At 35.2% G+C, this 144,179-nt stretch overlaps 2 protein-coding genes across 2 annotated transcripts; both read right to left on the bottom strand.

Moving 5' to 3' along the window:
- Positions 1-67: 67 nt before the first annotated feature.
- Positions 68-1,549, bottom strand: LOC149780782 (cytochrome P450 1A1-like). Its single transcript, XM_089936230.1, has one exon. It carries the CDS (start codon positions 1,547-1,549, stop codon positions 68-70), a length of 1,482 nt encoding a protein of 493 aa, XP_089792356.1.
- A 26,214-nt stretch (positions 1,550-27,763) lies between these two features.
- LOC149780781 (protein APCDD1-like) lies at positions 27,764-98,666 on the bottom strand. The gene is made up of 4 exons (XM_089937858.1): positions 97,874-98,666; positions 79,510-79,663; positions 45,791-46,397; positions 27,764-30,628 (listed from the first exon to the last, which is right to left on the bottom strand). Exons 1-4 carry the CDS (start codon positions 97,914-97,916, stop codon positions 29,855-29,857), a joined length of 1,578 nt encoding a protein of 525 aa, XP_089793984.1. The 5' UTR covers positions 97,917-98,666; the 3' UTR covers positions 27,764-29,854.
- Between the last annotated feature and the right edge of the window lie 45,513 nt (positions 98,667-144,179).

Below are 144,179 nucleotides of genomic sequence, written 5' to 3'. Positions count from 1 at the left end.
CTAACTTGAAAATCAGCATTCAAAGTTAAGTGTGCATTAGAGTAGCATTTTCGGCGATTAAATAAGATTAGGTTCTTTTGCTCACCGTTACATTAAAATCTAAAGGTTTCAAGGTCAGTCCATATCTGCAGTCTACCACCGGGTTTTCTCCTGGAGCTTTCTTAAACTTGCACTTCTGCATCATTATTGTAAAAAAATAGAATATTTCCATCCAGGCAAGCAGTTTTCCGGGGCATTTTCTTCTACCCGTTCCAAATGGCAAAAATTGTTCTGCTTTAGTCCGGTTAACCGTCATACTGTCTTTTTCAAGAAATCTGTAGGGGTCATATATGTTAGGTTTTGGAAAGTTATCGGGGTCGTGGCTGACAGACCACAAATTCACAAAGACTAGTGTTTTGTCCTTCACAAAGTTTCCATTAATTTCTGTGTCTTTTGTAGCGCTGTGAGGCAAGGCCATTGGGAAAATACAGGAATGTCTCATCGTCTCTAGCAACACTGCCTCTGTGAATGGTAAATCCTGCAAATCAGCGAATTCTGGATCCTTATCGAAACCGTATTTGTTTTTCAATTCCTGGTGGACCTTTTCTTGGACCTCAGGGTTTGTAATCATGTAAAGAATGGACCATTGTAGTGTACTGGATATCGTGTCAAACCCCGCGCCAATCATTTCCTGTACAGTCGTAAGTATATGACTATCAGTAAGTCCTACGGCTTTTTTCTTCTCCTCCGGTGTCTCTCTGGCTGCCTTAATAAGGGCGTCTGTGATGTCACGAACAATTGAAGGGTCGTAAGTCTTGAGATGTTCCTTCTGCTTCTTCAGACAAAATGCGTCCATGGTTTCCAAAATGGCGATGAATCTCTTAAATGATCTATGTGTAAAATGTCTCATCCAAGGCATAATATCTACAGGGTTTCCTGCTCCGGCAAACGCCATGAACTCGTCGTTGTTCTTTACGAGCTGCAGGAAGTCTGAGTCGTCCCGTTTGTACAGCTTACCAAAGCAGAGAGCACATATGATATTCCCGACAGACAAATATATTTCGTTGTGTGGATTGAATGGCTCGTTGTCCATCCCTAATAAATGTTGAGTTAACACATGCCCTTCAGATGTAATGAAATGTTCTATTGGATTGGTGCGCTTGTTGGCACAAAGAGCCAGCGCGTTTTCCGCAATTTTTCTGTGCAGCTTCCAACGTGCTCCGTAGTCTCCGAATCCCATGCTTTTTCCGTTGGCGATGTATTTAAACGAATAGAAATTTGGTCGGCCGGCAAAGTCCTCCGCTTGTTTAACAAGAGCTTGCTTGATGGTTTGCAGACCATTCAATACAACTGTTGGACAGCTTCCTAACATAATTTGAAACACATCTCCATATGTCTCACGCATCTTGGTCAATGTAAGGTGAGGTTTCCTTCCCAACGACAGAAGATTTCCAAGAACTGGCCAGCTGTAAGGGCCAGGTGCCGAGGACGATGGTTTTCGGCTTCTTTTCAATCGAATTAAATATAAACTTATAAAGGCTGTAAACAGAAGAAGAATAGTCGCTGACATCTGCGGTGGGTTTATGACTCTAAATCAGAAAAAAAAGTTAAATAATATTTATGCACAAAGTCGTAAAATATCAGAAAAATGTGCTGGCGTCTACTGCAGATGTTGACTCACAAAGAACGTTCGACAAATGTGCGCCGGTTTTGTTCTTATATATTGCCCTGTCCGACTGGTGACATCCAAATGTTGTATAACACTGCATTCATGCGTGTTTTATATATCAACTTTCACCTTGGTCATATCAAATTATGGAATGTGACCAAGAAAGATATATACAACGGCCGTCTCGGTCAAACAAGAGAAAAGGTTAACATCCAATGAGTCAAAGTGTCAACCATTGTCCCTTATAACAAACGACAGGTTCACTTGGACTATTTCTGAAACGTACTTTTGCTGAGCTAAGAAACAGAGTTCGCTTTAACTTTTGATTATTGACACAGAATTGCAGAGTCAAATTTAGGTCAGAATAAATATGTATATAATTTAAAATGTAAACCGTGACCATCAGGCGTCCATCAATTTCATATCTTTTCATGAAAACACTCCAGTTTAGATTATTGTGCATTAAGTTACAAAAATACAGCTTTTGCCTAGAAGAGCCTTAAAAATATAGTATATGGTATCTGTAATACAAATACAGACTGTTATTATACATGTACCTTGTTCACTTTGTCACTTCCCACTGATTGTTTTAAAAAAAATACTTTTCTGGGTCAAATTATGTCTTGCAGCAGTGATATCATCATCACCACCACCACTGCTTCTACTACCGTTACATCTACTGGTACTACTAGTGCTGACCTGTTCTATCAGTACTATTAACACAACTAGCACAACCGGCAGATATGGCTGCCGCTGCTTCTGCTGTTTTCCATAATTTCAACATCCACTTCAACAACAATGGTGACGATAACAAAAACTACTACCACAGCAATAAGTAATACTGCTGCTGCTGCTGCTACTACTACTACTAGTACTATCACTGTTATTGTGTCGGCTGGGGCCTCGGTGGCCGAGTGGTCTAAAGCACTCACCTTGTACTGATCCCTGACATCTCACCTCTGTCGGCGTGGGTTCTAGTTTCGGGCTCGGACAAAGTGGGTATGTGATAAAGTTTTCCCGGGTTCTTCCACCACCAGTTAAACTGGCAGCCATTTATATAGCCTATCATGCGCAGGAAAATATCCTTAAACCAGGGTCTCAAACACGCGGCCCGCCAAGCCGTATCTTATGACCCGCAAAATGATTGGCGTCACAAAGTCTCAGGAGAGATAATAAAGGTGGAGCAGCCCTTGTGCCATCGAAAATGCCACCATATGGCCCTCAGGGTGCTTTGAGTTTGAGACCCCTGACTTAAACCCAAAACACAGACACCAACTATATGTTCTATAGCTTCGGCTACTTGCTTGTACTGCAGCTGCCACTGTCAAGCATGTAATAATATATTATCTATGTCTGTATAAAATATTTAGAACCTACGTGTAATTCCTTTTTAACGACAGGTTATAATGATGCTATTCAAGCCAATCAAACTGATTAAAAACAGTTCTCCACTGTTCTACGCGAAGGCAGGGGCTGCGGAGAGCGATCACGAGCCCCGGGGTAAAAAAATACCATGGCCTCTCCTAGTTCTTGTTAAAAAAAATAAAAAAGTGTTGTTCGCCCGGGACCCCTCGGGGATACATCCACAGTTCCCCCCCCCCCCCGTCTGCTCTGCGTGAAGGACAGTTGTGATCTGATTTTGATCAGATTGGTTTTAGAGTAGCATTACAACGTGAAATTAATGAATGAATAAGAGTATGAATTCACCGATAAGCTATATAGGATAGTAACAAAAAAATGTGTCGTTCCTGTGATACTTAAATCGTAAATCAAAATATCAAGGAAACGAGTAAATGTGTTAAAAAAAATAAGCAGTTATGTTAGCATGAGAGAGAGAGAGAGAGAGAGAGAGAGAGAGAGAGAGAAGTTGGATTATATACTGAATCCTTGACGAGTATTACTGTTGACCGTAAATTGAATTAGGTTCACCAGGTTGCCCCGGAGATAATGTTACTTGGTACAAAATAAAAAACGCACTATAAATCACCTGGTAATCGTGGACACAGGCTATGCTAGTCTGGGATTACGAAACTGGGCGGTGGTCTCCGTCTAGAATGAATGGGACAGTAGAGAAGAGAAAATGGAAACGACAAATTGAGACGTCCACTGACCTACTTAACTCGGTATAAATAACATTGGAAGTCAGTTTTCACGTAATATGGCTTTATTTGTGGACTTCTCTTGGACGTTTAAGCTCTATTAGTTATATGCCTTTGAGGTGTCCTCCTTTGGTCCGAAAGTTTTAAAGGATTTTTATATCTCTATGTTGTCCCCTACAGTCTGTTGTTGTGGGGTTTTTCATAGAAAAACCAAAACGAATTTGAGACAAAAATTTAGATATTTGTTTTTGAAAGGGGTTTCTCTATTTAAAAAAATCAGTTATGAACGAGGTCTTATTATTTAGGTTCTTGTTTCCAGGTCCCTTTACTTTCCTGCGCTTGGCATAACAGGTGATTTATATATGGGTTGTACTCTCTTTCTTAGACAATATGCATTTTGGCTGGTTTCCTGGCCACTTTTACTTAATGATTCCTGTGATCCTTGTCAGGGGTCTGTCCCATGGTCCTGCTATATTGTAGTGTTATATGCTGTGTCCTTTTTTGTATGGATTGACATTTGAAAGTCAACTTTTTCTTTAGTTGTTATTTACTTTAATTAATAGATATGAAAAAGAGAAAGAAATGGATAGATACGTAGATGTAGTCATAATTTTCAAAGAGACGGGGTGGGGGTTTGGAATGGAGGAACTTGGTAGATACACCTTTAAAGAATGGCGAAGACAAAAAATAAAAATAAGAGAAAAATGTCTTTAGAAGGTAGTACTGCACTATTGCTTTTATGTCCTGCATCTGTGTGTTTATCGGGGGGGGGGGCCGTCTCTTTCACGAACGAGGCATCTCCGAAAGTTGCTTAATGTTTCTTTTAAAGATATCATAAAGTTTGGCGTCTTTATTGATTGTTGTTTTATTTTATGAGTTATGAGAGAAAGGACCAGACTCAACGATCATGCTTTCATGCGCACACACACACACACACACACACACACACACACACACACACACATATATATATATATATATATATATATATATATATATATATATATATATATATATATATATATATATATATATATATATATATATATATATATATATATATATATATATATATATATATATATATATATATATATATATATATATTTAGTTACGTGTTTATGCTCTTTCAAACAGTTAAAAGTTTAGAGTGGAGACAACAAGCTTTGTAAAATTTATCAAATTATTTGTTATCTAGAAAACAAGAAAACAAGTTAAAAGTAAAAATAAAAACCTTACGGTTTTAAGAATCAAATCCAAAAAATAATCCAAGAATTAAAAAATAGAAGTCCTAGTAATAAAATGTCTTAATAAAACTGAGTTCGAATCCCGATGAAATCCAAAATGGAAGGCGGTTCTTTGTTGAATCACCGAAAATAGTAATATGCCAGTTTGAATTCTGTATAAATTTCGATAACTGTCTTTGTCCAAGAATTAATATAGAGCACAAGCATTTCCAAGGGACAATAATCTCTTGGAAGCCAAATAATTTGAAGAAGAAAAAATAAATAGCCCCAAAACTGGTCACAACATAAAACACTTTAACTTCTCAAGTGTTAAGGCACTAATGGCTATTCTTTCTTTAAAACATTTAGTTACAACGAAAAACAGATGCTCTGACATGTAATGGAATTTTTAAAAATGTAAACAAAAAAACAATTAAATTAAATTAAATAATATATATATATATATATATATATATATATATATATATATATATATATATATATATATATATATATATATATATATATATATATATATATATATATTCAAATAAAAGGTATAAGATAAGGGTACATATATCCATTAAACAAGAGGATACTCTGCAGATGTGGGTTTTTTTGTAGAGTAGGGTAGGTTGTTTTTTGGTGGTTTGGGAATTTTTGTCTGCTCTGTGTATATATGTTGTACCCATTTTTTCGGTACTGTTTGTTCATGTACCACCGATTTCTTTGGCAACTCCGCAGGCCTGTCTAACTCGCGTTAGTCGTAGCTTAGTTATGCAGTTCTTACACCAACTACTTCTCGGGTAACACGTGTCCCTATCCCCCGTTTGCTTTTCTTTTTGTACCTATGTGTATGTTATGCTTATGTTAGATTCCTAGTGTTATTTCCCCATGTTTTGCTTGGTGTTGTGTTAATTTATTAGTCCTATTTTCCTTGAAAACATTTGGTCAAGCAGTTGCTTTGTATATATTCTACTGGGCGGGATGTCGGGGAGCCCCTTCATCGTTCTAATTATTTATTTCTGAGAAATGGAAAGTAACCCCTTTTCTTTTAACAATCGTATGTTATGTTCCTTAGTTACCTAGGAAAGTTGTTAATTCACATGTCTTGTAATTTTGTGCAGGGAAGGACATTTTCAAACATGAAGTTGGTGGGGTTTTAGCATGCAATTGCAACTCCTACCCCATACATTACAATTAACTCTTGTAGTTTATCCTTATCGTCAGCCATCAGTCCCATTGATGCGATGTTCAACTGCCATGTTGCCTCTACAGAATAATATTATATGTCTCTTTGTGCGGAGGATTCTTTTACAGAGTGGGCATTATATGTATTGCTTTTCTTATGTATCTACCTATAGTTATCTCCCCTGTCAGCCATAGTTAAAAGATTTATTTTAGGACTCCCGGTACTAATTCAGCTCCCATAGTAAAACTAGGCAAACACCATGATATTAAAAATTCAATAACTTGAAATTTCTGAGTGCTCATGATCAAACCTATATTTATCAGTATAGAAGAAACCTTTATGTCAGCTTCTTTGTAGAGGAAACGATTCACGCCACGACATTTTCTGGACCTGCATGAGTTTGAAATTGTGCTTTCAATGCCGCACCAAAGAGTCAGGTGCTGATTTTAGTAATGAGTGTTCCGAACTCAAGACTGTTAAATGACTGAAATTCCACCGATAAAACAATGTCTCTATTTTATTTTATTTTCATTTACGACTAGGATAAGCTCTCAAAAGATTCTTTTTCCTAAAACATAACTTTCATTATTAACCAATCCTGGTCAGCCCAACCCATATGTACCCTATTTTCACCCATTTCCAGGTTGGTTCCCATTTTTCCATATCATTAGTACCGTGTGTCATTTAGCATCATATATGGCTGCTTAGTCGATTTATTCCCTGCCCAATTTGTACATACGTGTTTTTTAACGTGTTTAAGCTAGAATAAACAGTAGCACAGAAAGAGTGAAAACAACAAGCTTTTTTAAATTTAACAAATAATTTTATTTTCCTGGAAAATTTTGTAAAAATGAAGAAGAAAAAAAGAGAAGAACTTACGGTTTCAAGAATCAAATCCAAAAAAGATCTAAGAATAATCCACGAATTAAAATGCAAAAGTCCTAGTAATAAATGTTCTAATAATTTCAAGTTCGAATCTTGATGGAAAATCCAAGATGGATGACGATGATGTATGCTGTAGTCAGTACTATGCTTATCTACGGTTCCTTGTAGAAATGCAAATAATGGCACTCTGATGTTGGAAATCCAAATTAAATTTGTAAGCAAAATTTATGTGTGAGCACTCTTCAAAATATTTCCAGAGAATAAAGAATTAATCCTTTTGAAATCCAAATGATCTGATGATAAATATAGCTCAAGATCTGGCTACAACAAATTAACTTGACATTAGTGTGATAAGCCCAAAAACTGAGAAATGTCTCTCAAAACAAAGGTTATATTGTATCATATAACGCAGTTACGAAATTCCCCCAAGTTGCGAAATCAGAAGGGGGGGTCACGTGATCACGTTTATATCACGTACACAGAATATGGTCTTGATTAGACCAATACTTTTTTCTAAAAAAATAAAACAAATAAATAAATTGTTTACATCTTAAATGTAGTCCCATCATGACCTTGGAAACAACCAATCATTTTAAAATAAAAAATAACTTTGTTTACTAATTTTGAAACAAGGTCAGAATTTAGATCAACACCTGGTGTTTATAAACTAACAGTCAATGCTAAACAATTTTCTGAAAAAGTATCATCTCTAGAAAAAATTTATATTATAATAGAATACAAAATTTAAAACTGACAAACAATTAAATTAAAAATAAACATGAATTAAATCAGATATACGTTACAATGTTGCCAATCAAAATCAGGTTATTAAGTTTTACCTTTATTCTTATACTTTTCGCATATTCTTGCTTGATATTGCTGTATGTTTTGTAACACTCTATTCCTTCCAAATACTCTCCCCCTCCCCCATCTTCCTCTTAAGATTATATCCCTTCTATGGTTAATTTTCCTAAGAAACTTATTTAAGTTTGTTAATTTGGTTTTTTTTTTCGGCATACGGTGGCTAAGTGCTTAATAAGGAAGTCAAACATGTATGTGGATAAGGCTTCCGATACATATTTTGGGCTTTAGTTTACATTTCTTATTGTATTTAGCATGCGATTTTTTAAAAATCTTAAATACGGAATGTTTAACCACACACCCATCTCTTTATATCTCTATAGAGATATTCACGTGGTAGGTAATGTAATTATCCTTGCCATGTATGATGTATTGTTTTCTTATAGATATGGTCTAATATATCGTCCAGGGTAATCTATTTTACTTTATAGTACACACACACACACACACACACACACACACACACACGTACGCACGCACGCACGCACGAACGCACGCACGCATACACACACACACACACACACACACACACACACATATATATATATATATATATATATATATATATATATATATATATATATATATATATATATATATATATATATATATATATATATATAGACAGACAGACAGACAGATAGATAGATAGATAGATAGACAGACAGACAGATAGATAGATAGGTTTCAGTTTTGTGTTGTATGTAGTTTTTGTAATAGTACTGTAATTGTTCTAGAATTATTTATATATCTGTGTATATGATATTATCAGCTCGTGTTGTTGTTATCTTCTCTCTTTGCCTTTTTTTATTTCCTCCATTTTATAGAGGCATATGGCCCTATTGTATAATTTTCCTACTTTTGTTTTTATTCCATTGTTTTCTATATCCTGTACTTTCTTGTGTTCCAGTTTTGTTCGTTCTCTAGCATGGTCACTGGCTGAATTGTTAATTATTAGCTATGTCCATTATCTTTTGTCATGTTAGTCTGCACTTTCTGTGCCCAACAATGTGTATTGGTATTCCCCATATAGTTTCTTTTAATTTTTCACGCTCTTTAATGATACTGAATTTTTTTTTTCGTTAAAGTTTTCTATAATTTTCCCGATCATATGCTGAAATTCTGGTTCGTTTAATACTATATTTTATTTATTTTCCAAAATCTCGTTCCCCATGTTACGCTTGTTTTTGTTTATATAGTTAAATAACTGCGTGGTGGTCAGATATTTTTAGATCCTTTATTTTACATCCTAACGCTTGATTTGCCTATTTGTGATAGGTGGAATATATATAATCTACGCCCCTTGTTAGCCCCGTATTTAAATTTATATTTTTTTTTCTTCTTATAAAATTAATTTCCTTTATATATCTACTATTTTTTTTTACTAATACAATTTAAAACATGTTCCCTTCATTAGTTAATCTTTCCCTGATAGCCCCTGTGCTTCTGTCTACATCACCTTCTACCCAATTAAAACTTCCAATAATTAAACATTTTTACGAAGAACAGTTTTATATGCAATCTAGAAGTTTCCTCATAAATTCTTTTTTTATGTTATATTAGGACGACACATACACATTTATGCCGTCCATTAATTTTTATATGTATTACTCTGCCTTTTAAAATACCCCTCCCCCCATTGTAAAAGTGTCACACTACGAAGTTTTTCGATGTTTTAAAACTATTACAACCCTTGCATATTCCTCATTCAGGTTGTTATTTACCATTATTAAAGCGTTCAATACTAGTATTTCTTCTAGCCTTAGTTTTTTTTTTCATTGTATATGATATATATTTCTTAGATCCTTATAACGTTATATTCCTTGGTTTCCTGATAAATTTTGTTTATTATTTTGTTTTTGTCTTCACTGTTTAAACCGTTCATATTTAGTGTCATCATTCGGACTTTGATATGCTTTAGCTTTGTTGCCTTTTTATATGATCTTTGTATTATGCTTTTGTCTCTGCCATTGTTCTCTTCGCTTGATGAGTTATTTCCTGTCCCCTCTAAGGCTATATCTTATAATTCTTCAGTTACATGTTCATTTGTTCCAAGTCCTGGTTGTTTTTCTGTCTCGTTGCCTGTTTTCCTTGCCTATTCCGTGTTTCCTTTGTTCTCTGTATTAATTTTGTTTGGGTTTATTTGTGCCCTCTACTGCTCTATAGTAATTTTTTGTTTCGGTATGGATGTTACTGGTGTTTTGTTTTCGTTTGCTGACGTTTAATCCCCATGTAGGTTGTGCCACTCTTTCGAGGGGTTGCTGTCCCTTTTTCTTTTTTGGATGCAGGGGAGTGGAAGTGATGGGTGTTAAGCTTCCATCCTTGCTTCCTGACAGATCACTTTCAGATGAGCTATCCTGTCCTGCCCTGTCTGCCGATTTGGAAGTATTCTCCTCTATTTATGATACTTCTTGCAGAATATAATATTTGTTTTGGACTAAAGTAGTATGGATAGAGATACAAGAACATCAGTATGGTACAAACGGCTCGGGAGGGACGCACTTGAACACATAAAACAGACGATTTATCGAAGTTGCATTTTATTTAGTTATGTTGAGTTACATTTTTAAAAAAAAAAACAAACATTAGGTGACTGGAAATATTTTACTGAAAATAAAAAATAGAATAATAATTAACCGTAACATAAATATATACATGCCTACTCATCATTCATAGTAAATTAACTGATTATATCATTACCTCGTATAAGTAATAGTATTTATGATTAGCGCGCATAATATTGTCTAAGTGAACAAAACAGAGTTGTCTCCCTCACGCGGTCGTGTTCGTGTTTCCCTGTCATGTTTGATTCAATATAGGAGGCAGGGGCCAGTTTTTATGTACAAATTTAATGTCGCATGCACCTGCCTAATATAAAACTTCATTAAAAATATAATACATGAGTGAGGTCAAAAAGGTACATATTTTTGGATAATTATGAAGCACGACATAATCATATCACACGCTTAACCTGACAAGTCTAATGAAGTTCTTAGAAAAAATGTTTATGCATCCAACCCCTATTGTTGCATGCATTTTTCACATCCGAAGGACATTTTTGACAGCATGTGATGCTTACAGTGCAAACGCAAGCCCTTTCCATGTGAGATACGTTTGAAAAACATTGTCTACTAAATAGCTTGATGCAATTCAGAATAGTTGTTATCCAAGCCGTTTTTGAGATTTTCTATTTGGCTTGAACCCATATGTCTACTGTTGTGGGTGGCTAGCTCTACTTCCTAGCCGACTATTGGTATTTCAATGGCTACATACTGTACAGTGACTATGGGAGGTGGATATGCCTCACATCAATTTCAAGAACAACACAAGCCCGAAACACCTAGTTTACAAATATATCCATCTCTTTAATTATTACACAATAATAGCTACAACACTCACAATACCCATAACTTAAGAAATGTGCGAAACTGGCCCCTGCCACCTGCAATAAACAACATATTGTCCTTGTTTGATTTCATGTTGAAGATGAGTTCACCAACGACAAGTTATGTTCCACTCGGACTTTCGTGAACATGTCTTGGGTGAACAAATCTTCATATATGTCCCTAATACGGACAATAAATGTAGTATGCTACTACTTAGGTGACATCTATAAAATACGTACGCTAAAAATTGGCAAGTTTCGACCCCTCCCCGCTCCCGTTACACAGTGTAAACTTTTATATCCCCACCCCTGTGTATATACGCTTGCGAGTCACCATAACACAGGTCCGAGGACAGTATTTGCGGGTTCTGTGAAAAATTCCCTAATAGACCCCATATAATTACAGGCTGTGACGACGGTGGGATCCCTGACCGCTGTGGGCCACCTGAATTTTGTTTTCGTTGTCCGACCCTATCCACGGCCCTGGCACCACCTCATCCCTTTCCGACAATAGCTAGGACAATCGAACTTTGAAAAATGTAGTTTAACACATTCATTACAAATTAGCAAGTTTTTAAGTTTTAATGTTAGGTAACGAAACTCCAACATAATGCTTTTAATGCTTGAAAGCGAAAGTGAGGGAGTATTAACATGAACTATTATTAAACGTAGCCTGAGTATTAAAGAAGCTTATGTAGGCTAGTTAGTGTACATTGACCCCCTAATGGTGCAGAACATCCATACTTATTAACAGTCATCTCTCCCCCCTCCCCTTACGCAGACGTGGGTTTTCGCCAAAAAAAAAACTCCTACCCCCTCCATGCATACGTAATATATGGACGTCCTCTGTTTAAAATCTTGTTTAAGATAAAGAGATCTGACAATTCAATTTCTTATCTAAATATTCTGTACAGAGAAGACAGTTGAAACGCATGGATTCTTTTTAACTGGACGATTAAAAAATATACACATGGAAGGGTTAGCTAATATTCATTAAGGATGAAGTTACGCAGGATTTTGTTTTAAAACGTCAAAGTGTTGCACATCACTGTGCACATAACAGCCAAAAAGATTAGTGTTACATATAGTAGCAAAGGGGGGGGGGGTAAATCTTATACGCATGACGTAAGTAAACGCACAAGGTGATGAATGAAGAACTGAAGTTCTGCTGTCTACTATTAATCATTACAAAACACTTTTGCTGCTTCAAAAGTACATCAGTAAATCGCTTTTTAAGAAGAGAGGATACAGGTGAACAAGAAAGGATATAGATGACCAACAAGGAACGCAGTTTTCACCAAAAACTAGCACCTGCATTACATTATCTAGTTTTTGGTGAAAACTTGTTAAAAAAATCTAATACTATACTTATATACCATCATGTCAAAATATGCATACAAAACTTTATTTTGCGCCTCTCTGCAATAATAGGTCGATTTGTCCACAAAAGAGATTTATTTTCACAACAGTTTACACTGAATGCCAGTAGTCAGGTTCATTACAGAAAATGTCACTGTCGGTGAATGTTATTACCTGGTATGTAGGGTGTTAACGCTCGGATACGTAATTAGCCAGGTTTCATTCTCTAGGACACAATAATTAAATTGCTGTGATCTGATAATTATACGAGTGATTTCGCAATTCTACATGCTTCCTGTCACGCGGAACATGTTGATGCAAGCGATAATACCTTTACACAAACTGTAATATGATCGGATGTTGAATTATTAACGGTAGAGTAGACAGTGATAAAAAGCTGGAAAATTCCTTTTCGTTAACCATATGGATAAACGTATCGTATGCTGTGTAATACGTATTCAGTTATTACTTACCAAGATTGGGTCGTTTACTGACTTGCAAAGCATAATTTCAGATCCCAGTTTTGAGCTACTGACTATATTTGTTAAAACTGTACTCATGCATTTGATTGTAATGAAATGAAAAAAGTGATAAATAGGTGTAGTATGGGATAATGATAAGCATAGCGTGTTGTTGACAAATAAATGATTAGAACTTAAAGACGCATTATGGTACTCTTTTATATATGTTTTATGTATATAAATTTGAAGGAAAAGGTGACGATTTTTGTTCTTTATTATGAGGCATACAAAATTATTATCGATCTTATTATTGGCATAAGATCAGTAAGAATTTTTATGGGAAGGTTTAATTTTTTAATTCAGACTTTGCATTGTCCGTATTACAGTCAAAAGAATTAAATCCACGACCAAACTATTTATTTCAGAACGCAGTTTAAATGGTATTTGGACAAAACCACCCACACCCCAAAAATTAATGTCATGAAAATGAGTAAAACAAATTAGGTGAAGTTATATTTCTTGCATTGCCGTAGCATCACATGGTGCCATTAAAAAATATATGTAGCAAAAAAAAATGTATTTTTGTACAAGGCAGAGTGAGTCTCTATATTCAATAGTATTTCCCCTACAAGTCAGAGTGGTGGTCTATAATCAATCTTATTTCTCTTAAAAGGCAGATTGGGTTCCTATATTAAATATTATTTCCCTTACAAGGTAGAGTGGGTGTGTGTCTATAGTCAATATTACTTCCTTGCAAGGCAGAGTGGGGGTCAATATTCAATATTATTTCTCTTGCAAATCGGAATTGGGAGTGTTTTCAGAATGCACGAAAACATCATTCATGTTGATTTGTTCCTAAGGGTTATTTACGCTGTGTTTTGTGTTTGTGTTACTTTATTTATTTAGTCAGTCAGACCCAGTGGACTACACTATAGACTCTTCAGATCCGTCCCTTCATTAAGTACCTCGTAACCGTGTTAATAAACAATGATCCGTCCCTTCATTAAGTACCTCGTAACCGTGTTAATAAACAATGATCCGTCCCTTCATTAAGTACCTCGTAACCGTGTTAATAAACAATGATCCGTCCCTTCATTAAGTACCTCGTAACCATGTTAATAAAGAATGTTTGCAAGATATAAAGGCATCTATGAGTTACTTGACTATCACGCATCATCATCATATAATATTACTTTTTTATATAAAAATTGTACAATGTTTTTCTTCTTTTTTTTTCTTCTTTTTTTATTAGCCCCGTCATAGGTTGACTGCTGGGTTTGGGAACAACACCCCAGGGTCACCTTACAATTAAACATTTCTGGTTAACAATTAATCTAGGGACAATAAATACAATGCACAGAAATAGAAAAGACACGCACACACACACCCAAGCACACATGCATATTGCACGCAATTTATTTTGACATGAATTAGATAGGCTGACAGTGTATAGGTGACGTAGGCTCCGCCCTATTTCAGTATTAGTTCATGTTTAACGCATTGCACACGTGACATGCTCATGACTGAGACGCATTTTTGAAGAAATTGGTCCTCTTTTTTGTTTAACATAGCAATATATTTTTCAATGCTCTTATGCGCTTCAAGTATTTGCATAAACCCATAAATGAAAGGATTTGACATGTTGACTCTGCAAGTGTAAATAAAATATTTAGCCCAAATCATCCTGCTTAACAATCATGTTGTCAGACAAATGGTATTAGATTGCTTCTTTCCAAGATTTTCGAATTTTGGATATTAATCAAAAGTATTTTAAGAAATCGTCGCATCGGGATTTTAGGTTTATCATTTCAAAAGGTAGTACATTATCGCGATCATCAACTAAATCATTAAGAATTTCAATGCCGGTATCTTTCCAGGAGTTGTATGGAACTTTCTGGGTGGAACAAAATTTAAAATAAAAAATTCAGGAATAAAGACTCATTTGGATTTTGTGGATCCTCTTTCCAATTCGATACTGCCATGATTACATCTCTCCAAAAACTGTTTTTAATGAGCTTACCGATTTCTTCTAATTTCCCTTACACAAATTCCAAATATCCTTCATATTTCTGAATACAGATGTAAGTTCTGCTACGCTCCATCCTCGTTTTCCAGCAATCTGTTTTAATATACCTAATGAATGAATAAATGTGTATCATATTTAATCCTCCCTCATTCTCCAGGGCCACTAGTATATCATGTTGAATTCTCTCTACTTTTTCACCCAATCCAAACTTAAAAAAGGTACTATTTAGTTCTGCTTCAATTTTTGGCTAATGGATTTGGAAGTACTTAAAAAAGATGTATGAATATGGGCAGAACAAGAGTTTTTACAACAATTACTTTACCTGATAGGGAAATTTGTCATTGACTCCACCTTGCCAGAATATTATTTTGTGCCTTTATTAGTTTCTTCCAATAATTCATTTCCACCATTTGTTGTAAGTCATGAGAAAATCGATGCCAAGGTGTGTGAAGTTAGAAGAAGACCAGTTTAGTTCCCCATCATCACATAAGTTTACTACATGGTACGTAATGAGGATCTATGGCATGGTCCATTGGTTCTATTTACATGGTACTTAATGAGGATCTATGGCATGGTCCATTGGTTCTATTTACATGGTACGTAATGAGGATCTATGGCGTGGTCCATTGGTTCTATTTACATGGTACATAATGAGAGGAATGAGATGAAGGATTCTGTAGTGTGGTTCATTGGGTCTGATTACATTGTACATAATGAAAGGACCGAGACGAATTATCTCTAGTGTGGCCCATTGGGTCTGTTTACATGGTACATAACTCTAATATCCCTGAATACTTATTTAAATTGCAAATGGTTAAAAATACGTTAGCAGACATGCTTCCAAAAACCTTATATATTTGAGGTTGGCCTAAATGACATGAAATTTTCTGAAAATATGGTACTAAGTTGAATGGTGAGCTTAACATGTGACTTAATCTAAAATGCCACAAGTTATGTTGATAATAAAAGAATGGACATCAAGCTTACAAAACTGTATAGATCATTAAAAGTTGCCTGTTTTCAAAAGAACACATTGACATGCAAAACTTTACCTGACTGCATGTCATTGGGGCGCTTTTTACTACTTCCCTTGAATCAAGTCTCTTAAGTGTATTAATACACAAAACAAAGATGGCGAATCCTGTATCAGGCTTTTATGATTTCATATACTACGGTGAAATGTTGTGTGTTCAAAGGTTTACAAAGTTTTATCAGTTATAGCTCACAAACAATCTGAACAATAATGAATGATTATACATAGTAGAAAAATGTTTCTAATAATAGGTCATCCGGCTTATCAACTGTGTGTTTGAATGCATAGGCAGTTGTTTGAATGATATGAAAGCACCAGAGGATGCTCGAATGGATTTTGTTCATTAAAGTGTCACGCGCGCGCGCGCACACACACACACACACACACACACACACACACACACACACACACACACACACATACACACAGGCACTATATATATATATATATATATAAGACATTTGCCACTTCCTCCAGGGAGCGGGCGATTTTTAAAGCCACACCCGTAGGTTGCACATACATGCACACGGCACATCAGCTAAGAACATAAATTTGCATGGACGTATACACACATATGTATAACTGATGAAATTTGTAACGATTTCCGACCCTAGTGAAAGCAAAAGGACGATCTTTAGAATTAATAACTTAAAAACAGATAAATCCTGTTTTATCAGGTCCAAAAAAATTAAAAACATCGGTTCCTGTTTCGACTTCAGTGTTATTAATGTCTGAAGAGTAAATAGTTTTTATGTCCTAAATGGATGTACCATAATCATAGATCGACTTTGAAACGTCACTGGCAGTCTCTAATAGCGGCCGGCATTGATGGTGATAATACAACACTTTGAACCAAATTTTTTTAACGTAGTTTCCGTTCTGGTATGGACAATACAAAACCGTATCCTCAACGTCCTATAATAAAATGCAACATGGACTTTGGATTTTACCTTTAATATATTTTCATTTTAAATTAATTAGCAATAAAATACTAGATATCAGGAAAACAAGAACGATGACAGAATCTAAAGTTTTAGGTCCAAACCGGTCATTAGTAAAAGGCGCCATCTTTACATGAATATAGGTCGAGTCCAACTGCAAACAACATACACCCTGATATGGCTCCGCATAATGCTTCCTCAGATCAGGTTCTATAATGTTTGTTTCACATATTACTCCTTCAAACTGTACAGTTCCAGATCTTCAAACGCATTATGCGATGGCAGACCTAGGGCTGTGCAGCTTACGGCGTCACTAGATTTTTAAGCCAATGTATACGGTAGTTAGCAAAACGCCACGTGTGAATTATGTCCAGTCTGGTGCATGAACTTAATTACCTAACTATACCATTAAAGATGTAACAGGAAAAAACATATTATCCATCTTGTGATTTATAGTTCAGCCTTCCTCTCTAGCCAACTCAAAGTGACATGTGGCCAGTTAGATGTGACAGTTATGTTCCCTTACTGGTCATTACACTCGGTATTTTGATCGTTGGACTTGAAACGAGTACAGCGGAAACTATACATTGCAATTAATTATAACTGATAAAAGTACCTAAATTACATCATTATAATTACAAATAGGTATAAAAAAAATGCTTAATCAACTGCCACAACAATTTAATTTCATTAGTTTCTTAAACTTTTCTAAAAACATCAAAAAAAATTTGAAACAACCCCCTTAAATGCACATGACAAAGATGTAAAACTTAATAAGTTCTGGTGGGTTTTCTTGTTGTTTTTTTAAAGACGATCGCTGACATTTAGGCATTATGTATTACGGACTACATGATTTGCTTACGTCTGAAACTGAAGAGCTTAACAACGTGAAAAAAATCCGCACCTCCAAAGTTGAAGATTTAGCAAATTTTTTGCAACTTTTGTTAATTTATTCTCAGCATTGTGTAATGCACCAGTATATAGAAAAACGAACTGAACAAAATACTTTTTAAGAATTTCTTTAGAATGGTAAAATCAAATGGGCAAAATGAGAGTCACTTATATCCCCATCCACAGATGGCGGCATAAACATGGTTCGTGGTCATTCTTTTATTCAATACATGTATATCACATGAATTAAACCCCTTATTGCAAATGAAGAAGGGCTCTGGTAAGTTTGGATAAAAAATATCTTAATCAAGAAACTAAAGGAAAGAACGAAAGTACTCCCTAATATATCACCAGTAAATGATAACATTTTCGACGTGAAAAAAAGATGATAAGGCAACTACAACAAAGTCCTGCCAGGGTAATGAATGAAATTGCAGAAGAAATGAAAGGGGTAACATTACAAAATCGTGAAGATCGCTGCAAGCTGAAAGCAGATCTAATATAAATGACTAAAACTGAACTAGGCTGCTAGAAGAAACGGACAATCTCAATACCAAGGAGAATAGAATGGTTCCACTTTGGAGGAAATTAATATATTAGAGTGAGAAATGAGCCAGGAATTAATTAACCTGTGAATGCGGAGACACGGTAAATATATATTTGTAGAGGAAAAATAATTTCACATTTTTTTAAATTAAAAAATCTAAATCACTACATTTGATAGAAATATAGATACAAACCTACTTTTGAACCATCAATATCATCTAGTTATGAAGAAACAGACTATACTTCTAATGCGACCGTGCCTGCTGCTTACGTTTTCTCTGACACAATAAAGTCTGATTTGCAAACTAATGAAATCGGCACTTTTTCTTCTCCTAAAGCTGTATTTCCTGCTAAGACTCATATTGCAAATATTTTTAAATAAATAAAAATTATATAACACTGAAATATAAGTTTTCACACAAAAACCTTCTAGTGGTTTTGTTAATTACAATTTAAATTTTTGATAGCGAAGGTTAAATGAATAGATACGAAGCATCATGTAATGCAAAATTCTGGCTGAATCATTTAAATTTGGCATCACAGATGGCACCTGCTGCCTGTGTTACATCACACTGAATGTAGCAGATAAAATTATTCCTTAGCTTGTTAAGGCTGTTTATTGATTTCATATTTACTTCCAAATAATAATATATATAAAATGTGTTATTCCATTATCTGGTGAAGATAAATTTAATCCAACAAACAATGATATTGACTTGAGACAAGTAACATAGTGTTTTATGTTATAATTCATTATCGTCGTTGCAGGGTATATAACAAGCAACATAGTGTTTTGTGTTATGATTCATTATCGTCGTTGCAGGGTATATAACAAGGATAAAAGGTGGTTTCTTACACACAATGATCTCATTTATTATAAAAAGTAACTTGATTTATCAGGTGACGAAGAAAGTAGTTCAACTGCAGACCAGTTTGTTGGTGACTGGAGTTTGATTTTTTGTAATGCTAAGATGGCATGCAAACTAATTAGCATTAAAAACAAATCAGACGATGAAATATGCTGGAGATAATAACAGTTTGATAAGGTGAAGATATTACAGGGTAGACTCAAAGTCAAAATGCTGTTCAATCAACATATTTGGTTCACAAGTACAAAACAGAACATCAATAACACAGTCTGTTTCGATAGCAGCAGATACCGTTAAAATATAACAAATAAAAGGTCAATTAGGAAAATAAGATTATAACTAAGATAACTCAGATAAGGACATTATCATCAAATTTCAGCAAGGTACAACAGACGCAAAGGTACGCTGGACTATGCTGTTGATGGTAACAGTGTATTTTGTTACCATGAGAAATGGTCATCAAAATATGTAATATCACTGAATGCAATCCAGGTTAAACCCTACCACAATTCAGAGGTAACAAACAACGGCGTTTCAGTGGATACTATACAATTTGACAGCACGACAAGAAACTGAGGAGGAAAAACAGATAAAATGGATGACATGTTTAGAATTGAATGACTATGGTGAAGACCTTCCTACTTATTGTACAACCAAAAATTCTAGACAATGCCGCGGCTGACTTTTTGGCTGTCTCAAGCAACCAATTGGCAATATTTATAATTACATTAAATTAATTTAATTACATTAATTGCATTACATTACATTAATTTTGTCAATACGCGAACTAATGGAGAATATCACATAGTCCATATATATATGGGTCAAGATTTCTTTAAATTTTTAAAGTTATAGAGATCTATAAAAATTAGATATCACTGATGATGGAAGCTTTTTCAACAATTACGGAGTTTACGCCATGCTTCTTTACATGGTGTCATTTAAGAATATCCGATTACTCTGATTAGGTTTGTTTCTCTACCTTTTCATGGTTAGCATGTCATACTCTCGACTGAAATGTTATGGGTTCAAATACTATCATCGGATCCATGGCGTGTCATAGAGCAAGGCACTTTGCTGCAATTGCCTCTGCACTAAATAACCTACTTTTATTATGTTGTCGTACAAAAATCCATTCCAAAACCATATCGATTTGGAACAGGTGATTCATTATCGTAACGTTTTATTGGAAACTATTGGATTAGTCTCCCTTCACTTACGAGGACCGGAAAATTTTGGATTAAAATAGGAGGAAGTTCATTCTTTGGAGGTCGCGGGTTCGAACCCCAGCCGACTTATACCAAAGACTTAAAAATGGTACTTACAGATGCCTCACTAGGCGCTCAGCATTAAGAGGTTAGTGTTAGGACTGGTTGGCCTGGCGTCAGGATAATGTGACTGAGTGGGACATGAAGTTACATATGTACGGTATGAATGAAACATTGTTAAAACTACGTTAAAAATCCAAATCGCACACACACTCTCATTCTTTAAATGTAAAGCACATGCAACTGTTTATTATTCTGATGCAAAATAATAATAATAATAATAATAATAATAATAATAATAATAATAAACAACTTTATTCAGTAATTTTGGAGACCGGCCGATATTACAAAATACAATACAAATAAGTATAATGTGCGTAATAGTATAAAGAAGTTAAATATGGCGTTCATTATGTGTATGCATCCATAATTTCCTATAATCGGTGCATACTATTATAAAGATGTTACTGCCTCTAAGTATATTATTCACTGTTCGCTGAGTTATGAAAGATTAAGACGAAAAACCGAATTGATATAGTAAGATAGATTTCTTATAATTAATATATTACCATGACTCATAGGGGATACAAAAATTTACAAAAACGGATAGAGATAATAAACACCATTAAACTACTTCTTTCTTAAATGGTCGTAAGCTGGACAAACAAGCAAAATAGAATTCATCTACTACCAAATAAACTTTATTTTTCCGGCATAATTCACAATACCTATATTTCTATCAATCCTGCTATGCCTACCTGTCTCTATGTTCAGCGCATTCGCTAATTACCTAAATTTAGCAAGTAACTTACTAAGAAAATAGAATAATCCAAATGAGAGGTACTTTTCCAGTTCTAATTTGGTTTTATACATGCAATAATACATATATATATTTATGTAAATCATTAATATCACTTTGCCACTTTTGGAAAGTCGAATCCTTAATTCTTTCCAACAAACAAAAATAGTGAGAAAAATTACTTTCATCTCCAACATCTTGATCTAGCCAGACATACCAAAAACCGAAGCGAAATAACGTCTTGAACTTTGGTAGTCCGTGTCACACGTTTAGTTTCATATAACGAAGCGGTGTGTAGATTGTTTTGCAAATGTGGCTCTTGTGGTAATCATTAATGTTCTGAAAATTAGCTGTGTTGCCAACATATTACGTGACACAGATGATAAACTACATTTTCATTTTAAAATTTTTTTCCAAAGTTACCATGGCACAAACCAGAGAGTGTAGGTCATTGACATATGCAGCCATATGAGACGTTTTCAAATATGAACTTCAAACGTTCGGAAGATTTGATCTGGTGTCACATTACTGCTGTTATATATATATATATATATATATATATATATATATATATATATATATATATATATATATATATATATATATATATATATATATATATATATATATATATATATATATGCGCGTGTGTGTGCAAACTTAAGAACAACAACGTCACTCTAAAACAGTTTGTTTCTCTCTGAAATGATAAAAATGAACATAACTTTGTTCCTCTTGTATTAATGTAGCATGATTTTCGACCTATCCAATTATATCTTTATAACTAAAGAAAGTTGTGGAAACAAGTTTTTAAACCTTATTTGCATCAGGCATCTGGTCAACAAAATTAATTTCTTTATATTCAGTATTATTTGCCTAATTTCTGTCATGAAATCCAGTACATTTGTTATAATTATAGGTGTGGCAAGACTATCTATCTATGTCAGGTCTAAACACCATATATTAATCAATAATCCCTCGAAGGGGCTGAAGTTTTACTGGACGAAAAGAATTTCAAAGAATTCAAAATAAGACCAGATCTTCTTTTTCACTACTGAGTGTTGGATGAAACTAGTTCTGACATTCAGCAATAACAAGATTTTTAAATTAGCTGCTGTGGTCGACATATTGAACGCCACATTGGCACCATTTTCGTTTATGCCAAATGAAACTGATATATTATTTCATTCATGGTGAGTAGCGACAACAGGACCAAATATGCACAACAGTCTATTGACGATAATCCCATGTTGAAATAGCCATCCATTTGGAAGGAGAAGTGATAACAAGATTTTCAAGATGGTCACAATGGTGGCACTATTGGACGTTGGATCATAACAGTTTTAATTTAAGACCAATACGACATTATAAGAAATATTCTGGTGAAAGTCCCATATTGATATAACTTTCCTTACTGAAGGAGAAACAATAAAAACATTTTCAAGATGGCTTCTGACGTGGCCATATTAGCACAGATTCGATTTTGGACCAACTAGACACCAGAAGAATTCTTCTGGTGAATTTTTGGTATCGAAATGGCCGGACAGATAGAAGCAGTTGCTATGACAAAATTTTCCGAATGGTTATTGTGGTGTCCATATTCGATGTCTAAAAGTACCATTGTATTTACGATTAACTGGATATAACAAGAAGTCTTTAAGTCAAACCTTAAAGATGGTGACACGACCAGCTATTTAGGGCGAGTAACTATCGCAAAGTTTCAAGATCGATGTTGTGGCTGCCATAGTGGATAGCACATAAAAAACTAGGTAATCTAGAACCATATAGACGTTATAAGAAGTCGTTTACTGAAAACCTCATGTTGATGTGACCACCCATTACGGAGGAGCAGTGATGACAATATTTTTAATATGGCATTTGTGGCGATCATATTAGATATATGATCGGCACTATTTTAATTTAGAACCAGTTAGACATCATAAAAAGTATTTTGGTGAAACCCGCGTGTCAACATGGCGCTTGGTTCAGGATACATCGCAATGGCAAGACTTTCAAGATGGCTGCGGTGACGGCCAAATTGGACATCAGATCGGAACCAGTTTCATTTGGGCTCATATAGACTATAACATGAATGTGTATTTAAAGTTTCATTGTAATCCTCCGAGTAATAATTAGGGAGAAAAGCGATAACAAACTTGTGCAAACGGACAGACGGACAATGGATGATGGACGAAAGATCGTCACATAAATGATTATGGTCTATGACCAGTAACGCAGAACAAGTCGCCGTCGGTCGTTTGCATTTTCTGGAAATAGTTGCGCGCGAATGAAATAACTAGAGTATTGAATTGGCAGTAAGATGCCCTAGACACGGCTTTGAACTGAACATTTTATGTGTAAATAATTGTTTCGGAAGAAAGTATGCAACTTAAGATGAAATATGGGAAGTTTTGAGATCCATGGACCATTTCTGGAAATACAAAATCGCCAAAAGATTAGTTCCTTTAACATTGGATACACACTTCGGAAACAGATGGAATGTCATGAACTCATTTTATATTGATTTTGAACTGTCTAAATAAAATTTAACCTTTGAGATTAGTGAATTTCAGAATTATATGCTTTAACAGTAAAATAAAAAAATTAGTTGTCGTCGTCTCACATAACCAGACCTGGTGTTCCAATGTCTGTGTATACTATCTCTCTGTGTCACCTTTAATGATAAAGGAAAGCTGTTTTACAGAATATGGTAACACAATGACGGAGGTTATGATTCTGGTCAAGAGAGACTAAACCATCACGTGACAAATCCAGAACAATTTCTATGGTCCCATCAAAGTTGAACAACCAAACAACCTCCATGTGTCATGTTCAAACTTATTTGCACCACAAAGATGAAAAGAACGCATTAAATAACAATGCGCAAAGGTTTTGGTTCATCCAAATTAACTAATTAATTAATTCAAAGTTATGCGTTCTCTATGTCTCTCTTTATATATATATATATATATATATATATATATATATATATATATATATATATATATATATATATATATATATATATATATATATATATATATATATATATATATATATATGCTGTGGTGGCCATAATATACGTCCGATCGACACAATTTTCATGTAGGACCAATTAGTCCTCATGACATGTCTTTTAGTGAAACAGTCATGTTGATACCACCATCCCATTCAGGAGGAGTATCGATAAGACGATTTTCAAGATGATCGCTATGAGACGGCCATATTGGATATCAGATCTGCACCATATTCATTTAAGAACAACTGGATATGGAACGCCAGAGCTGTCTTAAGATGAGAATTTGTATTATATGATGTGCATCTGTACTTATATGATGTGCAAACTCCTTTATATAATGTGCTTTTGTACTTATATGATGTGCAAACTTCTTTATATGCTGTGCTTTTGTACTTACATGACGTGCAAACTTCATTATATACTGTACATTTGTACTTATATGAGAAGTTTGCACATCATATAAGTACAGAAGCACAGCATATAAAGATTCTCGTCTTAAGACAGTTCTGGCGTTCCATAACTGGACATCATAAAAAAGATTTGGTGAAAACTCCACTTCAGTATAACTTTTTGTTCAGGAGGTACAGTAAGAAGATTTTTAAGATGGCTGCGATATTGGACTACTGATCGGCGCCAATTGTATTTTGGACATCTTGTTACACCAATGCTATCTTAATTATGTTAGGTACTACTCAGGGAAAAAAGAAATTAAAGAATTACCTTAGGTTATATTTAATTTTTTAAAAACGGCTGCATTTCAATGAAATGGTTGTCCTTTTTAGTGTAAGTGTTACATTAGGAATTGTCCGTAGTACACATGCTTGCTTTTTTATCCTACACAAAAGTGAAGAGGCTGATCTCAATAGGTATTTTTTGCCTACGTTTTAATGCTGCTTTCTAATGAACCCACATTCCACTGCTTATCAACTCGAAAGCAAACATCAGTGAAAAGAATATTTAAATTTCTCTTAGGGACTAAAATAGGATGCAATAACAGCTGATATATCCTTTTATGACAATATAATACATGTATATTGTAACATAAGTAACTAGACTACCAGCTGATTGGTAAATTAGAAGTTAGAAAACGATGTAACATAATTTGCTTTTGATATATACCATCTTCCAGTGAGGTTATACAATCTTTTCGTGCATTGTAAACATATTTGATGTTTATTCACTTTTATATTCATCGACATAACCTGCTCATATCTTACTTACCGTATACACTCATTTATTAGTAGAGTCGAAAGCAAAAACAACAACCTCGATCTTCTGTCGCATTATACGCTGGAAAATCGGGGTCTGTGCAGTGATACGTAGAACAAACGATATAGACCTGAACTTCCGGCAAGTATATTCGGTAACCTTGATCTTATATGTTGTTTCTATTTTCCTCCAGTTTTATTTCTTTTGGGAGGATTACACATTATATACAGATATTTTGCAAGATTTGGAATATCTCGTGTCAGTTTTAATCCTTGAAATTGCTATGGTTTTGACTCTTTAGTATTTCAGTCTCCTGATATTGTTTTATCTTACAATAGCACGCCTATAAGTCGGGTCAAACTGCGAACAACATAGATCTTGATCTGCCGTTGCATAATGCACCTGCAAATCCGGGTCCATGTTGTTTGCTCCACTGATTACTTCTAACAAACTGTACAGAGACAGATTTGCCGAAGTATTATGCGAAGGATGTGCAGTTTACAGTTTGATGTTGTTGTCGGGATTAACGCCATTTTTCAGCACACTATAGGCTATATATGGCGGCCAGTAAACCAGGTGGAGGAAGAACCCTGGAAAACCCCGGACCCACGAGAATCTACTGGCAAGCTTTCTCACGTGCCCACGTTAGCCGAGCATGAGACTCGAACTCACGCAGAGGTGAGATGGCAGTGACCTGGAACGGTGAGCGCTTTAGACGATTGGGCAGTCGGGGCCCCGTTTACATTTTGACTCGTCTTATAAGTGAGTACATACAGTAACATGCGATGACGTGCTATAAAAGGTCAACGAATCGTTAAGTGAATTTGGGTGTCGTCGAGAAAACTTATTCCTTGTCATTATCTCATTGGCTGTTTAGACACGGGAAACTGCTCGAAACAGGAATTGACAAGTGAGACTGAATACTAAACTGACCACCTGTCAAGGTTAATTGGCTAAACAGAGAAGCTAATTATCCTACTTTTCAGTATATCCTAAAATTGACCAATATATATTCTGTTTGATACGGTTAAATAAATAAGTTCCACTTACTTGACCAATCTTTATTCATATGGATATATTCTGCCTATCTCTTGATAGTGAGCGACCGGTTTTGAACTTCTGCCGTTAAACAAATTACAGTAAAAATTACTCAGGGTCAAGCAAGCCCATGAAAATACTGAGAGACGGGGGGGGGGGGGCACGACTTCATATAAACCCAATTTTCATATGGGGCTTAGGTTGCAAGTCAAACTCTGATAGCAATCGTCTTTCACTTGCAGTGTTGGAAGTTGGTTGGCTTACAATTTCAAAATAGCCCTGGCTTTACTTAAAAAGGTACCAAAGCAAAAACACATATGCATCTATTTACTCAAAATGTTCATAATGCCCAACAAACGTGCGCAAGAATAAAACGATGGTCACATTTTAAGTGACAAGTGACTGTACGTGTGTGTGTGTGTGTGTGTGTGTGTGTGTGACTTAATAGCGGAAGGGGTCTGGTCACCCTGGAACCCATACACCAATTCCTACTTCAAATACGCTACCCGTTCATAATTCATTAAGAGTCCATCCACTAATTTGCAAATACAGCCCTCCCATGCTTGTTTTGGAAACTTGTCTGCATCCCAAGGTGGACGACAGACGAGAGTGCTCTCCCTTTGGAATGGGCGATTGGCACCAACTCCAATTCGTAGTCTTTATATAAAACAACATGCCAGGTCCAGGTCCAGTAAGTATTTTTATGTGCCTCTGCATCAGTAGTACCTTCCTCCTTCCTCACAAAGTTAGGAACGTAGTCAAGAAAGCAGAATAACAAGACTTCAAGTGTTTAATGAATTCCATACAATATGGCGGCTGGGTCTTAACAGCCTCGTTCAGACCTGAAAGTGCAAAATATGGATAGTCTAAGCAGTACGTTAGTACATCCAGTTGTACTTGGAAGTGCACTCTTTTATGAGACCTTGCAAATACTGAATCCACTTGTGGCTTTTCATAATTTGACTATTTCTATGGACTTTTCTCAACGCAGGAAAGTATAATCCAATCTTCAATTTTTTCACTATTTATTTACAAATTGCTACTGAAAGTTTCACATTAAGACATGGGGTGTGTAACAACTGCTTTTCATACTCGGTTCGTAAAACCAGCTTCATGAAATCTGCTTATGACGAAATGAGATACTGAGAAGTAAAACAAGACAGTTGACATAAAGCTTTAATGGGAAAAAAAATAATATCATTAATAGATACCATCAACTCTGGTGAGAGGTAGATTGTTTTGCCATTACTAAAGCGTTTTTGAAACGTGATATCATACAATGGATAAGACACTTTCTTGAAGAAACATGAACTACATGGAAAGGACGTGATATTGTGCGATATTTATACTAACGATGTGCTTAAAGACTGTCAATTCAAACATATGGTTACTTACAAGCATTTTGTTGAAATCGTACGATTCACGAAACATGTACAAAACTTACTTCTGAGCAATTTTAAGAATGTACTGTGTCACAGATGTTGTGACGACATATACACAAAACCGTACACGTGTTCTATTCTGAGTCGGCGAAAGAAAGAGTTTGATATGGCGCAGTGAAACGTTGAGGTCGTCAGGCAGAGACAAACTCATAACCATATCAAACGAATTATTTCCTCCGCAGTTTTGTATTTATTGCATACCCCTCTTTTATGCTTTCTAAATATTTTTGAGATTTAGTGTATGAATGCAATTCAAAACAAATTGAATTTATTAAAGTTCGATTCACTTCGTCCAAAAATAACTACGCGCGGACGTCAAAGAAGAAAAAAAGTAGTTCGAATCGTGGTGTGTGATACAGAAATACGGATCGAACAGAAGCATCTAACGCCAGATCAAGCATGTAAGATTAAATGAGTATGTAATAACATCAAAAATATCCCATGAACTCGTGTGCTTCACATTTATGAAATAATGATGTTGTAGCATATAAGTGTATTCTTTGCAGAAAAGGAAAGTGAAAATGATTCCTTGGTTCATTATATGGGAATAGTACGGCATGTATCAATATTATAGTGAGACTCTTATCACTGTCTCTGCAGCAATGCGCGAACAATAAGTGTCTTCCGAATGTCAAGGTTTCACTAGTCATGCACTTCGTGTCTTATAATGTTGACGGTCGTAAGTGTTCCTCACATATTCCATTTAATTTGACTGCAGTTGATTTTATGTTTGCTCTTTTCCAATGCGTTATATCCTGGCCGATATTTGCTCTTTTCCAGTGCGTTATATCCTGGCCGATATTTGCTCTTTTCCGATGCGTTATATCCTGGCTGATATTTGCTCTTTTCCAATGCTTTATAACCTGGATGATGTTTGCTCTTTTCCAACGCTTTATATCCTGGCCGATGTTGGCTCTTTTGCAATGCATTGTATCCTGGCCGATGTTGGCTCTTTTGCAATGCTTGATATCCTGGCTGATGTTTACTCTTTTCCAGTGCTTTATAACCTGGCCGATGTTGGCTCTTTTCCAATGCTTTATATCCTGGCTGATGTTTGTTCATTTCCAATGCTTTATATCCTGGCCAATGTTGGCTCTTTTCCGATACTTGTCATCCTGGCCGTTTTGTGGATTGATTATATTTGATCTTCCTTGCAGGAAGTTGATTTTCTGACATTGACACTAATATGCCCATCCTAACACGATGCTCCCTGGAAATGCAGTCACCAAAATCTGATTCTAAATCTATTAAGACACAAGTTATACTATATACATTATTCGAAACTTGTTTGATATACATGCTGGATGTATCAATGCTGTAATCCAAACGGTCCTTTTCTTAATTTTTGTGATGAAACCTTTATAAACACAGGAGAACATTATATACGTCTTTTGACTCTGAGGAAATAAAAGGCTTCCATTTTAACACTGCAGCTGAAGTATAAATCTGACGTCAGTACATTTGAACTTTCTTGCTTCAAAAAAAGTTCTTATGACATAATATGTATAAATAGATAAAACCTTTCGAAACATTATTGAGAACTGGGTTTAAATGTGGTGTACTCACGAACAAACTGATCATATATCAAGAAGAAATTCCACAGTAGCGTTCGTTAACTGCTGATCGAATTTACCGATGTAAAAAAGGTAATTTCCTTTTACATGAACCTTGACAACAAACATGCAAATAAAAGAAACGCATCCCAATATATTTGCAGTCCACTACTGATGCTGTTTTCCGTACGGCTTATTTCATGATATTCCTGCTCCAACTTCGAAGTTCCGAGTGAAGGTGAGTTCATTTGAGATACCTTTCCACATTTTACTAAAGGTGATTGGAAAGAAGTGGGTCTATTTTTGCGATCCTGCATTAATTCTCCATCGCTTGGCTTTTCACCTACAAGGAGAATCTCTTTTCCATTTAGAAATTCTTCCTTGATCAATTCATACTCAATGTTTGGCAACTGAATGCCGAGTGTAATACACCCACCTGTGAACGTTACATCTTGTTCAACGCCTAATTTCCACGACTTAGGCTTTCCACATTGCTTTCCTTCATAGCTATTGAGGTACTCTAGAATCCAAAAGTCCTTGGGTTCTATCTTCAAATTCGTTGTTCTAAAGGTGAATTCCGTGGCAGATGGAATGTGCGGAGATTTTCTCTCTTTTAGATAATGGCCTTTCCCATATACTGTAAAACTACTGTCTCTGCATAATGGGTCATTATAAAAGTCGTATTGACATTGCCAAGATTTTCCGTCACGTAAGAAAGTCAACATCCGTGTGAGAAACTGGCCATTTTGTCTCGTCTCGCACCTTTCGCTGACCCATTGGCCAGGCATAATACCAAATTGCTCAACGTGTTGGTGAAGTACTGGAGGTAGGAAGTCATTGGAATTTGCAATAGTTCCGCACACCTGGCAACCTTCCGTCTGAAAATAGAAATGATGTTAGTTTTAAAACTATTGTCCCTTTTTTCAAAAACGTTCTTTGCGTTTATTTCAGAAACGCAAGAAATTGTCTTTGGATCGTTTTTTAAGTAACAGCGATTCTGGTGTGGCACATTCTGTAGTAAACAACATTCAATGTTAGTCACTGTATGTAATATAGATCCAGAGGCGTAGCGGGGGGGGGGGGGGCAGGGGGGTACATATGTCCCCGGGCGCCAAGGTACAGGGGCGCCAAAATGAGGCTTACAACGTTACATTATAATAAGTAAACAAGGGTAATATTCAAAAATGTGATTAAACGGGGAGGGGGCTGGGGCGCCAATTTTATAGTTCGTCCCCGGGCTCAAAATATCATAGCTACGCCTCTGTATAGATCATGGTACTAAGGCAATCCTTAAAGATGATTTTACTTGGTCTATTTTTTATTCTAAAAAATTGTACTCCATGACTAAAAGACATTTAATGCAAACTAAGTTACTACAGTGCGTTAACATCTAGTCTATGTGGTGGTTAGGGAGAATTGAAATAGCCTCCCTTTGCAATGAGTGACGTCTAACGGGCATTTTGCAATATAATTCGATCAGAACGAAAATTCAAGGTTTTCTTTATTTAACATGTTAAGTTCCGAATAAGAAGAATTACTTAATATGATTACTAAAGGTGAGGTCTAGATGTATGAGCCCAAATGCACAGTTGAAAACTATAATTTAAGTATTCTGAAGAATACCACATCGCCAGTGGGTGGTCAAGTACCTCGACAATACATTCTACTTGAACTGAAAGTTCTCAGTACGTAAATTTCGCGATTTTTCTTTTCTTCAAAGAAGCTGTTTACTGGCTCGGTAATCATGAACAGACATTTCACTCTTCACAAGCAATAAAGAAATCAAGATTGATATGTAGCATAAAATCTGCAGAATATATTGTTGTGAGAGAAAAAAAATGTCTTTGTGATGTACAAGTACAAAGATAGCAACAACACTGGAACTGAAATCAGTGGACTAAAGCGTAGAGTCATGACCGAATTGTAACCTCATTGGTGATAGTGGTATATCTAAACTCGCCAAATATACTCTGCTGTCATTAATAATTTGTATGCAAAATTTTCTATCAAAAACATAATACTCATTACCTCCTCATGTTACCTTAATTTGAAATAGCTTGTGTGAAGGATTCATATGTGACTGTACCTGAGTGATCAAGACTCGTTTTAGATCGTCATTGTCTAGAGATATGTCGCGTTTACACCTCTCCATCTCATTCTAAATTGATTTACAATGAGGTTCGGGTAATAATTTAATTAATGGTCGGTGAATCACACATGGGGACCGGTCATATTTTACCATTCCGCAGTCATGGTAATAGACTGGCACCTTCAGTGTCGTGGTGAATTAAAGGATAACCGTCATGTGTTAATGGACTTTTGGTGAAATGATAGCGCGCCAATTCTTGCGTCTACATCCACACATCCTGACCAATTATGTGAGAAGCACTAGACATTTCTGCACCCTTGAAAGCAATGAACGTAAACTCCATTGCGAATTAATGTTAACGAAACAGTACCGTGTTTGCTGTCCTTGCCTTACGTCGGTTTTCAATCCGAATTCATTTTCTGTAGTCAGATTGCTGTGCATTCTGAGTGCCCATAAGGGTTCTAATTTCTTTGTTATCATATAGTTTTCCTCCTTTGGAATTACTGCGATATGGTTAACTGGCTTGAGAAGAGAATCTTTATTAGGACTTTATTTCTTTTTTTATTTTAAAAAACACAGTTAAACAGTCAATTTATGTGTGAAACGAATAAATGTTCCTGTTTTTTCGGTAATATTCCTTTGGATACAAAAATGGTTTTATTTTCAAATTTACAAATTTCAACAGTTGCCATAAAGAAATTTGCTATATTATCATTGTTATTATTATTATTATTATTATTATTACCGAACCTGACAAACAGGTGCTAAAAAAGTGGACACAAGGATAATATATTTTTCATATTCATATTGGCTCCATTGCTATACCAAGCAACTTAAAAAATCCAACATTTTCAAAGTTATATATTGCAATGAATATTACATCTCTGAAGAAAGATTATATACACTGCAGTATGATAAAATATCAAATTGCAAAAGTTCATTGAGTGCATATGTCTGTCTCCTTTGTATAGGTGTTATCATTTACCATCACATCAAGTTAATATTTTTGTGATTAGTGACAAACGGTATGTCTATAGTTGTACACATACCTAACGACACAGGGTTGTAACATAATATAACAGCAGTACTTTCTTATAACGAACGATTTTGGGCACATAGTTGTTCATTATATTGATGTATTCTCTGTAACGACGTATTCTTTTTATGTACAGTTACTCCTTGACATATATTCTTCAAATCACGGAAATCGTTATAAACAAGTAAGTTATAGCAGTGTTTCCATGTATTTATGTAAAGAAACGAACACATCATCAGTATTTAGCTTTTTTCCAAGTATGACTCAATTTTAATTTTTCTCTGACCAATTCTACGTGACGTACCCAAAATACAATCGGGACAATATCACAAGTTTTAGACACACTGAGGCTTTCTTTTTCATTTAGTCTGCACTTAGTTCACTGAAAATCATTCATGTTGTTGTTGTTGCCGTAGTTGTGGGTTTAACGCCATTTTTTTTACACTCAATCAAACTATACATGGCGGCCAGTATAACTGTTGGAGGAAGAAACCCTAAAACCCAGGTAAGAAACACCGACCCATAGAGCAATCAGTATGAAAACTAACGCATGCATGCCCCTCCTAAAATGCAAAAACTAAGTGTATCCCATAATCATATCTTGATATATTTATCTCCGTCTTGTGATTAACATTTTCTTAAAAACTTGGCGTGGAAAAAAAAACAAAAAAACAACTGCAGTCCGATACCTCTAAGGACAGCATTGATCAGGGTAAAGTATATTTGCAATCAGACGAAACAAAAGATGGCATCGAACAAGGTCAAGTATAATTAGAAAATTAATACAATTTTGACATTGTTGCGAGACAGCTAAAGTGCATCGGGACTTAACTTAATACAGATAACCATAATTGTTGCAAAAAATAAAGGACAGACATATTTTAAGATGAAACGTTAAAGTTGAACAATGTATCACATAACAGATGTACACACACACAAAAACTGTCGAACTAACATTCTGTATTTCTTATCTACCTATTCTAACATGGTGGCACTCAGAAAGTTTAAGTTTCCCCTGCAATTTGTTGAACTCAGTTGAATATCACAAACTTGATATAGGATACCAAATCTTAAGCCTCCATGCAAACCCACAAAACAAATTTGCACACCAACTGATTTCGAATGCGCTGCGGATTGCACAAAGCAATTGATATGGCAGTGAGTAAAAAAAAAAAAAAAAAAACATGCAGCGAAAGACAATATTCGTACAAAATATTTTGACATCATTACGACCACAACTCCACAATGTTAAATAATCAACCTTACGTTTCCACAAAGAGTTCGACTGGGTGTGTTACAAGTTCCGTTGTTTATGACAAATGGTTGTAGAATAAGTTGTTACAAGGACACAGTCATACCTGATAACATTACAGTCTATCAAGATCAAGATTTAGATATATGTTTTGCGCAATCAACAATGACGTGTGTGGTCCGAAATAAGTAATCGTTTCATTTAACAAACGAAAGGTTCTATTGAAAGAATACAACCCACGGAGAGGCAAGTATTTTCCAGTCAGTAGATAACAAGTAATTAATATGTTTCTTTATTTTATTTCGTTTCCGCGTAAAATTCGTACTATATTTACTATTCTAATTGCATTTTCGTTCAAAATATACTGGACGTTATATAAGGCACCAGGACCGGCCTTAGCGAAGGTCAGCAAGGCGGTTGCCTTGGGCCCTCGTGCCCACACACTCCGATTGACAAACTAATTAGGCAGATTACAGTAACTCAAACATCTGGGCCCCGCTGCCAGCGCGGGGCCTTGGGCATCGCAAAGTGTAAGGCTGGGCTTATAACACACTTTCGACATAACGTTTGCTTTGATTGTTTTCTATTTTCCAAACGTATTAACAATACTCCTGACCTGTCGTCTTCTCTAATTGAATCTTCTTTTCCGCTATGTGTATTTTGTCATTAATTATCAGACAATTATCTATTTATTAGTGTGATGCTTATATTAAGTGGTTAATTGATAATTCGCACATATTCAAATACAGCAAGGAAATACTTTTGGTTTGTTTGTTGCTTTTGACACTATTAAGTGTGCATTTTAAATTTACAAAATCAATACTACATGCACGAGACCTGTGTATGTGCGTGTATGGTTAATTTCAGAAAGTATTTCGTCCAAATGCCTGTCAGCTGACATAATTTGAATACAAAGGTTTGATCTATGCATGAGTGGAAAAGGTTCAAGAATATTCATCACGCCAAAAGTATATATGGTCTTAGTTTATTTCATTCTGAGGTTATCTCCTTCTGTGAAAAGCACGTAACACAGATATTATTTTTGGTGCCTTATTACTAGTATGTCATCAGGGGTTTCAACAGAAGCCGGTAGCCGGCAATTTCTCACGTTTTATTTCTTACAGCAATTGCCGGCTAAGAATTCCGAATTACGAAAAGGTTCACTTCAAAGTGCTCTCACCGTTTTACGTCATAGACATATCATCCAATTACGATTAATATCATCTTCAATTCGATACAGATTGGTCTTTGTCTAGAAGTCGCTTGCTTTTGTTCGATTTTGCGTTATTGAAAGCAACCGCCCACGATTCGATCTGCGACAAGAGAACCATAAATGTTCAATGTTTCCTTCTACACACCAATCGATCAAGAGTAGTGATCATGATGCAAAATTAAAATAAAAAGTGTTGTAGCAAATTGTCATATATGCATATAGTATGCAGTCTCGGGGTAGGGGTGGGTCGACGGGCGGGATTGCACAGTGATATAATAAAATATAGGCTTCCGGAAGCTTACAAATACAGTATACGAACAATTCCAATGACGATCATCATGTCAAACGTCTTTATTACAATCTGACCTGATTATAACACGTAATTTAAAATATAAACACATTATGAATATAAAACATAACTTAAAATATAAACACAACATGAATATAACACCTATGCTGGGACATAATTTGTACTTATATTGAAAGTAAATCTACTTATTCCGATGTAGAAACGAGTCTGTAATTATTTTAAACGCAACAGCTTCTGCATATACAAAGTATTATAAAGTATAATGTGTTGTGCCCATGACTTTTGTCCCCACCCCACCCCACCACACACACACACACACACACACACACACACAATCATGCAGCATAAAGTATTACAAAACCTCATATGTGATTATTTTTCGTATTATTCTAACACATGGCAACTATCAGTTTCCAATAATTATTTTTGTTACGTATAAGAGATATTAATTTCATCGAAACCATTATATGAATATATTGCGATGGCCGATTATCAATACCCTTAAATCTGATGATCCCAATAATACATTTTAACATTAGTAAGAATACGGAGATAAAATATCAACCGGAATGAATGAGATATAAAATATTCAAATTCTATAACACACTTCTTATTTCTCCAGTAAGTGGAACCTTATCCTCCATATCACATACAAGGGGCATTGGCCTTTGGATCCAATGATACTTTCTCTGGTTCTTTCTTTATTATTAAAATCTTATATTAAAATCCCTCAATTACATGGTATTATTTTAGCTAGTATTTAAAACGAAAAACGCGACTTCGTGGACCTTATCAAAGCTGTAAGGACTGGAAGGACTCTCTCATCCAAAACTGAAACGAAGTATATGGTCAACGTCTTGATCCTTAATCTCAAGACCTCGCTCTATCTGCCATCATTACTTTTTTATCGTATATAATCCTTGTCAAAAATGTTGTCACATTCAATATATTATTCGGAGTCATTTTGAATATTTTATTTCCAAACAAATGGCAAAATTCATGTCGAAGACAGTTGGTTGTGACATGATCATGCTTCATTGTTGTTTGCTGTTAAAGCCAGCGCCATTTAGAAGGTTGTGAATAGCTCCGTCTTTTTTCAGCATCTGCAGTATTCAGTGAAAGAAATAGGTTTTGATTTTAACAAGTCGCATCTCAACACTACAATTATGAAGATTGTGTTCGGTTATCTACCTGTACCACAGTACTTTAATATATGAAACTTTAAAATTTAATGGCTGCGTCATGGTAATAGTCAGTTTTCACCTGAGAATCGAATTAATGACCATATCAAAATACCCGGATGGAAAACTATCACAATACTAACGCTTGAGGTCTTTAAATTGATTTAAATGAATATTGAACAGTCAATTTAAATTTGAAAAGGCAGTACTGTTTTAAACAGAAATAAAGTTTTGTCTGTTGCTTTCTCACCTATGATGTCTAAAGAGTGAAGAACGTGTGCTGCATGTACTTTTGATTATAAAACAGAAGGATCTCCCAGACCTTCCTTCTCATAGAACTTGCTATCTTTTACACAATTATACAAGTTCAGTAACGATATAGTGTTCAATGTATGCTTTAAACATATTTGAAATATGCTACGGTTTTAGTAAACATATAGGTTGCCTTATTTAACATTTTATAAAGATTTTCCGTGCAAAAATGTATCAAGCAAAATTTCATGAATCAAGGGAAACATCTCAAGGCTACAGGTTATGGCAACGAGAAATTCCATTCGTAACCAGAAGGAGGTCTCATTATATTTTTGTTTATGCTTATTTATGCTAAACATAAAGTTTCTAGCTCTGTTTATATTTTGCATACGTTCGGGAATAAATGAAATGTCTCTACAGGTTATGGAAAGGTAAAGTTTTAATCCCGACCAAAAAAAGGTCTAATAAGGAATGCTGTCATGGCCATTTTTATGTATAAGAGAAAATATCAGTCTGATATAGTGTATACTTACATTGATTGATATATTAACGTGCAAGAAAATTTTATATCATGTATTATTTGTTTGCATCCACAAACGTAAAATATAGTCACTTCTTGAATGAGAATGACTATAATTTGTATAATGGTAACTTGCGCAGGTTGTCGCGTATATCATTGTCAAACAAAACATTCTGTGTGAAATAGATTTCAAACTGTTATTCGGGTTAGACAGCTTAAGCTTTGAAAATAATAATTTAAAAAAAATACGAACTTCATGAAAAACTCATTCTAGTGATGTTCTGTATTTGTTTCAGACATCTGAGTGTAATGTTCATAAATAAACGTTGCAAATCAGGTAGAAATGGTCCCCTTTCGACCCCATCAAATAAATGACGGTACTTTACGAGTGCAAAGAGAACTCGATATTTTTGTGCTAGCTGACATCTAGAAAAACAGGTCAACATTATTATTCACACCTACTTTAGGAACAAAAGAAAGTAATGGTCTGTTAAGATTATCACTGTTAAAGCATTAGATCTACAATCCCGTCATGTTCGTGTCTTATGTAATTATGGGGAAATGATATAAAAGGTAATTCAACGGGTGGGTGCATTTTTACGATACAACTCAGGCATTATTAATCCAGGTGAGATACCGATAGTTACTTCTCTCAGGTGTAAGACTTGGAATAGGTATGAAAGAGAAAAAGAGTCGTTAATGTTTCACAAAGTAGCAGGTGATACTTTTACACTAAATTTGACAACCATCAAATTTTGGCATGCATAAATCTAATCACGAATTCTGATTAAAGTGACAAAATTAAGTGGAACAAAGAAGGAAGTTCTCAAATATATGACGTATACATAGACACGCAAAAGCACACGCATCTTCACCAAGTTTCGTGACAATTGAAAGTGGTGAGTAACTGGAACTCTTTTCGGTTGTTTAAAGAAAACATTTCGTATCTAGTCATGTTTAGTTTTCCCATATAGTGAAATGTTTTAATGGTTTTATGTTTCAGTCCTTCATTATTTTTCTGCTGTTTGCTGATGGATGCAGAGTTTGTTTTTATATGTAACCTTACATATTTTTCCATTTATTCCGTAATTTACATAATTGTGTTAGTTAGGTTTATAAACAGACCGCTTCGGTGGTCTACGTGGTTAGAGCGTCCACCTCGGATGCGGAAGGTCGCGGGTTCGAACCCCGACCGAGTCATACCAAAGAATTATAAAAATTGTACTAACAGCTGCCTCGCTTGGAGCTCAGCAATAAGAGGTTAGTGTTAGAACTTGTTGCCCTGGTGGTTGGATAATGTGACTGGATGAGACATCCTACATGTCTGCGGCATGATGCCCAAGTGCTAGACATCACTATCAAATGCAGACACACACACACACACACACACACACACACACACACACACACACACACACACACACACACACACACACAGAGGTTCATAAACCAATATCACACTTTTACATATGTCACAAGTAAATGATGAGTCTGATGACGTCATGTAAAGGAAAGGCATAAAGTTAGAGGGCATCAAAATATAGTTAAGTACTAATTTCATAACAACCAGTATTGTCGCGATACTTGCAAATTATATAAATTAGTCGATTCATTGAATTTTGAAATGAGCACTCGTTAAAGGTCCTCTGTTTAGTGTTTTCCTGATATGATATGTATTCTCCCTAATCGTGAGATGTCAGTGTTCTGCCATATTGAAAGGTACATGCCGTTGAATGATGCCATTTAGTATCCGGAATCGGATAAATTTTCATAATCGATTGTCAGTTTCTGATACTCCATCGGTAATCGATAAAAATCAGTTAATTCTTTTCTTCACATAATAGCCTTCCAAATCTGTTGCCTTTATTTTTTCAAATAGTTCAAATAGCATGAACAACGAAATAGTGCAGAAGGAATTCAACGAAAATCTATCACAGAAATAACAAAATCGATTATTTGCTCACTTCATAGAAAGTGTCCGATTGTGGACCAAATGATTAATCGTTCCAGCATTAATGTTATTCATGCCTGGTGATGTCTCCTTTAGTTTGATAGTGTCAGTTTTTATCCTGTCATTCCCATTCTTGTATCACACGGAGCCAAAGAAGAGCGAGCCTCTAATATCTAAAATCTTTTGAATGATCAGGACCCAGTTTCAATAATTGTTTCATTTTTTTTCTTAGATCAAGATTTACATTATCTTTCTTAAAAAAATAAATATTTTAGAGGCAACGCTAGCAGAATAATGACAAATATCATTTTAGTTTTAGATTTGTACACATTGGAATATTATTTTTTTTTAAAAAGAGTGGAGAAATCTTCAATTACGATCATAAAACATCCTCAAAGCTTCGTTAGAGGTAAAACAAAACAAAAAACATCCTATTTTTAGGAGAACACAAACTTTAATCTCTGACTTATAATCTTAATAACTTGATAAATAAGATGTCCAGTAAAAGCAAATGCTGCCAACAAACTCATAAGAAAGACAAGAAAAACTCTAAATTTTAGGAAATAAAACAAACATATATTAATTAATCTACAGACAGGCTATTTTTGCAATAAATATTTAAATTGGGTTATGTACTCTTGTCAGTGTTAGCTTCCTTTGTAAAATTATCAGGCAATCAAATTTAACGTAATTTTTTCATTGTTAAGCTAGTTCAAAGCATAAGCATAAAGAATCGTATCGCCCAAGAAATGTATTTGGACAGTTTAATTTCGAATCACAATTCACCTTTAATAGCAAGAGAAGAAGACAAAAAAAAAAAAAACCCAGTCCATAATGATACAGATTCTAGGAGTAGCTGCAGAACAAAATCCATAGCAACCGAACAACGGTTATCAAGCACTAGTGAGGAAAGAAGAAAGGGCGTGCCGATTTTCATCATATTAAGCTTTCTATTTTTGTGACAGTTACTCTGATAATATGTGATAGAACACTTGTATTATTATCTGCCCTTTAGAGCCAAGTAACGAGCAACAACACATAATTCTTCGCTTCTAGCGGTCATAAAATAGTCTTTAACCTCTCCATTATAGTTATCAGAGATATATGGTTAAAGTGGATTCTGTTAATGCGGTATTGTTTCAACCCTTTTGGTGCTAATAATTTAACTGGACTATTCATGTAAAAGGTCGATCAAACCCAAAGGAACAAGACCCGTTACCTGATCGGCTGGAAGTGTGAATTGTCTTGTGCCTTACCCATTCTGAAAAAAAATCTTATGTCGTCACTCGTCATCAAGTCCTAACAGCTTTTGACATGTGACTGGGTAAGGTTCAGGAACTCGTCAATCTGACGTCAGAAGTTTAAGTTGAGCTTGAGTTTGAACATGAAAATAATTGTTTGAAATTGGTGCCGAAAATCATAACACATTCAGAAATCTTCGTGGCTTTCCTAACCGAGCCTACCTTGGAAATAGATCGATGGATTGATACAGCGCAATTTGGGGCAATCGCAGAAGAAATTTGAGAGTAATCAGTCACACACTAATGCAAGCAGGGCAAAATAGAACCACGCCAATAGCATTACGATACGTTTGATATTTTGTGCACAAGTTTAGTAGAAGAAAGTTTTGTAAAAAGTTCATTCTTTGAATTTCGGCCAAGAATAAATAATTTAAATCAGTAAACGCAGTAATGGCGTATGACGTATATACACGTCATTTCGTCGTACACGTTATATATAATTGGAACTTCCCTGGCCTTTTCCGTCGAATTGATATAGAAACGGATACTGTTCGCCGCCGTTCAGAACTCTTTTCGGAATTACTTCAATGGAAGCGAAAGGAGACAAAGTCACAACTGAGACATTGTCGTCTATTCCTGTTGCAACTTAGGTGATGCACTCCGTCAGAAGTGAATCTACAAAACCTATCAAATTTATATGGATTCCTAAAACTACAACCAAGGTTATTTCTCGACTTGAAGGAAATAGAAGAGCAATGGTCCGACTGGTATATGTATTGGTCATTCGCAACTTCACAGTCAATCCTGAAGATTGTACCTCGAATATATACCAATAGTTGCACTCTGATCACCTTGTCCATTTACGAAACAACGACCGACTGAAAAGTTCAGAATACATCGAACTATTTTTTTATTCGTAACTTCTCTGTCAATTTTACAAATAATTAAATTGTGGCAGTAGCTGAGGTAGTCCGAATACACCCCGCTTAGACATTTCTGCGGAACAAAATGTAAGATGTTTTTTTAATTACTGTGCCAAAATACACGGGATGCATAATTTTGTCTCATGTAAATATCCGGGCATGTTCCTATTGTGGCGGTAACTGTACTGTTTCCTATGTTGCTGATCAAATTTGGTTGAGCGTATTCCGACTGGACCACAATATAGTGTCTCACTTTGTTATTGTTTAAGCTACGCGGACGAGGTCGAAATTATCATCGGGCAACCAAAAGGCTTCATTGTAACATACGGCAACAATTGTATTTTGTGATAAGAGCTTAACATGAGCTATACATCTTAGGATAAGAACACACTATAGTCTCTTGAAATAGAAGTAATCATTAATACCGTGTAAATCTGTCTAGACCAATTATCGGCCATTTATGGCCTGATATCGAAGAAGGCAGATGTAAACTAAGGCGCGCCATTCTATATACCATTCTTTGGCGTAAACATTGATTGTTCCTTGTTCTTTTAACCAAATGGAGTTTATTTAGCTTTTGCGGATGGGGGTCGAAGGATGAGCCGGCTCTATTCGTTGCGCTGTTTGCAGCTTGATATGTTAAAAATGATTTTAAAAAAATAAAAATCGATAGTTTTTATAAATAAATCTAAACGGGATCATTTCATACGCTGAAATATAATAAGATATATTCAAAATAAATTGCGAGTACATTTTCTGAATTTGCTCGTGTTTTCAATGCAGTACAACCTGAAAATGGCCGCACAATCATACCAGGGATGTATATTACAGCATACGGTTGCAATACTCATCATCGACATGTCCTTGACAAATCGGTGTTATTTAAATGGCATTTATGTACGTGTATAGGCGTTCGTCTGGTTCGTCTCTGTTTTATAATTGTCTTTGATAAAAACCCAATAAGACTCAAACAACATAGTCTAACTAAAATCTAGATCTAGCACTGTTTGTTGTCAGATTTTTAAAATTTTTTTTTATCTTAATCCGTCCCTCACATACGCTATCACTTTGCTGAATCCAGTGCACTTAAAAGAATGCTTACAAGCCAAACAATTTGTATTCTTCACCAAAATTATGGGTCCTACATTTGAAGATCAATCTCACAAAAGCCACTTGAAACGTCCAGGGCCCAATACTAAACAGCTTATGTGCAGTCCAAAATATTCTGGAACAATGATACGAAACTCTTGGGTTCTAAAATATTATGGAACAATGATACGGAACTCTTGGGGTCTAAAATATTCTGGAACAATGATACGGAACAGTTGGGGTCTAACATATTATGGAACAATGATACGGAACTCTTGGGGTCTAAAATATTCTGGAACAATGATACGGAACTCTTGGGGTCTAACATATTATGGAACAATGATACGGAACTCTTGGGGTCTAACATATTATGGAACAATGATACGGAACTCTTGGGGTCTAAAATATTCTGGAACAATGATACGGAACTCTTGGGGTCTAACATATTATGGAACAATGATACGGAACTCTTGGGGTCTAAACTATTCTGGAACAATGATACGGAACTCTTGTGGTCTAACATATTATGGAACAATGATACGGAACTCCTGATTAGCACATATTAAAGCAGTGACATCTTTTGAAAGTTGTCAAGAAGAATAACTTTGAACCAATTTTTGTAAATGATTTGTTATACTGCCATTGTTGTTTGTAGTTTGTTATACCTTTTTGTATATCACTATTAATTCTTTGATTGGTTTAATTATTGATATTTGGTGGGTGAGAGGTTTAATGAAGGAGATCTGAGTTCAATGTTAAGATCTTCAAGCAGCTTTCTGTTTCCTAAACCAGACCTTTTCTGATGGACGAACAGATTAGTTGTTGGCCTCAGGGACACTAGACACATTTTATTTCAAATAATAGAGCCTTTATCGTTAAATAACGAATTATTATTATCAGTGGCGTCGCTAGGGGGGTGCGGGGGGGGGGGTGTGCGGACCGCACCGGGTGACACCATCTCAGAGGGGTGACACCAAAATGAAAAATTGCAAATTTTACAGAGCACACACTGCTTGGTCTAGTCGGATTTCATAAGCGGATAACCGATCATAGTTAAATACATGACTAGCAGGCACAGCAGTGGCGTCGCTAGGGGGATGCGGAGAGTGCGGACTGCACCGGGTGACACCATCAGAGGGGGTGACACCAAAATGACATTACTAAGGATTCTGTATGGTCTGTTACGGAAGGAGGACCACGGGGGTGACACCATGAGCTACCGCACTGGGTGACACCAACCCGAGTGACGCCACTGATTATTATTATTATTATTATTATTATTATTGGTGGTGGCGGAGGTGTTCTTGTTGCTGCTGCTTCTGTTTTTATCATAATATCAGTATGCCAGAATAATGTTTAACGTTGCTTTCAAATAAACTAAAGTGACATTGTCATAACCATTGACTTCGCTATGATTATAGAACATGAAGAATGAAAGCACTTTTCTGCGTTGTAACGCGAACAGAAACGTGGGGGGGGGGGACTCCGCCGTTTTGACGACTGTTATGAGAAAATTGTTATGTATATTTAATTTGCACTGTTTTTATATTTTTATCATCATATATTGTGGGTTATGTAAAATTATACGTTATAGCTGACCTTGTCTAAAATCAAATTCATTGTTTACCTGACCAAAATCATTGCGTGTTTTAAAATTCTGTCAACCACCAATACATAGCTAATATTTTCTCCATGAGTGTGAGTTTAATATTATGATCATTATCAATAAAACTAAACATATTTATCTTGGTATGAGTTAAAGTCATTGGGTTTACCGTGTTCTTTATTTTAATTTTAGTAACAGACCATCTTATTATAACTAAGATTTTTCTGGAAAATAACTTTTGGCCCTCATCCGGGTTATTATTTAGTGTGTGTGTGTGTGTGTGTGTGATTTTCACGGTAAGATCCTGAAATAGTCATCTGGATAACTGTGTATTCCGCATCTTCAACTGTGTGATGGCAATATTTATGCATGAATCTATGATATATTAGAATTGAAAAAAATAAAATACTACCTCCAGGGCACATTGAAACCTCTAAATATTGTTCTTTTACTTATCTTTTCTTATAAGTTATATCTAAACACAGCTAAATGTCTGAACACTACATATCTCACGGTAATTAAAAAAGAAAGATAAAAACAGAAAGTCACAAAATAATAAAGTCATGCGTGACACTGTTACTATTTGCCTAGTCCGATAAATCAACCCCACAAATCTGTGTTTATACTGATGGACGATGTTGTGGGTATGATGTCACCTGTTCATTAAAATATGCAATTTTGTTACATCCACATCATTCCGGAACAAACCCGCGTACAGTTTAGACACATACCGGTAATTGGTAACAGTCATATCAAGCGCGAAATTCAAAATGGCCACATGACAGATGGTTGTGCTATTCCATGTGGATTTACAAGTCACCAAACCTATGATTTGCTCAGGAAATATAATCTACATGTCACCAAATTAACCCTTCAGCCGACGGTAGCTGCACAGCCACGAAAAATACCGGTAATATACATTGATATGTGCAGCAAAATTTGGATGCAGATAATTGCAGCTTTTAGTGAAATGGCGATATCAGCCCCTCACCCGAAAATCACTATCATCACGGGTGAAGCTCTGGTTTATCGGCCTAATATTTGCCAAATGTTTTAATGGCAAGATATGTTTGATGTAAGGTGTGAGACAAACTTAGTTGTTGCATTCATATTATACCATGTACCGTATTATATACTCGCTTATAAGATGAATCCAAATGCAGACTAAGAAAAAACACTGATCTGCCGTCGCATAATGCGCCTGCAGATCTGGGTATGTGCAGTTTATTAGGAATAATCAGTAGAACAAACAAAGTAGATGATGGCGCATTATGCTACATTAGAACAGGATATTTGTTGTTTGCAGTTTGACAGGAATTGTAAGCAAGAATAGATGGAATCGTTTTTTTATCATTTTTTCCGTAAAGTATAGCTTACCTTAGCATCCAGCAAACTTATCTGGTAACTGGTTGGTCGATGCGACTGTCGACTCTTGGTTTTTGTGTGGAGATCGCCAAGGAAAAGTTCTCTGTGGGAATGTTGGCCACGTTTGAAGTCCATACTGTTATTCTTCTCAAGATCATTCCATTCGTTGTCATTAATCTCAAGACGTACCAACTGAAGCTCATTCATTGTAAAATTAAACAAACCACTACAATCGTAATCTTGCATGAGATGTTTCCTTCGAGACTTTAAAAATTTATTGTATCTTGGAAATTGCAAAATTTTCACCTTCTTATGGGGCTCGATAGTGGTCAGCTTTGGCTTCATTGCAGGACAAAATCTTTTAAGCAATCTATAAAATTGATCTGCCACATGTTGATGATAAGGAATCACGTATACTTCGGATACTCTGTGGCGGGCCTCCAGTCCACCCGGTACCCGCCATGATTCTTGCTGCAGATGATAAGAACCCTTCGCTACAATGGAGTACACAGGCTTCGTGCAGTCCTCGTCTGCGTAGTAATACTGATGAGCGATGAATGAAGTTCTCTTGAAAAAATATTTTCGCAGCAGAAACTCTGGCCCCGGACGAATCTCGCACCTGCAAAATATAAATAATTCCGTAACATGATAAAACACTAATATTTTTTATTTAAAGTTCTTAAATAGTTAACCCTTGTGGAAGCCAGCAGATTTTAAACTGCTGATCTATTGCACACATCAGGAAAGCATGTCATCGGGATAATCAACATTTCATCAGATTCTTCAGGAATTTTTAAATTTGAAATTCCAGTATATCAGTTGATATATTTTATCATCTATTTTTTTAAATACCACCATGAACATGGTGTCATTATAAGCTACATACTTTAATATAACTCGAATTCATCATCCATGACATTAATAAAAATAATAATATGCGAGTCAGAATTAACAAACAGAAACGAGGCCTTGCCGAGTTCCGACCAATAAATTCAGGTCTTAGAATGCTATGTCCATATCCATCAGAAACGCTTAGGAATGATTAATTTTATCTAATGTTTGTATTAAGTAACACGGTTAACTTAGAATTGTGGATCACAAAAATGCAATTGCAATAGACATCCTTTTAGTTGACGGCTAGATGAGTATTAGTGTCATGTCATCGGGTGCACTCCACTGAGATCGCAAGTGGGCAAGTTACATCACAAATGTATGGAAACGTAAGAACAATTATCCTAGTGGGTATTTTTTCTTCTATATTGCGATTGAGAATCTGTCAGGTGATGGGTATAGGACAAAGAAGCGTATCATTAGGTCACTGACTGCAATATCATCTTCCACCCTCAGGGCAGAATACTGAGCCTAATTAAAGTACAGACAATTTAAAAGTGGAATGCAATTTTCATTTTTTTTATCTATAAGTTTAGCCCTGTGAATCATATGCTACAAAAACCATATATCCATATCAGCGTGAAGATAAAATGAATAAAAATGAAGAAAAAATTAAATTAATTAGTAAATATATTTATTTTGAATACCTCTGTCTGCACTAAAAACCCTAATACAGCATTATGGAACAGATAAGAAATCTGGCATAGTAGTCAGTAAGATACTGATTCAAGAAGTGAGTTTGTTAGTGAAAAATCCTAATTGGAACATATGTATCCAAAAGATAATATCTGTGAGCTCCGGAAAATTCTACATAAGGCCAGAAAGATCAGTTTACCAAAATATTCAAGCTGACAAAGCTAGCTGTGCATATGGTCCATCAGGAGAAAGCACAGAAAAATATTCATACACAGATATCAAACAGGGTAAGCTCAGAAATAATTAATACATTGATATTTATAGAAGTATAGGTGACATCTTTTAAAGATCTTGATTTCATTAGTGCTCTAAAAAATTGGAGTATTGAAGTGTTAGGTAAATATTGAACCATGACCGTTTCCTCCTCCCCTTCCTTTTTTTCTACTCTCCCCTTCTTTCGGTGACAAAGGGTGGAGTTCCCCTTAAGATATAATCCTTGCAGCATGGGGAACAAATCTGGAATTTCTCTTTCTATGCAGAGATATTTAACCACTGAATGAAGGTGCGGATGAAATAAATAAAATTACCACAGAATCAGGAAGTGGACAGATTTAAAACAGCTGAAGTTTACACCTTGCGAAAATTTAAAAAATAAAATAAAATAGGATTGGGTATTGTCAATAGTTTTACTTCTTCACTAATAAATACAAGTAACTGTGGCCACATCAGTCTTTTGCATATGCAGGAAGTACAGTGTGATAGATTTTGTTGGTATTCATCCCCAGGTCCCATTCTTGGATTTGTTCTAGATGAGATTTTCTTTGCACGAGGAGACTGCTTTATTGCTTCTGCTTTGAAGATAACATCGTAATGTCTTCCAAGTTTAAGTGAGACGTGAAACTGGTAATAAGTTTATTTCAAAGCATTCATGCAGTATAAAACAAAGGGTCTGGTGGCTAAAGTCAGTTAAATGGAGCCACCATTAAATAGCTTAAAATGGTGAATAAAACTCAATGACAACCAGTAAGCAGTCTGTTTGAAAATATTTGTTTTCTTGTCTTTGATGAGAATAGCATATAAATATATGATAACTATATATCTGTATGTAATCTGCAGACTGGAAATACAACCAGTATATCAACATACATAAAGGGGCACCAACTACCTTTCAACGAAAGACCATCAAGTGTATCGATATGTATCATATCGCAGGCTGTGTATCGTGAACCGTGTCGATACGCGGCCCATGTGTATCGTTTCACTCCTAATATAATCTGATTAGTATTTCGCCTATTTTTCTTTATTCTCGTTTCTGAAATTGAATGTCTTCCAACTGAACCGCCTTGTATCACTGATTATTATTCTTTCTGAAGAAGCAGGTTTTCATATTTTGTGCCGGATCTGGTGTCTGGAGCTGATGACCAAATATCTGTCAAACACTCTGCGCAACATACTTTACAAAGCCCTTGTCATGTCCATGAATATGGTTTTAAGACCTTTTGCATGGACAGGAAGCAACTGAATTACTGTCATGGCATCAACTATAATGCAGCCTGCAGACGATATGGAAGTAGTTGTTTCATCCAGCTGATCTTCTATTCTGTGAATGAAGTCGGAAGTTACATAGGACAGCATGGAGCTGTGCTCTGCAACAAATATGAGCGGGACAATTGCGTTTTAAAAGTAAATGATTATTTCTAGAGGAAACCTTGTCAAAGAAATGACTGAAACCAAGTACAGCAAGTCACCCCCGACTTTTTTTTATACCTTACTCGTAGTCTTCTGCATCTCAAAGTTTTCACATTGCATTCAGGTAATATATCCCAAAAGATTTTTTCTTGAGTTCTATTATGTCCTTCTTAGAGTCTAAGACGAGCAGGCGTTCAGAAGCAAACTTTACCTGGCATCGCAACTCCCCTATTAAAAACACTTCGCAAACTTTCTTCTATGGATCACTTAGTGACAATCGAGTTAGAAATGATAAATCAATGTATGAGATGAGTAAATTATATGCATTATTTATATCATCGGTGCTTTTCATGATTAAAATCGAAGCGGTGGGGGTGTACAAGCTACCAAGGGTGCAGGCTGAAACTATATTTATTTTTCTTTACAAAATGCGTCTCAAACATATATTATACTTCATTATATGTTGTCAGAAAGGCCAAGTTTTTATATAAACGACACTTCTGAACGAATATGATCAAAAAAAAAAATGCGGTACAATTGTACATGGTGTAGCATTTTGGGTTGTCCACTCCTTCGCTGAGGGCTAGTTCGCAAAATCTCTTTTTCGACGTACGGAGCTGATATACTTTTTCTTTTCGTCGACAACATGTTTTTCAAATTTCTCTTTCGAAAAGAACTGCATCTAACATTTACGTATCACTTACATGGCCTGTTTTACTGTCGCTGGATGTTGCGTTTGAAAACGCAAACACTTTTGTTTTATACCGTACCTTTATAGGACTCACGTTACTAATTCAGTTCCCATAGTAAACCTATACAAACAACATGATATTAAGAATGCAGTAACTTTAAATGTCTGAGTGCTCATGATTAAACCTATATTTAATTGTATAGATGAAACCTGGATAATAGTTTCTCTGTAGAGAAAAGAATATGAGCCGCAGCATTTTCTAGACCTACATGTGTTTGAAACGTGTGCTTTCAATTATGCACCTAAGAGTCGGGTGCTAATTTCAGTGATGAGTGTTCCCAAACTCATGCATGTTAAAGGACTGAAATTCCATCAAGAAAACAATGTCTCTATAAAAAATATAAGTTACAACAAGGATAAGCTTCAAAAGATTCTTTTTCCTACAAAATATCTTTTATTATCAACCAATCCTGGCCACCCAAACCCATATATACTCTATTTTATGTTCACCTATTTCCAGGCTATTTCCCATTTATCCATACAATTAGTACCGTGTACCAGGAAATTCATTAGGTCGAGTTCTTCTATATCGTGTCGCCTTGCTTCCGCTAGCATGATAATTGTGACGAAATTTGTACAGTTAATATCAACGGCCGTTTTGACTATGGGCCAGGTTGATTGTGTGCTTTGGATTAAAATTCTCTCCATAAATGAATCAATTTTTTTTCTCCAATGAAATGCACTTGACCTGGATTTTATGAATACTGCATCTGGCACACGAGCTTTCCCTTGGCTTCTGCTGTACGTTTCTACCGTCCGACTTTCCTTACTTTTGGCGTTCTTCGAATCGCTGTATGTGATGCAAACTGATACATGTTGAACAACAGTTTATGGCACCTAATGGTTAATGAACCATCAACAATAGGCGATTTATGTTTCAGTATTCTAACTCCAATATCATCTTTCCTGATCCTACCTGTTTCAGAGTCCCCATGCTATTAGGATCTGCCGAAACACGCGGGTTTTACAATGAAAAGACTCGGAACAAAAATACATATATCTATATCAAAAGAACCCACCATTCTTTGCAGATTCGATTTCTAATATTTTTTTTAAAGGTTTGCAGGTTTGATTTTGAGTGTCGGGGATATGAAAGACTAATATCAGCACTAAATCTAATAAAAAATATTGACGTCAAGCAGACAAAAACAGACGACACCATTGACACTATTAGTTATTCCTATCAATATTAGGTCCCGGATAAGGATAAGTCGTTCAAGTACATTATGAGTACGGCGGAAGTGGGAGAGGGGAATATATGAGAGAAAAAAGACGTTTACCTTTCACAGTAATGACTTGTTGTGTTATCAAATTAAACAAATTGAATCTGACATAAGTTTAAGCACAGAGTAACGAATTATTTGTATCAATTTAAAAACAGCTGGTATATTTTATCAAAGGATTTTTTAAGAAATTTCTTTGAAAATGTCAATGAATTACCATTTTCTGTTTTATGTGCAATGTTAATGCACAAATAATCAGATAAGCAATATATATTTACAGTCACATCAGTAAAACTCACCCCTTAGGTATGCGTGTTTCTCTAAATATTGCAGTGATAGCTGAAAACATCTGGATGATTTTTGCTTTATCACTTACCACGCATGAGCGTGAAATGTACAGGCATAAACTAACTTCTTACTTGAAAACACAAAATGTTACATTTAAACTAAAAGGCAAGTACACGCGACAAATTGAATTCAACTATTTTTAATTATATGTTTATTAGATATAAATTAAAAATATTCTAGTAAAAATACACAATATTATTTTATAACTGAGATTTTTAGTGATTGTTACTATTAATTTTTGAACTATTTATTTATATAACAATTGCAGTATTATGAACATGCAATACGACCGCTACAGCATCGTCATTCGAGAGAACTCTTGTTATGGCGTAAAAATATTTTTGGGTATGAGTTATGTGGCTCGACTCGGCTTTTTACTCTTCTGATCATAAACTGCTCTATTTCAAAAAAGGGGGAAAACCCAAACAACAACAAAAATTAATTAATCTTTCAATATCTGATTGTTTTATAGCTCGTTCTATAACCAGAAAAGAGTTCAGCGTTTCCGCCACAAATCATCAGCAATAATATAGCTTTACATTTGCTTAAGATGGGTATGTCAATGTTCTATTTACTCCTGTGCCTGTGGTCTGTTATTCGAGACACAGTGTCGTTTTACCAGAACCTACAGTGTAAGTTTAGATTTGAATCGGTTTGACCTCCGACTTTAAAAGATGAAGAGATCATGGACTGAGAAGAATGAGGGTCATTCAGGTACACCATTATCACGTTTACCAACACGCAAACATTTGCGTTGCCTCTCTGATAAATGACATTATAACTGCTAACGGCGTAGTTAGAAAACAGTTTACCAACGCTTTCAGCTAACCCAGCTTTCGTCAGGGAAAGAAACAGCCTGCATGCCTTGCAGAAACTAAAACAACCACGTAGTACAAAGTAAAGAAAAAACTATTTACTTATTTGAATGAAAAGGGAATTCTAAACAAAATAGTTGACTTAAAAATAGTGTATTTATTTTGTTTAAATCAGACGAAAACAGTAGCAAATTGTGTAAACTACGTGCGTGGTTCCTGTCGGGGTCAGAATAGCAAAATTATAACGAAATTAACCGAGAAGCCAGTCACTACGCAAGCTAAATTTATTTATATTCAACAATTGAATGGATTTATTTAACAATGCAAGGTATATCTACAGAATTATAATTATAAATTGACCTACACTATACACACACATGAACAAATACCGACAAGCACGCGCGTACACACACACACACACACACACACACACGTGTGTGTGTGTGTGTGTGTGTGTGTGTGTGTGTACGCGCGGTAAACAACAGCCAGCCGTACAAGTCTTGAGATGTTCTGAAGGTCAGATTGGTTGAACATATTAATGCCTGTACGAACGTGTATATTAAATGATGCGTCGTTCCACTGTTGATTGTGACGGAAAATGAGTCCCTTCTCGAAAGGGCCATAAGTGTATAAACGCCAGCTAACTGAGCTACAAAAGACATCGTATCAGCGCTATCAATCAGAATAATAAAAGTAGTAAATTATTTAATCGTAATCGGAAAATTCGTGTCTGTTAAAATTTCTGGATTAACCGTTGGTAGTGTGTGTAGGAGGATGTAATGTAAAATATATGTAAAACCATAACCGAAAAGTTGATTCCATCCCTATCTTACACACCTATCCTACCCCATAAAATTATGTTATTAATCCTGTTTTAAATACACGTCTTCTGACCCGTCTTAACGATTTTGTTTTTCCATTTGAAATTCCGGATACGGGAGTCTTAGGTAAAATTCGATAGGTTTGAAATCCTGTAGATTTCAAGATTATTTAGCTAGAACATAACCTTATATCTGATGTTTTCTGACACATGCAAACTGCGTGTTTCCGTGCTACGCCTCGGCTGTTTGAAGTGTCAGATCCTTTTAATAAAATCCTTTATGCTCTCTACCCATCCATCACTACAGCTGATACTTGATATGATTTGCGCGTGCTTTTTATCTTTTGTGTACTGACTCGATACTTAAGACAAATCAACTCTTTGTAGGTCTTTGACAGGAAACACCTCTTAGATTTAAAAAAGAAACAAAAACAAATTATTTTCTCAAGTTCAGACTCAACTGAAAATTCTGATTTTCGTTGGGTCAATGATTTTCCTTAACCAGTCAAATATCGTAATGTTAACTTCGGTCTGATCTTTATGAAATAAATGTATATAAACTGCCAGGGCCAGGCTCAAGATTGTACAAGACCCAAGACTGCATTCTAAACTGTTGATGAAAGATAATTTGTCTGAATTTACACTCAAGTAGGATTTTAACACGAGAATGTTTCTAGAATCCTCGGGCATGTCATTACTGAACGTGAAACTCGAACTCGAATAAAAACTAAAGATTTCGAGTTATTGATCTAAATAAAATTAAGAATTATCAGAACTTTATTAATTTTCATGACTATTGTCAGCTTGACTTTCAAGGCATAGACTTAATCCAAATGTCGCATCTAGTTGTCAGTTTTAGATGCATGCTTAAAAACAAAAACGGTGAATACGGGTCCTGGTCTCAAATTTATACAGTTTTTCATGCCTCGGGACTACGAACAGATAGCTCACGGTTTCCTTTGGTTTTTTTTTTTTTTTTGGTCATTCATAAAGCAAAATGCGATGATCTTTATGTACATGCATAACAGAAACAGCTTCCATCGTTGGAATTTCTCTAATGAAAACATTTTCTTATTTACACAAAATTTGCAGTATACTATTTTGATATTACGTTGATGTAAAAATTCGATTCTTTCTGTCACTAAAGTGGAATCATTCCTTTAGCTTTCCGTATCATAATGTTGCAATAGTTATTGAAAACATGGCGGACAGCGCATACAAAGGATGAAAACTCCGGAGTCAGTGGGTGCTATCTATATACACATTTCTGGACTTTAATATCTCCAACATTGATTAAGGAGACTGCATAAATGCCAAGCACTAATTCCTGGGATAATATTCGAGACACAAGCTAACTAAGAAGAAAGGGCTCCTAAAGATTTGGTTCCGAGTCTGTAGTTGATCCGTATTCGTGAGCAGTGTTAGGAATCCGAAACTAGGAAATACCTTTTCCTGCGACGATAAAATGTTTGACTAAGACATGCAACGATTCTTTGATTATCGGTGATCTTTCTTTGTATATTTGTTTATATTTAACACTGGTGAGCAATTTGATAATGCAAATATACCCCCGCTTCCATTCAGGGGGGCGTAACAAGAATGTTTGGAACGTCAGATCGGTACCATTTTTTTAAAGGCCCCACTAGACATTCTAAGAAATCTTTAATGGAAGCCCCACGTTGATATGGTCATCCAATCAGGACTTTAATGATGCAAACTTTTGTACAATAATATGCCTTTAGTATAATGTCAAAGTGCTTTCTTTCGTGGTCAGTGTGAGACATAAACATTAAGATTTATGTATTGGCTAGTCCCGCAATAAATTGTTGACCGCGAGGGATAGAATATGTTCTGCTTGGGGCATGAATTAAATTTTAATTAGGATTCACTCATTATCAGTTAGGAACAGACAAGGGTACAATGTTAATGTAAGGTCATGGAGCGGTAGGTGGCGGGATCGATATAAACAGGAGTAGATTGTTAGGACGTTGTGGTTCATTTGAAACAGGTGTCATAAAACGATAGTTTTGCGAATTATTATTAATAAAGGCGGACTAGAAATAATTTTCTGACTTCTATAGGACTGATAAGAATTCTGGCAGGTAACAAAGTAGTCCTGATAAGGTAAGCTAAAACGACCCCTCGTAGAATTAAGCAGTCATAGTTTTCTACGCAAGAGAAATTGTACTCCGGGGAATAGCAAGTATTTCTCGTTATTAAATGGTCGAAAGGACAAGGGAGTCTGGAACTTTCAGAGATTCGTATTCAGAGAAGGACAGAGGAAATTATGTGATGTTACGAGAGTTAGGGTTAGGGCTCGGATAAAGCACAAGGTTAGTCTCATTCGCACGCAATTCATAGATTTAAGTTTGTAATTATTGTTGAATATTTATTCATTTTAAATTCATACTTCAACTTTTCTTAGTTCACAAAAAATAAGTGCATGACTTATGATTTATTTATGTTATATGAATGAGTCTGGATTTAGTTGTTTGTATGTTAAAAAAAGCATGTAGTATGATTTCATACCTTTCTTCTTAAGACGAATTGTGAGACGTTGATTTATTTGTCCTAAATGATTTGTGTCATTTATGCTGAGGATTGATTTTCTGAAAATCTGTGTCAATGAATCGCTACTCAGCAAGGTAACCTGTCTAGGGCAAGGAGTGAAATCCATTAATTTGTGTGTAATTAAGTTGTGAGTTCTTTTCAACTGAAACGAAGGTGTAACTTTTAGAACGCGTGTCTCCCGATAGACCACCTGGTAAATGTATAGCCCAGCAGGACAATGATAGAACCAGAGAGGGTTAATTAGGTCATGGTATTCAGTTAAGAATGTGGTAGCTACTAACAAGGCATTAAGGCGAACGATTTCAGCTAGTTCTGTTGAATTTCGATAGAAGATATCTGACGATAAAGAGTGGGAATATTTTTATTTATCTCAAGAGAAGGAAGTCCTGACATGCATTTAGGTTCCACGTGGCTGCACGGTGGGAAAGAGAGCGCAGTCCGCAATTTAGATGTGTGTGTGTGTGTGATTTGGATTTTTAAAGTAGCTTTAACACTTTTTCAGTCATATTACTACGACGTCTGCACTGCGACAGTTTATAGTGATGTCTAGCACTGGGGCATCATGCCGCAGACATGTAGCATGATGTCCCACCCAGTCACATTATCCTGACACCAGGCCGACCAGTCCTAACACTAACCTCATAATGTTGATCGCCAAGCGAGGCAGCTGTTAGTACCATTTTTGCATCCGATGCGGACGCTCTAACCATTAGGCCACCGGAGCGGTGCATTTAGATTTAATGACCTAAACAGGCTAAAAGGAGAGAGGTGGGGAAAACGCTGACCTATCACCAGCAGTGATTTAGAAACGACAGTAAGCACCAGGTGGTACTGTCATGCCGGCAATCTGAGTTCGATCTGTCACTCAATCACATGATGAAATTTGTTATATCAGTAAAAGAACGGCTAAATTGATTTCGCATAATTTTGAAACTCTATTCTGAGATAAAGCGAATCATTCACATGTCATTTTTTTTTGTTTTGTTTATGTAATTTATTAAATTGCATTTAACATACGGGGGTTCGTGTTATTCTATTTTATATCTCTTCTCAGTTGTCTTGTATTCCGTCCCTTCATTTCATATTTTATGTTATTAATTTCTCGATCCGGGCAATAACACAGTGGTAGATCATATATAACGATAAATAAGTGCGTTAAGGAGTGGGGTTGATCTCACACACCAACCCACAGCCCAATCACAAGGATGAGTTGCCATAACAAGATGGCGAATATAGCTGCATGGTGACCATATTCAATGTCAGATCGGTATCAGGTTTATTTTGACCAACTAAACCACATAAGAAGTCTTTCAGTGAAAACCCCATGTTGTTATGACCATCCATTAACGAGGAATAGCGAGCGATAATACGATTTTCACGATGACTATCATGGTAGACATACTGGAAGTCATTTAAAGAAAATTCCACACTGGTATTCCGAGCATTCAGGAGAAATAGCGATAGCAAAATTTTCATGATGGCCACTTTGGCGCCCTTATTGTATGTCCGAGCAGCAGCATTCTCATCAAGACCAACTAGACCATGGAATGAATATGTGTGTGTGAAGTTTCATAGTAATCCTCCGTAGAGTTTCAGAGGAGTAGGGGTAACATTATTGTGCAAACAAATGGACGTCGTACAATGGACTACGGACGGCAGACAACTGACCACCCCATAAACTCGTCTGGTCTATACGAGTAGTACTAAAGATTTTATAGTTTTAAAAAAAGAAATGCAAAACAATAGTTTGTATTTCACTGTATTCAGCCACATGTCAAAAAAGCATTAACGTTTATGGAAAAATTGGGGGAACAGAGTCATTTGACGATATGAACATCTTCTGGACATAGCCGTACTATTTACTAAATTTCACAGCAATTCTTCAATGTAGCAAAACAGCTGTGTGAAGGAGATTATGTCATACATTGCATTAAACTTCAGTATAACATTTGCGAGTGCAAAGTCATTTGTGTAAATGAGCATCTTCAAATGATGATCACAATATATATAAAGTTCCATGGCGATCATCTCTGAACACTGCGAAGCTAGTTGTGTTCACAAGATTCTGTCAGCCATTGCAAAAGGGCAATAGCTCGATCAACAACTGATAGACGTGCGCACTCTCAGATGATGACCATAACGTTTCCTGAGTTGATCCATTGAAATATGTGAAACTAGTTGCGTTCTGAAGATTATGTCACACACTGCCTTGAGCTGCATGACAAAAAGGGCAATAACTCTTATGCCAATATCGTGGGAATAACTAACTGGATGATACGCACAAATTCTGGTGATGAAGATAATATTTACCAAGTGTCATGGAAATTAGTCAAACTTTGCGAGACTAGTTTTGCTAGCAATGTCCGTCATAAATTGCATTAAGCCTCACTACATACAAGGGAAATTGCTCTATAAAAAAACCGATGAAGCAACGTGATTGGACGATATGCGCATCTTCAGGTGGTAGCCATAAGTTCATTGTCAATCCATGAACAATTGCAAGACTAGATGCTTTAATGAGATTGTGTCATTCACTGCATTAAGCTGCAAGACAAAAGGGCAATAACTCTAACAAATCTGTGGGAGCAAAGTGCTTTGTCGATATGCGCATCTTTGTGTGATAATCATAATATTTTCCAAGCTTCATGGCAATTTATGAAGAACGTTGGGACCAGTGCTGCTAACGAGTGTGTGTCGGACGGACGAACGACTGAACAGAGGCAAGCGATGATTAGTTTACAATCCCGCCATGAGTTCGATGTATAAATAGCAGAAATAAGCATAATAGTCCCATGGTAACTTGATCAAAGAGCAGCGGTTTGAAGTAATATCAATCCAAATGTTACGCGTTTTCAGGATACTGACCATATGGATGTGGATGCTAATGGCTGTGACAATGAAATTTTGCAAAGAAAAGGATTTACAATCTGTACAAATTTGTATTACTAAGAACACGTTTTTATGCCAGTTTAGTACGAACTCTTTTGTAGTGCCCCCACATTCAAATTATTGCCAAAAATATGTAATACTGACAACATTATTGGTTTGTACGTGACCCTTTATATTAGACACCTTACTTTACCACAATATCATCAATGCAAAAAAACTGCGGCACCTTTTCTCATTGTAAAAACATTAATATCATCAAGAAACAATACCACAAAAAAAAAATCGAAAGTCGCACCTACTTTAATTAACACCTCAAAGATAGTAGCGTAGCGAATAAAACCACACAAGATAATTATTTCTACAAAATTAAACCAACAGGGTATTGAATGGGGTCATCTGTCAATTATTACCAGATGGACAGCAACAATGATGAGATTATCTTGTAAGTGGAGACTGACCGCGGTTAATTAACCGCATGCCATTATCAGACCAGGTACTTGTTACGGCTCTTATCTATGCTGGAACACGATTCTCAAACAAGCGAACTCGTCTGTGCCTTGTCCCTTTGGAACACCGCTCAGGTCACAATATTATTTCTCTTAAAACCAGGAGAGTCGGTTTGAGTATTCTCAAGGTGCCCCCATGATGCCCCTCCCATGTCACCAGGGCGCGCAGTCTTGGATTTCCCCCTTATTTCCGTCGGTGATTAACAAGTATTAACCAACGGATCAACATCATTACCTCAGCATTTCTCTTGGAAAGCATATTAAAAATTTTAAATAATATATAATTTAGCAAGAATTAAGGGAAAATGTTAATTATTTTGAAATTGCTTCGAAACTTAAAACAAATATCAATTCGATTTATGCAATAATATACACGAGGAAAACGTTTTTAACACTATAAAAATTAGTATACACAGAAAGTGTAAATTCCTGTTCTATAAACAGACTAATAGACTTTGACATTATTCAAAGGATAGAAACTATGTTTTCATGTGCAAATTAAATAATAATTATTGAAATTGATACATCTTTATGTTGTGTACTGTGCTACTAATGCCGCCCTCACCAAACTTTATATTGATATTCCACCCACCAACCACCAGCAATAACCATCGCCTATGAGCTGACAGTTAGACACTCTCAGGGGTAAGGTTTCGAGTACCAGTTTACAATTAATGAGCCAGTAAATTCAATTAGGGTCTGTCAAGACGTAATTATTTTGTGCTCTCATGGACACATGGGGCGACGTCTGCATACGTCAAGACAATTAGACGCATCCTTCAAATACATTGAATCGCCTCTGTTATGCACCTGGACATTTCATTTTGATAACGTTAAATATTTACTGCCACACCTGCCTCAATCATCCTTTATTGTTTTCTTACATTCTTTAAAATTTCATAAAAATGTGCGATGTTGTGAAGAGAGATGTGCTGAAGGCAGACATTACAAGGAATATTAAACAAATGTTGATTTAATTTCCATCTTTACAGATCCTAAAATATCAACGACTTATAAAAATTGTATTAACAGTTGTCTCGCTAGGCACTCAGCATTAAGAGGATAGTGTTAGGACTGGTCGGCCTGATGTCAGGATAATGTGACTAGGTGGGACACCATGTTACATGCCTGCGGCATGATGTCCCAGTGCTAGACATCACTATAAACTGCCACACTGCAGACAATATAGACAGTGTGTGTGTGTGTGTGTGTGTGTGTGTGTGTGTGTGTGTTTTGGATTCTTAACGTAACTTTAAACAAAATTTCAGTCATATCGCTATATTGTCTGCTGTATGGCAGTTTATAGTGATGTTTAGCACTGGGGCATCATGCCGCAGACATCTTGACCCACCCAGTTACATTATCCTAACACGAAGCCAACCATTCCTAACACTATCCTCTTAATGCTGAGCGCCAAGCGAGACAGTTGTTTGTACCATTTTTAAAAGGTTTTGGTATGACTCGGCAGGGGTTCGAACCGGCGATCTCTCGCATCCGAGGCGGACACTCTAACCACTTAACGGAGCGGTCTCTATAGAGAAAGATAATTCCAACTAATCAATACATCCCATGTGACACACACACACACACACACACGCACGCACACAGACACACGCACGCACATACACACACGCACACACAGACAGACACACACACGCACACATACACACACACACACACACACACACACACACAAACACTATTTTAAATATTTCGGAGAGTTCGTATTTTAGGGGAAGAGCTGTACCTCACTTCAAAAGTGAAGCTGTTCTGTAGCAAGCTTTACAAAAGATTCCATTATAACAGTAAATCTTGTATGTAGTTCGTGTTTCGCAAATAATTAGACAATATATCTCTTGAAAGGACAAATAAAGTTCTCAGTAAATAAACAATACAAAGCAATAGCGACAATTAGAATCTAGCATAGTATTCACTTAGCTCTCTCTCTCTCTCTCTCTCTCTCTCTCCCATCCATCCATCCATCAATTAGTGTATCTCTCCATCCATCATTCATCTATTCATCATCGGCCGTTCACTTATCACTGATAACAAACAAGGTCGACTTACTTGAAGATTAATGTCTTTAAAAATAAAGGTCATCACGTGACTGATTACGTCATTATGAAGTGTATATTTCCAGCTGTATTTGCACGAATTCGGAACCAACTGTCATTTGGCAAAAAGATAAAGCTTCGATTATGCTACGTTTAAGAAATTAAAAGAGAGGAAGGCAAAAACACCCAAAAATTAGGTCTGTTGATCTCTATACCTCGAACACATCTTACGAGAACTTAAACTATCGAGGTTTCGATGGCATTTTACGTGGTAGGTTCGGTACACGACCATGAAAACAATCAAAGTTTGAAAACCCATTTTAGATTTTATTGAAATATTATCTTTAGCGAAGAGCATAGATTATATAAGAAAATATATCCCTAAAACGAAAAGGTATTTGACAAAATTGTTTGGAGAACAAAACTGAAATGATACGGTGGTGTATTTTAAGATAAATATTGCTCGAAAAAAAATCGAAATTTCAAAATATTACACAAAATTTGTTGTTTAATGCCTGACATCAGTTTAAACTTTCATTTTATGATCCAGTTCGAGAATTCGAAAATAATTAATGTAAAAGAATCTGACATAACTATATACATGTACCCGCAAACGTGCGCCCAAAACGTTGTAATCGAATTATTTTAGACACGAAATAGCCAAATCACATCTTCTATAGGATCGTATATACTACAAAGGCAAAACACGCCTGCAGGAGATAAGACGCAACAGGTATATTTTTGTGAAATATTATATTTTTATTGTCTTAAGTTGATTATTTCTCTATGAATTTCTTTACGTGTTTCTCAATAGCGGAAAACAGACCGATCCGGTGGCCTAAGCGGTTAGAGCGTCCGCCTTGGATGCGAGAGGTCGCGGGTTCGAACCCTGGGTGAGTCATACCAAAGTCTTATAAAAATGGTACTAGCATCTGCCTCGCTTGGTGTCAGGATAATGTGGCTGGGGGAAGGGAGGCACATGTCTGCGGCATGATGCATTAAAAAATCAAATCTCTCACACACACACACACACACACATACATACACACATACATATATACATACACACATACATATATACATACACACATACATATATACACATATAGCGGAAAATAGATGTAGCTGCAGCAGTTGCAAAAGTAATAACAGAGTAGCAACATCAATAATAGTAACAGCTGCTTCGTTGTCACAAGTTTATGATCACTAGGACGAGGTTCGATCCCAGTATCAATTAACGACCCAAGTATAATCTTAAAAGCAAATCTCCCTCTGGAAACATTTTCTCCTGTTAGTCATTACAACTGTTATAACTAATTATGTATTTTAGGCATATATCTGAAGGAAATCAGTAATTTCGTATTTTTTCTTTTTTAATTAAAAGCTCACTCTTCATATCCGTCTTTACCTTAATGAGATTCAGCCAGGTGAGTGCGACACCCGTGAGACTATAGAATTACAGTGATTAAATAGTTGTGATATTCTGAATACCCTTCTCAGTTTCTGGCAGAATAGCTTTTACAAAATTAGTCGTCATGGACGATTTTGCCAAGCGTCTGAACTATTCTTAGTTTATCGTCGCTTCGGGTTGCAGGTAAATCAACGGAACCACAAGAACCCTGTAACGCACTCAAGTAAGAGTAAAACAAACATACTTCTACAATGTTTCATACAAGATAATGCACTAGCAGATCAAGTCTGGAGAACATCAAGCTTTGATGAGCGTGAATCTGAGATCGAGTTTACACTCGAACCCAGTCAAACGTAGCGTTACAAAAGTAAAGTCCTTTGTGATTGGCTGATATAAAGCAAAAAAATTGTCAGCTGGTTAAACCTAACACACGGGGAAATACCGCTAATGGCCTTTTCAGCCGTGACGAATTTCTTCTGTGTTAACAAGGATACTGATTTCGCGTAGGTGAGAAATATTTGCTATAATTGTGTAATACAATATGGTTACTGATTAGTTTGAATATAAGTGAGGAATGTACTGGGTATAATAAAATTGTCCAAATGCCACGTAGGATTGGCAAACCAGAAGTTAGTAGTTTATGATTTTTTAAAAAAAATAATAAAAATCCCATAGCATGGTGGTGCCATTTTGGGGGAGTAGTGAATGGTGATATAAAAAATAGTGTTAATTGGTCTTTCACAAGAGTCAGCCATATCAGTTTCAATGTACTTTCAATCGAATTATAGTTTATGACAAGCTATAGTAATTATATAAATAAAGTCACAAACACCACCACCACCAACAACAACAATAACGAAACCCTTATTAATATCGACAGATCCATCAAAGTTACGTGAATAGGAAATCGACCGAGATATTATACTATGAAAAAATATTGTCAAACATATAGTTCGAAAATATATTTGTATTATTTCATTTTGTTTTGGACAACAAATTAATTTAAATACTTTTATAATTGGGTAATCTCATTATAATATACGTTCTGTTGTTAATGACCTTTGTAAAGTGGATGTTTACAAAGTTGGTTACTTCATGGTGGTCGCCTTCAGTGCAAGATTTTTAACGTTCTAATAACTGCGCTCGATATGAGTGAATATGCTAAAAGCAAGAGTCCCATGAAGGGAATATCCCTCTTCTATTCGAAATGAATTTCCAGGAATTCAAGATAAGGCCATCTCTTACTTTAAATTGACGAAGATTTAAACCATCTCCAGTGCATTCCCTAGGAGTACAATATTGTGCGTACGAAATTCTCTTGGTGACAAAATTTGGGGTGGGTGGGGGTCAGATTGAATATGTAAAAAATTTTTTATCCTAACTGGGGGTTAAATTAACAAATTGGGAATCTCTGAATCACGGTGAGGGTATGATCAACAACAATGCATATCTGATATTCTTCAGCGATAACAAGATTGTCAAAGTAGCTAATATGGTTCATATACTGTATGCCACCTTGGCGCTATTTTCATTGAAGACGAAGCAGACATCATTATACTTTTTTGGGGTGGTGGGGCTGGTGTGAAAATCCCATGTCATAATGAACATCCATTCAAGGGATGAATGACAGCAACAATTTCATTACAGTCGTTGTATTGGATGTATGGCTGGCACTATTTTCATTTAGGATTGAGTGAAACCCCACTGTCATAATGATTCAAGAAGGAGTAGTGACATCAATGAACTTTTAGACTGTCGTCATAGCAGCCATGTAAGATTTACGATTGGCAGCGTTTACCCTGAAGATCAGCTAGGTAGTACAAGAAGTCATTAGGTAAAACTTCATGCTGATAAAGCCATCCATTTGGACAGCAGTAACGAAAAAAATAGTTTGAAGAAACGACTTTCTATTCAGGAATAGTAACATTAACAAAATTTTCAAGATGGCTGCCGTGGTGACCATATAGGACATCAGATCAGAACCATTTTTATTTAAGACCAATTGAACATTATACGAAGTCTTCTTGAGAAAACCCCACATCAATATGACTTTCTGTTCAAGTAGAGTTATGACACGATTTTTAAGGCGGCAGCCATGTCGGCCATATTGGATATCAGAGGTAAATTGTATTTTTAAAAAAAAGAGACGATAACTTTTTTTTACATTTTATATATTGTAATTCAACCATTGTACTTTCAGAATCTGGAATTGTCTAGTCTGGCAAAATTCATTTCCTCTAATTTAATAGCTGCTTTGGATAGTGTACTTTAGACTAATTCAGGCTGATTTTTTAGCACAAGGGATCAGTCATTTAGGTTAGCCGTGTGCTTAGATCATGTACAATTTCCAAAAGTACAATATCCCAAAAAATATCATCCACATTATATTAATGTAGCATAGAGGTATGCCAACATTCTCTCCACTGTGCATGCTTTAAATGCAAACTTCACCTTGCATACGTCACTCTCTCGAAAGTACATAATAACTGGTGAGCGCCCCCTTTGTGAAAATCCCATGTTGATGGAGGAGTAGTGATAGCGACTTCGGCGGACCTACTGGACATCAGATAGGCACCATATTTTATTTACCAACAACCAGACACCTTATGAAGTATTTTAGTAAAACCCGTGCTAATATGATTGTCCATGTATGAGGAGTAACAGATGTCAACAGGGCTGTCGTGGCAGCCATATTAGGCATCATATCGGTACCATTTTCATTCAGACCAACTAGACTTTGCAAGAAGTCTTTTTGTGAAAACACTATGTTGATATGACAATTCATTCAAGTGGAGTGGCGATAACAAGATTTCAAAATGGCCGCCGTGGACTCCATAATGGATGTGAGATCAGTACCATTTCATTTTCATTTAGAACCAGCTGAACCATAAGACGAACGTGTATGTAAAAAGTTTAAAGGCAATCATCCAAGTGGTTTAGGAGGAGTACCGAGAGCAAACCTGTGCTCACGGTCGGACGGACAACAAACAACACACCATTCCATCAGCATTTATGGCACTTGACAAGCTGAGCTCAAAAATAAACCGCAATTTACAAGCGAACACTCCCAATAATGTATCATAAAATTATGAGAACGTATTTAATCAGAAGAAAAGTTCTTCTCCAGGAAAAGGAAAAGAAAAAAGAAATATTTATATATTTACTTCCAATGGTACATATTTTCTAATTTAATGTTGTCTATATCAACTCTAAGTAACTTATCTCGATTCCCATTTGCTAAATGTATCAGATTTGACATTTCTGTGGCAATGTTTCAATTGAGACGTCTCAGTTTTCTTTTCATGTGCCAACTCTGAATTAATTCACGTCATCTGGTATCTATCTCCATTCATTTATTTGTCTTTCTATCTCAGACTAATGAATTCTCAGAACCAACAAATGTACCTGTATGTAACTGTTATCGTTGACTGTAGGATATAATGAAGAGACGCTGATGTACGGTATGCGATATCGGCTATAATACAGGATCACGTACCGTATATCCTCGCTTACAAGTCGAGTCAAACTGTAAACTGCACAAACCTAGATCTGCATCCGCATAATAGCAAGTAAATTTGGGTATTTGCAGTTTTGTTGGGAATAATCAGAAGAGCAAACATTATTGATTCTAATCTACCGGCGTATTATGCGAGTGCAATCCATGGTGTGTGTTATTTACAGTTTGACGCGATTTATATGCGAGCATAGACGATAATCAAACTGTTAGACATAAGAAATTAACAGCTAAAATATTCCGTAAAATGACACACTTTCTAAAGAGAGTATTGAAAATATTAGAGATTAATTTTGATGAAGCAGTTTCTTTTTAGCTTTTGGTAAAAATATATATGTACCAAAAAGTATTAGCAGTTTCCGTGTTTGAAAAGGAATAGCTATAATGGACTAATAACGACGAAAGCTGATTTTGTGGGCTTAACATCATTTTGAAGCACATGATAGGCTGGCTATATACATGGCGGCCAATATAAATGGTTGAGAAAAACACGGGAAAACTCCAGCAAGAACAACACACCCACGGGAAGCTGCTGAGAAGCTTACTCATATACTCTCAGAGACTCGGACCCACGACTACAACGACGAAAATAAAGTCAAACCTATGTTAGAAGTTACCTCACGCTTTAAGAAAAGTGGACTCTAAAGACAGATGATTGTTTCATGCAAGAAACGTCCTTCCCACGTGACGAATATGTTATTTAGGTTAATAAACCCATACTTTGCTCTACATGTATATGTAAAAAATAAACATGTCAAAAGCACATCATTATGTCATATCAGATAAACGGTTTCGATCAAGGCATATGAATGTATTTCAAAGTTATTTCACTTCACTGTGTGTGTCTTTTGGATTTAACGATTTTCAGTTCTATCGATATGATGTCTGCAATGTGGCAGTTTATAGTGATGTCTAGCATTGGGCTATCATGCCCCAGACATGAAGCATCATGTCCGGACCAGTCCCATCATTCTGACACCAGGCCGACCAGTCCTAACACTAATCTCTTAATGATGAACGCCTATCGATGAAGCTGTTAGTGACATTTTTATAAGTCTTTGATTGTGACTCGGCCGGGGTTAGAACCCGCGACCTCCCGCATCCGAGGCGGACGCTCTAATCACTAGGCCACCGAAGTAGTCTCATTTCACTTAAATATTCTGTAGTTGTGTCAAATAAATATATTTGTAGCATTTTTGCGCTCATTTTAAGCGCAATTTTCGAATGATGTCGAATAATTTACATATTTTGCTTGTCAAGGTTTAAAAAAGATGAAAATTATTTGACTCGTCTCATAAATTTTATCTTTAAGGACTAGTCAATAAGAACATGTCGCTATAAAAATTTTATTGTATAGATATTTTAACGGGCCAGTGTCGAAATTTGGAGAGTTGGAACTGTATACGTGAGGGCTGAACTTGTCTTCTCTGTGCCCTTATAGGAAAAACAACAACAAAAAGAAGACAAAATATTAAAGAAATAATGGTCACGGTTGAATTCTGTCCTTGGAATGCGTGCCAGCATATTGCAGTATGTTGTGCAACACAATGAGTACCATTAAAAGGAATGCACGTTCTTATTTTCACGATTGCATTTAATAACTATACTAAGTGAATGAAAATATATACCAAGATGTTTTTCAAATCCATTGAGCAGTTTTAAAGACATGGCCAATTAATTCAAAATGTTTGCAGCGATTAAGCCTGTTCTAAGAAAGACGCCATGATGGCTATAGTTGTGATATCATTAAGACACATCCGGTATGTGGCGCTAATGATCCGATGTTTTCATAACGTTAATTCTGGAAACTGATTTATTAAAATAAAAACAATAGTCCCTCAAAGGGACTGACGCTCTATTGCTGACAAGAATTTCCATGAAATCAAGGTAATATCGTTTCGCCCTTTTAACTTCCGAGTGTTGCAACCATCATTGACATTCTTCAGCGATCACAAGATCCTCAAATTAGCTGATGTGGTGGACATAATGGATGCCAACTTGGCAACCTCTTTATTTAGGACCAGCAAGCCATCTTATGACGTATTCATGTGGAAACACAATGTTGATATGACTATATATTGGACGAGCAACAGTGGTAAGGTATTCAGTGTGGATGCCATAGTGTACACATTCGATATCAGATTGTCACCATTTCTATTTAGTACCAACTAGACATAAATATAATTCTTGTGGAAAAAAGCACTGTTTGAAATGACCAGCCATGTAGAAGAAGCAATATTAACAAGATTTTTACTGTGGATGCCACGGTGTACACATTCGATATCAGATTGTCACCATTTCTGTTTAGTACCAACTAGGCATAAATAGAATTCTTGTGGAAAAAGCACAATGTCGAAATGACCAGCCATGTAGAAGAAGCGGTGATAACAAGATTTCAAGATGGCCATTGTGGCAGTCATATTAGAAGTCGAATTGAAACTACTTTATTTACTTACAACCCACTAGACATCATGAAAGGTTGTTTAGTGAAATCCTCGTGCTTATATCACCATTCAATCAGGAGAAATAGTGACAAAAATAATTTAAAGTTGGCCACAGTATAGATCGTCTGTCTGAATTGCACCATTAGGACCAATTAGACATTATTAGAAGCTGTTTAGTAAAAACAAATGCTGATACAACTATCCATTCAAGACGAGTAGTGATAGCGACATTTTCAACATGCCTCTGTAGTGTCCATATTGGATATCAGATCGACATCATTTTCATTTTGGATCAAGTATACATCTTCAGGTGAAAGAAACATGTCAATATTTTTCTCTATAAGGAGAATTAACAATAAGAAGATTGTCAAGATGACCACTGTGACGCCCATATTGGTCATCATATCGGCACTTTTTTCAGTTAGAACCCACCACATATCATAAAACAAATCTACTGGTGTAAACTCCATGCAAAATTACATTTCAGTCAGAAGTAGCGATCACAAGATTTTCAAGATGGCCTCTATGTCCATACAGAATATCAGATTGGCCAAATTTCACTTAGGATCAGCGACATATAATAGGACGTCTTTTAATGAAAACCCCGTGTAGATAGGACCATCCATTTTGGAAGACTAGCGATAACAACATTTCCGATACGACCATTGTGGCGGCCATACCGGATGTCTGAGCGGCACCATTTTCATTCAGGACCAATCAGACCATGGGGTGAATTTCTGTGTAAAGTTTCATGGCAATACTCCAAATGAAAGTTAGGGGTGGATTAGTGGTAACAGACTTACACTAACGGACTGAAGAAAGGCGGAAAACAGAGCATCCCATAAGCTCTTCTGGTTATTTACTACCAGAGCTTTTAAAAAAAATAACACAGATCAACGATGTTGAACTATTGAGTAAACACTGAAGATTAATTCAGGTTATGGAAGTACAGAATAAATCAGTTGACTGGGTTGTTAGATCTGTACATCCGAGTTCGAGACCCTATTTTCTTCTTCTTCTTTTTTTTTTTTTTCTTCTTCTCATTGCGGTAAAATTAGGCACGTAAACTCAAACGTTTATCAAGATATTACTACACATTGCTAGGATATGTACGGTTTCACAGGAAATCAAATTATATCCTAATTAAATCAAACATTTATCGCAGTTATCAAAACACTGAATCACTTTCAAACGAACATAATCCTATCACACAATCCCGAATTCAATAAACAAGGTCACGACTTACCGGCAATTACTGCTTTCACGCTTGAATAGCATACAAATATGACGGCATCTTGTGAATAGACAAGGTCATCGATTGAAGAAAGGAAATCGAGAAATTATCCCGAACAAAAGTCATTAAAAAAAGAAAGAAAAAAGTCAGTAAATACCGGATCTTCTACACATTTTACAGTGAATAAAATCGGCTTGTCACCAGTGGTTCGTTTCCCTTTTTTTTTTTTTTTAAAAAAAAAAAGAGAACTGTATGTTTTGTTAGAGCAAGTTGGTTTAGCAATTTTGATATAAGCCGCACTTGAAAACCGTGCAGTGGCGGTCAAACTGATTAATCATTGCTTATTTACTTGTTTGTATCATTTTTACACGTGTAGGTACTAAGTAAAACGAATATTGACTCCTGCAATGGTTACAGAAGAACTAAGCACGTACAATTAAGATAAATAGGGCGTAAAATAACCCTTATACAGCGTGAAAGCATCCATCCATCCATTCGTTTGTCCATCGATCTATTTAGTTGGAAATATATATTTGGAGGCACAGTTATATATAAATGAGTATAAAGATATATATATATGTAAATAAACGTATAGGTTATCAATGTATATATTTAGTTACCATATGTTTTATTAGCCCAAAACTTTCGACCATTTCGACCATTTTGTTTTACTTGCATTTGATTTTTACTTTTGACGTATGTATTGGATTTTTCCCAGTCGATATCTAGATACACCACCCAAGCACAAAATAAGAGTAACATGGCCGGCGGCCAAATCTTGTGATCCAAGTCTAACATATTTAAAATAAAACTAAGGTTCGTGGTATATGTTTATTAAACTCTAGCTTGATTATGTCTACAAGATGCCTGATCAAAGAAAGGCTAATGATGTATTACTTGCAAGTAATACCCTGTATGTGTATTCCGTTTATAATCTCATGCCAACAGACGCCTAATTAAGGTCTATTAGTATCCACCTTTTCAGTGGGTCATCAGTTGGAGTGTATATAGATATATTTAATGACTTGTAATGAAGCGACTAATAATTTGTTTACAGTCTGTGCCGCTAAGAAACGGAAAAGTAATATAACGAATGTTTTGATACATGGAAAGGAGACAGGAATTTTGTGTGCTGTAAGACGCACTAAATAGATTAAACATTTCAAGTGCTTAAAGAGCATCTAGGTCACTGTCACCATGTGATGCCATTAGCTCCTCCTTGAGTATGTCCGTTAAGAAAGAGGACTAAAATACATGTTTATTTTTTTAAGCGAGGCAAAGAAGTTGAATTTGAATGTGTCTAAAGATGCAATAAGAAAGGAATGCTCTATGAGTGACAATATGAAATACGTCTAGGTCACTGTGACCCTTTAATTGCATTTGCATCCCTTTGAGTATATTAATGAGAATATAGAATAAGATCAGAGCATGCAAATATGTGTTATCTACTTCTGTCAATTAAAGATCAAAAGGTATCTTCGAAATGTGTTTCATAGTAATAGTAATACGAAGCACTGGCCATGATTCTGTGTGTGTGTGTGTGTGTGTGAACATGAGATAAATTGGTTTTGGTTTCTTTCTTTGTTTAAACACATTCCTTTCTGTATTGTTACTGACACGCTAAACTAAACGAAAAAAATGTTTTTGCCAAGTTTCCCGGTTTTACTTTAAATCTAATCGTTATGTTGTTTCTTTTTCGGCATATCGTCAAACTTTGTGTCATCGACGTATCGCTGACTCCACCCGATGTCATTCAACTTTCACAGATAGCAAAATCATTTGGATAGTGAACTCGCCTTGAATTAGCATATATTTTTACTCTGAAACTTTGTGTATCTTCTTTGAAAATATTTGTAGTTTACCCGTTAATCTACAATTTCTATTTTCAGTGTTTCTCAATGCCCTATTAAACGCATTGTTTATTTTTGACTGACGTTTAACATAAAAGAAACGGAAAGGGATTACCAGGTCCAGTTTGTGTGTTGCATGATTTTGCCTAATTTCCATCTCTAATGTATAGAAATGGCAAATATTTTAACCACAAAATAAAAGTACAGTCTGACTTGTCCTCTAGGAATGAAACTCTACCTTGGATAAAAGAGAAACCCTGCGACCTCGTGCGGGATAAAGTTACGGAATCGTTACAAATAATCAAAGTTATCGTGTACTTGGGCTCTTACCTTGATTTCGGCGCGCGAAACTGTAAAGTGAGATAATTTTATAATTTACAAATATTGTGAGGTGGTAATCTTTCCTAAAATGCTTTCCTGGACGGCTTTTGCGATCTGAAAATGTTCTTGTCAGAATTAATCTGAGAAATGAATGAAAAGCAATATACCTGACCTAGCTGCAATTGATGAGACCATTAGGTTTTTCATTTAAAAAATTAAGGGCGACATGAAGTCGGAATACTCTCAATTGTGAATAGGAGTTCAAATGTTTAATGATGTACCCTGCATAGAATATAATTATATTCAATTAAGTAATAAGATTCTTCCTCATTTTAATCATTTTGACAGCTGGTTGACGGAGAGTCATGTTTATTTATTCATTAACACACCAACGGTCAGATAGGCTGAAGCAAAAAGCAAAGACGTATCGTTTCCAAAGCGCATGACACAGAACTTTGGTTTACAAAATTTATCATTAATAATTCACACAGATATAATTATGTCTTACCAATCATTCTTTATTTTCAGCTTCATTTTTCTTCCCAATGAAATGTCACATTTAAAACTCGACGTTTAGTTTAACCTGTTCTGAAGACCATTTCTTGCAAGAGACAACCAGTCCTTAGTGACCCAATCCAAATTGTGCTGAAGATCACCTCTTTCACCAGACACCTAGTCTTAAGAGACAACACTCCAACTTGTGTTAAAGGCTATATCTTTCACGAGACAAGCAGTCCTACGAGTCTAGGTCCAGCTGGTGCTGAAGACACCCTCTTTTTTAAGAGACGACCAGTCTTGAGAGACCACAAAATACTATTCTTTCTTGTGTATCTCATAATATGCGCTAGAAACACCACGGGCATGATAGGACCACATTTCCTAACAGATCTGTTCTTGGTTCCCACAGGTAGTTTTTTCTTTAGTGGAACAAATTATATTATATTTTATATAAAAAATACGGCTTCTGCCAATTTTATTTATTTGCGAGAAATAAATAAGATAAAATACCCAACTATAAATTTTGCTATTAAAATTGATTTAGTCTGTTAGGGTCACATTTGCTGCACATTTCGTCACAAATAAATTTATACGAGCCAGCTAAACATGTCAAAAGTTTCAACCGTAATGAGATATTTATCCTTGGTTGTTTGTCTTTGTATTCCTAACCATATCTTTCCAGTGTAAAATAACAAGTGTACCTATGCTTTAGTGTTCAGAATGGCCCCATTTCCAGATAACCCTAGATTTACGCCTGCACTGGGTTGACCCTAACCTGCTCCTAATTATCCCTTAGAAAGCTGGATATTGTCTGAAAATTCTTTAACTTGATTATTTGCCGAAAATATGTAACAGAACACAGCTGCTAAAATAAAAGGAGCTATCAATATATAATAATACACACTGAAATCACGCGTTCTTAACTACTGCTGGTGTTTGCTTTATCAGGTGCGGCCTTGAAGAATTGTTTAGGTTTAGCCTAGTCCTCTCCCAACATGGGGAGGGGGGTCTGAGATTTTTTTTTTTTTAAACTTGAATACTGGAAAGCGAAAATCAATATGTTTCAGTTTTACACATTCGCTTGGAGTTCAGCTTTTCGGTAATTTTACGGACTTTTCTCAGTATGGCAATAAAAGTATTACTGCCCGATGTGTTGTGATTATTTTTTTAAAGACGACACGGATGCGAAAATTTAAAATTTCCAGAAGGTTAGAAACGGACAAAGCAACAAATACAGTAGCAGCCAATCGAAGCGTACTCTGCTATTTATGGTGTATGTCGATGCAGTAATTTACAGAAGAAAAAAATAGTATATTTTGTTCCCCGTAAACGTCTTCGCAGTGCGAAGCTGCAGTCAATTTGATCTACCTCGGCACTTTCTATAAATGGATTGACCCAAAAAGTTGAATATGAAACAGTAGTTCAATGGATTCCCAGCTACTCAGTCAATCCTTGTTTCGTAAAATAGCCGAGGTGGTCCGAATGGTAGCTGACCTCGAAGCTGCGAACGAGTTGTTGTTGTTGTGGGGTTTAACGCCAATTTTCAGCGCAAGATAGGCTATACATGGCGGCCAGTATTAATAGTGAAGGAAGAACCCGGGAAAACCCCGGAAAGAACCACCGACCCACGAGAAGCTACTGACAAGCTTTCTCACATACCCACATAGGCCGAACCCGCGACTCGAACCCACGCAGACAGGCCCAATCCGCGAATCGAACCCACGCAGACAGAGGTGAGATGGCAGTGATCCGTAACGGTGAGCGCTTTAGACCACTCGGCCACTCGGGGACCCTTGCGAACGAGTAGCAGTTTATGCATGAGATGTTGTGTAACTAGTACCCATGATAATGGATGGAAAGGTGAGTATTAAATAAGAATGATGTAAATAAATATTACTTTAAATCATAATTCTATTGTAAATGATGGCCCTGTTCATATAGAAAAGCAATCTGATTTGTGATACTGATACTGATTCTTTGAGAGTTTCTGCGGCTGAAGGTACAAATGTACAGGGTAATTGTTTACTTGATTTGTGAAAAGTAGCTAGATTGAGAATAGGATAACGGTAGGTTGGAGGGGAAGGGGATTGTGAGATTGGTAAATTATCCTACACAGGTCCTGGTGGACATAGTATTATCAGCTATATTTTACTCTTTGGTGGTATAACTTCATTACTTTCCGCGTTTAATGTCCATGGTATTAAAATACATCCTAAGCATTCGTCATTAGATTTTCCTTTTAAATGTGGCGCTTTTGATCCTCAATACGCGTGTTCTGAATATACTAAAATTCGGTATATATGGGCTCCACTGCATGCTGTTGCATTTTGTCCAAATTCAGAAAATAGCCGTGCCCGCTTTGACAACCGTATTGCAAATAATTCCCCGCAGTATATATATACCTGTGACAGAATTTACGGATACTGTAAATGGTCCTGGAGAAAGGTGTTTTCAAAAGTCTTATAGACGAATTTCTGTAGTGTTTATTTTGTAGATTATAGAACCAAAAATACTTTGTATTGTTTAACGGTGAGTATAGGAATAAATATAAAGCCTTGTGCAGATTTGAGAGAAACAGATATGTGATTAGTTTTTGGAGGAAAAACAAAGAAAATTTGCAAGAACTGTATAAAAGAATTACAAAATCCCAATACAAAAATAATTTATACAATGTGACTTCTACTGAAAATGTTTCGCCTGGGTCATTTTCCCCGGGTTTTAGCACTTCCGCGAAGTATGTTCAAACGAGTAAACACATGATTTTTTTTATATGAAACATAAGAAACTGATTGATTGTTTGAAGTAACAAATTTTGAATAACTAGAGAAACAAACAGCAGAGGATGAAATTATAGCGACAACAAATCAAACAAACTTCGAAACAAAATGTCAATGGTTATGTTTTGAATGAGTATTTCAGAAACGGCAAATTTCGATTGCAGCCATTGTCCTTCGCAATGAAGAGAGAGGGTTATTTATTATCTATATTGAAGACTGGTGATGCTTGTAATAAAGGAAATTATGGAGGTGTCACTTATTTACTTTTGAGTTTTATTTACCAATATTTTAAACAAAGAATTCTGAATTGGCAGACGAAAAATGAAACTATTGGATCAATAATTTGGTTCCAGTAAAGGATTGGGAACTACTAATGATATTTTTGTTTTACATGGTTTGATTAAAAATATTTTAAGTCCAAGTTACAGATTTACTTCATAAAATGGCATTTGATAGTGTTTACAGAAATGGTTTATCATTTGATGAATTTTAGACAAAGTGTAAATGGCAAAATAGCAGATGTTCTTCTTTCTGTGCTTCATATTGGGGTATTCATAGTGCCTTTTTGAGTATGCGGTAGGTTTAATGCAATGTTGATTTCAACACCGATACTATTTTCGTTATTTATTTGAGATCTCTAATCATCATTGCAGTCTAAAGTGTATAATTGTATAGTGTTAGACAAATTGTCTTTATTTTTCTTACTGTTTGTTGATGTTATAGTATTGAATTTTGAAGATGATCTCGCAACACATTTTGCCCCGGTCAATGTGACACGAAACAAATTAAATAGACCAACGGGCTCGGTACCGTAAAATATCACCGGAATGCAATCGTTCTAATATCCCTGGTTTGGGGCGTTGTTGATTTTTAATTGGGACAATGTTCAGACAGGCGGATGAGGCAAAGTGTATGGGTTTAAGTAGCGAAAAAAACGACAAAATGGAGACGAACCAAAGGCAATTTGTGTCATTTTAACTAAGTGTCACAAAGTGAAATTTTCCAAGAATCGTTTTTTTTTTTTTTTGTTTTTTTTTTTTAAATAGGGGCGTAATAGAGAATTATTCTAACTTCGATTGACATGAATTAAGTTCGGCGGTTAGATAAACTTAATCCTGATTGGCTAAGCTAAATAAGGGGGAGGGTGTTTTCTAGATGAAGTTCAATGCTGTATGTATTCTCCTTCGAAAAATTAGTCAGTCCAAGATTTTCTGCGGAAGGGGAAGTTCTTGACTCCTGGGGAGCAAATATCCTACCGTTCTAAATTATTAAAGAGATGGATGTCTAGAAGTTTGCGGGACACGGAACATAAAGGTACAATGATATTCGGTTACATATAGGCGAGCGAGTCTAGGGAAACACAAGGAGAAAAGCTACATGTACGTACCCATATAGAGGCAAACAGTGGAGAAAAAATTACGGCTGATGACCCGAAAGGATGCTGGAGAGAGTGAGGAGCAAACGAAACCGGTCACCAATGCCGAATTTGGAAGGACCGGCAAGCAAACGGGTTATGCAGTCATGCTGAGCAACCGATTTCGATCGTTCGCTCGATTTCATTATGACATTTTTTAATCGGTATAAACAGAACGGCTAATTGCATTTTTGTAAATATAAATTTCGTAATATTATTTCTGAGAGAAAGCGTATCATTCAAATGTCATATTCAGTTTCATGTTGTTTACATAGTTGATTAAATTGTTGTATTCTACGAGGGCTCGTGTAATTCTATTCTATATCTTTGGCCAGGTCCCTGATTCTTCCACACATTAATTTCATATTTTATTTAATTATTTACTCGATCCCGGCAATAACACCGCGGTCGATCAACCTCTCGATAATAGCCAAACCCACCACGATATAGTTGACAATTTAGTTTTATTTTCAGAAAACATCGGCGGTTTACGAAAGAACGTGGATAATTTGCAGGGTTACTGTCATACATTGAATCTAAATAAATATCCATAAAACAGAAGTTATGGTCCTTAGAAAATGTCACGGTAGTCTGTTAAGATAAGAAAACGTATGGTATGAGGCCTGAAATAATATTAAATTGGTTTAAAATTTTATTAACCTTAGTCCTTTTTGAAGGAATAAAAATTCTCTAAAGCTATACGTTGGTTTATAAAGATTCAACGGCTGGGAATATGCTTATTTTGACATATACAAAATGTTTCTTAAATTATAATAAATGCTTGAAGCTGTTATACTAAATTCCCTGATCTGCCAGTGCATTATCATACGTTATATCTGGTCTATGTTGTTTTCACCTGTATGTGACTTATAAGTGATTATGCATAGTATTTCTCTGCAGTATACATGCTAAACCAGAGATCGAAATTCCCCTGGATGTGAAACTATTTCACATTGTCCACCGTTAAAATCCGACGCGTTACATTAAGAACTGTTTCGTGTGCTGGGCTCTCCCTTAACAACTTGCAAAAGGCGCTTGAGTAAACAAATTTCTTCGTGTTTATTGTTCAGTGTCGATAATTTTGACTGGGTTGCAATACCTTTTCCCCATACTCTTCATGGTGTGTTACCGCTGGAGTAAAGACACTGACATACCTTTGTAAACATGTGATAAATGCTGCATGAACAAAGAGTGTGAAATATTTAAACTGTATGACCAAAACGCACTTATAAATAACCTATATATAAACCTCTGTATAATAACTTTTATTAAGGGCGGTTGTTGGAATGAGTAGTGATTAATAACAATTGTTTCTAAAATGTTTAAATATTTCATCAAGAGGCAATGAGCAATCGGAACGTCTCAGTCTTCTTCGTGAATCGGTACGACAAGGAAGTTTCGAATATGTCGTCGGCTATTCAAAGTGGCAGCAAAGGGATTCGTTGGAAGGGCTCTCGTATCTACATGTTGATTTCTGCAAGAATCTGGCAGAAACGCATGTCATTTTTCCATATTATTTTCATGATAATAAAAGTCGCGATAAAAATTCTTTCCGAATTTAGGCATTCGAGTTGTAATATTTGTTTAATTATTTTGGTTTTCCTGATTAAATACTCGATCAGATTGCGATGAATAGCTACCCTACAACAAGTTTTACATTCCCTTGTGATTAGAACAGTGGTGCCGATACACACGTCTTTCGAAATGGCAGCTTAAAATATAGATAACATGTCTTGCCCACGTTCCCAATGTCTACTTGAGAACGTTTACAAACCAGGCTTTACAGATATGGTATATGGAGGAAAATCCCCTCTTCCCTTCGTTAATGAGGAGACCCTAAATCTGCCTACAAATTACTCTGCTCCATTCCAGCATCCTTGTGGATATTTTATATAAATCTGATAAGATACGCCGAGACTTCCATTTCCTGCAGTGAGACAAAGCTGATAAGACGCTATATATAATCTGCTTACACGGCGTACTTTATTTCTGCACCGAAATGAGTAAAGTACAAATAATACACCTTGCCCTTCATCATTCAGATGATCTCCCGCTTCAAAGCATTCTTTGTATTTAAAAAGTGATAATGTGACGTTATATACATCTAATATTCATTTAAAAATGATCATATACCGCTCCGGTGGTCTAATGGTTTGAACGTTCTCCTCGGATGCTGGAAGTGGCGGGTTCGAACGCCGGAGGTTAGTGTTAGGACTGGTCGGACTAGGGAAAGGATAATGTGCCTGGGGAGGTCATCATGCTACATGTCTGCGACATGGTTCCCCATTGTTAGACATCACTATAAACTGCCACATTGCAGACATCGTAGCGATGATTGAAAAATTGTTAAAGCTACGTTAAAAATTCAAATCACAAAACTTGCACATTATCATAAAATCTTGGTACTATATTCTCGCGCGTAAAGATAAAGATGCTAAGCCAATTCGATAAGAAAAAAAGAAAATAATAATAATAAAGACAAATAAGTAAATTAAAAAATAATTACATTTTTTAAAAATGAAAAACGAAAACACGGAAACCGGTTTGCTTTGTCAAGAATGTAATTCTCGCCTTTGGCGGAAATAAACTTGCGGGACAAAAAGCCAATTTTATTTCCATTTCTCCCTCCATAAATAAAAGAGTGTGACCCAAGGCTGAGTAAAATGTGTCCATTAAAGGTGCAAGAGCTCTTTACGGTTACGGAATATGTTGTTGTTGAAATCATTCCAGAAGTAGTTCAAGAAATGCACGGATTAATTAATTTCAAGTAATAACTAGTTTGACTATTTCCTCTCATTCCCTCCACCAATTTCGAAACACAAACAAAATTATAATAATTAAGTTTTACAGGTCATATTTAGAGCTAAATGCAATCAATCCCCACCCTCACTCATCAAAGTCGAAAGTTGATATACACTTTCCATCATTATCAACTTCATGAGACCTTCTAAGTTTATGTTCGAACTACTTTTTTTATATAAAAATTTAGTTATATAACATTTTGCAATATGTCATGAAATAAGATAGTGATAGTAGGGTTCACTGACATGATAGGAAAAAAATTAAACAACTCACCTATGAGATGTCCACTCCCCACTGATTTCTGGAGGGGAGGGAGCTACAGTAGAGCTGTGTGTAGCCTTATACAGAGTCATAAAACATTCATGGTCCTCTGAACTGTCCGTGTGTTTGCTGTACGACAACTGTCCGGCTATGGTACAAATCAGACCTGCAAGGAAAAAATTTTATTTGCATTTAATATATGTCCTTTGTAAATTTTGCAAGGTCATAACATTTACACATTCGAGGAACAATATAATAATTTCATGAAATAAGGTACAAATATATTAAAGCATTTGTTTTGACATATATATTATATCTTAGCATTGGTTCGTTGCAGATTTAGCATTTAATTTATAAAACTCAGATTTCTTCTTGAAGCATGAATCCTAGCGTATAAAATTGGATCTGCTCTGAACATGCTTGTAACCTTTAAGCTAGGATTGTACTGATGTGCTGTACATACATACATACATACATACATACATACATACATACATACATACATACATACATACATACATACATAAACCCATATCGCAAAGATGATTGGATTTCATTATTCCTCAATGAATAAACGGTTCTCATCTAAGCTACATGTAGACAATATGAAACCAGATGTGTGTGTGTGTGTGTGTGTGTGTGTGTGTGTGTGTGTGTGTTATTATACCTTTAATCTCATACGTAACAGGATAACTGCATATATCGTAAAATGTATTTTTTCTCTCCAGTTTTCAGGACTTGCATCTAACGTAAAGGTACTACTGAATGGGCTTGGGAAAATATATTATCAATATAAGTATGACGTACATATTTCACAGAATTGGACTATTTTAAACGGAATTATGCTCTACGTCATAATATTTTGGTGTCAAAAGGACTGGAATTTTTTTTAATGTTGCATGTTCCCGATAACAGCAAAGAATTATCGCGAACTAATGAGCGAGTAAATATTCTATCATATTTGTTACCGTAAAATATATTTTCGTGAATTTAGTTTCATCTTTAAATTTCGGCCTTAAAATGGTGTAATTAAACATTAATTAAGAAATTATATACTGATTAGCTTGGTGTATTTTTTGTTCTCTAAAAATATATTATATTTTCACTGATCTTTTTATTATTTAATTTTCAACTTTACTTCATGCGACTTTTATTAGTTTTATCATGTTCAAGTAAAAAGATAATTATAATTTTTTTAAAGAATATTTCATCTGTCTATTAGTTGCTTGGTATATAAAGATTCAATTGCACAAACATAAGTTCTACATTTGTTGTACAAAATAATGTTTTCTCGAAAGAAAAAAAAATACATTACGTTACCCCCGTAAATATAAAAATTAAAAAGAAATAATATAACAACAGCCACAACTTGGGGATTTGTCATCGATTTGCAAAGTTATGCATTTTTCAGGAAATATTGCATGTAAGTGACTCCAACGTTGAAACCAGTGTGTGTGTGTGTGAGAGAGAGAGAGAGAGAGAGAGAGAGAGAGAGAGAGAGAGAGAGACAGACAGACAGACAGACAGAGACAGGCAAAGATGATGATGGTGAGGAGAATACAATTGTACTTTCATTTTACATCACATGCTGTGAAACTGTAGGTAGAAAAATTATATCTTAACAGCATTTAACTGAATATAAATACTCTAAATTTAAACCAATTCACGTTTACCCCCACCAAGAAAAGACATTGATTTTGGTCTCAAAGCACCAGTGGTGGCCGTATTCTTTGAAATGACAGCATGTCTTTCACATACAGTTGTAAAAGATAGGAAAAGTAACTTATAATTTCCATGTAGGAGGTGAGGTACATAGACTTCAACCGCCGTCGCTCATTTCATTTATCGTTGGGTCACATACAATATATTCAACGTATACTTCAATGAAATAATCTATCCAATTATGTTGTCGGCAGCAAGTCTGGAAGGTTCTAATATATATATCAAGAGGTGCCAAATAAATCTGCAATATGAAAGTAAAATTAGGTTAACATTTCTATTACGTTTCGTAAATAAAGTAATATGTCATACGACACTCATAGAAAACCCATAATTTACAATGTATACACTAAAATGGTTTCATTCAATTCGTCCTTCGGTGAGCAGATACGGAAAATTGCTCTTCAGCAACGAGTCTACGTAAATGTGACACGCAATATCAAATGAATATGAATGTCTTCGTCAAATTATGTCACACATAACTGCTATTTAGTTTCACTTAATAAACTAACTATTATATAAAAAAACTGCCATCTCAACTCACATCCTTGTAGGTTCTAGTCTAGGGCTCGACCAACGTGGATATGTGAGAAAGCTTGCCAGTAACTCCCCGTGGGTTGGTAGTTTGTACAGGGTTTTTTTCCGAGTATTTCCTCCACTAGTTATACTGGCCATCTATCTATCTATCTATCTATCTATCTATCTATCTATCTATCTATCTATCTATATATATACCCACCCCCACCTACCTCTGTCTGCCTGGTTATCATCTCTCTCTCTCTCTCTCTCCGTGCATTGTCATGCCCTGTGCTATCCAGGAGGTGGTGCATTGTTTACAATGTTGTATCGTCCACTCTTTTGTATTGTTGAGATGTCCTGCATCATGGCCTTCACGATGATCAATCGAATTAAACTCACATTGTTTTTATCTCTGAATGCACACACCCCACCACCACGCTTATAATTATCTCCCTTGATAGATGCAAGAATCTAATTCGGTGCTTGTTCCTCGGTATTCGTCATTTATAATGATAGGTGGGTTTGACAACAAATACAACGACCATCACGTTCTTTTTACTAGGAAAATTACAGCCTTTTAAAACTTAATTGCGGGATATGTTGTCAATGTTCCCGTGAATGTGTGTGAATATTTAAGAATTAATGACCTTAAATTTATCAAGGTCATTACAGAGTACGCCCTTTTGGGCTCTGTAAAGGGATTATAAAAGCCAGTAGAAATCCCAGCGACTTCTAACCAGATTACTTACATTATTTGTGTTATTTTCCGCCTCTCCTTGTTCTTTTTTTGTCCCCCTATACAAAAGCCCAAAGTAAATAATCATGTATTCTATTTCTTGCAATATGGCAATGCATTTTACATCTTTCACGCATCCGATATGGTTTATAAAACCCTTAGAACAGTATACTTGCTGATTATTTCTACTACTGGTACGGTCTTTCTCACGCTATTTGTAAACACTCATTAACCAGCTATCCCTTTGTTGATCTAAAACTATATTCAGATTTTTCACGTAACGGAAATTTAATTTAATTTTTTTGTTAAATCCATTCGTATTATCCTTAATTATTACATTTTTGCAATATGAATACGTTTTCCTTTTTGAATTTTCTGAGTTATTTTTTGACATTTTGTGTTCAATCATTGTAATTTATTGTACATTATTTGTTTAAAAGATCACTTCAGTGTACCAATATAAACTGCCTGTATAAATATTCAGTAACTGTTTATAGCTTGACTGTTGCGAACTGTCACTTGATGACAGCATTTAAATGAAAACTACTACGAAACTCTTCTCGAGAAAGAGACCATAACCAATCTATTGTATTAATCAGGGATCACCCATATCTTGTCCATCGAAGCGGTTGTCTAACCGGTTTCGAAAGCAAGCTTTATTCCAAGTGATCCTACTTGAAATCCGTACCCCAGCCAAACACAACAAACTTTGTATTAAGCCCACTTTATGGGGTATGTTTGCTGTAACTGTTCGGTCCTCAAGCCTTCTCCATGATTAATGGTTTGTTGTGCTCCATAAACAATCGACCAAATACCCATGTCACTCTGATCCCATGTATTCATCTTAGTCAACTCTTGACCCAGCTCTCCATTATATATCTTCATTTAGACAAGACCTAAAGTAGGAAATATTCTTTAGTATGTTGTTTTTTTTCTTCTTCACTTGAGTGTTTGTTATACTATGTATGTTTTTGATTTCGAGCTCGGAGCGGTTATACGTGTACTGATAGGCTAACGTTTTGTTATCAAACAGTGCTTCTCTGTTTTGTAAACTTACAAAAGTTTCAGACTGCGTGTTTGAATAGTTTAGTATATTCAGTAACTGTCAAAGAAGACAACGTACTTGACATGGCACTGTGGTTTCTACGGCCATTTAATGAAAGCATATCGATTTTATTTTGTCATTTTTTATGATATGAAAAATACAAGGCGCATAAACAATATGAAACATTTCGAGAAATTATATATATACCGACACATATCGTGTTAAAAAGATATTGATATTTTGTTTTTGAAAAGTTGGTTTTACTTTGAAAACTAAAACTTTGTTGCAATGGGTTTTTTTTGGGAGTGGGTGGGTGTGATGTTCTTTTCTTGCTTTTTGTTCTTGTAACTTTCACATTTGGTTTGGTTTGTATCGCACTATACGTTTTAAATGATTCTATACATCATTATAAATTTATGCCACGTTTAGTGTACACATTAATTGAGTCTATATAGACCAGTAGAAAATCATACTACATCTAGTATACAAGCACACATGGAATAAAATGCAAAATATATCTTAAATGCAGTTTCAATAATACACCTAGAATGGAACGGGGGAAAACCCTGTTTTCGTTTAAGGATAAGAAAAGATTTTCATTTTGCAAAAGGATTGCAGTAGAATAAGATTCTGACACGTACAGTTGTTCAAACAATTAATAAGGTGCTAAACTTTAACAATTTGTGTTGTCTTATATGTTCACTATAATCACAGATTCATTAGTTTATAGCGTCAAAACGCAACGATTATGCGGACTCTACACCAAAGGTGAAGAAATCCGTTCGCACTTTGGAAAAAAATAAATCCCTTAGCACTTGTGATAAGCAACATCTCTTCGCCATACAAATAAGCCATAACGATATGCAATTATTTTCATATGAAAACCATTGAGAAATTTATACAATGGCCCGTAAGTAGCATTGTATTCGGACGTACATGTGTAACAGTGTTAAGTATTTCAACGTTGTTGTAAGAGATATGCTTCGGCGGCTTATTTCATAACTTCTCTTAAACAACGACTGTACAGACTTCATATCCATTTTGATATTGCAAGGAGTATAGACTTCGTATCCATTTTGATATCACAAGGAAAATGGCGGGTTGACGATCTGCGTAGGTCTTTCTATCGATTAGTCTGAAAAAATCTGAGCTTTTAATTAGCTGAATGTAAGAAACGAACGAATCTTTTTTTTTTTTTTTCTTCTCAAAATGGCTCGTGAAACCTTCGATGTGGATTTTGTACTTGTTCACCTGTTAGCTGAATATTTATGGGATCAAGCGGTAAATGACGAGTGGCCATGTCTAAAACATAAGCCGAACTTGACGAGTGGCCATGTCTAAAATGGAAGCCGAACACAGTTTACTCAGAATAACATCCTCCACTGACAAGTTATCGTTCATCATGCATTTAGCTGTCAAAACAGGAAGAGAGTGGCTTAACTGTTTCTCATAACCGACATTGTAAATAAATACACAAACGGAGGAAAAATATATAACGCGATTGTCTTCGTTTTGCTATTTTCTTCGACGTTTTTCCTTTAAGAACTTTTCAGGGAACGTCGTATGTAAATTCTGATTCAATCCTAAAAGTTTTCCAAGTTGCTTTGGTTTAACCATCCGAATAAGACTTTGATTCAATTTTTATGAAACAACCAACAAAATCAACAAATGAACAAGAATCCGTTGAAGAGATTGTCTCTATCGGCGAAACGAATTTCCAGGAATTCAAGCAAAGAACATTATCTTTCCTTTTACCTGCTGAGTGTTTAGACCATCTCTTTTATTCTTCAGCAATAACAAGATCTTCAAATTAGCTGCTGTGGTATACATACTGGATATTGACTTGCCACCATTTTCGCTTACGAAAAAGATGGGATAATTTTAAGTCTGTTGGTGAAAACGTCACTTCATAATGATCATCCATTCAGAAGGAGCAGTGACCACACGATTTTCATTACAGTCATCATGGCAGCAATATAGGATGTACGAATGGCACCATTTTCATTTAGAACCAGCTAGATATCAAAAGAAGTCTATTGGTAATAATCCTAAGTTGATATGCCATCCATTTGTTAGCAGAGATAGCAATAAGTTAAAGATGACCACCATGGTGGCCATATTAAAGGTTATTCATTATCACTCTAGTGACTGACCGCTCCCGTGGCTTAGTGGTTAGAGCGTCCGCCTTGGTCGCGGGTTCGAGTCATACCAAGACATAAAATCGGTACTAGCAGCTGCCTCGCTTGACGCTCAGCATTAAGAGGTTAATGTTAGGACTGGCGGGCCAGGTGTCAGGATAATGTGATTGCGTGGGAAATGATGCTACATGTCTGCGTCATGATGTCCAAGTACTAGATGGGGCCCCGAGTGGCCGAGTGGTCTAAAGCGCTCTCCGTTACGGATCACTGCCATCTCACCTCTGTCTGCGTGGGTTCGAGTCTAGGATTCGGTTAACGTGGGTATGTGAGAAAGCTTGCCAGTAGCTTCTCGTGGGTCGGTGGTTCTTCCCGGAGTTTTCCCGGGTTCTTCCTCCACCATTAATACTGGCCGCCATGCATAGCCTATCGTGTGCTGAAATATGGCGTTAAACCCAACAACAACAACAACAACCAAGTACTAGATATCACTATAAAGTGTCACACTGCAGACCTCGTAGCGATATGACATGAAAATTGTTAAAGCTACATTAATGTCCAAATCACACACACACAAAAACGCACGCACGGACGCACACACACACACACGCACACGCGCGCGCGCGCGCACACACATACACACACACACACACACACGTAGAACCGTAAGAACCCCTAGTCCAAATGATTTTCATCATCCATTTATGAGGAATAGCGATAACAAGGGTTTCAAGATGGCAGCTGTGGCGGTCATGTTGGATGTGCGAATATTAGTAGTTTCATCTTGGACTAACTAGACTATACGATGAATGTGTCTAAAAAGTTTCATGGCAATCATCCGATTAGTTTAGGAGGAGTTGTCATAACAAAATTGTGCTAATGGACGCACGCACGATGGACAACAGGCCATCACATGAACTCTTCAGGTCTATGGCTAAAAATGTTATATTGTTCTAATACTCCATCTCTGAAATAAACAATCTGCTTTACTCTGCTTTACTCCTGCACTTCCCTGATTCATTCTGAGTCAGTATGCAATGAAATACATTGGAGTGTATCCGAATTTAAAAGAAAAAAAATAACTTTATGTTTTAATCATTTAAGAACGGCAAAGTTTAGTTCAGCTATTGACTGGAGTGACGCTCATATCCCTGAAATAGTGGCTCAGAAATCTCTCTGCTGCAAAGTAGGACGAGACAGAGACAGACAGACCGACATAGAGAGATATGGGTGTTAACCCCGATCTGTTTAGCTTATACCGATATGAGACCAGGCATGTTCTGGAAACATTCAGGAGGCCGAGTGCTCTACAGTCTGCGTGAGTTTGAGTCTCTAATATAAATGTGAGAAAGCTTGCGAGTAGCTTCATGTAGGTCGGTTTGTCCAGGTTCCTCCTCAATCAATCATCATTTAAACTATAGACGTTTTTGACTACATAATTTATGTTTGCATAAATAGGCTTACATCTTTCAAAAGATTCCGACGTGTTATCAATAAACACCTGTCCAAAGTCGTTGTGAGGACTCTTCGTTCATACAGTGGGTGCTATAAATTATCCGCAACCTCAATTGCACAATAGATTAAAGAATCGAATTGAAACAGCGTTAGATCACTTGTTTAATGACCGTTTTATTGCCTTTGCAAACATTCTTTCGTTAAGGAACCCATTCAAGGGGTTCTATATCCAGGTGTAACTAATCAAAAGCCAATTAGTGCTGGCCAGGTGCGAACCTTTGGCTCTATACAAGAAATAATTGCCAAGTTTCAATCTTGAGCGATAACCTGACCACTTTACCACATTCAAATTAAACCCTCCTTATGTAATTTTTAGATACCAAGCCTGACGCTGACTCGGCATATTAACACTCACGGGGAAGTCGTACACCCACCCCATCTTTGTTAACAACTAGTGAGTGCGACAAATTTCTACATTCCCCAATCATCGGCTTAAGTTCTGAAGAACTTTACACCATTGCTGCTAAAGTGACATAACACTCGCTAGAACGTGGACGACATCTATTATCTATCAATACCTTTTTTACAATTTGATCAAAAAATTTTAATATTTTTATAGCTGTTTGATTTATGAGATGCCATGTCGTTCATCGTCTGGCGTCCGTTTGGCATCCGTCAGTTAGTTAATTTTGTAAACGCTTCTGCCTCTTAACTACCTTACTGATTGCATCGAAACCTTATAAACACTTCTCCTGAACGGATGCTTGTATTGGCATATATATATATATATATATATATATATATATATATATATATATATATATATATATATATATATATATATATATATATATATATATATATATAGAGAGAGAGAGAGAGAGAGAGAGAGAGAGAGATAGATATAAATATATATAGTGGTTTTACGGAGCACCAGCACTGTAAGGCTATATATCACCGAAATTAAGGTTATAAGATAAAATATTTATGCATGAAATTGAAAAGATGTCTCATATGAATGAGCGATAAAAAGACAAAAACAAAACAAAGAGATGATGACGTTAATAGATTAAAGTTCCAGATCAGCGGGTAATGTAAACGGTGTATAAAGAGTAATTAGGCAATAAAAGATAATTTAGATAACACATGTTGGTTAAAAGTACTAAGAGGCAATAGGTTGCACACAAGCGATATTTTAAAATAAATGTTAACTTCCTTCAAGACATTTTAAAGTACAAGACACGTTTATTGTATCAAAAAGTTCCTTCATGTGTTGACCATTGTAGTAACGATCGTGGTTCGGAACATTGTTAGAAAGTGCTTCACGGTAAAGGGTTCGTTGCAAAAACGTACTCAAGTGGGGTCTCCACCTTTTATTATTTGATAGTGGCTGTAAGGTATGGCCAATTCTAAGTCGTGCATTGACTCCGTAATTAAGGATTTTTGTGCAGGAGGAAGGCCATTTGCCTAAAGAGGTGTTTGTTATTGACAGCATCATTCCTTGATTCCGGCCACTTTAGTAAAATTTTTTATATCAGATTTAAAATCACTGCATTTTTATTGTTGTTTCTCTTTTAAATCAGATGGGCGTATATACTTGTGGATTGCAGGTCCGTCTGTAATTCGTTCCCTTTTAATATCGACATGACTGGGTAACCAACAGCTTATTGTATTGTTGGAGGTACACAGCTCAATATGTGTAATGAAATTATTGGTCAATAATGGATTTTCCAACTTCCTATACAGCATTTGAGACGAGTTCAATGATCTTTTATCTGAACAGCATCTAAAAACGAGTTCATTGATCTATCCACGATATCAGGTTCTTAAGTTCAAGGTAAAGATCTAGATCTTCATAGGTGGTACAATAGATATGAATCGATATATTACTCATCCTGTTTTAACTTGCTGCTTTTATTGTAATCATAGTTTGTGGTTGTGGCCTTTGAACTATATTACTTCAATAAAGATTACTTACTTGTATAGATTACTGTCGTGTTTAAGCGCAAAAGTCATGACAATGGCATTTGTGCTAAACCTATATTTTGAATATATTAGTTCAAGCATATTAGAAAATACATGGTTACCAAATTTGGTATGCTGAAATTTTTCAGAAGTATCTGAGCTGGTTTCATTACTTCGCCGATACATAAGAACTCGATGTAGCGTGGATTTCTGGACATTCTTATCGGCAGTAGAACGTGAATCACTTTGAGGACTTCTCAAAAACGACTGCGACATTTCTAATTACTTAACCTGTATCTTGTCTGCGAGAAAAATCGCTGAAGTTGGTAAAGCGTTTCAATCGAAATCCAGGTGTCGCGAGTTTGAAATCGTTGAGGCTAGTCTGAGACGGCTGCATTGATGTCTCCATGGAAACGTCATTTTAGGCATGAAAATGTTATTTCAAACCTGACTGCAGGTTAGGAGATTGTAAAACTCATAACGAGATTGAGTTTCAACCCGTAGCCAATCAAAAGTAATATTTTAACCTTCAGTAACTTATCAAAAGCAAAGTTCTTAGTAATTGGTTGAAACAAAATCTCAAGTTTACCTTCAACTTCACACACATTTTTTTAATCAGGAATCAAGATAGATCATTCCAAAACGGAGGTATGTCCAAATATCTAAATTGAAAGAGTGAATAATTGCATATCCTGTATAGATATGGTCTGTCATTTGATTATTTTCTGTTTTTAAAAAGCTCCCGGATAAACTCTTTCGAATTTAACGTATATTTCACGATGTGACTACCAGACCTTTCTTTTTTTTTTTTTTTGCATTCTTTGTGTCCAACCAAGATAAATCGGATTGCATCCTTGAGCGAAGTACGTAAAAAAAATAATAATCACTGTATCAAAATCCTAATATCACCCTCACATAGCTAAGTCGTTGAAGTGTTCACATCAAATACACAAATCAATGAAACTGGATTTTAAGCAAGTCTGATCCTTAGCAGTACCCGGAACTGCTCTGTACAACGACAAAAAATTGCCCTACGATGTAAATCGGTAATGAATTTCATCTTGAAGTAACCATTTGTAATTGTTTGAGGTTGGAAGGTATATGAAACATAAGTTTATTTTAAAGGAAGAACCGCAAAGGTCATAAAAAAGTATACTCCCCCCAGCTTATTTTTGTACATTTTTGTTTTGTTGTATTCAGACCACTCAGGTGGTCTAAGTGGTCAGAGCTCCCGCCTCGGATGCGGAAGGTCGATGGCTTCAACCCCAGCCGTGTCATATCAAAGACTTTTAATGACAATGGTACTTGCAGCTGTCTCGCTTGGCGCTCAGCATTAAGAGGCTAGTGTTAGGCTGGTCGGCCTGGTGTCAGGATAATGTGACTTGGTGGGACATCATGCTACATGTCTGCGGCATGATGCCCTAGTGCTAAACATCACTGCAGACATCGTAACGAAATGACTGAAAAATTGTTAAAAGCTATGTTAAAAATCCAAATCACACACACTCGTTGTATTCAAATTAAGAAATACAAATTTTAGAGTTTAGATTATTTTGTAAAAAAAAAATATGCACTCGCTAAATTTTTTTAAAATAACAGATATCTTGAATTTTTATAAAGTTATGTTATATATTAATATTTACCCCCTCCCCCAAAAAACATCCGGTTATAAATAGTTTCAGATCGAGATGCTGAGTAAGAATAAGATTATATCGAATGTAAAATTGCCTAGTTTATCTTGAATTATCCACACACACACACACACACACACACACACACACACACAGACACACACACCGTTTTTTGAGTGATTTTGTTACGATAATCAATTACGATACTACCGCTTGAAATAGATGATTCAATTTTAATTCTCTCTGTTGAATGTGCTTCATATATGCTATAATCTCGAGACGTTTGTGTCATGCGTCAAAATTAGCTGTGAACATTTTCTTTGTTATCACCCTCCACAACAATCTTCCTCAAACACTAATGCTTTTCAAGTTTTAGGTACATTTAATGACCCTTTCATATATTTCAGCCTTTTTGTCGCCTCTTTAAAAGTAAACTTTGTTTCTTTTTTTTTTTGTTTGGTCTAGAAATAATGAACATTTTAATTCAACGTCATAAATGTGGAACAATAATAAACTGATCGAAATTTGCAAAATCTATATCGAGTACAGCTGTTTAAATTTGGATGAAACTTTAAATACATGCATGTATGTATGTATGTATATATGTATGTATGAGGAGCCCCAGAGTATGAAAAAAAGCAATCAAGGAAAACTTATTTAAAAAAATTTATGTCAAAGAAGCAACGATTTAATTTTCATACACAAATAAAACAATTGTCGCGTTTAATGCCCATCGAATGAAATACTAATTCCGTTCCCAGGTCGAGGGTTGATTGCTTTACTGTTGACCTTTGAACCTACGTAATCTTATACGAGTCATCAATTATGCCTACATCGTAAAAAGGAAATAAAGGTTAAGTGCCATCTCTTGTTAACATGCTTGAAACGAATTCTTTCCCATAAGATCACCTACTAAAAGGTACAATAAAGGATAATATTTCAAAAATTAATTAAAATCACTGTCGTGGTTTTGATCAGTTTAGCTTTTTATGATGTCATATTTCCTGTCAGCAGCAAAACAAGAACAAAGGTAATACATTTTTAATACTTTTAGTTCCATGCGTGATTTTAAGGGAAACAAAAAGCAACGTAGACGTATTATCCCTATATATATATACATACATATACATACATACATATATATATATATATATATATATATATATATATATATATATATATATATATATATATATATATATATATATATATATATATATATATATATATATATATATATATATATATATATATATATATATATATAATACCTGTATTTGTGTTTAAATGACTTCTTGCAATATTTTGAATGCCCTTTTATGTGATTTAAATTAAACATTACAATTAAAAACTAAATCTAAAAATAAGTGTTTACAATATATTTATGATACTTGCAAAAATAATTTAACGAAAATAATCCGCTTCTTCAATGTAAAAAATTTATAATGAAATGCACAGATCAATTTATTTTCAGAATGAGAACTGGATATAGTAATTTAGCAAATTCAAACAATTTCATCGAGATTGGCGATAATGCTGTAAGACGTCAATTAGATATAATCTCAGTTTAATACCATTTTTTCTTATTTTTAATTTTTTTTCTTCTTTTTCTTTCAGTGTATAGGATCACCTAGAGGACTGACTGGTAAAGAATTTCTATATACGATAATGTCATAGATCTTGTCCTTGTAAGATTTTATTCCTTTAAACTCTATATCTCTTGCCACTCATATCCCACATGATGTTAAGAATTCTCTTTTCTCAATGAGTGATAACACAGGTCTATACGACAGCCAGCATGCCCTGGTCTCAATGAGTGTTTGATAACACCGGTTTATACGACAACCTGCACGTTCTGATCTCATTGAGTGTTTGATAACAGAGGTTTATACGGCAACCTTCGTCATGCAATACGTTAAATGGTATAGCCTGTATATCAATCACTAAAGCACGCAATTTAGTAGTTTGAAGCATTAAAAAAACAATAAAAAAAACTGTTTATATTTTATCTTTGAACTCCGTCCTAAAGAAAAGAATTCTAGGACCTTAAGCGGGTGAAATTTTTCAGAAAACAGCTTAAACCTTGCTGCTATAAGAAATAAAGGAAAGATATTAATGTCAGGGATTAGATTATTTCTTTTGAATCATAACATCTAGCGCTGCAATGGTTTAATTTCTGTATTAATCTCATGCAAGCGGTGAAACGTACCGACTCAAAACGACTATACATAACCTTCATGCATTAAACTGTTTTTGAAAAGTTTCAAGGTAATCACACACATAATTCATCACTAAGTGTGAACGCAGCAGATGCATTGCACAAATGCATCTTTTAAGCACTGATACAAGAACCGATAACACAGGTGTATATCTTTATTCCTCATCAGGGATGGTGCACATCACATGCATGAACATCGTTGATGAGTAACAAATTCAAGCAGCATCTCTTTTAAATACGCAGGTATATAGAATTTAAAATCTTTCATTTTAGATGTGGACTGAGCTAGGACACACATGTACATCAGTTACTCTCTCTCTCTCTCTCTCTCTCTCAATTCACCGATTGCTCTTATCTAATTACAGTTCCATTCAATCTTACCCAAACACACAAACTCTCTCGTTCGCCCTCTCAAATGTATGTTTTATTTCTCTTTTCCAAACATACAAATCTCACTCTTTCTTCCTCCCCCAAGCGCTGAACGTAAGGATGTATTCTTTTCACTTCAAGCCTAACAATAAGTCCATGACTCTCTCTCTCTCATTAAATAAACATACATTCTCTCTCACCATAACAGGCACACACACTCTCTCATCAAAATAAGCTTTTAATATAAGCAAAAACCACAAAGCTTCACAGATTACAAATGCATTATAAGGTGCCAAACTTTATCCAGTAATACACTTAGGTGAACACGCAAGCTGTAATTAAATTGATCGTTAAACACAACAGGCAGCCTCTCTACTTTCTAAAAGTGCAAATGAACACTAATTATGTTATATATATATATATATAAAAGAATAACAAAGCAATCACTGACTGTGAACAAACAGTTTAGACATTAGTCAAGGACTATTTTTTAGCCACAGTTGCGTAAATGTAGTCCACTCGTCATTAAGGTTTTAATGATCGAAACAACATGACATACAGGTGAGCGTATGACAAGCGAAGTGAATGCAAAATAGGCGACAATTATGAGACCACAGTTTTTTAAAAATATAAATTTAGCTCATCTAATTCTAGTGCATTATGCGGCGATATTGTATATTCTGATAATTATGTTCATAAATGTACCAAATACAGCACAAAATGCAAATCTATTTAAACACCCAAATGCAGATCTATTTAAACACCCAAATGCAAATCTATTTAAACGCCCAAGTGCAAATCAGCTTAGAAACAAACGCAAATCTACTTGAAATCCAAATGCAAATCAGCTTAGACCTCCAAATGCAAATCAACTTAGACACCCAAGTGCAAATCAACTTGATACTCAAATGGAAATCAACTTACACACTCAAACGCAAATCAACTTAGACACCCAAATGCAAATCAACTTAGACACCCAAATGCAAATCAACTTAGACACCCAAATGCAAATCAACTTAGACACCCAAATGCAAATCATCTTAGACACCCAAATGCAAATCATCTTAGACACCCAAGTGCAAATCAATTTGACCCCCAAGTGCAAATCAACTTGATACCCAAATGCAAATCAACTTGTACACCCAAATGCAAATCAACTTGACACCCAAGTGCAAATCAACTTAGACACCCAAATGCAAATCAACTTGACTCCCAAGTACAAATCAACTAGACACCCAAATGCAAATGATTTTAGACACCCAAGTGCAAATCGACTTGACACCCAAATGCAAATCAACTTATTGTTGACACTCCTTAGCCCCATCCAGCACATAGAGCTGGTTAGGACTTGGAAGTGACACCCTGTTTATATCTAAAGATGTATTTGGTGTGGGCTGACCCTGTCCACCCATAAGTAATGTCTGTATGTGTTCGTGTTTGAAAACAATAATGCTAGGAATATAATTTTGCAGGGTTTATTTCTTTTCTATCGTCCATACAAAGACTTTAAAATTAAATCATCCTTGATATCTTGCAAATACTGCTGTCCTTAAACGATATTTGTATTTTGATTTCGTACTTATTCAATATTAGTTCATATTTATAGTTTTTCTTAATAATTTTAATCAGTTTGTAACGACCAGCTGACTAAATTTTATTATTGCCCAGAAGAGAGCTTGGTACAAGCAGCCTGTCCTTTTTCTCAGACCTACATCAAAATATTAATCCATACTATTACGCATCCTATGCTTATCATAGCTATTAAATATTATACAAACGAAACAAATAGGATTGGTTTTCGATTTCACCAAAATTCCTTATTAAGATATGCTTAAGGAAAAAACAATCGAAATGAAAGTTGCCAAATTTAAAATTGAGTCTAAATAAAGAAATATTCACAATGAATGATTAACCATATCAATGTAACTTCACATAAAATCGAATTTGTGGCTAATAACTGCTAATGTTCGCTTACGACAAAAAAAGAGTTTAATGATTACACATTTAAACAAAGATATAACGCCAGTTTAGTCGGACATTTAAAAAAAAAGAAAATGGACAAAAATATATGTACGTGATCTGAAATCACTGAGAGCGATTCTGTTTCTTGGGTAAAAATATCTTAAAAAAGGCAATTATTTAAAAGCAAAACAACAGATAGTTTGTGTTTGCTTATGAAATTATCCTATTTTAGATAGTAAGCTTCTTTTCTTTTTGTTTGGACGGTCCTGTAATTCCGGGAACTATCATAATGGCTGATCAATGAAAATAGATGCAACACTCAATATTTTTCACGTTATCGTCAGTTTAATATGTAATGCTTACACCAACGTTAAAAGATTCCCTTTTCATCAAATTAATCAGCCAAATGTTTGTTTTACATCTAGACAATTATGAATACTAGCACCGCTAACAGATAACAAAAAAAAAAACAAAAACATACACGTTCCAGTAGAGCTGGTTCGTGTGTTTCATTCATAGATTAGTGTTTAACGGCACACCATTACATGAATGACTATTTAATGTGGTGGCAATTGAATAAAGTGCCTTCCCAAAATCATGCAAAGGCTGTCAATAGCGACTGGTCTGTGCTGGATTTCTAACACAGAACCCATTACTGTGTATCTGGCAGGCCAACCACATCCACCGTGACAACACAGTCAGAACCTTTGAAAAATATAGAACTACATTCTAGACAGTGTTCATACTGAATATGCTGTTTTGTTGTTTATGGCCTGTATACAACAAACACTAACTTAGCCCTTATAAGGTTCTGGCTTCAAAATTTGTTACTGTAATGGAATGGAATTGGATATATCGCTCAACACTCACACGGTGCAGACTTCTATGTTTTTTTTTTACGATGATGATGATGAAATCATTTTGTCGTTGTTCTTGTTATTTTTGTTGACGTTGTGGGTTTAACGCCATTTTTCAGCACATGCTAGGCTATACGTGGCGGCCAGTATATTTGGGAGAGGAAGATCACGGGAAAACCCTTGTAAGAATCATCAACCCAAGGGAAGCCATTGGCAAGCTTTCTCACATGCACAGTTTGGCCGAGATCGAGGCTCGAACCCACGCGGACAGAAGTGAGATACGAAATCACTTTAAAATGGAACTCTTGTGAAAGGTTGTTATATTTTACTGTAACAAGGGACTTTACGAAGATTTTTGCTAATTATGCTATAATATAACAAGGGACTTTACGAAGATTTTTGCTAATTATGCTATAATATATCAAGGGACTTTACGAAGATTTTTGCTAATTATGCTATAATATAACAAGGGACTTTACGAAGATTTTTGCTAATTATGCTATAATATAACAAGGGACTTTACTTAACATATGCCAGTTATACTTGGCGGTAAAGAGGGATTTTACGCGATACGTGCTCTTTGTGAGTTAAAAGCCTTGGTACCGATTGATAGATGTCCGCTTTATTTGAAAAGCACGAGATTCCTTTAATATCTCATCGTCGAAAAACAAACATAGATGCAGCTGAAGATATACACAGCTTTTATCGAAAGGGTTGACTGTAAAAGATTTTCACGGGTTAGAGGCGGGATATTACTTCCACGAACGCGCAAGTGACTGTCAAAATAATTGAAAATAAACAGATAAAGGGATACAAGTATTCAAGGAGATCTTTACTGTCAAAATTCGATGAGCTACTTTATCTGATAGCTAAATCTTCTCTGTCAGGCAAAATATACGATATAATCATATCCCCGAAGTGGGACGGAGAGTGTTTCTTTATATAAATAATATAAAATTAATTTGGAAAGTTGTACACTTCATACCAAGCAAGAACACCGTGTTTGAAGGCACGCGCTAAGAAGTGTTACAAAAATTTAAAGAAATATTGAAATGCACGCTTCATCCAAGGATGTCTACTATTTTACGACTTACTGCATTATATTCTTATATGTCACTGGAAGATTGAATCTTCGTGGTTAAGCTATGCATTCTCATTATTTAAAAATTGAAATGACACGAGCGGGAAGTAAAATATGTCTTTTCACCTGGTAAAGTTCGTAATAGTTCTCTCTCTCTCTCTCTCTCTCTCTCACACACACACACACACACACACACACACACAATTCACGTCCCGGTTATTGAATATGTTTTCGTGCTCTGCGCAACAATGTACACAATATCAGCTGCATCAGCTATCATATATAATTAAATATATAAATCACCACAAACTATTCCTATACAAAATTTAAATGACATGGAAAGCCGTGAACTGAAGACTGCATTCACGGTACTCAAATTGCCGAGGACAAAACATAACCTTCAAAGTGTTGATGTGTAGCAAGACATCCTCTCCCCAACCACAAACCATATTGTCTTTGGTATATAGTAATGCATTTCGTGACGATGGTGCATACAAACTGTTTGGAACGAAAGACAGTGAACATGCGAGGAATGTTTACTTCCTCACAAGGTGATTTTCCTTTGTTTTTCTCTAGAACATCATACAAATACGTACTTACGAACCTTCATTCCATAAATCATTTTACCCCTTTTATCTACAGAAATATACAAGTGCAGATTTATGTCAAACATACGTGACTTACCGGTAAGCCAGATCAAACAAGTCCGGAGCTGCAGATTGGACATGACGGATTCCTTGTATTGCTGAACCACGGAGGTGTCCTTTCTAACTTCCGATTGCAAGAGTTTAGATAGCTACTTATAACAATTTATCTGATACATGTACACACTGTCAGCCATTTACATACATATCCATAAAGCGAATTAAACTTCATCTATGGGGAATTCGAAAATTGTTTTGATTATTTTTCAATCTGCTGGACCCATCTCATTTTCACGTTTTGAAGTCGCTACAATTAAAACTTACGCTCGACAAAAACTTAATTCTTCAATTCGAAATTAATTGAAGCAAGAAGAAAACAAATGGATACAAGAATGGAACTAGACGATATATTTTAAACTGCGAATTCCTTCATCTCTGTAGAGCGCTGAAATTTCTTCCATAGACGAACCCCAAGGTGTAAGGTGAGATTTGATAACCGATACGTTTTTTTTTGTTAATCCAACACTTTTTTACTCAGGAATGTGAAAAGGCAAACATACTTTGACCAGATACTACACCTGGGCACGATCTACACACAGTTATATGTTGACGTTCACTTATGCTTAAGATGTTGACATCAGTTGTTATTAACGAATATAGCGGAATATTTCCCCTTTTAATAAAATAGCTGTTTTCTTTTTTCAGTTAACAGTAATCAACACAAATCATAATCCGCATCAGTGCACGACGTTCGCTTCTAATGTTTATCCGTGCTCTCGTTGCGTTCCGCAACAAACATTATGAACTTAACGACAATTTGTATAATCCTCCGGTATTCGAAGCCCCAGTATATTAGCGCGTGTGTAACTGGAGTCGTAATGAAGTAAATAGAAGCGGTATAAAAGGTGGTCCTGGCGAATCAGCAGAACCAATGTCTTTAATCAGACGTTCCCCCGAGCGCATGATTGACATAGTCCATTTACGAGACTACGGTAGGGACAGACGCCCACCAACAGATTAATTGTGACTGTGGACGTAAAAGAGAGCAACTGTATAGGGTAAATAATGGAGACCTCGAATACAACATAGTACAAAACAACTGGCACAAGTAACATGTAATCTCCGCTCACCTCAGTGTGTCGCTTTATATTTTTATTGTTATCATATTTCAGGTTCAAAGAAAACATATTTTATATTACTCGTCACAAGGATTTTTTTTTTGAATTTAGAATTATGCGTTTTTGTATTAACTTTTCCGAAATATTCTGTTCCTATGGATGAAACTGATTTGACTTAGTTTTATTTATGCAATTATTTTTTGTTTTTGGTTTTCTTTATGTTCTTATTATACTTATTTTGTGTGTGAGAGAAGTGGTGGTAAAATAATTATACTTAAATTAATCTTGATAACTTATAATAAATTTAATTGATCTTTGCAATGTTACGGACAAATTCTTCAATTTGAAACAGTATCTGTACACCCCTTTGTATAATTTTTGACAATTCTAATCCGCAATTTGCTGTTTATAAAGAGAAAAAAAAATCATGTTACGGAAGTCAGAGACCATCTATATACAACACAGATGGCGGACCTGTGAGAAAACACCCTCTTCGTAGTATGCGTAGAAAACATTGGTATACAGATAACCTTTCACAGTTCATCAACCCCAGTCTAAGTTTGTGATAAACTTTTCACCAGGGACGTCATTTCAACTTTTTTCGGGGGAGGCGGAGAACTTGACGGGCTTGTTAATTTTCGTATATAGGCTACAACAATTTTACAGCACATGCAAATTCAGGGTGGGCAAATCCCCCCCCCCCCCACGTCCCTGCTTTTCACCAAGCACGAATGCGGTTTTTTGAACAACTGCAAAACACAACAACTAAAGTGAGACGCGGTTCTACTTATTTGCAACAAAATACAAAGACAAGGACGTTTTTCGAGAAAATAAGGTCCAATGAGAGGGTGGTTATGGTGGTGGAATTTGATTCCTTTTTAATGTACATTATAGATCCTTTTCAGTAAAGTCAGAGTGCTCTGGTAGCCTAGCGGTTAGAGCTTCCGCCTCAGAGCCCCGGCCGAGTAATACCAAAAACTTATAAAAATGGTACTAACAGCTGTCTCGCTTGGCGCTCAGCATTAAGAGGCTAGTGTTAGGACTGGTTGGCATGGTGTCAGGATAATGTGACTGGGTGGGGCATAATGCTACATGTCTGCGGCATGATGCCCCAATGCTAGACATCACTATACACTTCCACACTGCAGACATCGTAGCGATATGACTAAAAAATTGTTAAAGATACGTTAAAAATCCAAATCACACACACACACACACACACACACACACACACACACTAAAGATGTAGCAGCCATTTTATGTCACAGTGGTCATAAGTTTACCTACCTGGAGTAGTCATTGTCGCCATTTCGCTTCTAAGAAACAACCGAAGTTTTATGTATAAAAAAATATATTAAAGACGTTTAATATAATTCGACCGTGAGTTATAATACTGTACATTTGATAGTTATGTGTGAGAAACGTAATGAAAGTTTTACACGAAAGAATAAGATACACACTGTTTTTGGTGGAATATCGTATTTTTGTCACTCGCGTACTTATTAACTCGTTTTGTTACATGGACAGGAAAACAGTGAGACAAATGAGCGCCTATGTAGTTATCATGAACACGGCATCATTTGGACCAATCAGCGCCTAATTAGTTATCATGAACACGGCAGCATTTGGACCAATCAACACCTATGTAGTTATCATGAACACGGCAGCATTTGGGCAAATCAGCGCCTAAGTAGTTATCATGAACACGGCAGCATTTGGACCAATCAGCGCCTAAGTAGTTATCATGAACAGAGAGGCATTTAGACCAATAAGCGCCAAATAGTTTTTTCCTTATTATGTATTATTGACGTCATTGCTGTTTTGAATCGATTAGAAGCCGATGTGTTGTTTATTTGACGAGGTCAATTACTAAGTACTTATAACTTTCACTTCATTAAATATTATAGCCCATAAACATCGTACAGCCCTTAAATACCGTACAGTCCTTAAACATCGTACATCAAGCACCGTACAGCCCATAAACACTGTTTCCTTTCTGTTTTGGATAAGTTTGTATCATAAAGCAAATGTGCAAATATTTTTCTTTAAAGATTTTATTGACATAAAGAACCGACGATGCATACTTGTAATACGTAAATATTGGTACAATATTTCAACCACAAGACAAAAATTAATATATAACTAGACAATTATTTTGGTCACTTTAAAATGAAAGGAAAGAAGTTAAGAAAAGAAAACGAAAATGGAGAATAGTAAAAGAAATATTGTTTAAATATATATTTTGAAGATAATATATCATTCTATATGGAAAAACTTTATTTAAACAAAACACATGGGAGTATACAAATTTAGGCATATACATTCACACATGCATATATAAATATATACATATATGATCATTCCCATACAAATATCATTCTCATATACACACACATATATTTATGTATGTACACCCATACATGCACATACTTCGAAGAAAATAATGTATGACTATTGAATGCTTGTATTACGACCATCTTTTGTCAGACTTTTCCCATGCACACTCTGTAAGCTCCGTACTTTTCTATATAGAAGTTAACTGACATAAATCTTTCTGAACGGAAGTAAACTTGGCACGTCTCTAATTAAATCTACACCTATAAATATATAGTTTTGCTTATAGAGTTATCAGATGAATTATATCATCAGCCTGAGTTTTAATTCCAAAAATACTATTTATGTTGTGAATTCTAAACTATTTATATGACTACATCTACATTTATCAGTCTAAACTCTTCATCTCAGATATCGTTGCAAACGAAGCTAAAAACATCATATTCCACTAAATTAGCAGATTCTTCATTTGGCGAGTTTTAGTTGGATAATTAAGAGTTGTCATTCTTTCCTCCGTTGAACACTTTAAACCTAAGATAACAAACTTAGTACAACCCCAGTTAAGTTATATTTTGGACAGTATTTCTTGTTGCTACATATTCTACTTCCTATCCAAACTACCTGTTTTTTCAAGAGTTATATAAAGACCAAAACATTAATATCGATCAAAAAGATGTCAAGCAAATGTAGGGGTAGAGTTCTGTAAAATAACCTGTATGTAGTGTAAATTTCACAGTATGTTCTTTCGTGGTCAGCATGACACGTACCCATTACGAGTTATATATTGGCTAGTCTCGCAATAAAGTGTCGACTGATAGAGATAGAATCTGCTATGCTTGGGGAACAAATTGAAATTTAATTAGGACCCGCTTGGCTAACAGTTAAGAATAGACCGTAGTGCAATGTTAACGCGAGGTCATAGTGATAAAATGTCCACATGTAATATGTACCAAGAGAACATCTTAGGAAATTGTAGTTCATTTGAAACAGGTGTCATAAAATGATACTTTTCGGAATAGTAATTAAAAAAGGCGGATTGAGGAGAACTTTATGATTTCGATGGGAGTGATCCAGAGGGTGTGTGTTCCCAGACGGAATTCAGGGGTTTAAAATAGTTCCCCTGGTATAATTAAGTAGTCTGAGTTTCTGTGGGGCGCCAAGACGCTGACTCCGAGGAGACACAGTAAGTATATTTCCATGTCCTCGTTAAATAAATCGTCTTAAGGACGAGTGTCGGAAAGTTGAGGAAGCGGAAAGAGAGAGATTCAGCTGCATAGGAAGGTGCGAATCTCGAATAAAGCACAAGGTTAATCTCGATTACATAAGATGTGTTCATTGATGTATGTTTGTAATTATTGTTGAGTTTATTCATTTTAAATTCATACATTTTAACATTTAAAAAGAATTTACAGTATTGTGATTTAAATCATAAATAGTCCGATACGTTATATCACAATGTAAAAAGTATAGAGTTCCAAATGAATATCAGTGATGTACCAAATGAATTCCAATCCTGAATGTACTCATGTACCTGTAGCCTGGAATAGTGTTGATGTGCTAATAGACCTGATGTATCACAATTCTATAATCCAAAATGTCTTTAAATGAATTCCCAAATTAATGTAGTCTGAATGTATTAATAAATACTTTGTAATTCAAATGAATAAAGTAAATAATAAATTCTCTCAAATTAAAAAAGAACACAACTAAAATAATGACTCCACATTAGATGTTAATAAATATTTCTAATTAATATAAAACCTTAAGAAACAATACGAGGACCAGGATGAAGGTCATACATTTCTTTCCAGAACATTCTAAATTGTAAACAAGATCAGGTCTCGTGCTTAAATTATAGTAAGCTACCTAGCAAAGATCATGTAGACATGTTTTCCGAGAGACATTGCGCGAAGTTCAGCCAGGATGGACGTTGGTGCTCTATCGTCACCATTATTTCTAGTATCCTATTTAAACACCACCAGCTCTGACAATACAATCCCATTTATAATTTTTTTCAGAACCTAACAAGGTTTGCTCTAACTGCTGCCACTAAGCTTGGAAAATAACAGTGTATCTTTTTAAGACCCGTGCACATTCTGACGCGATCGTATATTTCGAATGTTGTTGCGTTGGACAGACAATCTGCCGTCTCATCAACATAATTAGAAGAACATATTTCTTGAGATGCAGATGATGCAACACCACTACTATAACGTGTTTGTCTTCCTGATTGCCCCAGTCTTATTCTCGTCATCAGTAGGAGCGTGCCTTTTTATAAATTGCTAGATGCATGCTTATTGTGTTGTTGAATTTGTCCCGGCATTTTAGGTCCCATTTAGCTTCCTGTTGTTTGAATGCGTGGATCAGTCCATTATCTTCGTCTTTTTTGGGTATATTTAATGACTCTGGCACGCACCAGGTTCCTTTAATATTGCCATATTCATGGCTAAGGATGTATGAAATATCAATATCTACTTGTCTTTTGACAGCTGGATATTGTATATATTCAGCTGACAGATAACGTATTTTTCCCAATCAGTTTTGCTCATCATCTCGTGTGGCTTATATAGTTTTTTCTTTCTTTCATTATTGTAGTAAAGAGGGCCGCTTGCAAATTATGAGAATTAATGTTTAATAATAGTATTTAGTATCTAGTATTATTATTAGTATTTAGCATTTAGTATTATTATTTAGCTTTAGTATTTAGTATCAGTATTTAGTACTATCATGCGTATTTAGTATTAGGTTTTAGTATTTTGTTATAGTATTAGTATTTAGTATTTAGTATAATCAGTTGTATTTAGTATTAGTATTAGTATTTAGCATTAGTATTAGTATTTAGTATAAGTGTTTAGTATTTGGTATTAGTATTTGTATTTAGTATTAGTATTTAGAATTAGTATTTAGAATTTAGTATTAGTATTTAGTATTAATATTTAGCATTAGTATTTAGCATTAGTAATAGTATTTGGTATAGTATTTAGCATTATTATTTAGTATTATTATTAGTGTTTAGTATTAGTAGTTAGTATTAGTATTATTATTTAGTATTAGTAGTTATTATTAGTATTAAGTATTATAATTAGCATTTAGTATTATCATTAGTTTTTAGTATTAGTATTTAGCAATGGTATTTAGTTTTAGTATTATTATTTATTATTAGTACTAATATTCATTATTAGTAATTAGTATTTGCATTTGGTATTATTATTTAGTATAAGTATTAACATTTAGTATTAGTATTTAGTATTAGTATTTAGTATTTAATATTAGTATTTAGTATCAGTATTTAGTATTAGTATTAACATTTAGTATTAGTAATAAGTATTAGTATTTAGTATTATTATTTAGTATTAGTTTTAGTATTTAGTATTAGTACTTAGTATTAGTAGCAGGACTATTATTAGTATTAGTATTTGTATTTAGTATTAGTATTTAGTTTTTGAATTAGTATTTAGTGTTAGTATTAGTATTTAGTATTAGTATTTAGTTTTAGTATTTAGTATTATTATTTAGTATTAGTTTTAGTATTTAGTATTAGTACTTAGTATTAGCATTAGTAGTAGTAACATTATTAGTATTATTATTTGTATTTAGCTTTTGAATTAGTTTTTAGTGTTAATATTAGTATTTAGTATTTAGTTTTAGTATTAGTATTTAGTTTTAGTATTAGTATTTAGTATTAGTAATTAGCATGAGTATGTGTATTAGTATTATTATTAGTATTTAGTTTTAGTATTAGTATTTAGTATTAATAATTAGTATTTGCATTTAGTATTAGCATTTAGGATTAGTATTAGCATTTAGTATTAGTATTTAATATTAGTATTTAGTATTATAATTAGTATTAGTATTAATATTTAGTATTTAGTATTTAGTATTAGTAGTAGTAATAGTATTAGTATTTAGTATTAGTATTTAGTATTTAGCATTATTATATGGCATGAGCATTTAGTTTTTAGTATTAGTATTACTAATATATTCTTTCGTGGTCAGCATGACACGTACCCATTACGAGTTATATATTGGCTAGTCTCGCAATAAAGTGTCGACTGATAGAGATAGAATCTGCTATGCTTGGGGAACGAATTGAATTTTAATTAGGACCCGCTTGGCTAACATTTAAGAATAGACCGTAGTGCAATGTTAACGAGATTTCGTAGTGATAAAATGTCCACATATAATATGTACCAAGAGAACATCTTAGGAAATTGTAGTTCATTTGAAACAGGTGTCATAAAATGATACTTTTCGGAATAGTAATTAAAAAGGCGGATTGAGGAGAACTTTATGATTTCGATGGGAGTGATCCAGAGGGTGTGTGTTCCCAGACGGAATTCAGGGGTTTAAAATAGTTCCCTGGTATAATTAATTAGTCTGGGTTTCTGTGGGACGCCAAGACGCTGACTCCGAGGAAAAACAGCAAGTATATTTCCATGTCCTCGTTAAATAAATCGTATTTAGTAATATTTAGTATTAGTATGTAGCATTAGTATTTAGTATAAGTGTTTAGTATTAAGTATTTAGTATTAGTATTTAGTATTAGTATTAGTATTTATTATTAGTATTTTGTATCAGTATTTAGCATTAGTATTTAGTATTAGTATTAGTATTAATTATTATTATTTAGTATTAGTATTTAGTATAAGTGTTTATTATTTGGTATTTAGTATTAGTATTAGTATTTAGTATTAGTATTTTGTAGTAGTATTTAGTATTATCATTTAGATAATATGACTTCATTGAATTTAACATTATGCCAAAAATATAGTTGTTTTTCTCTTGTTTATGTTTTTAAAAAAAATCGGTTTTTTGTTGTTGTTTTATTGTGTATTTTGTGTTTGTGTTTGTGTTTTTTATATATATATATTTCATTTGCCTGTCCAACCTTTGTTTCATGCACCTTTTGGAATGCGAGTCAGTTTGGTTATTAGGCAACTATTATTGAAACAGGTCAGGCGTATTTATCACAATGACTATTTATTTCAATCGGAGCTATGCACGCACAGCTCGAGATCTTAACGGGTATAAATAGACACATTTCCTTCATATTTGTAAAACTTTTAAAGTTGTATTGATAGAAGAAGACAGCTATATGTAATAAATTAAATATTCGAAAAATATTTCAGCTACTTTTAAATGAGACAAAGGATGCAAACAGTTCTTGAAAATTATCTTGTGTCATTATAAGTTACAAGTTAAGCACAAAAAATGAAAATATGAAAGAAAAGACTTTATTGTTATTATATAGCTATAATAATAATAATAATAATAATAATAATAATAATAATATGTATCAGATTCTATCTTTGCTTACAACGTAGTCTACATTAGACAGCAAATGTTTGATCGTCCATGTGCGCATGTATGTGTGTGATTTGGATTTTTAATGTAGCTTTAACAGTTCTTAAGGCATATCGCTACGATGTCTGCAGTGTGGAAGTTTATAGTGATGTCTAGCACTGGGGCATCATGCCACAGACATATAGCATCATGTCCCACCCAGTCACATTATCCTGACACCAGGACGACCAGTTCTAACATTATACTCTTAATGCTGAGCACCTTAAGAGGCAGCTATTAGTACCATTTTTTATAAGTCTTTTGTATGACTCGGCCGGGGTTCGAACCTGCGACCTCCCGCACTCGGATCAGACCTTTTAACTACGTAGGCCACCGGAGCGGTGTGTCAGTGTGCAAATTTAGCCAGCACAGGGGAAGTTCAAAGGCATGAACTGAGAACAAATAAATATTCTGTGACTGTTAATTCTTTGTACAATAACCATCCTTTGACAAATGTGCCCATTTACAGTTTCTATAATTTTTTCAACATAAAATTTTAAAGTTTCAATCTTTTTGAACTGATACAAAATCAGTCTATCAAATCTGCATTTCAGAAGAAAAGTTTTGCTCGTATAATTTTTAATTTAAATACATTATCTGTCGGAGTTGTATTTTTAATTCCAAAGATGATACTTACTGTTTGAAAATTAACGTTATTTGTGTGACTACATGCACTGTTATTATTCATTGTAAAGAATGATTTTAAAATGTCTTTGTTACTGACAAGACACCAAATTATGATATTGTCTCTTCATTCAACACAAATAATGAACAGGGCTAGTTGGGAATAATTCTAATTCCTTTGAGAAATACATTTATATCCAAAAGAAGATGTAATATTTGTTAAAGCTGTAACAATCCAGGGTTTGAACATTTAGTAGTTTTATATGCTAGCAATAACATTTTCTGCCATTCTTACGTGTGAAGTCATCGAATTCAAAATTTCATTTCACTTTTGAAATTGGGATTTAATTGTTTCCAATAAATTTTTCACATATGTGTTTGCATTCATTTTATTTTTATAAGAACGTACACAAAATTATTTATAAAAGATTAATGTAAATTAAAGTCATACTGATATTAAATTTATGTTTGCATGACTGCTAGTATCATTTGAAAATCTACAAAATGAATGTACATAGAACTTAAAACAATTTCACTTATCCAGGATCCATCCTCATAACCAAACCCATCAACAAATCTAATGCCTTTCTAAAACAATATTTTCTGACAAACTTTTCCCATTGATTTTAATATTAGCATTAAACCATATCTAAACAAATCATCAGTTATAACCATTTGGAATGATCTAATTAGTTCTAAAAAAATGCTTCCAAAACCACTATTCAAAAGTAAATCGATTTATTTTTTAATTGAGCTAATAAATTCTATTCAAAATAAAAATAAATCATCAATATTTGATCACGAAATTTACAACAGGAATTTACCATTTAGACTCGTCAGACAAACATTGTACAAAGCCATGGAGATTTCAAATCAATGAATCGTACTCAACAGAGATTCGAACCCGGGTCCATGGGTAAACGACACCCATCACCTTGCTGGTAAAGACTGACCCTTATCATATTTAATCCTTCTCATGTCAATTCTTCAGGATAATGTTTATTTTGACTCTGTAAAGAGAGTATAAAAAAGGAAGGGATTGTTAGCTCAAGAAGATCGTAGATGGTTTCGGTCATAGCAATAAAACAATTAATTTTGGAGATATATAAACTTTCTATCACTCATATCTTTCCAAATGAAGTTAAAAACCTTTTATTTCACAGAATTTGAACATGTTTATAATTTCTTGATTTTCAGATGGATACATAAGAGTTGTACCTTTCTCTAAATTATTTGGAAAATTTAGACCAAAGACAATATGCTCAGTATATTCCAATGAAAGTTTATATTATGGACTAGGGTGTAAATCAGTGAATTCTTTTTCATTAGGATCGACTTTCAGATCCAAACAAGGCTTGTCCGTTACAGTTGGATTAACCACAACCTTATCTCCAGCTGGGTCATTGCTTAGTAATAAATGAATGCCACCAACGGGTAAAACAACACTGTTCCGACTGTCATGGGTCCTGAGACTAAATCTGATGACAAATTTACATCATGGAGAGGAACATTAACAAAGCCGCATTCTACTCCCTGAATAAGAACACTCTCACTAGAAGAAGACTTCTCAGAAAAAGGCAAAGTACCTGATAATAAAAGACTCTGAGAAGCTCCTATGTTCCTTAAAATTTTAATAGGAATGAGACTTGCCGAATCACCCAAGAATGATAAAGAACCCTTCGACATGAATGGTTCACAATTCTCCATAATAAAATCAGACTGGGGTTTATTAGACCCAACAAATGTATTGCTTTCAATACATGACCGTGACCTTGACCTCTTAGAAATAATAGCATTTAGAATGGGTCTTTTTTATTCTGATGCTTAATTTTCAGTTTGTAGCAATCAGAAATAACGTGTCCTTTCTTCTTACAATCGGTACACGTAGGAAGAGATAATGATTTTTGGTCAAGATTATCAGAAGCGTGATTTACAAGAGTTGTGCCAGATTGAAATTTAGAAGGGCCTGTATTAGGCTGAAATACTTTTCTACCAGAAGACTTGGCTACAAAGAAACTTTATGAGCTAAAGAATACTCGTCAGCAGTACGAGCAGCATTTTCCACGGTTTCGATCTTATGCTCGTCAAGATAAGTCTTTATGTCACTATGGACACAGTTCTTGAATTCTTCAAGTAATACAAGTTGTCTAAGAGTTTCGTAATTTTGATCAGCTTTCTTAGCTAAGCACCAGCTATCAAATAACTGCACTTTTTATCTTGCAAAATATTTGTCTACTTCTTTTCCTCTAAAAGGGGGCACTAACCTAATATTCTTAGTAACATCAAAAATTGAATTTGTATGTGAAGTGGGAACGTGCATTTTACTTGCCAGCTATATTTATTTTATCCTAAATTGATATCCCCTCTATTCCTTCTCTCTTTGCATTTGCATTTGCATCTCTCTCTCTCTCTCTCTCTCTCTCTCTCTCTCTCTCTCTCTCTCCTCTGTCTCCGATTGTAACTGCATTTGTTGTTCTTTTGTAACTTCATTTGTTCTTTCTGTAACTGTATTTGTTATTTCTGTAACTGCATTTGTCTCTCTCTCTCTCCTCTTTCTCCGATCGTAACTACATTTGTTCTTTCTGTAACTGCATTTGTATCTATTTCTCCTCTTTCCCCAATAATATTTGTTCTTTCCCTTTCTCCAAATGCAACTGCATTTTTTTCTTCTTTATCTATCTGAAGTTTCAGCTTTCCTAACTCTAATTCCATCTTGTATTTTAACTTTAATTCCTTTACTTTTATATCAAAGCCTGATACATATTTACTGATCGAAACCAAAGCATTTTTATCCAAAACATTCTTTTCCACCAAATACTGGACCAAAATATTATTTATTTCTTGCTCCGTTAAAGAAGCTTTTGCCTCAGAAAGATCATATTTTCTGGCAAGTTGAATCAATTCATCCTTTTTCAAACATTCCAACTGCTCCTGGTAAGGATTTGAAAGAAAAATTTCCACTTTTAATGATATTGTAAAAACGCCTGTTGATTTCACTAAAGATTTCTAAAATGTGAAAAAATACTTGGGATTTAAATTTTTTTTAAAACTAGGGAATTTAAATTTCAAGATACAAGGTGTTTTGAAAGATTTTATCCAAAACTCATATATCCCAAGGACGAGTCTCCAGCTTTATTGTTACGAGTCTAGACTCTTACAAAAAGTAACAGAAACGAGTGAAGACAACAAGCTTTGTAAAATTTAAGAAATCAGTTATTTCCCTAGAATATCAAGTGAAAAAATAAAAAAGAAACTTACGGTTTTATAAATCAAATCCAAAAATAATCCAAGAATTAAAAAATAGAAGTCCTAGTAATAAAAAGTCCTGAATGAAACTGAATTCGAATCCCGATGAAATCCAAAATGGAAGGCGATGACGTCTGTTGTAACCTGCAAAGTGCTGCAATGTCAAAAGTATCTTGTTGAATCACAGAAAATATTATTCCAGTTTTTTAATTCTGTATATATTTCGTTAAATTTCCTTGTCCAAGAATTAATTTAGAGCACTATTATATCTGGGGAAAGGAATCGCTTGAATTCAAAATAATTTGAAGAAACAAATAACTAGCCGAAACTGGACACAACATAAACAACTTGACGTCTCAAGTGTTAAGGCACGACTAACAATTCTTTCTCAATACATCAATAATAAATCTAAGATGCAAAACAGATTCCAGGATGGGTGTCAACCTTCTAGAAATGGAAGTTTGTTACATGATAAACATCACGTAATCCAGGTATCGCCTTGACTTAACTTAATAATTTTTGCTCTGAGAAAGAATAATATATCACTGGTTCTGAATCAGGGTCCGAAACTAGACACAGTGTTTCTATAATTAGATGTTTACCAATGAAAATATAAAAAAATAGGTCAAACATTACGGAACTTAATTCTAAAAATAATCAAGTACAATAAACAATATTACATTACAATAGCATATACTTGAAAAAAAATTATCAAAAAAATGAAACGTCAGACAAACAATTAAATTAAATTTACATAACACTAAGAACATGTAAAATATTCACTTTATTCCTCAGGTAAAAAATTAAAATCTCATAAAGGAAATCATGTACGAAATCAGATTGACACTACTGGAGAAGATCTATTTCGATAACATAATTATATCTATATTTGTTAAACTTTATTGATGCCATTTTCAAGTACGATGGTGCTAACGACATTGAGTTTCAACTATAAATTTCTTTAAATTAGGGCTTTAATGTTTTTGATACTGATGTTGAACGCTGTTATACAATTTAAATAAAGTATGTTTAGCGGAAATAATGAATGAATGAACAGCTGTCTGTATTGTTATCTATCTATTAATAATTTTACAAGATCAAACTATAGTTGCAAATAATAATATACTTACGTCTTAGGCTGTGTGTTTAGTAACTTATACAACAAACATCAAACAGAGTGCTGAGTGAATATGTTAAAACACTCATTCAAAATTTCACTAATTAACCGGCTTCTAAATTATTTAAGGTGAAAATAGCGTGATGTGATATGGAATTATCTTATCTGACCCGTTTAGATTCAACACTGGTAATTTATCATCTCTGTTAAACGTTGCCATCGTTTAATTACAGACCATGATGGATAATTTATGTGTCCTAGTATAAGAAAACAAACAGAGAAAATGGCATTCGTGTTCGGTGTGATTTAAAATAAAGTCTACTCAGTATTCTCCTTCAACGTGTTAGTCTAAGGTCGTATTATTCACAAGAAGCCATATATGGTTTCCATCCCATGGCAAACCTATACTTCTCATTTTGTACTATAAATTTTAAGAACTGACAGCATTCCAAAAATCCTTTAAAGTGTCATTTCCTTCTTAATTAGAAATAACGTTCTGAGTTCGCCTTCCAAACGCACCTTTGTATTTTTTGAAGAAACACTATAATTAAATGTATTTAATTCGAAATGGAATTTAAGATTTGATCAATATAAACTTACACCGCTGAAGAAGAGTTTGGTCTTCCATTACAAAACAGCCTTTTTTGCCAAAAGCATGCCCTTTCTCTCCCCCCACTTCAAATTTTGGACGGAGTTAGTAACACAATGACAACTGTTTGTCCACTTTTAAGAGACCGGAGATAGATAAATTGGAGATAGAGGACAAGGACAGTTGCACAATGGGCCTTCAATCCTAGGTAAAGTGATATATTTACATTGTATTTGACAGTAATACTATCCTGAATGCCCGGGATTAGAAAAGTTTGACCCTTTGGGTTCTAAAAACCCTATCCGAAAGGACCAGGAATAAAGGAATGATACAGCTAATTAGAAACGTAGAGTTGTGCTGGTGGGTGAGGGAAAATACCATGGTATTAAAAATCAATTGGAATTTCAATGAATGCACAAAGTGTTACAAAAATGTGTTTAGGTGTTTGTATGTATTCATGCTTTGTTGTTGTTGTAGCTGTTGTAGGGTTTAACGCCATTTTTCAGCACACGATAGGCTATACATGGCGGCCAGTATTAATGGTGGAGGAAGAACCCGGGAAAACCCCCGGAAAGAACCACCGACCCAGGAGAAGCTACTGGCAAGCTTTCTCACATACCGACATTGGCTAAATCTGAGACTCGAACCCACACAGACAGAGGTGAGATGGCAGTGATCCGTAGCGGAGAGCGCGTTAGACCACTCGGCCACTCGGGGCCCCCGTATGTATTCATGCATGTATACATGTACGTGTGTATGTATGTGCACATGCATATATAAAGAAATATACGTTTGTGAGTATTCATCATTTGTGGGAATATTAATGAATGCGTAAATGTTAGAGTTGTGTTTGTTTATGTATGTATGTATGTATGTATGTATGGATGGATGGATGGATGGATGGATAGACTGATGGAATGCAATCATGTATGTATTTATGTCTACAGACATTCGTGTATGTCCGTCCGTATATATGCCCATATGTACGGACGGAGTATATAAGATATGTATGTTTAATTGCATGGCATCATCACGTCAACGTAGCATGTCTGTTTGCAGCAACTGTCAGTGCCCGGTGTAACCGTAAGCATAATAACAATGACCAGTAAGAGTATTGGTATGATGGTGGTCCACAAACACCATATTTAATTTGGAAGTAGTTCAAACAAGTGTAGGGAGGATTTAGGACCTTTTTAATCGCTATTTAAATAATGACGTTTGATAAACACTATCATGCCGGAACGTGCGGACAATGGTGCCACAAATTATAGAATTATCGTGTGTGCCATAAGTTGTTTTTAAGAAAACAAGAATGGCATCCAAGATAAATGAGCAGAAGTTGGAAGAAAATAATGTAAAATATTAATACTAATATCTGCTTATAATTAACTGTATATACCTTGCATTTCTACACAAATATCAAGTACAATTACTTATAATTAAATGTATATGACTTGCATTTCTATATAAATATCAAGTGCAATTACTTATAATTAAATGTGTATGCCTTGCATTTCTATATAAATATCAAGTACAATTACTTATAATTAACTATATATACCTTGCATTTCTGTATAAATATCAAGTACAATTACTTATAATTAAATGTATATACCTTGCATTTCTGTATAAATATCAAGTGCAATTACTAATTTAGCTGAGAATTATTCAAGCTTGTTTATCGAGTCGGTTATTGTAATCTCAAGCATTTACTTGCATTCTTGCTTCGTTATTTTGTTGGGGACGAGTGCATGACCGTGTGGATTTTAGCGCTGGTATACAACAATTAGTCCATGTGTAGCTTTACCCGTTTACCTGGTTGGAACTAATTATAAATGTTTGATTATATTTGTGTCATTTAATCAGTGTCTCATATTTATTTACACTGTTGTGTTATTGAAACCAAAATCAAAGAATATAATCCTCAAATAACTTAAAAAGGCAGAAATCTGTATACTTTGAACTGTTGACATTTACAATCCGGATCATTTTCAGATACACGCGGTTAGAGTGATACCGGTAATAACAGTTACGGTTCACAATTTCAAAGTTCTTCGGATCAAGTTTGTTAATTATTGCAAAGTTTGTGACAAGGAGAGTCGAGGGTTACTGTCTCCAACAAGGTCACAAGTCAAACATTATCTACATTTCTTTAATAGTAAGAAACTCAATCTGAACCTTTTATGAAGAAAAAAACAACAAAATGGCGACATGAGTAAGCACTCAGTTGTTCTGACCTAGTGATCCACTATTGTCAGCGCCTGAGCTTACGGAGTAAAAGCATATAAAATAGAATGTTGACACTCCATTTTGTTTCAATAAATATGACCTTGTGAAAATTCATAGGTCAGAGTCGGAAATTGGTACGTGAAGAAATAAAACAGTTTTCCTATGTATCGACGTAAAGAAAAGTGTTTTCAGGGGACAAGGAAGAGCACACACACACACAACCACGTGTATATATATATATATATATATATATATATATATATATATATATATATATATATATATATATATATATATATATATATATATATATATATTCTCGTGGGGAGACATATAATGTGACCCCTCGACTGGGATTTCCTTGTCTCGGTCCAAACCCCAAAGTAGATTATTTTTCTCACCCAATATTTTCCTTTAAAGAAAGAAAGAACTCTTCACTAGGGTAATATAGTTCACGTGCAAATGTTTGCATGCGGCTCATTAATACAAATAAGTACACAATTTATACGCGTGAGCACAAATAAAACAACAATATAAAACGTTGCATAATGATGAGGTGTTATCACATTTAATATATGGATGTTATATGAAAATGACAATATATAATTAATATTTATTACAAGAAAATGTTTCATTTTCACCAGTTCTAATTTTGAAAAGTTATATTGTAAATAACGAAACGATACTGGGTTGTCAGCTCTATTGTAGTTATACTAATTCAAAGCTGTAACGAAGAGTAACATTTTGCATTAGATTATTCATGGGTAATTAGTGATCTGTGTCACTATAGTATATAACTCCTTTTCTTTGGAGGAGGTGAAATTTTTGTTTGTGACATACTTGTGTTGTTCTTAATACTGACTGTAAAATTACCCCAATGTATAAAAGACCCTCCAAATACGGAATATAGCGGATAACCATGTATTACACTTTCAAGTTCACGGATTCTTTGAAAATTAATTTTTCTCTCTTGGAAAAAAGGCAAGTGCTACAGTGAAATTTGCTTATGGATTAATGTGTTGACGGATAAATGATTCCCTCTGGCTGATAAGTGCATTATTTGTCATTAAATATTATAGGTATATTTTTGATCCAACTGGGGCACAATGGAGATACTTAAAAAATTAGAATAAATCATGTTTGACGTAACACATTTCTGGCTGTTACTAAGTTTTTCGTAGTTGTTAAGAGAGTTGGGAGGCTATGAAGTGTATAGGTCTATAGTCTATGTGCATGGATCAGTGTTTTCTATCATAGTTCATTTCACACGGCATTGATAATTTTATCATATATGTAGCACAGTCAATTTTCAGGTCAGCGTCATTAAATGTAGCTAACAGTATATAATTTGTTTCACACGAGGTATTTAAAACTAGTTAGGTAGCTTTAGGTACATTTAATGACACTGACCTGAAAAAGTTCTGAGCTAGACCTGCATATAGGATATAATTGACCATGCTGTGGTGGAACAAACTAGCATAATACCAAAAAGATCGGCATCGTATGCGTGTGTGTCATTGTCTCTCTCGAAATGTTTTTGTATGGAGTATTCTCATAGATGGATTGACATTAAGTTACAATGCTTTTGTTATATATTTGTTGCTGTTGTTTAATTTTAGAACAACTATGTCAGGCACATCAGAAGACAACAAGGGTTTCCTTTCTTAAAAGTAGTTCTGAGCGCGTGGACACCTTGACTGAGACGACTGGTCTGAGATGACTAGACTGAGAAAAGTAAGGATAGCAAAACAAATAGTTTCTTTGTCGCAATGGTTATATATATATATATATATATATATATATATATATATATATATATATATATATATATATATATATACACACACACGCACACATAGTGTTCCGTTTAACTCAATATAACTCATTTTCTTCCTTGTCAGTTTGCTCGGTTCACTCTCCTCTAGTGACATCCAATTATTATTATTATTATTATTATTATTATTATTATAGCTTTCCATCATCTTCAATTGTAATGTGAATACATTAAAATCTATATTTCTCACAGAAGAAATTATATCTGGGATGTAAAGCTGGCAGGAGAACATGATGCGCACGATCGTTGCTGCCCTAAGAAAGCGGATCCCATCGCCATGACGTAGATATTAGGTCACGCCACGCAGTATAGTACAAAAGTACTCGAAGCTTTCATCTAAACTTGTTCACGGATAATTTGTCCCTTTAAAGATATCAGTTATTCCATCTGCTATTTTTTTATTTTTTTTAATATATTTTAGACTATTCATTATTCTGGATATTTACTGCTCTGTGCCAAATTGTAAATTTGTAGAATTCTATCAGTGTCACTCCGCACGCTCGCGTGCGCGTGTGTATGTTTGCGCGTGTTCTTTATTGTTTCTTGAGGAAGACTGCTTTAGTTTTGAAACGAAGGGAAAGTTTTCTATTTTTCTCATGCCATTTTCTAACTTTTGTGTTATTGATCAATATATGTGCTATTGCATTTCCGTTTTGTTTCTTTCTATCTTCTTGGCAGTCTGGCGTCTTCCACAGAGCCGGATCGGGGTAGGGGGTGTCTTGGGTTTACAGACCCCCTCCTACCCGGTAAAACAAAACGTACACACACACACACACACACACACATGTACAGTCGCTTCACTTGAAATTTGATAATCGTTTTATTCTTGTGTACGTTTATTGTGTATTATGCACATTGAGTAAATAGACACTTAAACTTTTGCTTTTGTGCTAATTTTGAGGAAAATCATGGCCCTTCTGAAATTTTGGACCACCCCACCAGCCCCCAACACTTGACTTGATCTGGCCCGCCTAGTCTGGCTATGTCTTGGGTATAAATATACAGTTCTGAAGAAATATTATGTAATAAATGTATCATTCACATTTATCAGTTATGATGTATAGCCGTACTAAATGATTCTTTTTATTTATAAAAGGCACACGAATTCATTTAAATGTTTGTGTCGGTGACCTCGATAAACTATATTTTAGGCGTCATAAAAAGAAGACGAGAGGAATCTACTGAATTCTAGTAGGTATTATATAACAATTCTGGACCACAAATTCATTTAAATATGTTTGATCTTCAAATAAAACTGTTCACTGTTTAAATGAAACTAATTTTTTTTCGTGATCTTACATATTAGTTACTACTGGAACACCCTTAATATGTGCATAGGTCTAATGCTAGACTGCATAACCCTCCAACCCCACCTCCAAGAAATAATAAAAGTATTCACACAATTTAAACTGGAAAATGAATGGAGCGTTAACTACACGATAGGACGAATAGTAGACAAATATAGAGAAAGGTGATGCTTTTCTCAATCAGCTAAAACAACCAAGTGAGACGTTACTGACAACAGACTTGTAATAGTCTACTAGCTGACGGAATTTAGCGACAGACCAATTAATTCAAACGCCTGCACCATAATTACTTATCTGTGTGTTTAAGCATATATCTCGCTCTAACTACTTGATATTGCCTGTCTGGGGGATGACTTGCACCACCAGTGCAGTACTGGGCCACTCAACAATATATGACTATGCCATCGACTATACGACTACCCAACTATAAAAACAACCCTGAATGCAATCAGTGTCCTTATAAAAGATTAGTCTGTAACATGTATGAATTGAAGTGAGGTAAAAGCAAAACCCGGATGGAATGCCTGTAAATGTTTGTATTGTCCAGCTTTAACGTTCTTGAGGTACAAGCATAACCAGGACGGAATGTCTGTAGATGTTTATTTTGTCCAGCTTTAACGTTCTTGAGGTCCAAGCAAAACCCGGATGGAATGTCTGTAGATGTTTGTATTTTCCAGCTTTAACGTTATTGAGGTACAAGCAGAACCAGGATGGAATGTCAATAGATGCTTGTATTATCCAGCTTTAACGTTCTTAGCCTGGAACATGGAAATAAACTATCGCTGGCAACGAATCTCCGACGTCCAGAATAGATCTGTTTGTACCTGAAATACACATAACATGTTTCCAATAATAATATTATAACTATGCGGTACGATTAAAATTAAAAAATCATGACAAGCAACATATGGAACTTTGAACTAATGCTGATAATTTGTAAATACAACTGGGACAAAATACGTGGAAAATATGTGGAGAGAGAGAGAGAGAGAGAGAGAGAGAGAGAGAGAGAAAGAAAGAATTTGGGCTTGATGAAACCCTTGAAACTGAATTTACACCAGATAACCTACAAGAACGTGGGTCGTCGTAATTGTATATGCACACTTTCCATGTCATTTATCTCAATATTTAAAAGACCAATGATACAAAGCTGCAATAGTCTGTCGAGATTGTGTGTTAAATTTTCTAGCTATGAGGCACACGTATACTGTAATCTATTTAATGTTTTCTCTCTGTTTCTCTCTTTTTCTTAAACCTATAATAAGGTTCTAAACTCATACTCGACTCAATCTAACATGCTTTTGAGATCTCGAGGACAGATTTTTTAAGTATTACAATCTCCTAAGGCCGCTGCTTATATATTTTTGTCTTTCACTGTGTTGGCTGGTCGGGCAGCTGACTAGTGTAGCCGTGAGTTAACTTTGGTAAAACTTTAACCCATTTTCTAGTTTTGCTTTGTGCGAAACGCTACAACATTCCAGTCCTTAGTGCTCTGTTAAATCGTTCCACTACATATGCTTCTTGGGCTGCATAGGATGAAAAGTACGCATTATCCAATAGATCCATGACGTTCACGTTGTAAACTCCTTCCCCTTCATTAATCTGTATTTTTTCATGCTTTGTTATCTTTGATGAAGTCTCTCATGTCCTGTTTCGTTTTCACAGTCTGAGTCCAAGCACATTTTGAACAAAAATATCATTGTCAAGATGCTCGTGTTACCACTGTTGTATTTTTCATACAATTGCATGAGAATAATGTCTGCTTGACACTGATCATACGTTACATCGACCCTTCTGAATGGACAGCTTCCTTTAGATTACTTTTGTAATGTGTGAAAATATTACTCAGTTAACTGTTCTTTCAATTCAGGATATTTTATTTCTTGTTCCGTTTAATTTGCTCGACATGGCCGTGATCGCGCCTTCTTATATGCAAATGAGATCCCGCTGAATGGAATACTGTCCTCTCATTTGTTAAAAGAAAATGACGTCCTGTATTTATTTATAACTTATTTTCAGTTGGCCAATGAGCAGGTAGTATTCCCTTCAGCGCGTTGTTCTTGCATATTAGGCGGGCGCGATTAGGGCCATGTTGAGCGGTAGCCTGAGAAAATGATTTGTCATTCCTTAAAGGTATTATATTAAGTCAAACCTTTGATAGGAATACACAATCGAATGTCTGAGCTAAATATCCGTACCAAATTTATTAAGCTACGCAAAGCGTAGCTTGAAATATCAGCGTTTATTCTTAAATAGGTTGCGCGAGCAAGGAGACAGGTGTCCTCCCTGGTAGTTATTATATAATACATGTATGACAGATTAATTGTAAGCAGCGATACGAGCCCCTGTGATAGTACTCTGTCAAGCCCTCCGGAAATCGGCTAGAAATATACAGAGCTGATTCTTATAATACATGGAATAAAAGCTTTTCCGTGCTATGGTATAAGCATCAGTAGCAGTATTATAAATGAGTACGTAAGGAAATACCTAAACTGTTTTATGTTAACAACGACAGTATGGGATTTTGTGATAACCACCTTCATCCAGGAATCTCTCTATGAAAAGAATGATCACACGCGATTATAAGACGTTACAACCCTCCTCGTTTATTATGCACAACATTCATAATTCAAAGTAACAATTCAGATAAAATAGACTGTAAACTGAAACAGACACTATATCTGACCTAAAGGAAGATTAAGGAAGAAATCCGAATTATCTAACGTAGCAAACTATTCTATCGACCAGACACAGAAGAAGAAAAGAAAAGCGTATACTATTTTTACACACTTATGCAACTGAAGATAACTAATTGTGACAGAGACAACATCTTGACAAAGCATCAAGTGGACCTTGCGGTATAATTGTATACAATAAAAGTTATATCAGGTTTGGATGTAGGAACGTATGTACCCGGCTCACTGATGATATTTACCAGTAAAATGTTTCACGGTTGCATCATTTATTGATTTTCTTGTGGACTGTATATCTTAATCTGTTTGCTCTTTACTCAATGCACAATCAAGAGTTAGTATGTAGTCCATGAATGTCAATAAATTGTGTCGTAAGCCTGTGCTGTCATAATATACAAATATGACTGGTTTTCATCCGGATTAATCTAGTTTAATCTGGGTGAGTGGGGCAGGGAATTGGGGGTATTTTAGCTTCGGAAGGCAACGGTCCAGAATGTGTTTAGCGTCTCTAGAATATTAGTTGTGACAAATGAGAGTGATGAAAGTGTAATGTGTGGGGAATTCGCTATATATTTTAATTTACGCATGGTACTGTTACATACATTCATACCTACCTACCTATACATACATACATACATACATACATATGTTTAGCCGGTCAGCTTTTCTTCAAATTTTGTGCAGAAAATTTTTTGTTAGAAGAGGGACTGGGCACATATACCAAATCTCTGCAATTTATAAAGCATTGCCGTAAGTTCAGAAGCTGGATTTAATGGAGTGTATATTAAGCCAGACCTAAAAATACGAAAAACTCACTAGCGACACTAACGGAAAATTTTATTTTGAATCATGTGAGGTGAAACAAACACCAGATTTTGTGAAGTTTTCAAAGTCGTATTTGAACCTGGTGCAGATGACACATACGCCAGACATTGAAAGTTTGTGAAATCTGTGAATCGTAACCGGATGACGTGAATGCAAAATTGGGTTCAGGATAGGTTCTCATTTTAAAGAAGAAGACAACTCAGATTATTTACATTTAGATATTGTTCGTATTTAAATAAATTTGTAGATTGTATTGTAGTAAGTACGTCAAATAAGACTGGTTCTGTTTTAAAAAGCATTTCTCATGAGCAGAATATCTAAAAACATGGATGGCTTGGTGCTTTACGGTAAATCAACACAACTAGGTTATTTAATGACGAGGCAAGTGGAGAAAGGTGCCCTTGCTCAAGGATACACCACGGTAGCTGACCCAGGCTGGTCCGATGGTAGGATTCAAACCCCCACCCAAACCACTGACCCACCTCGGGTCCTCTTAAACGGGAAGAAAAGAATACACATACGCCACCTGGATGAGTAATTTGTTGTCATAGCAGTAAATTGAACTGAACTAAGGACTGCAAACAAACATAGCGAGTACGTTACCCTGCATTATTAAGGCCTACAGATTAAATTTGTTTGGAAAATATTCTTTTAATTGTGTTTAAACAAATATTCGGATAATTCGATCGATCGTTGCTGCAATAAACTCTAGTTTAATGGCAAGGTTTTATGCAGTGCATGGAAGTAATAGTGACAGATGATAGCTATTCAAGAGGGGTACAAAAGTTGGCCATAAAGAAATTCCCACGTTTTACATCTCATGCTAAATTGCGTGTAATTAATTTTCGCAAGGTTATTCCCTGATGTCAACAAATCGGTACTTGCATCGAATATTGCAATACACTTATCTGATATACTGTTAAATAAACTCAAATTAACACCAGCTGTTGTGCAATAAATCAGTTTCTTTTGAGACGAGCTTTTCGAAGATATTGAATCCTCGAACCTGCTTTTTAATTTCAAGCCGATCTATCGATTATCATGAAAAGAAAGCATACTGTTTCGAAGGACAAATCACTATACCCTGCTACTGTACTCTATCTGACAGGTGTGGTTTTGTGAATGTACACAAGGAATGAAAGTCTTTTTTAAATCTATTTGATAAGCGAGGACGTTTCGCCGACAAAACTCCGTATTAATGATGGAGTGATGGTCTTTTATTGAAAGAATTTTGCCATTTATCACGGAAAAGGGGCTACAGCTTTGAGAAACTTTAGAATAGGCACTTTAGATCTCAAAGGAGGGACCCGAAGATTAAACGTATTTGTTCTCGAAATACCCGGATATGCAAAGCTGTGGAAGAATCTCTGATATGGTATTAAATACAACAGGTGATCTTTGTATAATTAGAGCCGGTGGTAAGATCCATTTTATCTATTAGTAACGTATTAGCACATCGTGTGTGTCAGACTGAAGGAGGATGGGTCCGAATGATTTATAGCCGTTTTCCGACTAGGGGACCAATAACAAAAGCGCAGTTCCAAAGTTTTGGTAATCAAGCCTGGGTTTCCTATATTACAACCCTAATTAAAAACTCAGCGAAATTTTGTGCATGGTCAGATCATTGATAAGCTACAAGCGAACTTTTTAATTAAATCGACCCTTCGAAGCAAGCTATTTACTTTTTAACTGACACTTAGATAATGACGACCCTAAATTTCATCCAGTTCTGTGTCGAGTTCATGTTCAAATCATGACGTTCTTATGAAAGTGAGACTCGCAGTTGTCCGAAATGACACAGTTTTCAGAAATGACGAATTCTTCAGCTTCACAAAACATGCTAAGGGGGGGGGGGGGGGAAGGGACACAGTATTTTTTAAAGTGGAAGATGTTACAGTTACAAAGGGCGTGAATAACTGATAACTTGAACGTCAACAAGCATCTTGACGCTGAAGCTAATGTGGAGTTGTGGATCAAATACAGCGTTAACAAAAATGTTTATGAGATAGGCTGCCAAAAGAAATATGCAAATAAGTCTCTTGAAAAGCGATTGTGTATCTATTTCCTTGTGGCTATGACAAAAACTGATATAAAGTCACGAATGGGGATCCAACTATTTGTTGAGCAAAGAAAACAGACTGTCAGAGATAGAAAATTAAAATTATTTGCACAATTTCCACAAAACGGAGTCAGATTATGTTGATCCCCCCCCCCCGAAATTTAAGCAAACTAAACTGTGCAGAAGGAAAGAAAGAAAGCAGCCAGTTTTATCCAGATAGCTTGAATATATGGCCCTGTGAAAAGTATAGCAAAAGTCGGACCTAATTTTGGTCCGTATTTATATCTAACCTTGTAATTAGATAAGTAAACGGATTTCATCCAGCCCATCACTTTGATTTAATCTATCTTGGGACCTGGTTAGTGCCCGAAATCTGGTCCAGATTTGTTTCTATTTTTAGACTGCAGACTAAAGTAAATGTAAACATATTCTACTCCGATCATAGTCTGGTACCTTTGTAAAATTCATTATATAGAAACAGTAGGCTTGATCCATAGCTTACTATACCAAAAATTGGACGGTGCAGGACTAATTTTGATGTGCACTATTTCTGACATGTAAACAGAGCAAATCATTAAGAAAACGGGAATACGAAAATATGTTTGCCTCCCAAAACTTGGACAGCGACAGGTCATGTGATTGTGTGGAAAATGGTGTTTAAATACAGCATTCTCTTTCCTTACCTAACGAAATTCAGCGTTATTAATAATTTTGTCGAAATATTCCGTCGTCTACAATTATGAACGTGTACCTAGAATCGTCATAAACGTATCTTAAATTCACTGGAAAACCACTAAAATACACAGGCAACCGATATTGATGGCTATTTCATGTTAGGATTTCCGGACAAACTTGTTCGGCTAAAGTGGCATTAGTTGGGAAGGAAATCAAACACATTGTATGCCCTATATAAATCATTCAGCCTTAGTCAGGATACATAATTTTCAACTGCTGAGTAATAATTATTTTTTTTTTAAAGAAAGTTGTGTGGATATAAAAATCAGTTAACAGAAAATTCGTTTCAGAAAAGGGCAGAACATGTATATCACTTTCCCATGTAAATCACAATGCACACCCTACTGATAAAAAGAAAATGTGCTTTAATAGATACAACTTAAAATTCGTATATAATAAAGGAAAAAAAAAACAACAACAAAAAACAAGACAACAATTGTTCCTGATGAAAGGTCGTTACTTTGTCATCTTACAAATGTATAGACAATCATTTGTCTGATGAGTAAGTTTTACAGTTTGAAACAACTCTAGAAAGTCCATTTAAACCTTGAGCGAAAATTTTCTGCCAATGAAGCTATTTGTCTTGCAAATCTCGGACCACGCAAGAACGAGAAATAATCTTTGATTTTTTTTTAATGTATTGAATGCTGCTGGTTACGTTTCTTTCAGTACCACCTAAGTTAGACCTAACACATAGATCAAGTTACATATAGGAGTAATTTAGTGTCTGACCAAAGGATGGATCGGAGAGATTTATAGACATTCTCTGACAAGCGAATTAGTTGATAAAGCGCGCTAAATGCTTATAAGAAGCCTAATTTTAATAGTTCTTTTTCAATTGGAGACGTTAGATTTCTTTCACGGCGGATGCTTTACAACATAAATGGAGAAATACCCATGTAGAGATTTTACAGTGATAAATATTACTACGCCTATTCATCAAACGGGTATTTTGAATACCTTTGCGAAATACCTCCCAAAAGTGAAAGAACTGAACTGTCTCTTTTTCAGTGGAAAGTCGTTGGTCATTTTCTTGTTACTGATTTCAGCACAATAGGTAACTTTAAAAAAAAGATCTGATTGTGATTCGGAAAAAGAAATATATAAATATACTTGCTCCCCTGTCTTTATCCTGAACCCCATTTCATCTCTGGATATATTGAGGCTAGAGCATGGTACGACGAACAATTTTGTACAGCGGTATTCCATAGTATTTCTGAACATATGTCGATACGTACCACTATATACCGCAATTATATTAGGGACCAAGAAGTTAATGTTCCGAGACAGGGGCCTAACACTATTTTAACGACAAAATTATGTATATCAGTAGCTTGAAAAAAAATCTTGCTTTAAGTTATAGCAAAATAAAATCACAGTATATCCATTACACTATTTAAAAAAAAGAATTATCTCGAGATAAAAGAAAATAAAATAGTTTAAAAGGAAATCGCAACCCCATGCCGAAAATGCAATGACCATCATCTTGTAGCAGATGAATTTACTCTGTGTGTGTGTGTGTGTGTGTGTGTCTGTCTGTGTGTGTGTTAATTGTAGCATGACTTGTCATCTAAAAACTGTAAATAAAGTGAGTTGATCAAGTTTACACTACAGCTGACGCCATTGTGATGATATTAGAGAACTTGTTGATGCAATATAAAGTGTTGACACCTAAGCCTACAGTTTACTAGCTACACTATTGATATAAAAGGCAAGGAAACTTTAAGTGGGATGTCAGCACCCGGGCAAGATATTTATCAGAGAGGGCTAGTACACATAAAACAACTAACTCAACAAATGAGAAAATATTTAGCGGATTTGAGAAATACATAAATTTCAAACAGAAAGCAACCGATCTTCTGAAACTCTTCAGATGATTCGAAGTCTTACAAAAGGAATACATGTCCTTAATACATTAACACACGACAGTAAATAACTAAAACATGACATTTTCCTTTGTTTTTAATCCGATGATTTAATTTTTTTATTTCAACCGAATGTACTTTACAAATTCCATTTGACCATCACGATGGCATACGTAACACGTGTCAAATATGTGATTAAAGGATCATGAATATAATTATATTTATAATATTCAAAATTAATTTGTGATAAATACAACTGTTGTGCAAAAATAATTAATAATTTGTTGAATTATTTTCTCATGTAAAACGAAAATATCCTGTTAATGTATTAACTTTGTAACAAGATTTGTCGGGAATTTCCGTACATATCTTACTGACGGAAACTACCGAAGTACCGTTAAAGAGACAAAAAATAATGGTACGACCTCCTTTAAAAAAAATACCGCGGTAAACCGGTATACCGATATTACCGTGCACCTCTAATTGAGGACAAACACTTTTAGTATTAGGACATGCATGTAAGAAGATCGATCCTACCGCGTGTTTGAAGTATATACCTATCTACCTAATCGGACGACCGCTCCGGTGGTTAGAGTGTCGTCCTCGGATGCGAGAGGTCGCGGGTTTGAACCCCGGAAGAATCATACCAAAGACTGATACAATTTGTATTAGCACCTGTCTCGCTTGTCGCTCAGCATTAAGAGATTAGTGGTATGACTGATAATGCTACATGTCTGCGGAATGACGTCCCAGTGCTAGACATCACTATCAATTGCCACGTTGCAGACATCGTAGCCATACGACTATAATTGTTAAAGAAGCTACGTTATAAATCTATTATCACACACACGCTCGCGCGCACGCACGCACAAACACACACACTTAATCGCTCACGAATCTGCCTACGCTGGAATTAAAATAAGAACTTTAAATTCATATGGAACCCTTTTCCTGTCTATCTACTCACGCATGTCGTCCTATTTACTCGTGGTCATTCACTCAACCAGTCATCATTCAGACCGATCAAGAGTCTCGTAATAAATATTTGGCCTGCTAGATAAACAATCGACGCGTGTGTTGTGGAATGTATTCACAACGTAAAGTCAGATAAAGATGGCATATTTTTGACGTATTAGGACAGAATTCGGTTGGTATAATTATATTTCCTAAGTCAGCAATTTTGGAGGTCTCTATTGTACACTGACAATTTGCGTAATAAGGATTATTCTAATTTCACCATGTTTTCATCATATACATGTATTTTACAACAAGTACGGTTAATTTAATGTAGAGAGGAAATTATTATTTAATTTCCGGATACGAGAAAAACAATTAGCGTTAATTCGGTGAAAAGGAAGTTTCGTCTAAACTTTTATTTTATTCGTCGAATTTATACCACTTTCGGTGTAATTAATTTTAAATGACTTGATCCTGTTATCAACAGTTCACACGTGCGTTAATAGGTACAGTACACGTATCTGATAAGCTATTAATAAAACTTCAATTAATACCAGCTATTGTTCAATATATCATTTTCCTTTGAGAAGTGCTATCGTGGATATTGACTGTGCGTGCATACTTTTGATAAATGCAAGTTGCCATTACCTCACTACTATATTGTATCTAACAGGTGCGATGAGATTGTTGTTGTTGTTGTTTTTGGGGTCTAACGTAATTTCTCAGCGCAATGGGCGGGGGCTAAGCATGGCTGCTAATGTTAGCGGTGGAGGAAGATCCCTGGAATACCCCGGTAAGAATCACCAACCCATGGAAAGCTACTGGCAGCTTTCTTACTTACCCACATTGTTCGAGCCCGAGACTCGAACCCACGCGGACAGAAGTGAGATGGTGGTGATCTTTAAAGGCGAGCGCTTTAGACCACTCGGTCAGCCAGAGACCCAGGCGTGGTATGAAGTGCGCACGCAATTGGACGTGAATCTTGTTCAACCAGCTGGATGAGAGATCAGAAGAAAGACCATATTTTGCTGCATCATGAAAAGAACGCCCTATTTATCTCATAGAAAGCGACTAACGGCATTAAAGAACTGGTTTAAGACTCCTTAAATCCATAGGACTGAATGGGACACTGAATGTAGTTGTCCATAAAATATCCGGAGACGCAGAGCAGCGTAAAGGCATGTTTTATTTTAATTATTCACATGCCCATGCAATATATCCATCAATCAGAGTTGCTGAAAAGATCCAATAAACCCATTAGAAATATATTAGCTCATCTTGCATGTCAAGTCAAAGGGTATTTATGGACCTGCACCAAAATGGAACTCATGACATAGTCCACCTTACCGGAGAGTTTATTTGTTGAGTTGCTGTTTACATGAAAGTCATTAAATTTCATTAAAATCTAGGTGTGTGTGTGTGTGTGTGTGTGTGTGTGTGAAAAATAGCTTCTTTGTGTTTTCATTCTTTTTTTTTTGCAGAAAGTATATTGTAGCTTTCTTTCACAGAGTTGGAGATCCGTGGAGTCATAGTTACATTTTGAAACATACCTTACACCATATCTTTGATACGTTATATGAATGAATGTAAACATTCTTTCTGTAACTCGATCTCGTGATTGCCTCAGGCAATTCTTTGTTCGCGGTATAGGTATTTCTGACTTTTTCAACGTTAACTTCACAGTGATAAATCACATACCTATTATTACTTGAAAGGTTTACACACACAAAGAAAACCTGTTAAGCTGAAGTCAAATACTAACCTCAACAGCAAGGTAGCGGATCCATGCATGCATCTCTTCTTCTTTTAGTCACAACGCAGTTCAGAAAAGAAGCGATTGAAACAGTTGGTGTGGGTTGCAAGAAATGTGCAAGGACATTCTCTGCTTAAGTATTTATATTCACCGTTACTTATTTTCATTCTATGAATGAACTAAAGATTTTCGATTGAATAATTCGACAGTTTCTAAGGTCTAACCCTGAAATATATCTATCTATATATATAAACTCAACAATCTTGATTAAAAGAAAGCAATTATACGCGGAAATGTGAATCCGGCTTATAATACAATGTCTGTGTGTTATTTTGTACACCTACAAACCTTCCGCTCTTCAAGAGCATATATATATATATATATATATATATATATATATATATATATATATATATATATATATATATATATATATATATATATATATATATATATATATATATATATATATATATATATATATATATATATATATATATATATATATATATATATATATATATATGTATCTATATATATGTATATATATATTTATATATATATATATATATATATATATATATATATATATATATATATATATATATATATATATATATATATATATATATATATATATATGTATCTATATATATATATATATATATATATATATATATATATATATATATATATATATATATATATATATATATATATATATATATATATATATATATATATATATATCTATATATATGTATATATATATATATATGTATGTATATATATATATATATATATATATATATATATATATATATATATATATATATATATATATATATATATATATATATATATATATATATATATATATATATATATATATATATATATATATATATATATATATATATATATATATATATATATATATTTACGAGACCAAGAAGTCAAAAAGTAAAGCATACAAAAACAAATACAGAACCAACCCATATTCCTTTCAAAGAATTAAAAAATGTACACCGCAAGCATGAATTAAGCTAATGATGTCATTATGAGTACCCTACCAAATATGACGAAGCAACTTTTTCTTTCTTTCCAATAAATGCAAGGAGAAAAAAAAAAGCTTTCTTTTAAACTGTTGAAACTAAAGTCACAAATACAAATATATGCACTCATCATTTCTCAGTATTGGAAGTAAAAGAGATCCTTCCAATTTTTGTTCTATTTTAATTCTTGATCGACAAGTGCATGTCGGTGTAAATTTCTAGGGAAAATAACCAAACTGTAGCATTGTATCAACTGGGTTTCGTTTATTTGTGTGTTTTGTTTTGTTTAGAAGTTACTGTTCTTTATCTACACTAGAATGGCGAAGTAGCATGCAAATGTATGTTTATGTGGGGATATGAAGTATGGGGCAGAGTTACGAGGACTAATACTTTTTCTAACAGACCAACAAATGTACGTAAAGACAAATATCCACAAGTATAAAGAAACCAAAGATGGAAAGGATAGTTATGCGACGGTCACTAACACACATACGTATATTAGGACATCCACCGTTACTATCCAACACGCACCCTGCAAACAAAACTGATGAGGGAAAGGAGAGTCACGTCGTAATGGACAATAACGTAATGATTTACTTTCCAACAATATCTTACATTTAGATTGAAGTGGCAACTCATATATATATATATATATATATATATATATATATATATATATATATATATATATATATATATATATATATATATATATATATATTCATAAACTAAGTATGAGAAAGTTGCAAAGCCAACAAGTTTTGTAAAACCTGACAAATAATTTAATTATCAAAGTTATACAAGAAAAATGAGGGACTTATAGTATTATGAATTGAATCTCAAATAAATCTAAAACAGTTATATTCAAATCCGTAAGAAATGAATGTTCAGAAGAACTGCAAAATCCTCGAATGTACAGATCTACCAATAACCCTGATGTATCAAAATGGCATTGTCCAGAACGTCTAATACATCTGAGTCCAACGAGCACTTTGCAGTTCCAATGAATATTCTAAACAAATGTTTCCTCTCAAATAACACAACATAAAATACGCCTGAAGACTGAGGCTACACCAAAAAATACAAAACATAAGAATGAGAGAATTGTCCAGCCGTAGCTATTATATATAAATGCATACAAAGTAAAACCTGCATTTCGCACCTGCTCGAACGTGTCAAATTGGCGCTTTAGGAAAAGATGGCTGTTACGTCACAAGTTTACATCCGTGTCACAGCCAGAGGTACAATCTCAACAGTCTCGCTAGAGATGATGTTCTTATTCATTACAATGTACACAATGTTGCATCCATCTTGTGCAGTAGGAGCATGTCCATGATAAAAATACAGACGATAGGAGGGTGAACATCTTTTAAAAATAAACATCTGATGAAGAGTAAAAACTCCGATGCCAGATTTATTCTAGGAATTAAAATTAATCCCAACCTTAGACCCGTGAAGCCAACCAACATATTTCAAATCGCCAAATAGCTTACAAACGATATTGATAAATCTTAATCCAGTCCTTTCTGAATCACCAGCCAAACTGGTGAGTTGAAATGAATGACATCACATTGATATTGTTTCTCCATAATTTCTATATAGTATCAACCTCCATGAAGGAATACGCGTACACTCAATTTTGACTAAGTAGCGAGAGTTAGGGACTGACTACTCAACGATCAAAGATACTGTGTTTTTCCTTTATCTCAAGATAAAAGAACTGCAACATAATATGACGGATTTTGATTTTTTAACAATCAGGGCAAAGAGTACTTTTTCTCAAGGGGCCCCGAGTGGCCTAGTGGTCTAAAGCGGTCACCGTTACGGATCACTGCCATCTCACCTCTGTCTGCCTGGATTCGAATCTCGGGTTTGGCCAGTGTGGGTATGTGAGAAAGCTTACCAGTAGCTTTTCGTGGGTCGGTGGTTCTTTCCAGACTTTTCCCGGGTTTTTCCTCCACTATTAATACTGTCCGCCATGTAAAGCATATCTTGTGCTGAAAAATGGCGTTAAACCCTACAACAACAACAACAACAACTTTTTCTCAAACTATTTGAGAGTCACATACCCCCCCACCCCTACACAAAGCCCTCGGAAAAGTAAATGGTTGTCCCTGACATTACACATATTTTGTTTTAGCAATATCATTAAAATGAAGATGGCTATGCCATTGATAATAATGAGGATGATAGCAAAATTAGATTCTAATTATGTTTTGCTGACTAAAATACCAACAAAAAAGAAACAAAAAAAAAAAACAACACGAATAAGCTGGCAATCAATAACTAGTATTTTTTTCTATAATGACAGTGAGGTCTTGAAATGAACTTTGGGAAAGCCTGAGAAAGTTTGTTTTTAATGACCGCACCTTCCTTCGTGTTGGCACCTAACAGACTTGGCTTTGCAAGTAGGAACCTCTTTTCCCATCGACTAGGACTCAAATGGTTCAAATAAACAGAACGGCTAACGTTATGCTGTTTATCCTCACTCTCATAGTCCTCCACCTTAGGTATAATGGGTTCCTTTTTTGGTGCTGATTTCTGCTTTTGTTGTTGCTGCTATTGTTGCTGACACTGTAAACCTTGCTTGAATAGCTACGACTGCCAATGCTTCTGCTGTTGATGTTGTAGTTGCTGTCTCTATTGTTTCCTCTACGCCTGTTCTCCATTTCTGTTTCTCTAGTACGATATCTTGCACAATATTTTTAGCGCCCATTTTGAAGTAGATGTCACTTCCGTTTTCAAATCTTCTTTGTGGAAGGATGTACAACTTTTGAACCCGATCTAGTGTGTACCTCACTCTGTCTAAACAGAACAAGGCAACTATCACACTTTGAATCATCCTTCTTGTCTCGTGGAACAGCTATTGGCCAGACTAGCGAGAATTAAAACAGCTTAAAAAAACAATGACAAAACACATTTGTTTTCTAAGCCAGCATTATAATAAGCCACACAGATGCAAAAGGGCTTTTCGTCTTGGAGCTAGAAAATAATGCGTTGTAATTGTTTAACAAGTCGTTATTCTACTCGTTCAAGATTATATTCATTTGGAATGAGAGATAAGTCTTCCACCAGATTACCATCAACTTGTCTTTTTGACTCATCATCAACTATTTATCGTGATGCACTTGACCAGGATGATCGACGCGTCATCTATACCAACGCTGTATGGTCAGTAGCGTGATTATTTTGCCAATGTGTAGAGCAAAACACACCTAGACGAAATCCTCTTGTTCTGGCCATAGTGCTAATATTATATAGCCATCTCCTGCTTCGTCTTCGTTTCTTGATTCTGCTAAATTTTCACCTTGTTGTTGTGGTTGATTCTGTTCCTATTCTTGGCCGTCCATATATCTGCCTGCGTTTTCCATGAATTAATTTTTAATAGTTCAGGATCACATTTAGAAGATTTGTAGATTTTAAAGTCATTGTCAAATTCTGCAAACACGACAACATTCACTGTGTTGTTGATTGATGAGCAAACTAATTTATGAAACGCAGTTGCCTGATTTTAGCAGGATAAAATGGTCAGGTACATGACGTCTGGTCGTCTCAGGTGATTTCTGTCCTTGATACCTTGTAGTGATTAAACTGGTAAGACATTTGACAAATAACCTTGTTCTTATGTTACGTGTTTAGGCTCGAATAAAGAGTAACACAAGAAAGGGTGAAAACAACAAGCTTTGAGAAATTTAACAAATAATTTATTTCCATGGAAAAATACTGTAAAAATGAGAAGAAAAAAACCCCCTTACGTTTCAAGAATAAAATCCAAAAATAATCCACGAATAAAATTTTAGAAGTCTTAATATTGAACGGTTTTAATGAATTCAAGTTCGAGTCCCGATGAAGAATCCAAGATGGAAAACGATGACGTATGCTGTATCCTGTATTGTGTTGCAGTCTACAGTTCCTTGTAGAATCACAAGAAGTAACACTCCGGTGTTGGAAATCTGAATAAAGTTTTAAGAAATGTCTTTGTTCAAGAATTCTGTTTGAGCACAAAAATATTTCCAAAAAAAAAAAAAAAAATAAACCCCAACGAATTAGTCTTTTAGAATCTGAAGAAAATTAACACATAACTCGAAAACTGGCTGCAACAGAAGGAAACGACTTGACAGCTAGCGTTTTTATGCCCAGACTGTGAGATCTCTCTCTCTAAGCAAGACCATTAAAACTAAGTAATGCGCAATTTTGGAAATGCCTAATTGCGAAATAGAGGATAACGTGATAATGTTTATTTGTATTTAAAAAAATCACGTAGCTCCAGTATGACCTTGATAAAAGCCAATCATTTTACTCAGAGAAAAAAGTTGTTTACATCACTAAAACTATTTACAGGCCTAGGGTCACGAGTTCAGTACAGTCTCGATCACATTCTTATTATTCCAACAATAAAGATGGATTAAAAATAAACTTGTTCCTGTGGCTGTTACTAATTTTTAATTAAGGTCGGGAACCAGGTCAGCCTTATGTGTTTATTAAACTGAACAGTCAAGGTCAAGCTATTCTCTGGAAAGGTATCGAGTTCCTACTAAATAGAACTACATTATTTTGACATAAAATGACATTAAAAATATTTTTAAAAAACTTACAAATCAGATATAAATTAAATCAAATATACATAACACTTCCCCCCATAAAGTAAAAAAAGATTTATATGATAAAGCTTTCTTTTCACTACAGACTAATTATACATGAGGTAAAAAAGAACTCATATAAATCACACACGGTGTACATGAAATAATACATTGTCATACACGGGAACGTTCGTCTGCTATTAAATTATCATTTCCCTTGACGTGCCTGATGTAAAGATTATATTTATGTAACAACAAACTACACCTTAGTAGAGTCTGATTTTTATTTTTCATCTTGCCGATGAAAGTAAGGGGGTTGTGTTCACTAAACACAATAATCGAAGAAGGAGCTGAACTAATGTCATCTTCAAAATGTTGTAATGCCAATATCAATTCCAAACATTCCTTCTCGATTGTTGAATAATTTCTTTGGTGCTTATTTAATTTCTTAGAAAAATAGCACACTGGATGATCAGTACCATTTTCATCTTCTTGAATCAAAACTGCTCCAACGCCAAAATCACTTGCACCAACAGACAGTTTAAATGATTGGCTGAAACTTTGAGCTGTAAGAACTGGTGAGCTTTTAAGTATGGCTTTTAACTTGCCAAAAGCCTCCTGACATTTTTCAGTCCAAAGGAACTTGGTTTTCTTACTCAATAAATTTTGTCAGGGGTTCATCAATTATAGAAAAATTGGAACAAAATTTTCGTTAGTATCCGGCCACACCTAAAAATCGCAACAATTGCTTTTTATTAACAGAAACGAGGAAATTCAGAGATAGCCTTGACCTTAGCATCTATTGGTTTAACTTGTCCATGTCCCACGATTTGTTCTAGAAAAGTTACACTAGCACGGCAGAACTCACTTTTAGATAAGTTAATTGGCAAACATGCATCAGAGAGTCTGTCAAAGAAGTTCCGAATGGTTGCTGGATGTTCTTTCCAGCTGTCGTTGTAGACGATGACATCACAATTGTCTAGACCAGAGGTATACATATTCATGAGACGTTTAAATGTACTTGGCGACCCTTTCATCCCAAACGGCTTTACATTAGATTAGTAAAGTCCATCTGGAGTCAAGAATGCCGAAATTACCTTTGCTCTTTCCGTTAGTGGAACTTGCCAAAATCCTTATAAAAGGTCAAATTTGGTGACATACTTGGCATTCCCGATCTAATCAATACAGTAATCGATTCTTGGTAATGAGAATGATTCTGTTTTTGTCACACTATTCACCTTCCTATAATCAGTACACATACGGAAAGTTTTGTCTGGTTTTGGAACAAGTATGCATGGTGGACTCGAATCACTTTTACTGGGTTCTATAAAATCATTCTCCAGCAAATATTGAATTTCTTTTTTCAAGTAGTCCTGTTTGAAAGGGTTCATCATGTACGGGTGTTGTTTCAAAGGTTTGGAATTTAAAATTTCAACGTCATGGAAAATTTTGTTCCTTCTTGTGGAAGCATCTGGAAATAAGTGCTCATATTCAAATAATAACTGTTTTAAGTTCATTTCTTTCTTGCTTTTGCAAATGTTGAAGTTTCTCGTCTAGATCTTTCATAATTACTGAATTCTGAAGACTTTTCACTCCAATATCAATATAATCCGATGATATTCCTTCACTTAAATCTTCACTGACTGGGACAGGTGCAGCTAAATTAATTGCATCTTTAACCTGGCTATCTCTTTCAATATACTCTTTTATCATGTTTACGTGACAGAGTTGTTTTTGTTTACGTTTCTCAGGTGTATTTATGATGTCATTTAGATCATTTATTTTCTTGTCAACTGTGAAGGGACCATAATACTTGGCCTGAAGAGGATTTTGTGGTATGGGCAAGAGAGTCATGACTCTATCACCAGGTTGAAAGCGCCTTTCCTTCGAGCTTTAGTCACATCTTGACTTCATTTTGCATTGAGTAGAGTGCAGATTTGCTCTTGCGACCTCACAAGCCTTTGACAAATTATGCTCAAAATTGGAAACATAATCAAGAAAATTAATTTCAGAATGCTGCTTAGAAAGAAGTTTCTCTTTCAATAACTTCAATGGTTCACGCACAATGTGTCCAAAAACCAGTTCAAAGGGACTGAAGGCTTAAGATTATTGAACTGATTCCCTAAAAGCAAACAATAGTAAATGAATGCTTTCAGTCCAGTCTTTACCTGCATCAAAACAACATGATCGAATCATATTTTTCAAAGTCTGATGGAATCTTTCTAATGCCCCTTGGCTCTCAGTGTGATAGGCAGAAGATCTGAATTGTTGGATGCCTAATTTGTACATAACTTGCTGGAAAATTCCAGGCATTAAATTTGAGTCTTGATCAGGCTGGACAGATTTGAGAAGGCCAAATTGAGTAAAAACACTTTATCAAAGCTTTTACTATTATTTTGGATTTTATATTCCGCAGAGGAATTGCCAAAGGAAACCTTGTTGACGCACACATAATGGTCAACATGTATTGGTTACCCGACTTGGTATTAGGTAAGAGACCAACACAATCTACCATAATTCTACTAAATGGTTCGTCAAAGACAGGATAAGCCTTAGATATTTTCTAATTGCGTTTTCCTACCATTTGACAGGTATACAATATCTACAGTATTTAAAAACATCATTTTTGAATTTTGGCCATTAGAAGTGAGTCAAGATCTTGTGATAAGTTTTATTAATCCCTAAATGACTAGCCAATGGAGTTTCATGGGACAAGCTAAGTATTTCCTGTCTGTAAGGTTTTGGAACTACAATTTGATTGTTCACTGACCACTCATCATCAGCAGGTACCTCGGGAGGTCTCCATGTTCTCAAAAGAATTCCATTTTTAATGAACTAACAGGAACTTCAGTTGCTTCAGTTTCACTAATGGTCCTGTTTATCACCCTGATCAGAATAAAGAGAATGAGTCGTTAAAAGAGGATCACTGTGATCAATACCTTCTGATTGATCCAAACAAGGAGTGAAAGTGACCTCATCAAAAGCCTGACCAATATATATATATATATATATATATATATATATATATATATATATATATATATATATATATATATATATATATATATATATATATATATATATATATATCAGCTTAAAGAATACTTTCCTTATCGACATCATTTTCAAGAGCTTTACTTCCCATAACTCTGGTAACTGCACACGAAGGGAATAAATCAGGGAATTCTTTTTCAATTGGATCAACTTTCTGATCCAAGCAAGACTTGTCAGTTACAAGTGAATTAACCACAACCTTGTCTCCAGCAAGGTCGTTTCTTAGTAAAAAATGAATGCCTTCAACGGGTAAAACAGGCACTGTGCCGTCTGACACGGGTCCTGAGACTAAGTCTGATAACAAATTTACACAATGGAGAAGAAAATTAACAAAGCCGCACTGTACTCCCTGAATAAGAACACTCTCATTAGAAAAAGACTTCTCAGAAAAAGACAAAATAACTGATAATAAAAGACTCTGAGAAGCTCCTGTGTCCCTTAAAAGTTTAATAGGGATATGATTGGGCGAAGCACCCAAGAGAGATATAGAACCCTTCCATATGAATGGTTCATAATTATCCATAATAAAATCAGACTGGGGTTTATTAGACCCAACAAATGCATTGCTTTGAATACATTACGGTGAGCTTGACCTCTTAGAAATGAGAGCATTTGGAAAAGGCCTGTCTTGATTCTGATGCCTATTTTTCAGTTTGTAGCAATCAGAAATAACGTGTCCTTTTTTCTTGCAATAGGTACACGTAGGAAGAGACAAGGATCTTGAATCAAGCTTATCAGAAGCTTGATTTTTAAAAGTTGTGCCAGTTGGAGGCTTAGAAGGGCTTGTATTAGGCTGAAATACTTTTCTGCCAGAGACTGTTGAATAGAAATCTTATTTACAAAAGGAACTTTATTAGTTAAAGATCCTCATCAGCAGCTCGAGCAGCATTTTCCAAGGTTTCAATCTGATACTCGTCAAGATAAAACTTAATGTCACTATGGACACAGTTTTTGGAATCTTTAAGTAATACAAGTTGTTTGAGACTTTCATAATTTTGTTCAACTTTCTTGTCTAAGCACCACCTATCAAATGACTTCTCCTTTTCTCTAGCACATTCGACATCAGTTTGTCCAGCTTCTTTTCTATAGTTTCAGAATGTTTGCCGATAAGCTTCATGGACTAATTCATAACCGCTTAAGATGCATTCCTTAACCGTATCAGTCACTACTTTGGTGAACTGACAGAACTGTAAATATTTCTAGTCTTTCCAGTGAGTACACATTGTAATAATTGAGTCCAATGTTCCCTTGGCCATTTTAAATTTTCAGTAACTTTTTCAAAACGAGTAAAATATTTGTCTACTTCTTTTTCTCTGAAAGGGAACACAAACCTAATATTCTTGGCATGATCAAAACTTAAATTTGGATTTGAAATATGAATGTGCTTTTCACTTTCCAGTTCCATTTCTTTCATTTTACATTCACCATCTTTCTCTCCTTCTTCCATATCTACTTGTTTTTCTTGTAATTTTATTTGCATCTGTTTTTCTTTCTCTCTTTCTTCCGCTTGTAAATGCATTTGCTTGTTCTCTTTTTCCAGTTTCATTTGTTCTTTATTTTTCCAATTACAACTGCATTTGTTTATCTTTTTCTTCTTTCTGAAGTTCCAGCTTCCTCAACTCTATTTCCATTTCGTATTTTAATTCTAATTCCTTCACTTTTATGTCAGAGTCTTGATACATATTTACTGATCGAAACCAAAGCACTTTTATCCAAAAGATTTCTTATCTACCAAACATTAAACCAAAATATTTCTTATTTCTTGTTTCGTTCAGGAATCCTTTATTTAAGCCTTTGAAAAATTGTACAAAGAATTTATTTCCTTGGAAACATACTACAAAAATTAAAACAATAGCTTACGTTTTAAGAATCAAATCCAAAAATAATCCAAGAATAATCCACGACTTTTTTTTAGAAGTCTTAATATTGAAATGTTTTAATGAATTCAAGTTCGAGTTCCAATGAAGAATCCAAGATGGAAGGCGATGACGTATGCTATATCATGTATTGTGTTGCAGTCTACAGTTCCTTGTAGAAACACAAGAAGTAACACTCCGGTGTTGGAAATCCGAATAAAATTTTTAAGAAATGTCTTTGTTCAAGAATTCTGTATGAGCACAGAAATATTTCCAGAGAAACGAATTAATATTTAAGAGTCCAAATAATCTGAAGAAAAATTAACATATAACTCGAAAACTGGCTACAACATAAGCAAGCGTTTTTAAGCCCATACTGTGAGATCTCTCTTTAAGCATCACCATTAAAACTAAGTAATGCACAATTTGGTAATGCCTAATTGCGAAATAGAGGATAACGTGATAATGTTTATTTGTATAAAAAAAATCACGTAGCTCCAGTATGACCTTGATAAAAAACAATCATTTTACTCCGAGAAAAAAGTTGCTTACTTCACTAAAACTATTTACAAGCCTAGGGTTACGAGTTCAATACAGCCTCAATCTCACTCTTATTATTCCCACAATAAAGATAGATTAAACATTACTTGTTCCCGTGGATGTTACAAATTTTAAATTAAGGTCGGTAACCGGGTCAGAATTATCTGTTTACTAAAATGAACAGTCCATGTCAAACTACATTCTGGAAAAGTATCGAGTTCCTAGTAAACAAAACTACATTATTTTGACATATATTAAAATTGAAAAATGTTTGTTTTTTAAACTTGCAAACCATTAAATCAGATTAAATTCAATCAAATATACATAACACTGTTAAGGGCAGAATTGCTGAGGATGTCAATAAAATTTCCTAACATCGATCTGGATATGGGTCCAGACCCAATGGTAATATTTTAATTTCCACTCGTCGTATGGTAAAGGCCGTTTTTCTGATCAGAATCTGACTGATCTCGTTTCCTAATCTAGTTAAGACGCACATATAGTCTGCCTTGTTTGATCCTGGTTTTGAAATTGTTAGCATTGGCCATCAAATAAAAAAGGGTGTTACTTCGATTCCGACTGAAACATAAATCTACTCCATTCACCAAATAATTGTCTTCCAACGACATGTTCAAGTGCAAACGGTCACTCCTTTCTACACTGTAGCTGAGTTTAATTTTCTTTTATTGGTCTTTAGTCGTAACAGACGGCACTGGATGGCCTTCTACTCAGCGATGATTCTTGCATAATCATCGTCTTGGATGGCATGGCAAACAGTTTATTTTCCGTGTTTGAAGAGTCGCAAGATTCTTTGTGCATTTTTTAATTTAGTAATAAAAAATGTCCAAGTCTCTTCCCATATGGAAGAAGCTAGTTTGGCTAACAATAGGTCTCTTAACATTGGAAGAAACCAAAATAACTGAACGAAGCACGCTTTCTTTTTGTAGATGTTTCCAAGAATATGACGATGTAGTCATAATAACTGTTTCTATGTCTTTGTTAAGTGAACCGTTTCCTTCAACAATATCAGATAACATTCACATACATTATCGATAATTTCTTTGAAAGTCTTTTATGTGATCTGTTTTCGCATATGTGCATTCTCATTGGTTGAACTGACAACAAATCCCAATGTTTAGCTAACCTAAGGGAATTGAATTGTTTCCCTTTTTGTCTTTCGAGACACAGACGACGATAACACTGATGATGATGATTATGATGCCACGAGAATTTTGAGGATGACATTTTATCAAGTTTACTGAGGCAATCTATGTTCAAACATCTTTTTATACAGAAAAGTGTGGATACTTGGTGCCGGGATGTCTTGCAAACTTATAGAGTCAATAAAGCATACACTCCTCACCTTGTCTAAAATTAAAAAAATATCGTCATTTAGAATTTTTCTAAAATCAATTTGTAATCATCTATATTTTTTAAAAAACTTTGATGGACATCCTCCAACTGAATTCGGTACAACAGTGCATACAGACGTCGTGGCATGGAGAGTTTTATAACATGTTCTCAGCTTTTGACTGGTTGAAGATTCAACATTCATATAACATTAATCTATGACTGAATAAGCTGTCAATGACGCTCAAGATAAAGTGGTTCTTTGCGTTTCACCTCAATCTATACAAAATAGTTGTAAATATATTCTTTAACTCTAATGGTAGATTCTGGATTTGCTTTCTTAAAGTATCCACAATACGACCATATTATCATTGATTACATATTTCCTCCACCAGTATTTTAAATGTATGGAGATACCAGCGGTAATCAAGGTTATGCTGTTGGTATCTTGTCATACAGGAGTCCTCTGATATTTTCTGGACCGACTAAGTGACAGCTTGGAGAACACTGGATATGTTCTTCGCTGGCTGAACATTTATATTTCTGTCTTGTCGAGTCTCACGCCACAGCTGAGATACTCGTGCAAACAAATCCTTGGCTTGTTAAAGCACTGGAATGTATCCTTCAAGATATTTCAACCAAGCGACTGTCGAAATCACAACAGTCATCTAGAATCGTAGGAAACACTTATTCTGCTCTTGTTTACAGTTCTCCAAAATAAAGGGCGTGGGGGGGGGGGGGTTAGTTCGTGAACGATACGATTCGTTTTAGCGTGTTGCGCAAAATGAGGATTGTGACAGAGATAATTATGCAGATAACTGCTGACCTCTTGTTTCAATTTGAGAAACTCGTTAAAGTATTCCGAATAAATGCCTGCAATCAAGCATCCTGTTGATGTTGTATGTGATAGGGAAATTACAAACTTCTTATTCTTTAAACAGTTGATATCCACGATCGAGAGCGTGGAACAATTCCACATTGACCAAAGTACTTGTCAAAACGCGCTCTTCGGCGTCCGTACGGCAAGGTGCTGGTTGATTACACGTATCAGCACATGTGCGATACAAGGGAAACACGGGTTTGCCGCTGCAGTGATGAGATAACATGGAATGGTACAAGTCTGCACATAAAGAACTTTGCATTTGAGTAGACCTTTGCTTTGGCAATTTTGTTCTACGTTAACATATTCTGTTAAAATGTTCAGGTCGTCCGTCTGGATTGAAAATATTTAACGACACAGGGGACAACGAAAGAAAACATACCGATATGGTTAATTTGTCCTACTTGAAATTCGTCCGCATTGTACAAGAGGAGTGTAACATTGATCCGTCCTCCAAATAAACAGTCGCCAGGATGTTCACAACATCATAATCTTTGACGTCGCGTTGAAATTTTGGACCTGTTTTCAGAAGTCGGTCGTATTTGTGCTCCTACAGTTCCACCACGTGGCATCGTTGTCTTTCTAAGTATTGGCATCGTTGGTACGTTCTTTCGCACAGATCTTACATGGTCAACATAGTATATGGACTTTCTAGTTCTCGGTGAGGATAGTGCGTATCACAATCGTGTCATCGACATCCATGAAACTCGCACACTGACTGTGAGTTATTCAAATCACAACCATGGACCGAGTAAAGGTCAGTCTTCCTTTCTCTATTGCTTCTGGTATGTGTTTTATTTTGTTTGAGTTTCACGTAAGCAGTGTAACCAACACACCACTTTTGCTGTATATCTTCGGCTCACCGATTGATACATTTGGGCTTCTTACAACAGCTAGCCAGTTCTGGACATGACATGTTTTGGGCAGACCAGACAGCAAACATTGACAATAGAAGAGTATGAATGAAATCGGAAAGAGTTTTGGATTCATGAAATATCTTATCTCGTCCCTTCGGGAAGATGCTACAGTGACGAAAAGAGAAAGATGTTCATCCATACAAGCACTTCAAGTTCGATGGGTCACACAAACGTTATGGGATGTGGATACCAGTGAACATTATAAAAGTGATAAAAGTCCACCGGATGGTCCCGTTTTTTTTTATCGTCTGGTTCTGATTATCAACCCTAACGTCTTGTTAATTGACATGCAGATTGAGAGTAACAGTGGCGTCACTAGAGGGTACGGGGGGGGGGGTGCGGACCGCACCGTGTGACATCATCAGAGTGGGTGACACCAAAATGACTGTCTATAAAAGTTTTGAATTTTTGTGCAGGAAGGAGGTCCATGGGGGTGACACCATGAATTACCGCACGCGCGTATTTAAAATGTTTGAATTTGTGTGCAGGAAGGAGATCCATGGGGGTGACACCATGAGTTACCGCACTAGGTGACATCAACCTTAGTGACGTTACTGGAGAGTAATACTGATGGTCTAATCTAAATGGTGCAGACAAGTATGTGACCTTTGAATGATGAACAGATTGCCTGGCCTACCATTAATTTGTGCTTTACTTGGCTTTTACATACACGTGATTCTACCGGCGGTAGGACAAAAATACCATGTTCAATGCGCTAAATCTCACATACAATTTCATAGATGAATTGTCTGGTTTCGAAAATTAACAGATTTTTTTTTACAATACAAAACTGAAGAAAAAACCTATGTTTTTTTTCGCGTTCTATCCATATATTACAGAAGGGGTGGGTAAACTACGGCCCGCGGGCCGCGTGCGGCCCGGCAAGGGCTTTCATGCGGCCCGCCAAGGGTTTTCATGCGGCCTAGGAACAAGTCCTCGCTCGCACTGACTCTGTTTATGTTACTCTGTTTATCAAATAAATGTGCTTCTTTTGAAGTTTAAGTTTAAGTTTTCAAATATTAACAACATATTAACAACTGAAAATTAATTAGATGTTATTTAGAAAAACCTTTTGTTTTTTGCTATTTCAAATATTAATTATTTTACTTAATGAACTATGCGGCCCGCGACAAGGTGTAAATTTGTGTATGCGGCAATTGCACTGGAACGTTTGCCCACCTCTGCATTACAGCAACCAGCCAGAAACAGTCTACTGGCGACTGGAACTGTTCCAGCATTCGTTGCAACCGATGAAGTGATGCGTGACTGCGTAATGGGAGTCAGTTTAGGTCTTGCACACAAAAAGTGCATTACCTTATTGTTGTAATCTGCTGAGTTTAGGCTAAATGCGTGATGCTGTTTAAGTGTTATAAGTAACAAAGGGATCAAAATGTTGTCCATAATGACTTTTGAGTCTTTGATTTAAAATAGGCCTTCCTTCTGGTTGAGGTGAGATAAAAGGAAAGACCGGTTTTTAAAAATGATG

Source organism: Sinohyriopsis cumingii, chromosome 16 (genome assembly GCF_028554795.1).
Source record: "Sinohyriopsis cumingii isolate HCF-2022 chromosome 16, ASM2855479v2, whole genome shotgun sequence".
NCBI lineage: Eukaryota > Metazoa > Mollusca > Bivalvia > Unionida > Unionidae > Sinohyriopsis > Sinohyriopsis cumingii.
This window is presented reverse-complemented; position numbering and strand designations above follow the sequence as displayed.

What these genes read in the sequence shown, in the direction of transcription:
- LOC149780781 (XM_089937858.1), bottom strand. Translation starts at nt 97,916, where the DNA reads ATGTCCAATCTGCAGCTCCGGACTTGTTTGATCTGGCTTACCG. An exon ending in TTGTTTGATCTGGCTTACCG is followed by an intron (nt 79,664 to 97,873) that starts GTAAGTCACGTA and finishes TTTTCCTTGCAG; the next exon opens with GTCTGATTTGTACCATAGCC. An exon ending in TAAGTTTGCTGGATGCTAAG is followed by an intron (nt 30,629 to 45,790) that starts GTAAGCTATACT and finishes TTCTATTTTCAG; the next exon opens with ACGGAAGGTTGCCAGGTGTG.
- LOC149780782 (XM_089936230.1), bottom strand. Translation starts at nt 1,549, where the DNA reads ATGTCAGCGACTATTCTTCTTCTGTTTACAGCCTTTATAAGTTTATAT.